This window comes from Gossypium raimondii, chromosome 11, assembly GCF_025698545.1.
Source record: "Gossypium raimondii isolate GPD5lz chromosome 11, ASM2569854v1, whole genome shotgun sequence".
NCBI classification, from domain to species: domain Eukaryota; kingdom Viridiplantae; phylum Streptophyta; class Magnoliopsida; order Malvales; family Malvaceae; genus Gossypium; species Gossypium raimondii.
The window spans coordinates 1,960,983-2,093,377 of NC_068575.1; the positions used below are offsets into that span (position 1 = coordinate 1,960,983).

Consider the following 132,395-nt stretch of genomic DNA (forward strand, 5'->3'; position numbering starts at 1 on the left):
TTTGTTCACACAGTACAAAAACTTCCTATGTTTGCAAGGCTTTGTCCAGATAGTTTAATCCACTATCCTTCAATGAGTACAAGCTCTGATATAAGCCTCGCACACTCACCAAATAGTAACCTCACTCTTATATTTTAAACTGAATCATCCTCCTAAAACTTTCCCATGAAAACTTAGATGTAACTAAGTGTCTCACAGTCAGTTTACTTACAATTTTGCATTCATTTAAACAGTTCTTATATGGACACCAAAAACTTTGTTCACGCAGTTCGGAATTTTCCTACGTCTGCGGGGCCTTACCCAAATAGTTAATCCACTATACTTCAACGAGTACAAGCTCTGATATAACTAAGTATCTCACATTCTATTTACTTACAATTTTGCATTCAATTAAATAGTTCCTATGAACAAATAAAGTGCTATCTAATCTCATATATTTTACCTAAAATAAGTTGTCCATCGCTTGTCAAATTACAATCACTTTCTCCTCACAAGTAGCCACATCAAAAGGTCTTCAATTACCTTCAGAATAGTAGCCACGTCAAGTAGCCAGCTATGCCTCAAGTTGCAACTTGCGTTGTAGCTGGGAGAAAAAACCAACACTAACAAACTGAATTAACCATACCTCACGAAGGAGTTTGTATAGCGCAATGAGACCGCCATAGCCATCAAGCTTGTGTTCTCCATTCATGCTTCCTTTGGCAACAATTGTTGGAGATAATAACAATTTCTCAATTGTTGATGTTAATGGAGAATTCAATTCCTCGTCACTTGTATATGCTTTCCTCTGCCATCAAAGAGACCAAATAAGTAATGTTCTAATAGGTTATCATACTCCTTTATGATCGAATGGCCCATTAGCACGTCCTTTGGAAGCATTAGAAGATCACTAAGGGCATTAAGAAGAACGAAGGGTTCGTGATTTTAGGAATCGTCTTGATTGTTATGTCAGTTTTCTTTTAAAGCCTCGTACGTATCAGTCAGCCATCTTAGACCAATTTCCAACCTGCAAAAATAAGCATCCCTCTTTAAGACTTGAATATAAATGTTTTCCATTTAATATAACAAGTGCATGAATTATTGAGATTCACAACAGTGATCTCTTTTGGCAATAATACTTACAGAGTCTTTTAGTTGAGCTTCAGATCAGAAGCTAAGATCTCCGGCTGAAACTCAGGAGAACCTTGGAATCTACGATGGGATTGGATATGGGATCAGTTGGAATCTCGTTCTTCGACTCCCAAAGAATAGCATAGAACATTGCTACATCTAACCTTGCAACACACTGTTCCATTACCTGAAGAAGATACATCAATTAGCTCATCTCAATATAGTGTACATATATATAACCACATACCATACTTGCAATAACTGGCAAGCAACTACATTCATGGCTCCGGCTCTAACAGAGAAAGTTAGTTGAAAAGCATCTTCGAAAGCCATTTTTCGTAGATCAATCAAGAAGCTTTTTGTCGCCTGAGGCCGGCTCCAACAACTTTCCTAATGTTTTATCAGAACATGAACCCTCAACCTGAGGTTGCATATACATAGAAAGAGCCTGGAACAAGGGAAAAACGCCAAATTGATTATCTTTTTTGTAATTTAGTGACAAGAAAACCAAAATTTATCAATTAGACCATCATTAGAAGGTTAACCTTGAAATTCACAAGTAGAAAATTACTTATATGTCAACAGCTAATGGCAACGTTATCTGTTTGTAGTTTACATACCTTGAAGCATCATTACAGCAGGATTTCGTAATCAAAATGAGCCCTGAGACAGTATTCTTAGTAATCATGGCTTGCTTGTCTCCACTCCAATGCTTGCAAGCATGTATATAGAGTCTAGAAAGGCACCAAGCATGTGTATGCACTTTATTTGCTGAACTAACCTGCTCCAGAATTACAGAATAAAGAGAAATCTCCAAGGCAGCCACTTCCCTCAGCTTGGCTTCAAGTTGCTCGATTCTTGCCGCCATCTCTTCTATCTTTTCACCTAAAGCTACCTCATCTTAAACTTGAAGTTCATCTTCATCATCCACAAGCTTATCGTTGCTTCCGGAACTTTGGGTTCCATTTGATGTCTCATCCAAAACATCAACTTTCAAGGAACTAATGGTCGCATCCTTAAAAGGTCCTCCATTAGAGTGTGCAGATTTCTATATGAGTACCGTTCACAGCTGAACTGTCGGAAGCTCCAGGAACAGTATCTTTCTTTGCATCCTGAGCTGCAAAACAGCATATAGTTTAAGCATATGAATTCAACATAGCATCACTGATAGAATCCCGAATATAAAAAGTTTGAGCATGGAGAAAAAAGGAAAGCAACATAAACACAGAGGAAACCAATAAAAATTGGCACAAGCATGCAATTCATTTGACAATACTGGGCATATAGCATCAGCCAAATTATTAGAGCTATAGTTTCTTTTGAATTCCAAAAGGCGTATGATGTGAATTGAAAGAGACAATTGTTGAAGCCGTGGCCTGCATTGCAACAAAGAACCAACAGCAACAAATTGGTCAAATGACCAACAGCAGCAAATTGTACAATTTTAGCTGCTATACTGTTTTGTAGCAAAGAAATGGAGTTGGTTCAGTTATAAAATTATTTTTTGAATATTTTGTTCCTATGGAACTTAGCCTAAATCTTTGTAATGAGTTAGCTAAGTTAGTAGGAAAGATTGACTGATGTAATAGCTGGTATGCCAGCTTTCTTTTGTATACAAGTTGCTATATTTTTAGTAAGTATTAAGTAAGAGCAGTTAAATTAGTAGGTAACTGTCAAATACTTTTGTAACCTTCATATATTCAAAATTTGAATGAAATTATGATGACTTTCAGTTACAAATTTTCTTGCTGAGTTCTTTTCTTTTGTTTTTTCTTTCATTCGTTTTTGCTTTCTTTGCTACTGCCATTGCCATTTATCCAACAAATGGTATCAAGAGCTTTCAGTCTTTGAGGGCCTTGGTTGTACACTGTCACTAAGCAAATTGTGTTTGAAACAAAAGAAGAAGAGGTTGTTTTGCTTGCTGAAAAATGAGTTTTACACCACCTCCTCCACCTGTCTTTGCTGGAGAAAATTACAACATCTGGGCAGTGAAAATGAGAACATACCTGCAGGCACACGACCTGTGGAATGTTGTTCTCAATGACATTGAGCCACCACCACTAAGAGCTAACCCGACTATAGCCAGTTAGGCAAGACAATGAAGACTGTGCCAAGAAGTACAAGGCTATGTCGTGCCTTCAAAGTGGAGTTTCGATGTTATTTTCACAAGAATAATGGCTTGTGACACTCCAAAGCAGCTGGGACAAACTCAAGGAGGAGTTTGAGGGTCCGACAAGACCAGAACACAACGGTGATCAACATGAGAAGAGATTTTGAAAACCTCAAGATGAAGGACTCGAAACCATCAAGCGATATCTTGTGAGAATCATGGCAACATCAACAATATAAGGTGCTTGGGAGGAATTCGATGACCAAAGAGTGGTTGAGAAGGTCATAACAACCTTGCCGGAGAAGTATGAAGCAAAATTTCTTCTCTGGAAGATTCAAGGGACTTGTCAACAATCCCTTTGACAGAGCTTATAAATGCTCTTTATGCTCAAGAGCAGAGAAGGGCAAATAGGCAGGAGGACCACCATGAAGGAGCTTTTCAGGCTAGAGGCAGAGAAAGCTCAAGTGCAAACTTAAATGTCAAAGGCAAAAAGCCTTGGACTGAGAAGAAGAAGAAAGAACCTGTCAAAAGGAAGTTCCCACCTTGTGTCCATTGTAAGAAGACTACTCATCTTGAGAAATACTGCTGGTACAGACCAGACATTCAATGCAGAGCCTGCAAGCAATTTGGCCACATTGAAAAGGTTTGTAAGAGCAAGTCAAAAACACAACCACAATTTCAAAGCCAAGCTCAAGCTGCAGAAGAGGTTGAAGCACCAGAAGAGCATGTTTTTTCAGCATCATGCTTTGCAAGCTCGAGCAAGGTTAGCAAAATTTGGCTGATTGACAGTGGATGTACCCACCATATGGCTTCTGAGAAGAGTATATTCAAGGAGCTTGACACTACCTTCAAGTCCAAAGTCAGAATTGGCAATGGTGAGCTACTGGAGGCAAAAGGGAAAGGCAAGGCCTTGATAAGCACCAAGTCAGGTATTAAAACCATTTCAGAGGTTCTTTATGTACCTGACATTGACCAAAACTTGCTAAGTGTTGGCCAGCTATTGGAGAAGGGCTACTCTCTGATTTTTGAAGGCAAGAACTGTTTGATCAAAATGTCTTTGGTGAAGTGTTGACTACAGTGGCTATGCAAGACTGAACCTTCATTGTGGATGTGAATCAACTGCAAGCCAAGGCATATGCATCTCAGTCTGATGAGACAGACTTGTGGCACAGGAGGATGGGGCATGTGAACTACAATTCACTGAACATGCTGCACAAAATGGATTTGGTCAGTGACATGTCCAAAATTGAGCCAAAGGATGTTTGTATGTGAGGTCCATACCTAGGCAAATGCAGACAGATTACCCTTTCCAGTCAACAAGGCATGGAGAGCACAAGGGAAGCTTCAGCTTATTCATACAGACATCTGTGGACCAATGAAGACTACCTCCTTAAATGGTAGCGGTACTTTGTACTCTTCATTGATGATTATTCAAGGTTCATTGGGTAAATTTTTAAAGAATAAGTCGATGTTTATGATTTTTTCGCAGAATTTAAAGCTTTGGTTGAAAACCAAGCAAATTGCAAACCGAAATGTTTGAGGTCGACAATGGTTACAGTATGTATCTCGAAGTTTCAAAAATTGTGTGATGAAGTCGAATCCAACACCAATTGACTCATCAGTATACACACCACAAAATGGTGTCTGTGAAAGGAAAAACGAGCAGATCCTTGATATGGCTAGGTGTTTGTTATTTGAGGCTAAAATGCCTAATGCTTTTTAATTAAGCTGTGAATACTGTTGTTTACTTGTTGAATAGATCGCCAACTAATGCGGTCAAGGGTAAAACACCCTTTGAAGCTTTGGTTTGGATGAAACCATCTATCACACATTTGAAGGTATTTGGTTGTCTATGTTATGTGTTGGTACCGAGGAGAGAAGAACCAAGTTGGACAGGAGGTCCATGCGTGGGTGTTTGTTGGCTCTGACAATACAAAGAAGGGATATAGAATTTTTGATCCACTAACTAAGAAGGTTGTAGTGAGCAGGGATGTAAAGTTCAATGAAGAAAACAGCTGGAAATGGGATGGAATTGAAGCAAATTTGCCTGAGGTAGATCAGAATGACATTGATTTGCAGCAAGTTGACATTGAAGCAGTCATTGAAGATAGTTGTGATGATGAACCTGTTCGAGGCACTAGGACATTAGCTAATATTTATGAAAGATGTGCAGTAACTCTACTAGAGCCTTCATGTTTTGAAGAAGCTGCAAAAGAAAGGTGCTGGCAAGAGGCTATGGAAACTGAATTGAGAATGATTCAGAAAAATGACACTTGGGAGCTTGTTGATAGACCTGAAAATAGAAGAATCATTGGTGTAAAATGGGTCTTTAGAACTAAAAACAATCTTGATGGTACTTTGAATGCACACAAGGCCGATTGGTTGTGAAAGGGTATAGTCATGACATGGGGTTGATTTTTCGAGACTTTTGCACTGTTGCAAGGTGGACACTATCGATCGCTTGCTTGCTTTGGCGACTCAAAAGCTTTGGAAGGTGCACCATTTAGATGTTAAGTCACCTTTCTAAATGGCTTTCTTAATGAAGAAATATTCATTGAGCAACTTTGAGGGTTTTGAGGTCCTTGGTGAAGAACATAAGGTTTACAAGTTGAAAAAGGCCTTATATGGCCTAAAAGCAGCTCCAAGAGCACGGTATGAGAGGATTGATGGCTACCTAGCAAAGCTCGAGTTCACAAAGAGTGTCGATGAGCCTACACTCTATGTTAAGAAGGATCAGAAGGAAACCTTGCTAATTGTTTCCTTGTATGTTGATGATCTGCTAGTCATTGGCCTGTAAAGATGAACTGATAGAAGACTTTAAGAAGCGGATGCAACATGTCTTTGAGATGCTGACCTTGGTCTAATGACCTATTTTCTTGGTATGGAAATCAGACAAGGAAGTGATGGTATTTTCATAAGTCAACAAACATTTGCTTCCAAGGTGCTTGAAAAATTTTGCATGTCGAAATGCAAATCAGTCACTACACCAGTTGCATTGGGGGAAAAATTATCAAGTGCCAGTGAGCATGATCGAGTAAATGAGAGAGCATATAGAAGCTTAATTGGTTGTTTGCTTTATTTAACAGCAACTAGACCAGACATTGTCTATCTTTGTTAGTCTACTTTCAAGGTTTATGCACCGCGATAATGTGGCACATCCGAAGGCGACTAAAAGAGTGTTAAGGTATGTCAAAGGAACCATCGATCTTTGGTGTGAAGTTTTGGAGGCAAAGGAGCTGAAAGTCTTAGGCTATTCGATAGCGATTAAGGTGGTCGATTGATGACATGAGGAGCACTTGAGTTACTTTTTCACCTTAGGATCGAGTGTTTTCAGTTGGAGTTCAAAGAAGCAACAAACTGTTGCACAATCTACAGCAGAGGCTGAGTATATCTCAGCTGCAGCAGCAGTGAATCAAGCCATTTGGCTTAGGAAGATTTTGGGTGATTTAAATGAAAGTCAAATTCAGCCTACTGAAATTAGAGTGGATAATCAATCAGCTGTGGCCATAGCTAAGAATCCAGTCTTCCATGGTAAGACTAAACACTTCAAAATCAAATTCCATTTTGTTAGAGAAGCTGAGCAATCGAGAGAGGTTAGCTTAATTCATTGCAAATGTAAATTCAGCTAGCTGACATTTTAACTAAATCATTGGGAGCCAACCGATTTAATGCTTTGAAGGAAAGGATTGGTGTTTGTTGCATATAGTCCAAGGAGGAGTGTTGAAGCCGTGGCCTGCATTGCAACAAAGAACCAACAGCAACAAATTGGTCAAATGACCAACAAAGACAAATTGTACAATTTTAGTTGCTATCTTGTTTTGTAGCAAAGAAATGGAGTTGGTTCGGTTATAAAATTATTTTTGAATATTTTGTTCCTATGGAACTTAGCCTAAATCTTTGTAATGAGTTAGCTAAGTTAGTAGGAAAGATTGACTGATGTAATAGCTGGTATGCCAGCTTTCTTTTGTATACAAGTTGCTATATTTTTTAGTAAGTATTAAGTAAGAGCAGTTAAATTAGTAGGTAACTGTCAAATACTTTTGTAACCTTCATATATTCAAAATTTGAATGAAATTATGATGACTTTCAGTTACAAATTTTCTTGCTGAGTTCTTTTCTTTTGTTTTTTTCTTTCATTCGTTTTTGCTTTCTTTGCTACTGCCATTGCCATTTATCCAACAACAATTACAGTCCTCCTTGTCATGAAACATCAGCATCACAAATTATAGCCATCAAGAAACTAACCTCAAGCCAAGCAACTAGTCCAATTATAAGTTAGATTTTTTGAACCTGAAACAAAGGAAAAAATGGTTAAAATTGTTGCAGTAATTAACTAACCAATTTACTAAATTAAAAAAGCTGAAGCAGATCTGTTGAAGTTCTTCACTACTTTTCGCCAATTTAGCCTTCAATGCATGCAAATTTTGAATACAATAAATATATAAGACTGATTTCTATTGCCATGTTGATCAGGAGGATAATCAGATACATCGTACAAAATAAAGCTATGAATGTGATAAATGTTTAAAATGCGTTTCACACCTGTGGTTTGACTGCAGAGAATCGATGCAAGATTTTGCTGCTTAAGTTTCACACTCGTTTGCCTTGAATAAACACAAAAGGTATGTGGGCAATCTTGGACCACTCTCGTCCTTTACCCCTACTGCACACTTCTTCTAGCAACGGACAACCCCAGATATATAGACTATCAAGGGAGAGAAGCATATCTTTTTCCGGAAGAGATGTGAGCTTAGGACAAGCATAGAATCGCAATTTTCGAAGAGAGGTGAGGTGTTGAAAGCCCTTGGAGCACATGTATTCCAAATTCTTAAAATTTTCAATGCAGATAGATGTGAGAGAAGGAGGCAGCGTCATTCCTATCCCTTCTTCTGGAAACGACATGAGACTTGAGCAGCCTTCACCACTGATTTGGAGTTCTTGAAGAGAGGTGAATCTGTTTAATCCCCACTCAACAAGTGATGTATAAATTTTGGGTGCGTTTAAGATTTCAAGTGATGCGAGGTTGGTAGGGAAACCCTCTTCTGTAAAGGATAGGTCAGCCGAAGACTCCCGCACTTTTAATTCTCGAAGGGAGGTGAAGTTGTTGATGCACTTGGGAAGGGCTCTAAAATTTTCACAATGATCACTTAGGCACCCATCAACTTCAATCTCTTGAAGTAATGATTTAATATTTTCAGCATTAGAAATTCTAATACTTTCGAGATCAACAGTTTCATGGAAATTTTGGGCTATGCATTCCAACAACGGACAATCCAAAATAACTAGACGTTTAAGCATTACTGGTAACTTGGAATTTAAAAACAAGCTTCTCAGCTTTGAACCACTTTCAATTTCGAGATGTTGAAGCCGATTGCATATATCGCCCCTTGATGATAACCATATTAGAGATGGACAGTCTCGTATTTCCAAATGCTCGAGTAGACAAGTGTTGCTACTCATAATCTTATTATTTACGTTTTCATCAACCAAATATTGCAAATTCTCACATTCGCAAATCTCCAGCTCTTTTAAAGCAGGGGGGAAGTTCCTCTTTGCAAAACAAACCAAGCCTGGACAATTTTCAAGTTTTATTCTTGTAATGAATGGGAAAGCATGTAAGATTTCTGGTAGTCTATTGAGCCTTTCACAATCCCTTATTTCCAGAGATTCTACACCTGGAATCTTGTCAAGTTGCAAACTCTCCTCCTCCGTTTCCAAAGACACCAACTGGGGACAATCCGCAATCGCAATAAATCGATGCCCAACTAAGCTTAACCCATTTTGCGATAAAGATTCCAACTCTTTCCAACCAGAGATGTCAAAAGCTTCCGAGTTTGCAAATCTCAGCATTGCCTTCTCTGCTGAAATATCGAACTTTGAAATATTTTTTAGAGTCACACTTTTCAAAGAGGTAACCTCTTGTACAGAAGATGAGCCTTCATCCACCAATTCTTCACACCCATAGATTCTTAAGTCACATAAGGACGAAAAACTTGAAATTGAAACTACCAGTCTCTTACACTCACAGATTATAAGTATCTGCAAGGATTGAAGAAGGGTTGGCAGCCTTCCCAACAATTTAGGACATTCTAGGATTGAAAGCTCACGAAGGCTGGGGAATTTCGAAGTTTGCTCATCACATTCACATGGGTCCCACTCCTCCCAATTTGGCAGATCGCAAAAATACAGAGTCTCTAATGATGCAAATGCATTCGATTGATTTGCTCCAAACAACTCAACACCGATTTTATGTACCTCGTCCAAACCACAAATTGAAAGATCTTTTAAAAATGATAACCTTGCAATCGATGGTAGAGATTTGCAATTTTTACAGTTGTGAAGCCCCAATGACACCATATTCTTGAAGGAAGAATCTGCAATCCAAGTAGAGAATTTTGCACCACCATAATTCTCAATGACGAGTTGCTCAAGCTTGATTGGAGGACAAAGAGAGTCCAACACCCGTTCTTCATCTTCTTTATTCCTTGAATCCTTCTCAAACTTTTTACTCCAATGCAATACCAATCTATCAATCCCCTTCTTCTCATTTAACTTGGCTTCCCTTGCATCTTGACAATTAACATTCTCCAAACCAGAAAGACGGAAATCACCTTTGAGATTTGACAAATATTTCAAATCTCTCATGTGACAACTATCACCTTCCCTTATGATAAAATCAGATAACCTTTGAAGATTAGTTAGTTTATCAAATCCAAAAGGCATCCTTTCTATTGAGTTCGCACCTCTGATATCAAGATAATGCAAGTTGACAAGATTTCCCATCTTTGAAGGTAACTTTTGAAGTTTGAAACACCCTTTTAATAGTAAAGTTTCCAAATGGTAAAGAGTGCACAGAGAATCAGGTAGGCATTTGATATTGGTGTTAGAAAAATTTAAGTAGCGAAGATGTATTAAATTTTCAAAAACATCAGGCAACTCAAAGATCTCATACCCACTCAAAGAAAGCACCCTTAAGTAGCCAAGTCTTGGCAATAAATCAACCAAAAGAACATCGGTTAAATAAGGCCACCGAAAACATGACAACTGTAAAGGTAGAAAAGTACGTAATGATTTCACTTGATTAAATGCTTCAAATATGCCAAATCTGCCGACAATATAAGAAGAATGTCGAGTGCGATTTGAGAACCGTTGTTGCTTATCACCTTCCAATTTAGAGCATGTATCTCCTGCAACTACTTGAGCTAAATCATTGATAAGGTCATGCATTACGAATCGAAACTTATCTTTACTGGATATCTGAAAAAATGACCTCGACACTAGATCTTGAAAATATTGATTTCCAGTATCTTTAATTTGAGGCATAGCTTTTTGTTGCAAGAGACCTTCTGCTCTCCATAACAAGATTATTTCTTCTTCCTCAAATTCATAATCTTTAGGAAGTATGGAGCAATATGCAAAACATCGTTTCAAGTATGACGGAAGATGATGGTAGCTTAATCGCAATGCTGGAATTATGCCACACTGCTCTTCTGGTAAGTTCCATATCTCACTCTCATATATTCTTTCCCATTCTGCATAGTCTTTAACTGTGCGTAGCAAGCTTCCAATGGCTTTTGCAGCCAAAGGTAAGCCATTGCACCTTCTAACAATTTTCTCTCCAATCTTTTTAAACTGGATATGTCCATCGAAATTTCTTGCTTTTAATGCATGGTGTGTAAATATGGATAAACAATCATCATCCGATAGTTTATCCAAATGAAAAACTTTGAGTGAGTCCACAATAGATGAAACAATTTGAAGACGAGTGGTTACAATGATTTTGGTCCTTGCTCCAAACGGAGACCGTAAGATGGTCCAATCATCGTAATTCTCGTTCCAAATGTCATCTAAAACAAGCAAGAATCTTTTCCCAGACAACTTCTCCTTCAATTTAACTTGAAGTAAATTCAAGTCATTATCATCAGGAGAGTCACAATCGATGGATTTTAAAATTGTCCTTGTTATATAAACTGCATCAAAATTATCAGAAACGCAGACCCAGGCTTTGTGGTCAAAAGACTCGTTGATGGTGGCATCATTGTAAACAAGCTGAGCAAGAGTTGTTTTACCCATCCCTCCCATGCCGACTATGGAAAGGACTGAAACTCCATTGGAGTTATCACCTTTGAGCAACTCAACCATTTCGTGCTTCTCCTTGTGTCTACCAACATACTCTACAGCTTCATCCATTACGGAAGTTGGTTGCAGCCTGGGCTGCTTTCCCTTGGAGGTTGGAGCTTGAGACAAGATCTCACTCAACCCCAAACTACTTCTTCGAGTAGTCAAACTATTCAGTCTATCAGTGATCTCTTTCACCTTTGGAATCATGGAATTCTTAAACTGGAAAGAAGTGGGAGTGAAATTACAAGAAGTAAAGCAGGAAGGAATGAGTTTCCGTACCTTGCTTGTGCTGGCTTGAGTATGAGGTTTGTGGAGCTTGAGACGTAACTGTTCATAAGCGAACTCGTCCAAGATGTCATCCACATCGTAAGCCAAGTCCTGGAGATCATTCAACCATTTCTTCACACCCTCGATCTTGATCTGCTTCTCCTCTGCATCATCCAACACTGCTTGGATATCGGGCAATATGGACTGCCACTGCTTGAGTTGCGGGTGGAGTTGCTTATGGTCAGCAACAAAGTTGAGCGCAGAGTCGAGCAACTTGCCCCCCAACAGCTCCAAAAACGCAGACAGAGCAGCCTCTCCAGTGACAGACATAGTGAGATTATGAGAAGGAAGCAGAAGCTAGAAATGAAGAAGCCAAAATGGAAATTCAGGGAACAAATATGAAAGGAACGGAGATGGAGATGGAGATTATGTATAATCAGTGAAAGTTGAATACTTCACAGTACGAGGCAGTAAGCTGGAACTCTGATAAATGCCCTAGTGATCGTTGGGAAAAAGACAAAGGCTGAGCCACCTACCCATATTGTTTATGAATTTTGATGCTCTTCTTTCTCTTGCTTTTCTCCGTTATCCCATTTTCCAAGTAAATGAACGTTGAGCTCCATGCCAATGGCATCTAATGCCCATATTTGTAATTTAATTTAAGATCAATAATATTATTTCCATTTAAATATAGCAAGCACATGTCAGTGTTTGCTTTTGGAAATGAAAACAAATTCATCCTAATTTTTTTTTAAAATTCCAAATTTTCATCAAATAATTTGGTATATCTAAATTTGTCAGTTCGGATGCAAATTTGAAAACAAATTTCTAATTCACTTCAATCTATTTTGATTTAAATAATAATAAAAACCTAATAAAACAAAATTTAAATGATTAATTATTGATTCATAGAATATTTAAATATATATATAATCATAAGTAGAAAATAGGTGGACATGAGTACTTTAATGTTAAAGCTTAAGCTGAAGCCTCATTTTAATTAAGTTCGATTTTTTGCTTAAGTTTCATTTTTTTATACAAACACTCTCATATTTCAAGTACATCTTTAGATTTGGACGGATAGTCTACTTTTGAACAGTCTACATAAGAAAATTATGAAAAACACATAATTAGAAATTAAAATTTATCGCACATGTGAAAGTATAATATATTATATTTAAATTTAAATTTTTAAAATAATATTTCATATATAAATTTTATATTTTAAGAAATAATAATATTTAAAAAAGATGGATAGACTTTCTTCTAATGATTAGAAGTTAATGAATAATAATGGATAGATTAGTTTTGAGAAAAAACAAGCAAATAGTTTTAATTGAGAAAATGATTTTTTTAGTTGGTTTAAAATTACTGAAATTTTTAATTTAACTTATATAAGGGATAAATTTTAAAGCTACACACGATTTATGATTTAATGTGTAATTGTATACATGAATTTTTATTTTGTGTAATTTTATACATGAAAATTTGATTTGATCCAATTCTTGTAAATTATTAACACAATTATTGATATAAAAATATTTTATGTTTATATATTACATAAATAAATAATTATATTTATTCAATATAAAAATAAATTGATGTATTTATTTCCTTAGATGTGTATGATTAAATCAAAATTAAAGTTTTAAGTATACATTTGAACCACAATTAGAGTTTCACGTGTGTAATTGCATCAAATTAAAATCCATGTATACAATTGCACATTAAATCAAAGTTTATGTATAATTATGAGATTTATCCCTTTATAAAATGTTTAAATGATATAATTATTTATATATTTAACAAAACAATAACTATAGATTTTTTCGTGTTTTTACCAATTGAGTTGGTGTCACTTGACTTAATATACCAAACTTAATCAGACATTTTATTATAGTATAAATAATTTTCTTGTGATTATATATACGAACTAACTTATTTTTTAGGGTGAACTATAACAATAATCACTTTGTTTGCCTCAACTTATATTTTAGTTATTTATGTTTGAAATGTTACGTTTTTATAACTTACACTAAGGTTTTATTACAAAGTGGTCACCCTACCGTTAATCTCTATTACCTTTAGAAGCACAAAATGACAAGACATTCAGAGAAAAAGAGAATGACAATGAATTAACATTGAATGGTCCATTAGCATGCCCTTTGGAAGCATTAGAAGATCACTAAGAGCATTAAGAAAAACGAAGGCTGTTGAAGCTTTTGTCACTCCATATCATAAACATTTGATAACATCACTGTTGAAGCTTTTTCCACTCCAATCCTTTTGTCAAGATCCGCCTCAATTTGAACAAAAGGTATGTGGGCAATCTTGGACCACTCTCGTCCTTTACCCCTACTGCACCCTTCTTCTAGCAACGGGCAATTGGAAATATATAGCCACTCTAGCGAGAGAAGCATATCTTTTTCTGGAAGAGATGTGAGCTTAGAACAATTGACAATGAACAATTTTTGAAGAGAAGTCAGATGTTGAAAGCCCTTGGAGCACATGTATTCCAAATTTTCAAATTTATGAATGCTGATATAGGTGAGAGAAGGAGGCAGCATCCTTCCTATTCTTTCTTCTGGAAACGACACCACATTTGAGCATCCTTCACCGCTGATTTTGAGTTCTTGAAGAAATGTGAGTCTGTTAAATCCCCATTCAACAAGTGATGTGTAAATTCTAGGTGCGTTTGAGATTTCAAGTGATGTGAGGTTGGTAGGAAAACCCTCTTCCTGAAAGGATATGTCATCCGAACAATAAACCACCTTTAATTCTCGAAGGGAGGATATGTCCAATCCTCTTGGTAATAATTTAATATTTTCAGCACAAAAAATTTTTATACTTTTGAGATCAAGAGTTTCATGGAAATCTTGGGCTATGCATTCTAACACTGGACAATCCCAAATAACTAGTTGTTGAAGCATTGCGGGTAACTTGGCGTTCACAAATAAGATACTTAGCTTTGAACAACTTCCAATTTCGAGATGTTGAAGTCGATTGCATATATCGCCCCTTGATGATAACCATATTAGCGATGGACAATCCATTATTTCCAAGTGCTCGAGTAGACAAGTATTGCTACTCATACTTTTATTGTTTACATTTTCATCAACCAAATATTGTAAATTCTCACATTTTGAAATCTCCAGCTTTTTTAAAGCAAGGGGAAAGTTCCTCATTTCCAAACAGACCAAGCCTGGACACCCATTAAGTCTCATTCCAGTAAGGAACGTGAAAGCATGTAAGACTTCTGGTAGTCTATTCAGCCTTTCACAATACCATATTTCCAGAGATTCAACACCCGGAATCTTGTCAACTGGCAATCTCTACTCCTCTGTTTCCAAGAAGACCAATTGTGGACAATCCTCAATCGTAATAAAACGATGCCCAACTAAGCTTAACCCATTTTGAGATAAAGACTCCAACTCTTTCCAACCACAGATGTCAAAAACTTCCGAGTTTGCAAATCTCAACATTGCCTTCTCTGCTGAAATATCAAACTTTGAAATATTTTTAAGAGACGCATTTTTCAGAGAGGTAACCTCCTCTGTAGAAGAAGAGCCTTCATACACCAATTGTTCACACCCTTCAATGCTTAATTCACATAGAGACAAAAAACTGGAAATTGAAACTACTAGCCTCCTGCACTCGTAGATTTCAAGTTTCTGCAATGATTGAAGAAAGGTTGGCAACCTTCCCAACAATTGAGGACATTCTCTGATTGAAAGCTCAAGAAGGCTGGGGAATTTCGAAGCTTGTTCATCACCTTCACATGAGTCCCATTCCTCCCAGTTTGGCATACTCTCAAAATGTAGAGTCTCTAATGATGCAAATGCATTCGATTGATTTGCTCCGAACAACTCAACACCAATCTTATGTACCTCATCCAAACCACCAATTGAAAGGTCTTTTAACAATGGTAACCTTGCAATTGATGGTAGAGATTTGCAATTTTTACAGTTGCGAAGTTCCAATGACAACATATTCTTGAGGGAAGAATCTGCCATCCAAGTAGAGAATTTTGCACCACCATAATTCTCAATGACGAGTTGCTCAAGCTTTTTTGGAGGACAAAGAGAGTCCAACACCCATTCTTCATCTTCTTTATTCCCTGAATCCTTCTCAAACTTTTTACTCCAATGCAATACCAATCGATCAATCATCTCCTTCTCATCTAACCTGGCTTCCCTTGCATCTTGACCGTTAATATTCTCCAACCCAGAGAGACAAATATCACCTTTGAGGTTTGATAAAAATTTCAATTCTCTCATACGATGTCCATCACCTTCCCCTATGATAAAATCAGATAACCTTTGAAGATTGGTTAGTTTATCAATTCCAAAAGGCATCCTTTCTATTGACTTCACACCTCTGATATCAAGATAATGCAAGTTGACAAGATTTCCCATCTTTGAAGGTAACTTTTGAAGTTTGAAACACCCTTTTAATAACAAAGTTTCCAAATGGTAAAGAGTGCACAAAGAATCAGGCAGGCATTTGATATTGGTGTCAGAAAAATTTAAATAGCGAACATGTCTTAAATTTTCAAAAACATCAGGCAGCTCAAAGATCTCATACCCACACAAAGAAAGCACCCTTAAGTAGCCAAGTCTAGGCAACAAATCAACCAAAACAACATTAGTTAAAAAAGCCCTCTGATAACGCGACAACCGTAAAGGTAGAAAAGTACGTAATGATTTCACTTGATTAAATGCTTCAAACTTCTTCATTCTGTCATATTTGCTGACAATATAAGAAGAATGTCGAGTGCGATTTGAGAACTTCTGTTGCTTATCATTCTCCAATTTTGAGAATATTTCTCCTGCAACTACTTGAGCTAAATCATTGATAAGGTCATGCATTACGAATCTGAACTCATCTTTACTGGATATCTGAAAAAATGACCACGACACTAAATCTTGGAAATATTGATGTCCAAGATCTTTAATTTGAGGTATAGCTTTTTGTTGCAGGAGACCTTCTGCTCTCCATAACAAGATAATTTCTTCTTCCTCAAATTCATAATCTTTAGGAAGTATGGAGCAATATGCAAAACATCGTTTCAAGTATGACGGAAGATGATGGTAGCTTAATCGCAAAGCTGGAATTATGCCACACTACTCTTCTGGTAAGTTCCATATCTCACTCTCATATACTCTTTCCCATTCTTGATGATACTTAACTGTGCGTAGCAAGCTTCCAATGGCTTTTGCGGCCAAGGGTAAGCCATTGCACCTTCTAACAATTTTCTCTCCAGTTTCTTTAAATCGGAGATGTCCACCGAAATTTCTTGCTTTTAATGCATGTAAAGAAATTAGCGATGCAACAAATTATCAAAAATTGAAGATTCAAATTCATATGTTTACCAACAACTAGATTAACTTCCCAATTTTCATAATGTATAAGGATCAAATTTTGACAAATTAAAATAGAATGCCTATTTTTTAATTTCAAAAAGTAGAGGGATGAAATTTATAATTAAATCCCAATTTTAATTTATGGCAGATTTGTAATTAAAGCCTGAATTTGTAATTTCAGATTTGAGCTTGGGCCTGCCCATTAAAGCCGAAGTGTACTGAAGGGTATCTTCGTAATTGCGCAGAAATACCCATATTTTTTGACATAAATATTTTCGGTATTTATTTCGAAAAAAAAAAACTTGGCCTTTTTTAGGGTTCTTGTTTCCTTTACGAAGCGTTCTTCAAAAATTTATCTGTGAAATTTTCTGCAGTTTTCTTCTTACAATAGAAGATCTAAAACACCCTATACGGCGCCATGTACGGATCCAGAGGGTAAGTTCATCAAATCTCTGAATTTTTTATTTTTATTTTTAATTTCTGGTTCGTGTTCTTGAATGGAATTAGGGTTTTCTGTGTAGTGATTTTGTATTGGGATTTGATAAAATAATTGAAGATAAAATGGGAGAATACATCACCCGAAACTAAGTTTCGGTTTGGATTCTATTTTTCTCTTCGAAGTTTATGCTAAGAGCTAATTTCAAGTACGAATTTGATTTTGTTTCTCGTTTTTGAATCAATTTAGGGTTTTCCCTGTTCTGTTTTTGTATTGGGCTTTGGCGAAATAAGTAAATAAATTGAAAATAGAACGGGAGAATACATTCCCCAAATAAAATTTCGGATTTGATTCCATTTTTCGCCCAATGGGTGAATTTGATTTTTGTTTGATTTTTTGAATGGGAGTCGGGTTTTCTCTGCGTTGATTTTGTATTCGGATTTGACAAAATAAGTGAAATGAAATGAAGATGGAACTGGAGAATGCATACCCCAAATTAAATTTTGGATTGAATTCCATTTTGTTCTTCCAAAGTTTTATACTGAAAGCTAATTTCAAGGGTGAATTTGATGATACTCTCGTTTTTGAATGATGAATTTTATTTATTTTTTATGAAATTAAACAGAAGAATATGATGAATACTTAAATTAGTTTATAGCATGATCTGAATCTTTATGCCGGTAATGGAATTATTTGGGTAACATTAAAAAAAAAAAGAATTTGGTTTCGACCAATTTGTATGATTTATTTCTTTATGTTTATTGTTTGAAGGAGGGTATATGAATATGGAAAATGTTTTTAGGATATATATATAAATTTAGGAATATAAGAAATTAGGTATTTGGGGAGTGTGGGTTGGGTTTGGTTTTATTAACAGGTTTAGTGGGGGATTTTCTTTTTCTTTTTGGGTATGGATAATTGAAGGGCAATGTTGGGAAGCGGGGGGGTTTCGGACGGGTACGAGGTCGGCTCAAAGAGACAAAGAATGATGGAATCAACTCCCTACTTCGCAGTGAACAGCGGTATGGGCGGCTATCAACCTTACGGATATGGTGGTGGCTACCAACCTCCTTCCTTTCCGGTAGTACGTCTTAGGGGTCTTCCTTTCAACTGCACTGATATCGACATTTTCAAGTTCTTTGCCGGATTGGACATTGTCGACGTTTTGCTAGTCAACAAGAATGGAAGGTTCTCCGGAGAAGCCTTTGTTCTCTTTGCCGGGTCAATGCAGGTTGAGTTTGCTTTGCAAAGGGATCGACAAAACATGGGACGCCGCTATGTAGAAGTTTTTCGGTGTAAGAGGCAAGACTATTACCATGCCGTAGCCGCAGAGGTGAATTACGAAGGAATCTATGATAATGATTTCCACGGAAGCCCCCCACCCTCTCGAGCAAAGAGATTCAACGATAAGGATCAAATGGAATACACCGAAATACTCAAGTTGCGTGGTCTTCCTTTCTCGGTGAAGAAGCCTGAAATCGTTGAATTCTTTGCAGATTTCAAGATTGTTGAAGACAGGATACACATTGCATGCCGCCCTGATGGGAAAGCCACTGGAGAGGCATACGTGGAGTTTACTTCCGTCGAGGAGGCTAAAAGAGCAATGTGCAAGGATAAGATGATGATAGGGTCTCGGTATGTGGAATTGTTTCCTTCAACACCAGACGAAGCTCGACGAGCCGAATCAAGATCGAGGCAGTGAAGAGGTCCTGTTATCTGGGTTTTTGATATGTAGTCTTTGGTTTGTATGTTTGTCATTCTAGCCTGAAGAAATGCATGTCAACCCATATTTAATGGGTTAATCTTCTTCCTATGTGTGTCTCTGCTCTCAAAATATAATATCCTAATCCTATTAGGTTAAATATGATTAGTATGTTGTTGATGTACTCTTTTTGTGTTTTTTTAGATATTCGAATTTTGGTTTTAAGGATATAAAATATATTTTAGATAAATTTGTAGACCTTTTACCTTTCAAATTCATGCTCATGATTGCCTTTTTTTTTTTTTTGGGGGGGGGGGCGTGGGGGGTTCATTGTCATGGCATTAAATGGAGTACTTCTTGATCGAAGATTTTAAAGATTATTATGTGGCACATTGGGTGGTTTTAATTCCACAAGTTCTATATTACAACCCATACAATTTATTAAGTTTTTGAATGCAATTTAAGGATAAAAAAATCCAAAGGGTCGATGGGTTGGGTTTCAATCGGATACATAAATATATAATTGTTTTCAAGTTCGGTTTAGTACAACATATAAGCCTATACAATGGTGAAAGTAGAGATGAGTCACTATCATACATAAATGCATTAAGTTCAATTTCATTAAAATTTAAAGCTTCATGTTATAGCCATGATGGTAAAGGACGTTCTTTAAGTTTACTTAAGTTATTTTATGTAATATTGAAAGTGAGAACAAAGATAACACAATTTGAACCAGTATTTAAATAAAGATAAATTCACTTAAAGTTCATTTATATTCTTTTATATTTTATATTTACTTATTTTAAACATTAATATTCAAACATATTCTAATTAGGTATTACATGGTATATAAAAATAAAAATAGATATTTTAAAACTAGAAAATAAGTTCAGCCTCTAAAATTGTTTGAAAATATACTCTCTTTTTGAAAGATTTAAATAACTCTTTATGGTAGCACTTTTTAAAAGATATAATAAAAATAATAATATTCTTGAAAAATACCATAATAAAATTTTTACGTGCATGCAAATTCCAATTATATTATTAAATCTACCGATAAATTTGTTAAAATATATTTAAAAAATATTCTCAAGAAATCAAATAAAAAATTTACCACCATTGAGTATAACCGATTAGCTATTACATTTTGAAAACTCTGCTAATAAAAACTGGTCAAATTATATAAGGTTATGGCTACAAAGGGAGATGAGTTCTCATCATTAACCTCTTTTTTTTCCCCTTCTACCACCATGCCTCGGATTCCATCAAATTTTCCGGGCATTTCACACCATCGTTGGATATTTGCTTCACAAGCTTTTGGCGACCTTCTCGTATAAATCACGAGGCCAATTCTGACGCATATTATTTGCAAGGAAGGTTGCAATCTGCAAAGACCAACAGACACAAATTATATTGCCTATCACGAACCACACCGTTCGCCCAACCCCAGTTCTTTTTTTTCCTCGGTCATGTAAGTAATTTATTACTTCAACTAAAATATGGGTAGAATTAAGCATCCGGTTCTTCCGATAATTTATGATAGCGAGTTGAAAATGTTGGCATACCTTTGATCTCATGGCTCGAAGTGATCCATCTGTATCGGATACATTGTCCAAACAAGTTATAGTAACCTTTAGCAAATCAGGCAAACAAGCTTGGACATGAGGAGATAAATTTTGGAACACATCAGCAGATGTATCAGGTGCTCGTGGATCGAATGGAAGGAATGGGATCTTGGCAACTTCTCGTAGAGCATCAAGATACTGGCCTAGTCTCATCAATTTATGGATCGATAATATAGTCTCGAGCTGTCTTAATATGGTTTGTTGCTCCGAAACATGTTCCCTCTCTTGGAAACTACAAAATAAACCATGTCGGGAGAAAGAAGAAAGAATAGTATTAGCAGAAGATATATAGGATTGAAAACAGATAATTATAAGGCAAGTTCACGCTGAATAGATCAAACACTAACAATTGAAGCATTGCCAATTCCCCAAAAGATTTTGACACTAAATTTACAATTGATTAAGGTAAATCAATAACAATTGAAATATTAACAGTACTGTTAGCACTTAATCTCTTTCTTTTGGGTTATAAAGTCTCACTCTTATATTTTTTCAAGTCATAATTGAGTAAAATGTACTTATATAAAATTATGATAGATTAATAATTATAGTATGTTAGAGGTTAAAATATGCCATAAGTCTCTGTACTCTTTACTTAATTTGAAATTTAATCCCTGTACTTTTATGTCCAAGAGTTTAATCCTCTACTTTTCAGATTTCAAAATTCAAATCTAATTGTTAACACTATTAATTTTTTTTTTTTGGTTAAATTTGGTGTTAAATTTTGAAATAAAAATAATACTCACTTAGCAACAAAGCAACTAAAAAATTATATTGTAATGAACCTGAATTTAACAAAATAATTTTAATAGCATTAACAGTTGGACTTGAATTTTAAAATCTGAAAAGTAGAAAGGCTAAATTCTTAGCAATAGAAGTACATGGACTAAGTTCCAAATTTACAAAGAATACAGAGACTTATAGCATATTTTAACCTATTATAGATCTCAAGACAGATATATTCATACATGTTCGTGTTATTCTTTTGTTTGATGTCGTGTTTGAGTTATTTTTTGTATAGTGTCTAATGTTGCCGCATCTAGTTTAAAATGATTTCTACAAGCATTTATCAGAAAATAGGGCAATATTAAAAGTGGGACACCAGCAAAATTGTGATATCAAGTATATGCTAGAATTTTAAATAGCTAAATTTTGATAAAGAACAAGAGAATGAATAGAATTGGAACAACCTGACTTCAGGATAATATTTGAAAGTCTCCAAGATCTCGTTCCCGGAGTGAATGAGGCCAGCAGTTTGACTCTCACCATCCAATCTACCACGTGATAAGGCACAAATTGCTTCAGAGAGGCACTTATTTATCGTATCCAATGCCATCGAAAATGCTCCAACTCTCTTCTGAATCTCTATAGACTGAATTTGGACAAAGAAATTACAGAAAAGAACATGAAGATATAAATATTAAGCAACACCCAGAAAAAGTAGTCCGAGAGGAAGTTGTATGACTACTGCAACTGTGCAAGTATCAAGGGCAATGGAAGTTTGGAATTGCTGATATTTATAAAAATTTCAGCTTCAATTAAAATGAAGTTCATGCTTTTAAATATTATAACAAAAAACATTAAGATTGGTGAAGCAAAGAGGTAGAGAGAATTACCTTGTCGTACAGCCCAGAATCTTGGCATTGGCGGGCAGCTTCTAGCAGAAACTGTTGTCTTGCTTTATGATCAGTCAAAAATCGTCTCAGTTCACCTTCCTCTCCAGCACCTCTCGAACCAAGTAAAAGATAAACCCCACCATCTCGAAACAATATCTCAGTGAGAAGCTGCTTCAGCATCAAGTTCATCTGCCTTTGCTGATCCACACTACCTCTCCCAGTCCATGATACATGTCCACCACCTACTGCAGCAGCAGCTTGTGCGTAATATTCTAGAGCCATTTGAAGGTTACCAAGCCGTAGATACATAGAGCCATACTGCCTAATAATGCTAGAAGCTTCTGCGTAAGCATCCATAACTCCCAGCTTTTGTCCGGCTCCAGAAACTTCAGAAAGGACCCCATTGTCAGCTAGCACAATTGCTATGTGAGCAGCATCAATATGGTATTCTTCCTCTCCTGCTTCTTTAGACAGGTATGAAATAGCTGGTAGCAACTGGATACTTAAAAGCAAGATATACGGATATACTAGAGGATCCTTTCCATTTTTTGTGTAATATGATGGCTCAAATTTGTTTAGGTAAGCTTGCAAATCGTCAAGACTGTATGGTACTAAACCCTCATTAGACGAGGTTCCACCAGGAAAATCCTGTACTGCAGACAATATGAACCACAGGAAATCCTCTATGGTACTGAAAAGTGATGGTATATCTCTGAGAAGACGGTCAATTTGCCTACGAGACCCCGATATGATAGCATAGAGCAACAGTTTTTTCTTGTCATATGAAGCTCGACCAACCCGATCACCCATTCTGAACATTTTTTCGCACTCTTCTGCAGCAGCAGCTGCAGCGTGTGCTGGCACCATGCCTCCACCATTAATCCACTCTGCAAGCTGTCAAAAAGAAGTATAGAGTATGGCGCATGGTCAAACACAATGGATTAAACAGTAAACAATTAGTACCAGTGGTGCAAATTGGTGAGAAGCACGGGATGACAGGGCAACTTGTCTTGCTTCATCATAATAACCAGTCCTCAAGCAAAAATAAATCTGTTAACACAAAAAGATGGGATTCTTAGAGAAACAAGGATACAGAACAAATTAATCAAATTTAGTTGGGGAAAGAAATCAGAAAAAAAAAAACACTTTCATCATCTGTTAAGACTCATTTGTTCTTTAGAATGGTGCATTGTTTCCTAAAACCACATACTGAATTAACACTTCAGCATGGTAAAACCAAAAGCATCCCCATCTTGTCTCCCAACTATGTAAAAGATGGCTTCAACAAAAAGAGCATACAAGTCATTTTAACAAAGACAAGCAAACTGAAGTGAAAGAGTAGTTTAACATTAGACTAACGCAGTTTGAAAAAGTAAGTGACATGTTAAAACCAGACGACATACGTCTATCACAGATGTTCATCGATAATTAGAAAGTAATAAAGTGAGTAAAGTTAAATAAACCTGCTGCCAAGTGGTATCAATGGGAGGCTGCCTTCGAGCATCACCTGCATCAAAATCCAGAAGTCCATAATCCCTCAAACGAATCTGCACAGACAAAGAAACAAACTTTACAAAAATGATTACTGCAATAAAGTTGAACAAGCAACTTGAAGCTAAATAGAAACAAGCAGACCCGAAGAAAGGCGCGAACTCTATGCAAATTTCCAACAGCTCCACCAAGAGCAGCCTACATTAAGATCAAAGAATGAAATATCAACTCTGGAAGAATATGAAACAACATATAACACTACTAAATTCATCCTTGTTAGAAAGTCATTCAGAGAAGCTACAATGAACAAGGAACACAGGGAACAAAATTAGAGGCATTCAAAAGGAAAGTTGCTAGCCTAAATATTTATTTCTACATTTTGTTAACAGAAGAATAACAAAAAGATGCTAGAGAACTTTCTTACTTGTGCAGGATGGCTTTGTATTATATCCATAATGTATTTCTCATGTCCCCATTCTAAGTGACGTCTAGCACCAATTACTAATGACATCTTTCTAGAAACACTTTGCCGCATCATCGAATCCTCACCCATTAATTTCTGCCAAAATATTTCACTTATCAACAAACAATTATCTGGTAGCATGAAGCATGATAACACTAGCATGTATCATACCAGAATAAGATGCCACATTTTCTGCATGTTAACTGATTTGCCACCAGATGCTTCAGTACCCAAACTCTCATAAGCAACTTTAAAAGCTGTGGCAGGCTACACAAATGTGTACAATCAACAATCATGAGTAAATAATAATAAAAAATTTTATATAAAAAAATCAAAGGTTGAGTAAATAATAATATGCTAGAGACCAAACAAATTCACTGGGCAGAAGATTTGAGCAAATACTTAACCGGAATGTAGAATAGCCATATAAGACAATAAGACAAGCATGCACATACAAATATAGCAAATTATCATTCAAGAAACTATTAAACAACTTGCAAGAGGATATTTCAGTGCTCGTGATTTTGGAAAATTGCTCAACCAATTTTTATAACTTGAAAGGGAAAAATCATCCTTACTTTAAATGGCAAGCCTTGTTGTCTTGCATTGTTCAGATTTCTAACAACTTCAGCATATACCGACACTTTTTTCTCAACAAGTCGCTTGTCAGCTAAAGGTAGAAGCCCAATGGCAGAAGGACCAGATGAAACCTGAGAACTAGAAGCCATGGGAACCATTTGACCTGAACAAACACCACCACTGCTTTTATCAATCATGTTTGTCTTAGGCAATGTTGAAATTCTGCTCAAACTCTGTAAGAAGTCCCGTTTTTCCTTTTGCCAATCTTCCTGCAAGGCATTAGACACCACCAATCAAACATGTAAAAGCAGAAAGCCTACAAACTTAGTCATCATCAATTTGTTAAATTTTAGGTATGTATCGAAAAAGTTCGTCGTCAATTTTGATGATATTGAACACTGCATCAAAGTACTATTTTTTTACCCTCAAAAGTAGGTGATACTAACCTCCAACACTTTCATCATATAATCATTAAAACTTCTGAGGTTATCCTTCTGAGCTTCTTGGATGGCTGAAACCATTGCCATTTCATGAACCTGAGATCAAAACATTGTACAAATAATCATATATCAATCATCTTCAAAATTGAGAAGCAGAAGCCTGTGTTGAATGGCTGAATTAACTAAAAGATAGCCGGGGCCATGACAATAGCACAAACAATTGTGAAAAAAGAAAAAAGATCAGAAAAGAAAATTGCTCAAACAACATTAGCTAACACTCAAACGCCACCTTAGTTTTTTTTATGATGACCATATAGATAAGGAATAACACTGAAATAATCCCTTGATATTTTATTGTATGAAAATAAGGCTATGAACTCTTATTTCACCATCATTATCCCCATAAAATCTTGAAAATGGATGGATAAAGTCAAATTGTCAAATTTTTAAGATAGCATTTCACCAAATATCTGTGATCCTACCCATCCAAATAAATCACACCATCCAACTAAAAGGATTCAAGAACATTCTTTTGAATATTTACAGTGTTAATGTTCTAAATACAATTAAATAGAAGTACATAGCCAAAGCCATTCAATAAAAGACCAAGGACTTATTTTTATAGTAGAATAAAGTTTGAGAGTTTATTTGGGCATCATCCCAAGAAATCATACTGAATATCCCAATGATTATAACAGGGAAAAAAAGACATGAAACCACCGCACATATGCACAATTATCCTCTGTAATTTCACCCATCAAAAACTCAAGTATCTTTATAACCTCATTCATAATAGTTTAGCCAATACATATAGTTCAATCTTTTAGAAAACCAAGCTTCCTTTCACCAAGCACCAAGTAATGAATGAGAATCTATAGTTATGCCACCATGCTCTTATTATTTCAACTGTAAAAGTGATTCTAAGTTATTTGCAATGCACCAAAATCTAAGAGGAACAAAATGTATAATAGAGATTACAAGCCATCTCAGATAATATCAGAAACTAAACAAATACACACATATAAACAAGAAATAGAGTGGGGCCTATGACATAGCTTGTAAGTAAGAAATCTCCTTTTTATCTGGTTAGTGGATTAAAGGAGAGTGAATCAGTAACTGGGTTAAAACCTTAGTCATGAAGCACACGTCCTTGTGGCATAGGTTTGAAGAAGAATCAATTTGGTATGCAAAAGAACATTCAAATGTGCAAGTAGTTTAACTACAAATGCCCTTTATTTTATTTCACAGTGTGTTGAACAGCCAAATTGCTATAATTCACACATTATGCAACAACCAGTTAGTAAATAGCAATTGGATCTGAATACATGCTCTAACCCAAATGAATGTGATTAGCCAGCGGAAATGAGCCATTAGTCATTATCCATCGAACTTATATTAAAAGTATGCAATCCATAGAGCAAATAGTACCTGCTGCAGATACTCCTCAACGCTTGTGGCTTCAGCAGGGAAAACATCCTCAAATGTTGTCTTGCAGAAAGATGATCAAGGAGAGGAAAACATGGTTTGTGAGATTGCAGTAAAGAGAAAACTATGAAAAGGGGGAGGGGGACCTTGAAGCAAGATTGTGAAGCAATCAATAGCAAAGCCCTCTAAAGTTGACTATACGCATGCATTTTAGGACCAAAGTAGCATTTAAACAGTAAAAATACAAAAGCTGAAATCAAACATCATTTAATCATAGCAGATAAAGTTTGGGGGAAGGGGGAAAATGTTCTTATCTTGACATATCATTATCAATATCCATTCCCCTCAGAATATCTATTAAATAGCCTTATACGCCAAAGAAAAACAAGTAACAAATTTTATGGTAGGTTTAGGGGGTTCTTGAGTTAGAAGCCAGAAAAGCTAAGTTAACATAAATGAAAATGTGGAAAATAATACTTACCTTCAATTCAAAAGACTTCAGATCGCGTGTAAGTTGTTCAGCGTTAATTCCCTCCCGTGCAAGTAGCCTTAAAACACAACAAAGACCATTTTTATATATTCCGCATGGTAAATAAATAATCTGGGAGAAATAAAAAAAAGATAACCCTTCAAATTGTTGCTTAAAGCCAAGTTTGCAACCTAAACAATGTTCGAAGCTAACAACTTCCTCTTACTTTCTCAACTAACATTCTGTCTGTTTTAACAGACTGTGAATACAAGAATCACAAGAGTAATGAATTAAATTTATAAAGTATAAAGTTACCTTGTGGCAGCAATGGATTGAGAAGGAGCCTCAGTTCTTAAGGTTTTTGCCTTGAGCTTCTTTGATAGTGCTTCTAACTGATCTAAGTTTCTCTGAATAAAATTATTGTAAGCAGATTGTCAGTGAAAACCTCATGTATGGGATCTATATCACTGAAATTTCCTTTTTTAAACAATAATCTCAGCTGAGATACATACCAACTGAAGATTCAATCACTGAAAAGAAATGAACAAAATTTTTAAACATTTTTCAATTTGTTTGGATCAACAAATAGATAACCCACCAACCAAGGTTTTTAACTCTAAGCTAATAACATCAAACATTAACTTGAATTACCGATATATTGATGAATGTTACTATAATTTATTGACATTATCAAGGAGATGGTACATTCACTTAATATCATTGTAGTAACAACTAATATCCATAATATGAATTGATAATAAATATTAACGGAAATATAGATAAATATGATGAACATTATGGGTATCATAGTCCATGTCTCCAACAGAAACATTCAAAAGAAGATGAACTAAGGAAAAGTATTAACTAGTTATTCTCATTATAATACAACATAATGGATGAAGAAAAGTTCATAGTTAAATTTCATAAAACCACTACATCATTTCATTGTGTTGTGTTCCTAATTTATTGTTGGCTAAATTGTCTACATAAGCCATTTCTTACCCTCCATAATAGATCTCTAAAACCAATTTTCTGCTGAAGTTGAAGAAAATGAATCCCCATTAATGACTGATTATTTAGTGGAAAACAATATTAAGTCATTTCTCATCCAATCAGTTTATTAGTTAAAGGAATTAACAGAACTTGACAAAGACATGGCCTCCATTTAGCTAAATTTCTCTCATCTAAAACATTAATAGATATTTTAAGTTAAAAATTATTGATTTTTCATACTATAATTTAATTCAGCAGCACTATAATAAAGCATTAGCTGAATTAACCTTCAGAAGCAAACATTAACACAATTGGAGCTTAGAAATACATGAAAATGCAGTGGTTCCTTTGCCTATTACTAAAACTTCCTCAATCATTACATTAAAGCCGAGAGATAAACCAGATATTACTACTGGACTACAGTTCAGCAGAACCTTCTGTTCTCTGCTCCCTTGAACAATCTCACTTAAAAACACACAACTTTGAACGAGGCATGAGAAATTTCCAGAAATTTTCTACCTCACGAAATATATGAACCATAGAATGGCTTCCGCATTTCAATATCTCCTAATCTACCTCCTTTCCCTCATTTTCTAGGCATCCAAACATAGCACAACCAGAAGCAAAAGCAAAAAAAATTCACAAAAACCTAATCACTTTCCCCTTTTCTTTAACAACGTTTGTCTCGATTCATTACAAACTCGAGCATTGTGTAAATTGATATTGAGAGAGAGAGAGAGAAACGGGACCTGAAGAGGAGGAAACTGAGCAGAAGGAGCAGCTTGCTCAAGAAGCTTGGTGGATGAGTGGAGAAGATCGGTCCAACTACTCATGCCTTGCTCACTCGCCATAGCTCTCATGTGAATCACTGATGCGAGGGAAAGTTCAAGAATTTTACTCTTTAATTTATATTTTCTAAAACCCTAATTTTCAAAAGGAAAAAAGAAGAAAACCCTCTTCTTTTCCCTCTTATGATCTGAATATTTTACAATTTAATTTTCAAATATTTAAATTTATTCAACATTTTAGATTTTTAAAAACTTTTGTTTTTCTTATTTAAAGAAACTAATAAAAAATTTGTAAATGTTTGAATTTTATTATACACTGTTTCTCTCAAATTATAAAATGATATTATCATGATAAATAATTAGAATACATTTACTATTATTAATTTGAGATATTTATTGATTTAAATTTTATTTTACTCACAATTTAAATTATTTTTAATTTTAATTTTTTATATATTAATATCTGTTATTATTATTAGTTTCAAGTCTTACATTTTATTATTTATATATTATTTTTAAAAATACATTTATGTTATAATTGTATAGCTTTCACACGCATATGCATGAAGTGAAACCATAAACTCTTTTTAGAGATTAAAATTAAATTGAAATTTTACCATAAAAATATAATTTTACTATTTTAATAATATATATTTTATAAATTTTAAAAGATTAAATTAATTTTTATCTTTTAAGGAGACTAAAATATAATTTTACTTTTACTTATTTAAAATTTTAAAAATTTTAAAGGGTCATATAAAATTTTATTATATATATTTGAAAGTTATAATATTTGAATCACAAAAAAATCAAATAATATTAGATATTATATTTTATTATATATATTTGAAAGTTCCACTAATACAAGTACAAGTGTATATTTGATCAACGATAATGGTATATAGAATCTATTAAAAAATTGGTTTAAAAACAGTATTTTTAAGCATAGTGTAATTTTTTTTAAAAAATTGATGTTTGTTTTATTAAACTTTTATTTGAAGTTATATTTGTACTTTATACGAGACAGTCTAGATTATTTTTGGTTTTCAATCGATCAATCTTTTTGTTATCATTAAACTTCCAATTGTTTTGAATGTAAGCTCAACTAAAAGCGAATTAAGTGCACATAATAATTTTTTTTCTTTTAACTTTCAATAGAAAAGTTATTTCTCTTGATATAACCGAAAACTATAAATTTCCTCATAAAATAGAATTTATTCTAAAAGTAAATTCTCCCCTACCTTTTCGCTAAAATAACAATGCTCAATAATGCATGTAAATAGGTTAGTTGTATTGGAAAATCGGTTTACAAAATCGTATTTAGGTACCCTCAATCTCATTACCCATTCAATAAAATATATTTTTTTAATCGGGGTTCCAAGAATTATGTAAGAATTCCTTCTCAAGATAAGCTAGCTTTCATCTTCTTCCAGGAAAGTTGAAAATTTGAACTGAAAACAGGTTACTCGAACAACAAAAACTGCTGGGATTAAAACGTAGGCTAAAAGATATAGTGCCTATTTTTTTTATGGGGGCATCAAGGAGAGCCTTAGGCGCCTATTTTTTGGGATTGCCGCTTGAGAGGGGTGGAGGCTTCGGTTTCTTTTTTGAATGTATGATATCTATAACAAAAATTATATATTAAATAAATTTAAATATTTTTTAAACTAATAACAAATATAATTAATATTTGTTTAAAATCATAACTTAAAATGTAAAAAAATGAAATTTAAAATTATTTAAACAGATATTTAAATTATTTTATAAATACTAATAGATAATTTACTATTGTTTGAGAATAGAAATAAAATATTTTAAATACTATTAAAATTATAAAAAAGCTTTCCATCAAATTTTAATATATTGTAAAAATCCACTATAATGCTACTATTTAAACAATATAAAATAAATTAATATTAAAACTATTACAATATTAAATTCACTTAATTAATTAGTTAATTTGAATATATTTGATTAATAGCATTATTATTTGGTTTTAAATTAGAAAACAATAAAATGCTAAAATAATTTTCAAAAATAAAATTATAAATTTGAAACATTAATTTTAAAATTAATAGTTAATGCGATAATTTTAATACATTAAAATAATAATTAATTTTTATTTATGGTTGGTGTGCACGTGCAAATTAAATCAAACTCTAATCTTAATTCTCAAAATACTATTTTAATATTTTAATGAGATATTTACATATATTTTTAAGATAGCCGTTTTACATTTATTCAAACTCATAATAAGTGTTTAAGTGTGATAATTACACTTTTCATTATAATTTAAACTAATCAATAAGCAATATTGTAAAGTCAGAAAATTATAAATCTATAGTGTATATAAAGGCACAACTTTTAAAAATATTTTGAATTGACTAATATAAATATTTGTTGTCGATTATATTACTAATTTTGATATTTTAAATATTTTATTATTTATAATATTTATAAATAATTAAAATATTTGGTCAAGTAAAATTTTGGTTCACTTGTTAAAATGAATTTACATAATAAATAAAAATTTTATAATTTATACTTAATAAGTGGCAAAAGCATGAGCTCAAAGAAGTTTTAAACTGACTAAAATATATTTTACTGTTTATTACATTATTAAATTAAAAAATAAATACCTAAAATTACGTACAACACATTTGACATTAAAAAATTAATTTAGAAACAATGCAAACCCTCACTCTCCTTTAGAGACAACTGAGAATATAATATTAAACAGAAACAGAATGAGGCGCCTATATCACTGGATGATCTGAAGGGTCTCTCAATTCACAGCAACACAGAATTCAACTCAAAAGAATTATATATCACTCTGAACTACGCCTTAGAAGAGTTTTCAAGCATTTGTAATGCCCGCGAGAAAGGTTTCAGTTCATTGCATCATAATCATCCAACTTCTCATTGTATTCCAACACCTTCCTCCGTATTTTCGACGTGTTTACCCATGTAATGAAGTCTTCAATGTTCCTTGTTACACGGAATGCAGGGTCTGTCACTGTCTCTGGACCAACACGAATGTGTCCCTGCTTAACATAAGTGACTGCTTCTTTCAAGTGTTCTGCAAACTTTAGGTGCACTAACACAGTTGATAGCCTACGCCTGCAAGCAAAGAATATAATAAACAGAGTAAACATACCAAAGAAGCAATCCACATGAAGCACTTCCATGTTTGCTTTAATTATGTAAACAAAACATAAACCATTCTATGCATTCATATGAGCTATGCATTTGAACAAGTATTTGCTTACCTACAAAAAGATGACACTGATAACCGATCGCATAGAGCCAAGCTTTTCCTGGTTGGGATTACGCCTGTACAAGCCCAATTTTTCATGCCCGGGCTCAACAAACCCATAACCCAAACAAGCCCAAAACCTATAGCCCAATATTCAAAAAACCTTAGCCCAACACCCAATAGCAGAAAACAACAAACCCTAACCCTAGGTGCGCCGCACTTAGGGCCTGCTGGTCAATCACTCCACCGCCGTAGCCACCAACTGCTCTGCCACTTGCGCCACGCACGTCCCATCCGTCCCATCACCACTTGCCTGCAAAACCAGAGAAGGAAATGACAAGAAAAAAATAATAGAACACAAGTTGTAAAATGGCTATAAAGCCATAGCAGAAACAAAAAAGAATGGGGGGATCGGTTTTAAAGGGGGACTGACTTTGAATCTGTAAAAAGAGGGGCTCTATTTTTGTAGTTTTTGACAAAATTTGAAGAAAAAGAAATAAAAACAAAGAAAGGTGGTTGCTTTTTTTCTTTCTTTTTTTTTTGCCTTTTTTTCACTTTATTTTCTTTTCTTATTTCAAAAAATAAAAGGAAAAAAGGAGTTTTTTTATCTTTTTGACGACACCGGAGTGCTCGGGGTGGTTGAGGGGCGATTCGGCGGAAAAAGGGAAAACTTTTGGTCTCCCCACCGCCGTACACGGCGGCACCGACGCCGGCGACCGACAGGGTGGCCCATGGTCAGGCCCTTGGCCGGAGAAGAGAGAGAAGGGAGAGTGTTTTTTTGAAGTGTTTTTTGAAAAGGAGAAGGGGAATGAAAATTTAAAAAAAAACTGACTTAAATAGGCTTCCAAAACGACGTCGTTTTGGGCAGCCTTCTCAGGCACCAAAATGGCGCTTGTTGACACCATTTTTTTTGATGAAAAACGGGGTCGACTTGGGTTTTGACGAAAACGAAAAAAAACGGGAGTCGCCACCAATCCTTTTTAATGAGGTGTGATTGGATCACCTCAAAAAGTGGTTGTTTTTAATAAACGATTTGATTTTATTAAAACAACAAGTTTGGTCCTGAAATTGAAAAAGCGGGTTCGGGAGTCGATTCACATACGAGGAAGGATTAGCACCTCGTCGCCCAAAATTGGTACCTAGTTGATTACTTAATGTCTTAGTGTCGAAAAACTGAAAACTTTAAATAAATTTAAAATACGATCCTAAAAAAAAACTCGAATAGCATAGATTAAAATTCAATAGGATATTTGGCAATTTGGTTAAACGAGAAATCGAAACCCAGCACCTTAGGGCACGTTCCTCAAATTTCCAAACGCAAAACATTACCTTATTTTGTAATTTTTGAAAGGATATTTAGCTATTTGGTTGAACGAGAAATCGAAACCCAGCACCTTAGGGCACGTTCCTCGAATTTCCAAACACAAAACATTGCCTTATTTTAAAAAAATTAAAAGGATATTAAGCCATTTGGTTAAACGAGAAAAATCGACACCCAGCACCTTAGGGCACGTTTTCTCGAATTTCCAAACGCAAAACATTGCCTCAATTAGAAACATTTTCCTTTTTGAAATACGGTATTTATATGCATAATGGAATAATGAATAAAATGATGTGACTAAAATAATATAAGCAAAAACAAATAATAAATAAATAAATAAACCTAATTCATCATGTATGTACAATAACAAATAAATAAATAAATAAACTAAAACATAAAATGGGCATATGAATAAATAAACAAATGAACATTAAGTAAAACAAAAATAATAATAAAAGAAGAAAAAAAATTTGATCCAAATTATAAAATATATAAAACATTCATATACATATAAGGAAAATATTTGTATTTGTGCTTATAAAATATGAAAACATCCATATATTTATGTTTTAAAGTTATTAAATATGTAAAACTCATATAGGTATATACATATACGTATGGATATGTATATGTATATAAAAGGACAAAAGCAGAGATATTAATATATGTATATGCGTAAGGAAAATATACATGGATCTATATGCATATAAATTATAAAATGTAAAATATATATATGGGTACATGCGTATGTATATAAAAGGTACATATATATATAATGTTAAAAAAATGGACGCATAAACCATAGAGAAAAATAAATAAATAAATAATAATAATAATAACAAAGATAACCACAATAATAACAATAGTTAATTTAATGGTAATAAAAATCATAACAAAAAATTTACATTAACAAATAAACAAAACAGTAGGATGAAATCAAAAGTAAAATGAAATTACAGGGTAAAAACTGAAATAAAAAAAACAAGAAAGATTAAAATGGAAATGCGCATGAATATCAGGGACCAAACGGATAATAAGACCGTTATTAGGACACGTGTTCGTTACCCAGTACGCCGGAGGGCTAGGGACGAAACCGAAAGAGAAATAAAAGTTCGGGACAAAATTGAAATAACATAAAATTAAACAAAAGGGAGCAAACTAAAAAGAAAATAAACGTGGAAGGACCGAAATCGCAAATAGACCCTCAGGTACGAAAACATGCGGACCTTTATTGGGTCGGGCGGGTCGGCCTGATTCATGTCAAAACGATGCCGTTTTTGGACTATTGTTGCTAGCCAAAACGACGCCGTATCAGAAGGCTATATAAGCCTAAAAAAATCTAAAAAAAAATCAATTTCCTTCTTCCTTAAAAAAAAAAACAGAGAATCTCTCTATTCCCTTTCTCTTCTCCGGCCAAGGGGTCAGTTGTGGACCACCGTGCCGGTCGTCGATTACCGGCGGTCGGAAGTAAAAAAGTCAGTTTTTTTAACCCTGTTTCAAAAGCCTTTCATAAATCAAGTCCTTAAAGCCCTAAGGCCGAGAGGGGGAACCTCAAAAATGAAACGCCTTCCTCGTCCGTTCTCAACGATTCGGACTCCGGCGACGCTACAACCGCAACGATTCAGGTAAGTTTCGTTTATTACTTCTTTAGTTTATTAACTGTAAATGAAAAGAATGAGCAAGAACAGATCGAATTAAAAAAAACCTAAAATATCACCTTTAAACTGATTTTTTTTTCTTTCTATTTCTTCAATCCAATTTTTTTTTAAAAAAAATCCCCCCTTTTACATGTTCTTAGTTTCGGCTTTTAAAGCCGATTTACATGAAATCCCTAGTCTATGCCTATGCCTGTCTCGCTTGCCTTGATTTGTTTGCGAGGATCAACGCGTGGATGGAAGTGATGGTGGCGGTTGGCGGTGGTTCTTGGCAGAAGCGGTGGGCGAAGACCAAAGTCGAAGACCCTAGGGCGGCGCCTAGGGTTCTTCTTTCTCGCTAGAGTTTTCTGTTTCCTTTTTTGGTTGGGCCATTTGAAATCATTTAAGTTAGTTGGGTATTGAAAGTTTGGGTTTAATTTGTTTTGGGTTTGTATTAGTTTTGATGGGCTTTGGTGGGGTTTATTCTTGGGCGGGCAAAATGGCACCTGCAATGTGCTGTTTGCTCTTTACCAATTTCAACCCGACCGCTTTGAAGGATCTGCATGTTTTTAGCGGAAGGGCTAATTGCACCTTTAGCCCTTCCGCTTTTCAATTCTTTTTTTAATTAAGTTTTTTTTTAAATTCCACCCCGCAATTTGTAGCGCTTTCAATTTGGCCCTTATCCGAACGATGCCGTTTTAGAGCAGAAGGGAAAATTTCCCTTCTAGTCCCCGCATGTTATTCATGCATTTCAAATAAGTCCTCTCTTTTCATTTATTTTAAATCCGCCCCGCTTTTTTGTTTTTAGTTCAATTTAGTCCATGTTTTAGCTATTATATTATTTAATTAATTATTTTACTGTTATTATCATTATTAGATTACACCATTAATATTATATTATTATTATTTCCTCATTTATATATATATTATTTTATTTTATTTTTATCTTATTTTATTTTATAATTCACATACATATATATTTTTTCTTCTACGTACATATATTCTTATGTTTTGTAATATTTATGCATACCTTTCTTATAATATACATGTACACATTTTAACCTTTGTAAATATATACATATGCACCTACTTTTTACATGTATTTCATTATTTTCATATTCCATAATTTTATATACCTACATATATATGTACATATTTTGTATATATACATATTTATTTATTCTTTATATTTTAAAATATATTTTATATATTTTGTAATTTACATATACACATATTTTAATTTATGTCTATATACATATATATATATATCTTTACATTTTTAATTGTATTCACTATTTATTTATTTCATTTTCATTATTATTTTGAATGAATGTTTTAATTTTATATACGTTGTTATTTGGTATGTTGGGTTTGACCTTTTATTTATTTTATATTGTTGCTATTGCTTGTATCATTTTTATACTTTTGTCTTCATTATGGTTTTGCCATACATAACAACAATGTAATTTGCCTTCATATTCTTTACTACGACTTCGTGTTTTATTTTACTCAATATAACAAAATTTGTTTTGAATAAATAACATTTCGTGTTTAGATTCGAGAGGATCGTACCCTAACTTACTGGGTTTGGATTTTCACAATAAATCTAAATGCGCGAATCTTTTCAAACTCAAGTTTTAAATGATCTCGGGATTTAAAAGAAAATTTCGTCCTAACTTAATGGTCGTGATCTCCTTTTTAAATCCGAGATTGCGAAAATATCTTTTAAACAAGCATTTTTTACGTATCGGGAATTCGAGACATTGTGTCATAACTTACTGGATAGGATTCTCTTTCTCGATTAACGTGAAATATGCTTCTTGTAACACCCCTTACCCGTATTCAACACCGGAATAGGGTACGAGGCATTACCAAAACACATACACTTGTAAACGTATTTAACCGAGTTATAAAATTTCATATAAATTTAAAACTTTCAAAATAATTAGAATGCTTCTATAACTTTTCACAATATATCCTCAAAATATTATAATCATAATAATTAGGGCCTACGAGACCCGGTACATACTCATACAATTCAATGCTTCATTTCCATTTCATTTAATTCGCAATTTCTCATGCTCACAATTTAGATCATATCACTAGCAATTTCCATTTAATTCACGTACAATTCAATGTCACTAAGTTTAACACTAATACGTATTTACCATTTAACTCAACGTTTATCAATTATATCATTCAATAACACATTTATGAAATTCTTAATTTTGCAATGAAAATATCACTTTAGCTTAAATAACAACATCATCCCGGTATAAATACACTACCACTTATTCATTTACTTTAATTCATTTGGGCCCATTTGTCACTTACCATCCTTAATCAAATTAGGGAGCAGTTACGGAAAATTGAGTACTTCACTTTCACTTTTCCATAGTATAACTATGGTCTTACGTATGATCACTTATCACTTGTCCCTGATCAGATAAGTGTAGCCACTTATCACTTTGTTTCTTGATCAGATAAGTGTAGCCACTTATCACTTTGTCTCTTGATCAGATAAGTGTAGCTAAAGCTATCACTTATCACTTTTCACTTGTCACTTGATCAGATAAGTGTAGCCGAAACTATCACTTATCACTTTGTCTCTTGATCAGATAAGTATAGCCGAAGCTATCACTTATCACTTTCCACTTGTCACTTGATCAGATAAGTGTAGCCGAAGCTATCACTTATCACTTATCACTTTCCACTTGTCACTTGATGAGATAAGTGTAGTCGAAGCTATCACTTATCACTTTCCACTTGTCACTTGATCAGAAGTACTCAAATCCGGCGTTCCGCTCAAATTGATCATTTATTTAATTTTCGCATTTTTATTTTATTCTCATTTCATCAATAAATATATCTCATCATACATTACATAACTCATGAAATTAACATTTAATCATTAAATTTCGGCCATATGAACTTACTATTTCATTATCTTACCACACTTGTTTCCTATGCACATCACACAAGATATAAACATATCATTCAACCATAGTCACAAGCTAGTATATTTAAACATAACTCTTTTTGGAACTAACCACATGATAAACCATTCATGAAATTATTTCATGCCAAATCATATACCGAATATACGATACACACATACTATGAAACTTTATTTTCACACATGAGCTTAAACCAAAATCAATAATGCACAAATATAAGCATTATTTCTATTTCATCGTTTATCAATTATAATCAAGCATATGACCAATTATACACAAATCATTCATATACTTCCCAATTTTCCTCCTCCTCCTCTCCATTCCACATCCTTAATGTGTATAACACACTTAAACAACATTAGCTATAATTTCACTATTCACTCACATGTATATTCAAAGCTGTTTATCCGAGTCAGAGTCACTAAATTATTTTTATCCGGAGCTACAGAGTTCCAAATTAAGATCCATTAATTTTCCCTGAAACTAGACTCACATACCTTCTTACCATACAATTTTCAGAATTTTTGGTTCAGCCAAATAGTACAGTTTATTCTTTAAAGTTTCCCCTGTTTTGCTGTCTGACAGTTCCGACCACTCTTCACTAAAAATTAATTATCTCATTGTACAGAATTTGGATGATATTTATATTTGTTTCTTCTGAAAATAGACTCATTAAGGATTCTAACCATATAAATTATAACTCATAATCATTTTTTTACAATTTGTAATGATTTTCCAAATTCAGAACAGGGGAACCCGAATTCATTCTGACCTTGTCTCACAAAATCTATTATATCTCATGATTTACAATTTCATTACTTACACCGTTTCTTCTATGAGAAACTAGACTCAATAAGATTTAATTTCATATTTTATTCACCCTCTAATTCAATTCCCACAATTTTTGGTGATTTTTCAAAGTCAGACCACTGCTGCTGCCCAAAACTGTTTAGTGTAATATATTGATTACCAATTTGACTCTAAACTTTTAATACATGATAATTTCGTCCCTAGGCTTGGAAAATGAAATTCTTGCAATATAATCCTTGATTCAAGCCTATTATTTCTCATACATATCAATAACAGCCCATATATTCCATGAAATTTTAGAATTTCTCCATGATTTCAATACTTTTCAATTTAATCCTAAAACATGTTTTCATCTAAAATTCTTTAATAAAACATCTTTAAACATCCATTAACATCTCAATTTCATCACAAAATAACAAAAATCATATGAACTTATCATTATTATCTTCCAAAACTTTCAAAAAAATGAGAAACTAGTAGAATACTAAGTTGGACCTAATTGTAAAAGTCTAAAAATATAAAAATTTCAAGGACAAAGTAAGAATTAAACTTACTTGAAGCCAAAATATGGAATACCAGCTCCAAACCCTCTTCCATGGCTGTCTCCCACCGAAATTTCAAGAAGAAATGGTCTTGAAATGCTTAAAATAAAATTTGGCCACATAAACTTTATTGTAATTCCAATTTTGTCCTTAATACATAAAAATCTTAGATTTTTTTTAACGGTATGTCATCTCAGCCCTTAAATTGGTCCATTTTCTCTTTTAGTCCTTCCTTATTTAATTGTTAAGCTATTTAATCACTTTAGCAAGTTTTGCATCTTTTCAATTTAGTCCTTTTTAATTAATTAACTATCAAAACATTAAAATTTTCTGACGAAACTTTAACACTACCATATTGACACTCCGTAAATATTTATAAAAATATTTACGGCTCGGTTTATAATATCGAAGTCTCGATACCTCTTTTTCTCAATTTCTTGACTTAATAAATTTTTATAAAATACAAATTACTAATTTAAAAAAATCTCTTAAAAATCATATTTGGCTCGTAATTATTGATAATAAAATTTACGAGCTTATTTTCTGAATTTGGTGATCTCGTACCACTGTTTTCGACATTTTTGAAAATCGGGCTGTTACACTTCTTTTCCCAAAAATTTTTATTTTAATATAAGGATCGTATTTTTAATTCTTCTAAGTTCTCAATTTTCGACATCAAGACATTAGCTAATCAACTAGGTACCAATTTTTGGGCGTTACGAGGGTGCTAATCCTTCCTCGTACGTAACCGACTCCCGAACCCGTTTTTTGAATTTCGTGGACCAAACTCGTTGTTTTAATAAAATTATATTGTTTATTAAAAACAACCAATTTTCAAGGTGATCCGATCACACCTTATCAAAAAGGATTGGTGGCGACTCCCACATTCGATTTCGTTTTCAAAACCCAAGTCGACTCCGTTTTCATCAAAAAAAATGGTGTCAACAACGCCCATATTGTATCTGCCAATCATAGGGAAATGATATATGAACCGAAGTCTTTTGTTTAAGATATACAACTCATGCATGCAAAGAAAAACTCAACCCAACAATTATGAAATCTGCATCTTGATCTCATACCAAGCATGTATAAGTAAAAATCAAGTAATAATGTCTTCTATTAGCACAAAAGCATAGTCAGAAAGGCAGGCCATCATAGATTTTAAACCACCTTTTAGGCATTCTTATAAGATTAATCCTCAAAATAACGACTGTCACCATAATTCAAAAGTTCTGGGATGTTTGGAGGTTGAAATCTTTCTCTATATTCCCTCAGCAAAGTGAAAACAATGACGAACATAATTCTGAATGTTCTGTTATATAGTTCTAGATGTTAACAACATGAAATTCATTCAGAATATTACAACATAATTAAATATAAATTACACAAGTGAAGTAGCAAAAACTACAACTTTGAATGAAGTTCACCTATAACAACTTAATCATATTTGAATAAAGAAAAACTCACAGTTTCTCTAACAGTAAATCAGTCATCTAAATTCGAGAAGGGTCTCGAGGATCCATCTGCTTCAATATATTCACCAACTTCTGGACCATCCGGCACAAACTGGAATATTTGTTTCCAATTTCGACCCACCATAAATAATATATAAATCCAAAAACAACATCAAAATCAAGAATGATCTGAATATAAAGAAATTACAGACTTCTTATAATCGTCATGACCAGTGACATGATAACGATGCAGAATGAGATTCTCTCGATGGCCACCTTCTCTTTTCCATTCCAAAAATTGTACTTTCTTCAACAGCTTTTTCTCATGAAACTTAGACTTGTTTGGTTCAATGTAATGACATAGCCATTACAATTCAATTCCATGGGCCCACCATAAACCCTTGTTTTGTTGAATGAAATGTCTATTACGGATGTTGCTGCTTAGGGCACGTTTGGTTCGCTGTAATGAAATAGAAGTATAATGGAATAGAAGCGTAATAGTATTTTTGTGTTTGGTTGAATGGAATGATGTTGTAATAGCATGAGGAAAAAACTAAAATGACTAGAATACCCCTTAACAGAATTTTTTTAGGTAGATGATTATTGTTATTGTTATTAAATTTTAAAAAAGATTATTAATATAAATAATAAATAATTTAATCATATTTTAACATAATTATTATTAAATATAATTTAATAAAATATATAATTTAATATAATTCTTAATATTAAATATTCTTACATGAATTTTCTAAAATCATAATATATAATACTATAAAATATAATTTAACATAAATATTATTAAATATAATTTAATAAAAATATATAATTTAAGAAAATTCTTAATATTAAATATTGTTATATGAATTTAATAAAATCATAATATATAATACTATAAAATATAATTTAAAATTATTATTAAATATAATTTAATAAAATATATATATAATTTAATAAAATTTTAATATTAAATATTCTTAAATGAATTTACTAAAATCATAATATATAATACTATAAAATATAATATAAACTAATAATTATTAAAAATATAATTTAGAAAAATATATAATTTAATAAAATTCTTAATATTAAATATTCTTAGAATTTACTAAAATCATAATATATAATACTATAAAATATAATTTAAATTAATTATTTTTAAATATAATTTAATAAAAAATATAATTTAATAAAATTCTTAATATTAAATATTCTTATATGAATTTACTAAAATCATAATATAGAATACTATAAAATATAATTGAACATTATTATTATTAAATATAATTTAATAAAAATATAATTTTAAATTAATTCTTAATATTAAATATTCTTATATGAATTTATTAAAATCATAATATATAATGCTATAAAATATAATTTAAAATAGTTATTATTAAATATAATTTAATAAAATATATAATTTAATAAAATTTTAATATTAAATATTATCATATGAATTTACTAAAATCATAATATGTAATGCTATAAAAATAATGTATAATCTATTTTATTATTTTAAACTGAAATACATATTTTAATGTGGTAAAATATTATTAGTGAAACAAATAATTTAATTATTCTACAATAAAAATATTAGCAATAATAAATAACTTGAGAATTATTTTTGCATAAACATAATATTCATATATTAACAAAAGGTTACATGAAATTCATAAAATTCTATGTCATAATCTATATGTTATACAATTTTACAGCATCAAAAAGTTAGAACATTGTAATGACATACCATTCCTAATATTACAAACTGAAAAAGTTAAGAAAATATCAACAGAACCATGATTTTTAATGGTCAGTAAGAAATCTTCTAACCCATTCCAACCGCACATCAGAAGGTAAACTAAAGAAAACGAGCATTTGAGTTGGATGATCTGGAATTTTGCTCAATGCTTGATAGCGCTCATCCACAATTAAACTTTCTATTTCACACAAGGTTGGATATAAATTTGTTACTTTTTCTTGGATGATCTGGAATTCATCTGACTTTTGTTGAACTACCACATCGGAGGCAATACTCCTACTGATTTGTTCGCCAATGGCCTGCATGTTTTCCGCTAATAAAGTAGCAGCATCAAGAAATAAAAAAGAAAAATGATCACTTGCATCAGAATTCTTTTTTTTCTTCTTCGAAGATGTGGAGCCCCCTTGGTTTCTATCTGGTCGTGGTTCCGTATCAGAAATATCCATGTCATCCAAAGAAACATTAGCTTCGTAGTCATAGAATTCGTTTCTTTCTTCATTAATATCTGTAGTAGATACATCCTGAACATTTATTTCTTTAAAAACATTAGCGGCTGTTTGAGCATCTTTCCTAGTCGCTCGATCTCTTGCGTATATGGCTGTAAGTTGGTCGTAGTAAGGGAAACTACGATGTTTGAATTGACCGGCTTCTTTATGGCTCTATAAAAATGAAGAAATCATATTAGTTATAAGTTTGGTAAAAATAAGATAATAAAGACTTGAAATAATTCTTACATTTAGCCAAAAGAATGTGATTAGCCAGCAGAAATGAGCCATTAGTCATTATCCATCAAACTTATATTAAAAGTATGCAATCCGTAGAGCAAACAGTACCTGCTGCAGATACTCCTCAACGCTTGTGGCTTCAGCAGGGAAAACATCCTCAAATGTTGTCTTCCAGAAAGATGATCAAGGAGAGGAAAACATGGTTTGTGAGATTGCAGTAAAGAGCAAACTATGAAAAGGGGGAGGGCGACCTTGAAGCAAGATTGTGAAGCAATCAATAGCAAAGCTCTCTAAAGTTGACCATACGCATGCATTTTAGGACCAAAGTAGCATTTAAACAGTAAAAATACAAAAGCTGAAATCAAATATCATTTAATCATAGCAGATAAAGTTTGGGGGAAGGGGGAAAATGTCCTTATCTTGACATATCGTTATCAATATCCATTCCCCTCAAAATATCTATTAAATAGCCTTACACGCCAAAGAAAAACAAGTAACAAATTTTATGGTAGGTTTAGGGGGTTCTTGAGTTAGAAGCCACAAAAGCTGAATTAACATAAATGAAAATGTGGAAAATAATACTCGCCTTCAATTCAAAAGACTTCAGATCGCGTGTAAGCTGTTCAGCGTTAATTCCCTCCTGTGCAAGTAGCCTTAAAACACAAAAAGACCATTTTTATATATTCCGCATGGTAAATAAATAATCTGGGAGAAATAAACAAAAGATAACCCTTCAAATTGTTGCTTAAAGCCAAGTTTGCAACCTAAACAATGTTCCAAGCTAACAACTTCCTCTTACTTTCTCAGCTAACATTCTGTCTGTTTTAACAGATTGTGCATACAAGAATCACAAGAGTAATGAATTAAATTTATTAAGTATAAAGTTACCTTGTGTCAGCAATGGATTGAGAAGGAGCCTCAGTTCTCAAGGTTTTTGCCTTAAGCTTCTTTGATAGTGCTTCTAACTGATCTAAATTTCTTAAGGTTTTTGCCTTAAGCTTCTTTGATAGTGCTTCTAACTGATCTAAATTTCTCTGAATAAAATTATTGTGAGCAGATTGTCAGTGAAAACCTCATGTATGGGATCTATATCACTGAAATTTCCTTTTATAAACAATAATCTCAGCTGAGATACATACCAACTGAAGATTCAATCACTGAAAACAAATGAACAAAATTTTTAAACAATTTTCAATTTGTTTGGATCAACAAATAGGTAACCCTCCAACCAAGGTTTTTAACTCTAAGCTACTAACATCAAACATTAACTTGAATTATTGATAGGTTTTTTACCAAAATATTACAAAAAATAAAAAAATACCAAAATAATATACAAAAAAATTATTTACCAAAATAATACAAAAAAAAAACAAAGACGGCTGAATGGAAGGCCTGCCACAGGCGGCACCCCTCTTTCTTCGTATTTCAGCCCTTTGTTCGTATTTTTTTCCAAGATTTTATTACTTTTAAAAAATATACTATTTTCTAATTTATTATTTTACATTATTTTAGTACATTATGCTTGAAATGTATTCATTTAGTGTGTTTTTTATTGAAAGTAATAAAATCCAGAAAAAAATATGAACAAAGGGCGAAATAAGAGTTTTTTAAAATTTATTTAAAAACACACTAAGCGAATACATTTCAAACATAATGAACTAAAATAATGTAAAATAATATATTTAAAAATAGTATTTTTTAAAGTAATAAAATCGAAAAAAATACAAACAAAGGGCTGAAAGGTAATATTTTAGTAAAAAATTACGAAAAAAAAATATATATATTTTTAAAGTAATAAAATATTCTTATTTTTTTCTCGAATTTTATTACTTTTAAAAAATATACTATTTCACCAAAAAGGTTAGGAGCGGTTTGGTATAAAGGGAAATTTAGGGGTTTAGGGGGCGAAGAGGAGCGCTGGGAATGTGATCTTTTCTTGTCTTTTCCCATTTCTCAAGGTGGAGCTTTCTGGCGGAACTTGAGGGGGCGGCGTCGATCGAATTCCGAGATGGAAACCAGTGTGAAATTAGACAACAACAAAATTAAAAACTAAACTATATTACCACTATAATAGGGATTTCCCTATCATAGTAGAACTCTAAATTAAAAAAATAGTATATTTTTTAAAAGTAATAAAATACAGGGAAAAAATACGAACATAGGACCGAAATAAGAATTTTTTTTTAAATTTATTTAAAAACATACTAAATTAATACATTTCTAATATAATATACTAAAATAATGTAAAATTAAAAATAGTATATTTTTAAAAGTAATAAAATTCGAAAAAAAAATACGAACATAGGGCCAAAATAAGATTTTTTAATTTATTTAAAACACACCAAATTAATTCATTTCAAATATAGTATACTAAAATAATGTAAAATAAAAAGTATATTTTTAAAAGTAATAAAATCCGAAAAATAATAAGAACAAATGGTTTGAAATAAGGTTTTTTTAAAATTTATTTAAAAAACACACTAAATCAAAACATTTCAAATATAATGTACTAAAATAATGTAAAATTTAAAAATTAAAAAATAGTACATTTTTTAAAAGTAATAAAATTCGAAAAAAAAATACGAACAAAGGGGAGTGCCGCCTGTGGCAGTGGCAACATTGGTGCCGCCTCTGCCACAGGCACCATTGGTGTCGCCTGTGGCAGGCCCTCCTTCAGTATGTTTGTTTTTTAACTGTTTTTTTTGTATTATTTTGGTAAATAATAAAAAAATTATAATATATTTTTTTTATTTTTATTTTTTGTAATATTTTAGTAAAAATCCATTACCGATATATTGATGAATGTTACTATAATTTATTGACATTATCAAGGAGATGGTACATTCACTTAATATCATCGTAGTAACAACTAATATCCATAATATGAATTGATAATAAATATTAACGGAAATATAGATAAATATGATGAACATTATGGGCATCATAGTCCATGTCTCCAACAGAAACATTCAAAAGAAGATGACCTAAGGAAAAGTATTAACTAGTTATTCTCATTATAATACAACATAATGGAATGAAGAAAAGTTCATAGTTAAATTTCATAAAACCACTACATCATTTCATTGTGTTGTGTTCCTAATTTATTGTTGGCTAAAGTGTCTACATAAGCCATTTCTTACCCTCTATAACAGATCTCTAAAAACCAATTTTCTGCTGAAGTTGAAGAAAATGAATCCCCATTAATGACTGATTATTTAGTGGAAAACAATATTAAGTCATTTCTCATCCAATCAGTTTACTAGTTAAAGGAATTAACAGAACTTGACAAAGACATGGCCTCCATTTAGCTAAATTTCTCTCATCGAAAACATTAATACACATTTTAAGTTAAAAATTCTTGATTTTTCATACTATAATTTAATTCAGCAGCACTAAACAAAGCATTAGCTGAATTAACCTTCAGAAGCAAACATTAACACAATTGGAGCTTGGAAATACATGAAAATGCAGTGGTTCCTTTGCCTATTACTAAAACTTCCTCAATCATTACATTAAAGCCGAGAGATAAACCAGATATTACTACTGGACTACACTTCAGCAGAGCCTTCTGTTCTCTGCTCCCTCGAACAATCTCACTTAAAAAAAACACAACTTTGAACGAGGCATGAGAAATTTCCAGAAATTTTCTACCTCACGAAATATATGAACCATAGAAGGGCTTCCGCATTTCAATATCTCCTAATCTACCTCCTTTCCCTCATTTTCTAGGCATCCAAACAGAGCACAACCAGAAGCAAAAGCAAAAAAAATTCACAAAAACCTAATCACTTTCCCCTTTTCTTTAACAACGTTTGTCTCGATTCATTACAAACTCGAGCATTGTGTAAATTGATATTGAGAGAGAGAGAGAGAGAGAGAGAGAGAGTAACGGGACCTGAAGAGGAGGAAACTGAGCAGAAGGAGCAGCTTGCTCAAGAAGCTTGGTGGATGAGTGGAGAAGATCGGTCCAGCTACTCATGCCTTGCTCACTCGCCATAGCTCTCATGTGAATCACTGATGCGAGGGAAAGTTCAAGAATTTTACTCTTCAATTTATATTTTCTAAAACCCAAATTTTCAAAAGGAAAAAAGAAGAAAACCCTCTTCTTTTCCTTCTTATGATCTGAATATTTTACAATTTAATTTTCAATCTAATTTAAATATTTAAATTTATTCAACATTTTAGATTTTTAAAAACTTTTGTTTTTCTTATTTAAAAAACTAATAAAAATTTGAAAATGTTTTAATTTTATTATACACTGTTACTCTCACGTTATAAAATGATGATATCATGATAAATAACTCAAATACATTTAATATTATTAATTTAAGGTATTTATTGATTTAAATTTTATTTTACTCATAATTTAAATTATTTTTAATTTTAATTTTTTACATATTATTATCTATTGTTATTATATATTATTTTAAAAATATATTCATGTTATAATTGTATAGCTTTCACACGTATGCATTAGGAGTGAAATTAAATTGTAATTTTTACGATAAAAAATATAATTTCAGCATTTTAATAGTCTATATCTTTTAAAATATTAAATCGAATTTTTATATATTTAAGGAGACCAAAGTATAATTTTACCTTTATTAATTTAAAATTTTAAAAATTTTAAAGGGGTCTTATTAGAGGTGATCATGGGTTACCACCATTGACCCGAAAAGAAAATTCCTAAGCCCATTCAATGCCCAAACCCATATTAAATTTTACAACACCAAAAAAATATGTATTTAATATATATTTGATTAAATAGTATATTTGATTAAAAATAAAAAAAGTATATATTTTAATATATAATTCGGGCCGGGTTGGGTCAGGCCCGGGCCAAAAAAGTTTTACTCGAGCCTGAATCATTTTCTAAAAGGGTCTCGTTTTTTTTTTCCAAACTCATATTTCGTGTAACAACCCAATTTTGACCTAATCAGACATAGTGGTTTCAGGACCGCGAATCAGAGTCAAAAAAATATTTTAATATTATTTTTAGTGTCTATTGCATGTTAAGTTATTTGTGTGAAAATTTCGTGTGAAAATTTGATCGTTTGAAGGCTCAATTCGATAAAAAGGGCTTTATAGCGTAAAATCAAAATTTAGAGGTTAAATTTTAAAAGCACCTATTTGTTGTTGTCTTTTTAAGTGGGAGGTCTAAAGATGCAATTAGACCAAGAAATAGTTAGTGGGAGGGTGGCATATGACAACATTGTCCTTAATATATATGTTATATATATTTATTATAATAAGGTTAATTTAGTAAATTAGTAAATTATATCATATAATTAAAATAAGTAAAGAAAACATGAAAACATTCTTCATCTTGGTCGAATATTAAGCTTGGAGAACTCATCTGTGGCTTCCTAGGGTTTCGGCATTTCTATTGTAGATTAATGTATGTTTTGGTTTCGGTTTTTGATAACTTTTATGTTTTTTATATCGTTGTTTTGTGAACTACAAGACCCATACTTGAATTTTTGTAATTGTTGATTATTTTGTGTTTTTCCATTGATGATAATTTGTGATTTGTGATATTAGTTGATGAAATATGAAAGATAGGTGTTAGATTAACATGTTTTGTGTAACACCCCTTACCCGTGTTCCTTGCTGAAACAGAGTATGAGGTATTACTAGAACTCAAAACACTTAAAAAAATTTTTTATAAAAATTTCGGTAGCATTTCTGCTTGTTTTTAGATAAAACCTCCTGCAACTTTCCAAAAACAATTTTAAACAACTTCAATATTTCCAACCAATTACAGATATATGTTCAGACATAATTTTTCCATTAATAATCACCAACATATTAAACCGAACAACACTATATATATATTTATACCACATCACATAAAGTCATCTATACATGCCATATTTCAAAATATTAATTACAAAATACCCAAAAAGTTGATGATAGTGTGGATGATTTCCTGACTTCGTCCAAATTCCAAGCTGGCTGATGTCACTATAATCAAGGGAAAATAAAAACAAGTAATCATATAGCTTAGTAAGTAAACATATGACAAATAAATAAATTTCCCACATGATTTCATAGCAACATAATTTTAGTCGCACATAAATTTCAAGGTTCGTTTAATTTCCAACAAACTGTCTTTCTGCATCACAGACGCTAATTTATTTTTATCTGGAGCTAAAGGACTCCAAATTAAGTTCCATAAATTTTACCCGAAACTAGACTCATATACCTTTCCACCATAAAATTTTCATAATTTTTTATTTAGCCAATTAGTACAGTTTATTCTTTAAAGATTCCCCTATTTCACTGCCCGATGGTTCTGACCTCCCTTTACTAAAATTTACTTAAATCTATGTAAAAAATTCAAAAAATGGTCTCATTTATTTCTATTAAAAATAGACTCAATAAGTAATCCAGGCATATAAATTTCAGGCCATAATTATTTTTGTACAATTTTTGGTGATTTTCCAAAGTTGGAACAGGGGATTTCGAAATCAATCTAGCCCTGTCTCAAATAAATTCAAATATTCCCAAATATACATCTCTTTTGTTTGCTCTGTTTCTTTCATATGAAAATAGACTCACTTAGCTTTAATTTCATATATTATTCAACCTCCAATTAATTTTCCACCATTTATGGTGATTTTTCAAAGTTGCCCAACTGTTGTTGTTCAAAACAGTTTTATATTTAATTTGCTCTTTTGTAGTTTTTGATACTTCCTCCCATCTTATACATGGGTTGATTAAGTATCAAACCCACTATTCCTCCCATAAACTTCTCCACCATATATAAATATTCACCTTTCCAATTTACTCGTTGAACACTCGGAATATCAACCGTTATCGGTGGATTCAGCACTTAGCAACCACCAGTGATCCGGGGATCAACACTTAGCAACCCCTTTCAAATTCAAAGATATGGTGGAATCAGCACTTAGCAACCACCAATGATTCGGAGAATCAGCACTTAGCAACCTCTTGGGGGAATCAGCACTTAACAACCCCCTTCACATTTAAAATACGGTGGAATCAGCACTTAGCAACCACCAATGAATCGGGGAATCAGCACTTAGCAACCCCTTGGGGGAATCAGCACTTAGCAACCCCCTTTATATTCAAAGATACGGTGGAATCAGCACTTAGCAACCACCAATGAGTCGGGGAATCAGCACTTAGCAACCCCTTCATATTCAATGTACTCCGGCTTATTCCGAGTGTTCAACCGAAACTCATATTTTCAACACTTTATCACCTTTCCCAACTTAACCACATTTTTAGGATCTTGCCAAATATTTATTCTATGTTCTATTAAATCCCAACATATATTGAGTAATATCAAAATAATGCATTAAATCACATGTTTACTTACCTCGGTACAAAATATCGAAATTTTACAATTTACTCCACTACCTTCTCTTTTCCCCGTTTGAGGTAGTCTTCTCGTCTTTCTTGATCTATAATGGAAAATTTAACTCATTTAATGTCCACATTTATTAAAATAATCCACCACCCAACTTTTTGAAAAATTATAATTTTGCCCCCAAACTTTTGCATAATTACACTTTTGTCCCCAAGCTCGGAAATTAAACTTCATCACTTATTCTTATGTTTTATGACATGCTGAACATTTTCCCTTCTATGGCAACATCAAATTCTCACTCTAACACATACTTTTGAACATTAACTATTTTTACCGATTATGTCAATTTACCCGTTTTCATTTAAAATCGCTTAGCAAAAGTTGTTTAACATAATTTCTAGTTTCATATTCCACCATAAAACAGCAAAATAAACACTTTTCACCTATGGGTATTTTTCCAAATATAAACCCTAACATGAATTAATAGTAAAATAAGCTAAACCGAGCTACGAGGATTTCAAAAATGCAAAGAACATTAAAAACGGGGCTAGGATACACTTACTATGAGCTTGAGAAAGCAAAGAAACCCTAGCTATGGTGTCTTCCAAATTTTGGCACAACTTAATGAAGATGGACACCATTTTTCCATCTTTTTCCCATTTTATTTCTTTTTTATTACTAAATGACTAAAATGCCCTTACTTAAAAAAATCTATTTCACCCAATTCTTATGTCTATTTTTGTCCATCAATTAACTAATGGTCTAATTACCATATATGGACCCCCAATTTATAATTTCATAACAATTAGACACTTCTAACATGTAGAACTCAACTTTAGCACTTTTTACAATTTAGTCCTTTTAACTAAATTGAGTGCCCAAACGTCGAAATTTTTGAACGAAATTTTTACAAAATTTTTCTGTAAAATTGTAGATCATAAAAATATAATAATAATCATATTTTATAATAATCAGGCTGTTACATTTTGTCTTTGAATTTTTGGTGAAATTGAGTAAATAGGGCTAAATTGTGAAAATAAATTTTTGAGGGACTAAAATGTGAAATAAAAGAAATGTGTGGACTTGTATGAAGTCTATGAACATTCGGCCCTAGCATAGTGTGGGCAAATTTGGTGTATTTTGTGTTTTATGCAATAGGAACTAAATTGCAAAAAGTGTACATGTCAGGGGCAAAATGGTAATTTTCCCAATTATGTGTTTTTGGACTAAATTGAATGTGATAATATTTAAACTAGCTCATTTTGAATATATTTAGATCAAGAACCAAAGAAATCGGAGTTAGATCGGGAAAAGCTAAAGTCGTGGAATAATTGTCCGATTTCGATTTTTCATTGTCCGAGGTAAGTCAATTAGCAAGTAAATGTTTTCTAAACTGAATCTATATACATGTATTTATCATGAATATGATTAGCTAGAACTTAAAATGTGTAAATTGAATGAAACCTTGTAATTTTCCTATATGATAGCCGAATATAGGAATTTAATTTAGTTGGGTTGATATTAATGATTTAAGTTATATGTATCTTAGCTAAATATGCTTTTAAGTTTCAATGATTTGAAATTAATAGTGGAATAAATATACATAGACACGTAAATCAAATGTAAGGTTATATTTCTTTGGGTTGAATTTAAGGTTATGAATTATAAATGTTTAATTGAAGTATAATATAAGTTCTTGAGTTAAAATTTATTTTATGAATTACATATGTTTAAAGGTATGAGGTTGGAATGTAAATATGTATGCATATAATCAAGTTATTGAGTTGGGAATTAATGTATGAATTTTATAATTATAGGAGATTCGAACATATATGTATGCATTTAATCAAGTTATTGAGTTGGAATTAAAGTATGTTTCTTATATTCATAGAGAGGTTTGAATATAGAGATTATAAAATCCCTTGAGCTGAATTAAATGTTTTTGAGTTATATTTAAGTGGTTTGGATGCATGTTTACTATGAAAAATCGAATATAATTCAATGTTATGAATATACGGAGATTGAGTAAAACTCATGTAATTACAAGGAATGCAGGGTCTGTCACCGTCTCTGGACCAACACGAATGTGTCCCGCTCAACATAAGTGACTGCTTCTTTCAAGTGTTCTGCAAACTTTAGGTGTACCAACACAGTTGATAGCCTACGCCTGCAAGCAAAGAATATAATAAACAGAGTAAACATACCAAAGAAGCAATCCACATGAAGCACTTCCATGTTTGCTTTAATTAGGCAAACAAAACACAAACCATTCTATGCATTCATATGAGCTATGCATTTGAACAAAGTATTTGCTTACCTACAAAAAGATGACACTGATAACCGATCGCATAGAGCCAAGCTTTTCCTAGTTGGGATTACGCCCATATTGTATCTGCCAATCATAAGGAAATGATATATGAACCGAAGTCTTTTGTTTAAGATATACAACTCATGCATGCAAAGAAAAACTCAACCCAACAATTATGAAATCTTGCATCTTGATCTCATAACAAGCATGAATAAGTAAAAATCAAGTAATAATGTCTTCTATTAGCACAAAAGCATGGTCAGAAAGGCAGGCCATCATAGATTTTAAACCACCTTTTAGGCATTCTTATAGGATTAATCCTCAAAATAACGACTGTCACCGTAATTCAGAAGTTTTGGGATGTTTGGAGATTGGAATCTTTCTCTATATTCCCTCAGCAAAGTGAAAACAATGACGAACATAATTCTGAATGTTCTGTTATATAGTTCTAGATGTTAACAACATGAAATTCATTCAGAATATTACAACATAATTAAATATAAATTACACAAGTGAAGTAGCAAAAACTACAACTTTGAATGAAGTTCGCCTATAACAACTTAATCATATTTGAATAAAGAAAATCTCACAGTTTCTCTAACAGTAAATCACTCATCTCGATTCGAGAAGCATCTCGATTCGAGAAGGGTCTCGAGGATCCATCTGCTTCAATATATTCACCAACTTCTGGACCATCCGGCACAAACTGGAATATCTGTTTCCAATTTCAACCCATCATAAATAATATATAAACCCAAAAACAATATCAAAATAAAAAATGAACTGAATATAGAGAAATTATAGACTTCTTATTATCGTCATGACCAGTGACATGATATCGATGCAGAATGAGATTCTCTCGATGGCCACCTTCTCTTTTCCATTCCAAAAAATTTACTTTCTTCAACAGCTTTTTCTCATGAAACTTTAGGGTACATTTGATTCACTGTAATTGAATAGAACTGTAATGGAATAGAGTTGTAATGGAATAAAGCTGTAATTAATAATTCCATTGTTTGGTTGAATAGAATGGAATAGAAGCGTAATAGTATAATTATGTTTAGTTGAATCGAATAGATATTATAATAGTATAAGAAAAAAGGCTTAAATGACGAAAGTATCTTAATGAAATTTTTTAGGTAGATGATTATTATTATTATTATTAAATTTTAATAAAATTATTTTTAAATATATTTTAATAAAATAAAAATAAATAATTTAATCATATTTTAATATAATTATTATTAAATACAATTTAATAAAATAATATATAATTTAATAACATTCTTAATATAATTATTATATGAATTAAAAATCATAATATATAATATTATAAAATAATATATAACCTACTTTATTGTTTTTAAACTGTAATACATATTTAATGTGCTAAAATATCATTAGTGAAACAAATAATTTAATTATTCAACAATAAAAACAAAATATTAGAAGTAATAAATAGCTTGTGATTAAAAAATTTAGACACTAAAATAGAAATAATGATATAATTTAAATGTAAATTTATGAGTTAAGTAATAATTTCAATCGATACTTTGTTACATATAACAAACATTATAATGTTACATTTGATTCTTATTTCATTTAAATTGTGACACAAAAAATGTTAAACACCACATACGTATAAAGTATTCTACTTTAATTCATCAAATCAATGGAAATATGTGTGATCATTTAATAAAAAATATTACATTTAAATTTAATTATAAAAAAATATAAATATCAATATAGAAAGAAGATGAATGAATGATTAACAGCCATTTGACTTTAGAAAAGCCCCTAGAGAGTACTGGCTCCCAAAAGAAAGAAATGGGGAATTATTGTCAAATGTTCAGCTCACATGCCGCATTCTCAATACATAGGATTATACCTGATACCAATATAAATGAACAGCCTTAACAATTAAATTCAATGATAAAACATAATGAACAACCATGTTTTGATACCCTTTTACATGTTAATAACACAAAATACCATCATCTTTCAATTTACATGTTAATAACACAAAATACCATCATCTTTCAATTGTTAAAATGCTATTAATGTACAAAGAGCTAATAGTGGGAAAGAATCAACGAAGAGATGTATTACTTGTCATATCATATCCATGTTAGTGATAGTCTCCGATGTAGGATTAAGCCTTGAAGTCTACAACTCACGGATGCTGCACATTTACTTCAAATCAAATTCCAGGACTTTTATAGCTAATCTAAATAATTTCCTTTCAATTTCTTTTCTTGAAAGCTAGGCTGTTAGCTATAAGCTTTTCATAGCTAATCTATTAAGCAATTAATTTTTCACCAACATAACTAAGTTAGTTAGAGTTAGAACAAAAAACATGGAAGCTAGACTGTTAGAATACTAGCTTTTCACACACAGCAATACCAACTAAATCTAGTAAAGAAGCCTCGAAAACATTAGCATTTTTGCTTTCATTGACCATACCATATATAAGATGGTCCAGAAATTGATCCACCTTACATATTCGAACTTGAGACATTAATTAGATGATGAAACATGATCGTGCAATGTAGCCCCACATGAAGTATGAAGTAGTGGATCCTAAAGAACACATTCTCCTTGAAGATCATCCATTGAGATCTCAAACACACAGTGCGTGCGAATCCTTCTAAAGCAATCTTGGTACCTTGAGTAACAATAAGCTCTAAAGAAACAAACTATCGAGCAGATAGAGAGCAATAGAAAATAATTTAAGAGCTACTCTGATCCAAGACAGTAGATTCCACAGCAGATCGAATCCATTTACCAAACTGAATTTACTCAATAGCATCAACAATTAACAGATCAAGCTATTTTACTAATCCACGAGCAGCAAAGAAATAACTAACCACATTCACATCACCTCAAACTAAGATTAACAGAGTAACTGTATTGATACTAGAAGTAGCAAAAATGAAGGGATTGAAACTCATTCATCAGACTAGATCATCAAGCAGCTGGCAGCAGATATCTAAGTAATTCTTCAGTTGCACTTAACAAAGACATAAAGCATTAAGGTTCTTTTACATTTCTCCAAGCTCAAGCACGTTGAATACTAAACTACAACAAAAATTAATAAACATGAGATGACAAGAAGGAAAGAGCATCACCATTGTCAATGGAGATTCCCATTATATTTGTAGTTTCTAAAGGTCACTTTCTCAATACAGGAAAATTCTCAGGATGTATCATTCTTGTGATTTCATGCCAACCCAGCTCCACCAAATCTCTAAACTTGTATCTACAATAGGTGTGCTGGAGAAGTACTCACATGCATCTCCGATTATGCACTTATCAGCCATCAAGTTGAATTTTTATCAGTATTGCCTTCTTGATGTGCTTTAGAAGAATCTTCCTTTTTCTCCATGATCTGCTGGATACCTTCTTGATATCCTTCTATGAAACTCTTAAGAGCATCTCTATATGCAGAAGCCCTTGTCATGTATAACCTCTGTAATGCAGGCCTCAAAGTCTCCATCCCTCCTCTTGCAGCAATCGCTATTAAATCATTTCCATAGACAACATCAAAACAATGTGAAATTCAACAAGATAAACTATAATACCAGGAAAATAAGAGAGAGAAAAGGGTGAGAGGAGAGAAATTTGGCCTAAAAAATTTTAGTTGAAAATTTAATATCTTCCTTAACAACTGAACCTTGGCCCGGTGAAGAAGGGATTCAAAAATATCCCAATGGAAGTGTAAAATATAAGACTTGAACACAGGTGCCAACAACATAGTAAAACAAAATGCAGTCAGAGATGACCCTGAGCAGCAAAGGGAAAAAGAAATCAAAGAATAAATTCCATGCTACCTCCAGACAAGTTCTACTAAAAAAGGAAATTGAAATGAAAACCTAACTGAACTCAAGCATTACGGGACTTTGTTCCTTGACCTCCATAAGATGTCTCTAACGGTTTATTGCACATATAATATGCCATATATTTTGCAAGTCATGCTATATACTTCTTGATTCATTACAGACAACTTATACATTTGAACATTTCAAGATAAGAAACCACAAAGTAAAGTTCCTCACCAATATCCTCCAAGGTCGAAGGTTCTATCTCTGTACTCCTACTCTTATCTCCATGGGATTTACCTTTAATCCCATCATCCTTCTTATAATCGTTTGGTCTAAGATCAGGACCAATATCCCTTACCCAACTTGCAGTATAAAGCCTGGAGGCCTCCTTCAAGACCTAAAGAAGGATGACAAGTTTTTACTAATTATATACTAAAAATAAATGAATCTTATTCCCTAATGCATAGGCAAATAATAGGCTCCTGAGCATTATTTGACATTCAAGTGGTTAAGTTAACCATCAACTAAGCAGAACAGTACATAATAGTCATTTGATCATTTCAATATCCCAATGATCTAATTTCCACCCTGATCACCAGCTAGCATCTGTGAGATTTCAAATTTCCATTATGCTTCTTTAAAATTTGTTAAATGGAACAAAAGCAAAAAAAAAAAAAAAAATTATAGAAAGGAAGTGGCAAAATCATCATATTTGAGTAGAAATTGCTAATAGTTCAAACGTAAAGTACTTCCAAACATATGTTCTTGATTTAAAGTAAAAAACCATGCATTTTTTCTTCCAAAAAAAGGCTTCAGAATTCTAAAATGTTTTGCTTACAGCAATACCGACGACGCAAATAAAAAATAAAAAAAATAAGAACCAAGCTCACTATAATGTTTTATTATGATGGAGAAATGAAAGAGCCATGCTTTTTAAACTGGAAGTAATATCTAAACTACAATCCAGTTCTAAATTCTAATATAGCTTCTCCATCACATAAACCATCAAAAAATACAATTATATAAAGGAAGTGGGGGGACCCAAAATCTAACAGCATTCATCATTAAAACCCAGAAATCAATAAGCAAACAAAACTCTTACTGCGGAAGAGAAGTTGGAAAAGAGAAGTACCAAGAAGCGCTCGTGCCAAGTCAATTTGCGGCACTTTTTTATGTGGGGAGGATCAGGCAATGAAGAAGGGAAAGCTATTTCTTTGAGATCGTATCGGATGTAGTCATACAGCTTCCTGCACACAACTTTTACCTTCATTTTAGGTTGATATAAGAGATACCCAATTTGATTAAGCCAATGAATTATCTTTGCTGTTCCACGGTCTAAATATTTTGGGGAAGCAGGCTATTAACAGGGTTCGGCGGTACTGAGGCCTGAGGGCTTTTGATTTATTTGATTTTCTTTTTTTAACCTTTTCAAGGTTTTCAGGCGCTAGCTCGGATTTGGGAAGGCAAGCTGTTTGGTCCTGCTTAGATCAAAGATAAAGAAACCAAAATTAAAGCATAGAAAATAAACAAAATTCAAACAAAGAAGAAAAAGAGGTAATGCTTTCTTCAATATCAAAAGACGATCACAAAATAAATAGATGAGGATTTTGATTCATCACAGCCAGAAAAACTTGAGTTACTAAACTAAACTTTAGGAACGAAGAAAATGAAAAACAAAGTAAAAGAACTGCAGACAGTTGGTGAGGGGCAATGGTGTTTAGGGTTTTGTAAATGGAGAACGTAGTGAACATGGAGGCTGTAGTTGAAACTGCAGAAAGGAGATGACGATGAAACAATGAGGGCAAAAATGAAAAAAAAAAATCTTTCAGCATTCCTACCGTGCTCTGAATGGCAATTCAGAGGGTGAGGCAAAGAATGCTATTCAGCCTCTATTCAATGTTTAGTGGGAATAGAAAACTAAACAGCAACATCCGTGCTAGACATTTCATTCAACCAAACAAGGGTTTATGGTGGGCCCATGGAATTGAATTGTAATGGCTATGCCATTACATTGAACCAAACAAGCTCTTAGCTTCCTCATCCCTCTTAAATAAGATGGCTACCAAATTATCACTTTCAGCTAAACACTTCAAACCTAAGCATTTCGGGGGGAAAAAAAAACAAATCAACATCAAATTTCCATCAACAGTGCATGCAGTACAATCATTAAGCTAAAAGTACCAAAAAGAAATCCTAAAATCAACCCAAAAAAAAAAATTAGAAAACAAACAGAGGAACTTCAATCAGACCATACAAAAGCTAAACAAGGCCAAAATCAATGAAATTTAGATCGACAAAGAGCTTACAAAGAGGAGATTCGCAATCTGGCGAAGTCATGAGACGAAATGTGGAATCGAGCAAAAACGGATCGAAGAAAACCCTAAAACTGGGCTGTAAAGTGAGAAAAGCGAAGATGCGGAGAGAGAGAAACAGTGAGAAAAGTCGGCTGGACAAATTGTTTAACCGTCTAATCACAAACCATATTGCCATTTCTAAGTGTGAACTGAAAAGAAAAACACAGCCATTAAAATAAGAATAAAGGAGAAAATATCTAGCATGATCGCAGAGGATTCTCAAAGGGTTATCCTAGTTCCGACTCAGAGTATAAATACATAACTTATTTTCATATTTGCCGCTGTGTGTGATAAATTGGAGCCGACATAGCCTTTTGGGTAGCATTTAGCATTTATACGGGAACCTAAATTTGATTATACCCCCGCAAAGAAAAAAAAAACACTAAGGAGCTAATGAAAATATCATAAAGGAGCTCTTTTTTGAATTTTCACTCAATAAGATTAGATTTGGTAGGTAAATAAGTATGTGTGTGCAGATATTGTTCCCTAAGCTAGAGAAGTTGAAACTATCCTCAATTGGCACTGAAAGAATATGGCTTTCCCAAGCATTTTGTTCTACTCAAAATTTGACAAGCGCCAACATAAAGCATGTGGTATCCGACTCCATGATTAAATATTTGCAGCAGCTCTACAATCTAATTATATCAACTATATTAATTCTATTAAATTCACCATCTTTAAACAACATAAATTCAATGATTAACTAAACACAACAATAAAAAGAACTCAAAATCCCAAAAAGAACAAATCTTGCAGAGACCCAAAATCGAAAACACAAAAAAGAAATGGAAACATAATTACATATAAATGAATCCCAAATCGTTCGAATTGAAAACCAGGAAACATAGAAGAAATCAAAGGTTTAGCTGACCTGGAATGGAATTGGATTTCCTTCGAAAAAAAATAGAAGCCTCGATGGAGGTTGAGTGAAGCCTGGAAAGAAGCAGAGATGGCAATAACTAGGCGCAGGCAAGGCAACCAAGAAGAGGAATAAATTAGGAGGAATGGGAAACCCTTTCGAGTGGGGGTTTTTGATTAAAAGGACTCTCTTTTCGTCTCAAATTGCAGGCTTGCAAACCCAATATGGCTTGCAATTGTAAATGGTTAATTGGATCAATTGGTCTCAAATAGCGGTGTTCATTGGCTGGGCAGCCCGGCCCGGCCCGATGGCCCGCCCAAAATATAGGAGGGTTCGAATAAAAATATAGGCTCGAAATATGGGTTTGGGCAAAAAAACAAGGCCCGTTTAGAAAATGGGCCGGGCCTCGAGCACCACTTTTTTGGCCCGGCTCGGCCCGAATGTAATAAATATATAAAAATTTTTAAAATATTTTTTTTATTTTTAAAATAAATTTTTGGTGTTTATTAGAAAAATGGGTCGGGCCGGGCCGGACTCGAGCTTAGGAATTTTTCCGGGCCGGACACGGACAAAGTTCAGCCCATATTTTCAATGGGCAGGCCGAGCCTAGGACACAGGCCGAAATTTTTTCTGGGCCCGGCCTGAACCCGGCCCATGAGCACCTCTAGTCTCAAATCAATGATCCCGTTATAATTTCAACAAAACTATATAACCTTCTTGTTTTTTTATATTTTAATTAAAAAAGGCTAAGGGATTTATTAGAAAATACATAGTATTTCAAAAATAAGGTTTTGAATTCTTTTTATTGTTATTTTTCCATTTTCCTTTTTAATTTTATAAAAGGATAAACTACAAAAATAACCACATTTGTTTGCCTCAAATTATATTTTAGTTACTTATGTTTGAAATGTTATGTTTTGGTCACTTACGTTATCATTTTGTTACGAAGTGGTCATTCTACTGTTAATCGAAAGTATACATAAGTTGCCCGATCTTTGACGAGAAGAGTCGTTCGTTTGGTAAAAAATGAATTTAGGTTAGTTTTAAGTGGAAGTCTTTAAGGATGTAAAATGATAGGCAAAGTTTGATATGTAATATGATAGGTTTTAACAAGAAATAAAATAGATAGATGATAGTTCGGATGGAATGAAAAGTGAACTTAAGCTTTAAGAACGATTCAATACTATAAAGAGTATTGCCCTGGGACTTATATTACTTAAGGTGGTTTAAATGGATGGTAGAGGATGGACCTTGACCCATTACTTATATAGAAGTAGGAACCAAAGGTATAAAAGATGGGAGAACGCCACACCAGGTTGGTGATAAGTTCAAAGAGTTCAGGTTGACGCCACTAGCAAGCTAGATAAGTCGCTTCGAGACTCCAACGAAATAAAGAGGAAGAAACCTCATAAGAACAAAAGTTCAATCAAATTTTTATAAAATTCAAGATGTAACCTTTTACAAGAAATAAGTAAACTATTTATCTACACATGATAGCCGAATGGACAAAATAAACAAGCTTAAAGACTAAGTAATTCGACTATAAATGTGTTAAATTAATCTAGACAAAATTTAGGCCCATTTTCTAGGCTCAGGCCCAGCCTGGTCCGAAAGAAAATAGTTAAGCCCTAGCTCGGCCCGACTTGGCCCATATAAAATTTTACAACACCAAAGAAGTATATATTTAATATATATTTGATTAAATAGTATATTTGATTAAAAAAATATATATATATTTAATATATAATTCGGGATGTGCCAGCCTGGGCCCGGGCCAAAAAAGTTTTACCCGAGCCCGACTCGTTTTTTAAAGGGGTCTCGTTTTTTGCCCAAACCCATATTTCTGGCCTATATTTTTACCCAAACCCTCTCATTTTTTGAGCGGGCCATCAGGCCGGGCCAGGCCAGCCAACCCATGATCACCTCTAAGTCATATAGAAATTTTTTATTTTAAGGGGCTGAGCCCTACCAACCCTCTAATTTCACCATTGATATGCATATAATAATTTTTTAATATTAATAAAAAATAAAATGATTTCAGATAAATTTGAATATTTAACACCATTCGAATCAAAATCAAAATAAATTGAAAATGAATATTTGGTTTTTGAATTCGTAAGGAAATATACTATGTGAATATGCAACTTACCAAAGTTACAATATTTGAATCACAAAATAAAAAATAATCAAATAATATTAGATATTATATTTTTATTATATATATTTGAAAGTTCCGCTAATGCAATATATGATATAAATAGTAAGTAGAAGTGTATATTTGACAAACAATAATGGTATATAGAATCCATTAAAAAATTGGTTTAAAAACAGTATTTTTAAGCATAGTGTAAATCTATTTTTTTAAATTGATGTTTGTTTTATTTATAGTAATAAATTTTATTTGAAATTATACTTGTACTTTGTACGAGATGGTTTGATTATTTTTTAGTTTTCAATCGATCACTCTTCTTTGTTATCATCGAACCTCCAATTGTTTTGAATGTAAGTTCAATCAAAACGAATTTAGTACACAGAATGAAAACTTTTTCTTTTAACTTTCAATAGAAAAATTACTTCTCTTTATATGACTAAAAACTATGAATTTTTCTCAGAAAATAGAATTTATTCTAAAAATAAATTATCACTACTTTTCGCTAAAATAACAATGCTGGAAAATCGGTTTACAAAATCGTGTTTAAGTACCCTCAATCTCATTACCCATTCAATAAAATATACATTTTTTAACTGGGGCTCCAAGAATTATGTAAGAATTCCTTTTCAAGATAAGCTGGCTCTCATCTTCTTCTAGGAAAATTAAAAATTTGAACTGAAAATAGGTTACTTGAACAACAAAAACTACTGGGATTAAAACGTTGGCTAAAAGATACAGTGCCTATTTTTTTTTATGGGGGCATCAAGGTGAGCCTTAGGCGCCTATTTTTTGGGATTGCCGCTTGAGAGGGGAGGAGGCTTCAGTTTCTTTTTTGAATGTATTATATCTATAACAAAAATTATATATTAAATAAATTTAAAAATTCTTTTTAAATATTTTTTAAAACTAATAACAAATATAATTAATATTTGTTTAAAATCATAACATAAAATGTAAAAAAAATGAAATTTAAAACTATTTAAACACATATTTAAATTATTTTATAAATACTAATATTTTACTATTGTTTGAGAATAGAAATAAAATATTTTAAATACTATTAAAATTATAAAAAATGCTTTCCAGAAAAATTTTAATATATTGTAAAAATTCACTATAATGCTACTATTTAAACAATATAAAATAAATTAATATTAAAAACTATTACAATATTAAATTCACTTAATTAATTACTTAATTTTAATATATTTGATTAATAGCATTATTATTTGATTTTAAATTAGAAAACAATAAAATGTAAAATGCTAAAATAATTTTCAAAATAAAATTATAAATTTGAAACATTAATTTTAAAATTAATAGTTAATGCGATAATTTTAATACATTAAAATAATAATTAATTTTTATTTATGGTTGGTGTGCATGTGCAAATTAAATCAAACTCTAATCTTAATTCTCAAAATATATTTTTTTATATTTTAATGAGATATTTACATATATTTTTAAGATAGTTGTTTTATATTTATTCAAACTCATAATAAGTGTTTAAGTGTGATAATTAGACTTTTCATTATAATTTAAACTAATCAATAAGCAATATTGTAAAGGCGAAGATTTTAAATCTATAGCGTTTATAAAGGCACAACTTTTATAAAATATTTTGAATTGACTAATATAGATATTTGTTGTCGATTATATTACTAATTTTCATATTTTAAATATTTTATTATTTATAATATTTATAAATAATAATTTTAATTTTATTAAAATATTTGGTTAAGTAAAATTTTGGTTCACTTGTTAAAATGACTTTACATAATAAATAAAATTTTATATTTTATACTTAATAAGTGGCAAAAGCATGAGCTCAAAGAAGTTTTAAACTGACTAAAATATATTTTATTATTTAATACATTATTACACACGCGTTAAATTTGCATGCAATGCATTTAACATTAAAAAATTAAAAAATAAATACATAAAATTACGTACAACGCATTTGATATTAAAAAATTAATTTAGAGACAATGCAAACCCTCTCTCTCCTTTAGAGACAACTGAGAATATAATATTAAACAGAAACAGAATGAGGCGCCTATATCATTGGATGATCTGAAGGGTCTCTCAATTCACAGCAACACAGAAATCAACTCAAAAGAATTATATATCACTCTGAACTACGCCTTGCAAGAGTTTTCAAGCATTTGTAATGCTCGCGAGAAAGGTTTCAGTTCATTGCATCATAATCATCCAACTTCTCATTGTATTCCAACACCTTCCTCCGTATTTTCGACGTGTTTACCCATGTAATGAAGTCTTCCATGTTCCTTGTTACAAGGAATGCAGGGTCTGTCACCATCTCTGGACCAACACGAATGTGTCCCGCTCAACATAAGTGACTGCTTCTTTCAAGTGTTCTGCAAACTTTAGGTGTACCAACACAGTTGATAGCCTACGCCTGCAAGCAAAGAATATAATAAACAGAGTAAACATACCAAAGAAGCAATCCACATGAAGCACTTCCATGTTTGCTTTAATTAGGCAAACAAAACACAAACCATTCTATGCATTCATATGAGCTATGCATTTGAACAAAGTATTTGCTTACCTACAAAAAGATGACACTGATAACCGATCGCATAGAGCCAAGCTTTTCCTAGTTGGGATTACGCCCATATTGTATCTGCCAAACATAAGGAAATGATATATGAACCGAAGTCTTTTGTTTAAGATATACAACTCATGCATGCAAAGAAAAACTCAACCCAACAATTATGAAATCTTGCATCTTGATCTCATAACAAGCATGTATAAGTAAAAATCAAGTAATAATGTCTTCTATTAGCACAAAAGCATGGTCAGAAAGGCAGGCCATCATAGATTTTAAACCACCTTTTAGGCATTCTTATAGGATTAATCCTCAAAATAACGACTGTCACCGTAATTCAGAAGTTTTGGGATGTTTGGAGATTGAAATCTTTCTCTATATTCCCTCAGCAAAGTGAAAACAATGACGAACATAATTCTGAATGTTCTGTTATATAGTTCTAGATGTTAACAACATGAAATTCATTCAGAATATTACAACATAATTAAATATAAATTACACAAGTGAAGTAGCAAAAACTACAACTTTGAATGAAGTTCGCCTATAACAACTTAATCATATTTGAATAAAGAAAATCTCACAGTTTCTCTAACAGTAAATCACTCATCTCGATTCGAGAAGGGTCTCGAGGATCATCTGCTTCAATATATTCACTAACTTCTGGACCATCCGGCACAAACTGGAATATCTGTTTCCAATTTCAACCCACCATAAATAATATATAAACCCAAAAACAACACCAAAATCAAGAATGAACTGAATATAGAGAAATTACAGACTTCTTATAATCGTCATGACCAGTAACATGATAACGATGCAGAATGAGATTCTCTCGATGGCCACCTTCTCTTTTCCATTCCAAAAAAATTACTTTCTTCAACAGCTTTTTCTCATGAAACTTAGGGCACGTTTGGTTCGCTATAATGGAATAGAGCTGTAATGGAATAGAGGTATAATGAAATAGAGCTGTAATGGAATAGAGGCGTAATAGTAATTCAATTGTTTGGTTGAATGAAATGGAATAGAACTGTAATAGTATTCTTGTGTTTGGTTGAATGGAATGATGCTATAATAGCATAAGAAAAAAAACTAAAATAACTAGAATATCCTTAGGAAATTTTTTAGGTAGATGATTGTTGTTATTGTTTTTAAATTTTAATAAGATTATTAATATAAATAATAAATAATTTAATCATATTTTAACATAATTATTATTAAATATAATTTAATAAAATATATAATTTAATAAAATTCTTAATATTAAATAGTCTTATATGAATTTACTAAAATCATAATATATAATACTATAAAATATAATTTAAAATAACAATTATTAAATATAATTTAATAAAATATATAATTTAATAAAATTCTTAATATTAAATATTCTTATATGAATTTACTAAAATCATAATATATAATACTATAAAATATAATTTAAAATAATTAATATTAAATATAATTTAATAAAATATATAATTTATAAAATTCTTAATATTAAATATTCTTTTATGAATTTACTAAAATCATAATATATGATAATATAAAATATAATTTAAAATAATTGTTATTAAATATAATTTAATAAAATATATAATTTAATAAAATTCTTAATATTAAATATTCTTATATGAATTTACTAAAATCATAATATATAATACTATAAAATTATATATAACCTACTTTATTATTTTTAAACGCAATACATATTTAATGTGCTAAAATATCATTAGTGAAACAAATAATTTATTTATTCTAAAATACCACATATATTTTAAGTAATAAATAACTTGAGAATTATATTTTGCATAAACATAATATTCATATATTAACAAAAGGTTACATGAAATTCATAAAATTCCATGTCATAATCCATATGTTATACAGTTTTAGAACATCAAAAAGTTAAAACATTGTAATGACATACCATCCCAAATATTACAAATAGAAAAAGTTACCAAAATATCATCAACAGAACCATGATTTTTAATGGTCAGCAAGAAATCTTCTGACCCATTCTAACCGCACATCAGAAGGTAAACTAAAAAAAACAAGCATTTGAGTTGGATGATCTGAAATTTTGCTCAATGCTCGATAGCGCTCATCCACAGTTAAACCTTTTATTCCACATAAGGTTGGTTATAAATTTATAGCTTTTTCTTGGATGATCTGGAATTCTTTTGACTTTTGTTGAACTACCACGTCGGAGGCAATACTCCTACTGATTTGTTCGCCAATGGCCCGTATGTTTTTCGCCAATAAAGTGACAGCATCATGAAATGAAGAGGAAATATGATCACTTACATCAGAATTCTTTTTTTTCTTCTTTGAAGATGTGGAACTCCCTTGGTTTCTATCTGATTGAGATTCTGTAGCAGAAACATCCATATCATCCAAAGAGACATCAGCTTCGCAGTCATAGAAATCGTTTCTTTCTTCATTAATATCTGTAGTAGGTACATCCTCAACATTTATTTCTTCAATAACATCAGCGGCTGTTTGAGCATATTTCCCAGTCGCTCAATTTGCATTTATAAGCCTTTTCACATAATTTCGTTTTGCATAAAAATCTAAAATATAAGACCTAATCCTTGGTCTATAAGTATGTAGGCTATGGATGGCACCCAATGTAAGTAAGAACCAACTCGCAATTCTACAGATTTGCAACCATATTGTCAATGCAATACCAATTCTTTTACGCCTCACACTTTGTCCTATTAAAGGCAGATGAGCCATTGCTGCAGGATATTAAAGTGTTATATATCTTCAAATCGTAGTAAAAGGGTCACATTTATCCAATACTAATTTCAATAACAGTAAAATAAAATTAAAGAATTTAATTGCCAAAGAACTTACAGTGATTTAGTGAATACAAGACGCTCAACTATGGTGGAGGAAGCAATCAAACAAGCCAAAGAATTCAAGTTGCAATAACACACTATCAAAGAAAAATGAACAATACAAATTTAGAATCTTTACGAAGCAAAAAATAGAAATTAAAATTATCTTTACAACTTGAAATTGATTTCTTTATCAAATTAGTTGTCATGATATAAAAGCACTTTAGGCCTTGATAATACAATCATAGATGGCATGCCTTAGTCTATTAACCAAAACCTTATGTAGAATTAGACTATTCTTGTGAGGTGAACAAATTTTGAAAATAGTCTAGAGCAATTTGCATAAATTCTTCGTCTTCAAAATCTTTGATCATGTTATTATGTTGATGCTTTGTAGGTATATGTATAATTGAGCTAAAATTAAAATTTCATCTATATATTGAATTAAAATTAAAATTATATTTATACAATTGCACCAAAATAAAATTTTAAATCACATTCTACATCAAATTAAAATTTAATGTAATTTTAAGATTTATTTGAAATTTTGTTGTGTCCATATTTATTATCAATATTCATTACAGTTAATTAAAACAATATTTTGTTAATTTGAAATTGGAATATTAAAATAAAAAATTCAAACTTTACTTGAATTACAAAAATAAACAAAGGCATTATTTAGTAAATTGAAAAACAAATGCATAAAACCAATCCATAAGAATAAAATTAAAACTTAAATAATAATTGAAAATAATAGTTAAAATTAAAAATAATAAAAATAAACTATTTTGCACTAACTATTACAATAGTCAAAATAAACTGATTTGCATTAACTATTACAACCACCTTAGTCAACTAAACAAATAATCGAACAAGAAATGAAACAAACAAGCTAGTCGAAACACTAGTTGCGCATATTCTTAGTAGAAATCAACTCTTAAAACTTGATCAATCCCAATTAATCATTTGCTAACAGTTCGACTTCCATGCTTATCAAACAGTTTACTAGTGTTTACTAGTGTAGATATATAACAATATGACTATTCTCGATTAAAATAGTTTACTAGTGTTTGAGAAATTCAATTGGGAGACTAATAAGACAAGTAAATTGACCTATGCTATAATTTTCTCAAACATGCTATAGTCAAACACTTTACAATGTTATTTGTTTAAGAGCTGCGAATTGCAATCTTAATCAACCTCAGGTTATGCATGGCATAGAAAAAGAAACTGCATAGAAAAAGTAATCCATATACAAGAGGTATCTTTAGATACAAAAAGTAATCCATACTGTTTTGCACATACATATTTAACATTATAAAGAGAACAATATAGCTCATGGTGAATAAATAAAAAATAGGTCAAGTTTCATATTCATTAGGCGCAAGGTGAGCAGATTCATGATATAAAAAACAGAACAAGGTGAGCAGATTCAGTAGGCGCAATGAACCACAACTTATAACTAAATTTTCATATTCATTCACAAATCAGGACACCCTATTGAATTTCTTCACAAACAAGGGATAAGCAGATTCAGTACCAAACGAATGTGTATGATTAACAATCCCTCACAATTTCTTATACCTATGTTGCTCTAACTCATATCTTTTGGGTGGCATTTAGCATTTATACGGGAACCTAAATTTGATTATACCCCCGCAAAGAAAAAAAAAACAATAAGGAGCTAATGAAAATATCATAAAGGAGCTCTTTTTTGAATTTTCACTCAATAAGATTAGATTTGGTAGGTAAATAAGTATGTGTGTGCAGATATTGTTCCCTAAGCTAGAGAAGTTGAAACTATCCTCAATTGGCATTGAAAGAATATGGCTTCCCCAAGCATTTTGTTCTACTCAAAATTTGAAAGCGCCAACATAAAGCATGTGGTATCCGACTCCATGATTAAATATTTGCAGCAGCTGTACAATCTAATTACATCAACTATATTACTTCTATTAAATTCACCATCTCTAAACAACATAAATTCAATGATTAACTAAACACAACAATAAAAAGAATTCAAAATCCCAAAAAGAACAAATCTTGCAGAGACCCAAAATCGAAAACACAAAAAAGAAATGGAAACATAATTACATATAAATGAATCCCAAATCATTTGAATCGAAAACCAGGAAACATAGAAGAAATCAAAGGTTTAGCTGACCTGGAATGGATTTGGATTTCCTTCGAAAAAATATAGAAGCCTCGATGGAGGTTGAGTGGAGCCTGGAAAGAAGCAGAGATGGCGATAACTAGGCGCAGGCAAGGCAACCAAGAAGAGGAATAAATTAGGAGGAATGGAAAGCTTAAAAACCCAAAATCCTTTTGATTTTGAGTGAGTTACGAGTTTTGTACATTAAAGATTGGGGTTTTGATTAAAAGGACTCTCTTTTCGTCTCAAATTGCAGGCTTGCAAACCCAATATGGCTTGCAATTGTAAATGGGTTATTGGATTAATTGGTCTCAAACCAATAATCCCCTTATAATTTCAACAAAACTATGTAACCTTCTAATTTTTTTATATTTTTATTTTTTAATTAAAAAGGCTAAGGGATTTATTAGAAAATACATAATATTTCAAAAATAGGGTTTTGAATTCCTTTATTGTTATTTTTCCATTTTCTTTTTCGATTTTATAAAAGGATAAATTACAAAAATAACTAATTTTGTTTGTCACAGATTACATTTTAGTTACTTATGTTTGAAATGTTACGTTTTTGTCACTTATGTTATCGTTTTGTTACGAAGTGGTCATTTTACCGTTAAGCTCCATTACCTCCCTAATGACAATCCTACATGGTAGTTTCTTTTAGAAATTTCTTCGCATTACTAGCTACTTTGATGAATCAAGTATTTTTCCTATTCATTTCCTTCGAAGGTTTTACAATTTAGAAAGCTTTGAGCTGGGTTTTTGCGATTTCAAAGAGTTGTCTTCCTTTGAAAGCAATGCATGTGAGAATAAAGACATGGTCATCATGCTCCCAAAATCAAGAAGTTTAAATTATATGTGGTTAACAACCTAAGACATCTATGGTACGTAGCAAGACTCCCTGTTGGATCATATTTGTGCAAGTCTTGAATGTCTTGGAAGTGTTAATTCATATAGTATCATAGAGCAATATAAATAGTTGTTCTATTAGCTCTAAAACCTATCATAGAGCACAATAACTATAGAAGAAGGTAATTAGAGGTTTGAAAGAGTGAAAATCAAGTATGAATTCAGAATTTCTGATTTCTATTAGCTTTAATTCTCAATCTATAGGTTGGAAAAATGGATAGATATAGGCTTCCCCCACAGTTTCAAGGTTGATACTTCTCAGGCTTTCAGCTCTACCATTCGATGTGCTGAGGTTCTCGTAAACTATTGCGACCCTTTCGATGAGAGGAACCATAGCAGTCCGGGTCAACATACGAAAGCAACACAGACTAGCCCCTTTCTTTCACAAAGTCTGGCTTCGGATTCGTGCAATGGAAACACCCATGCCTGACAGATTAGCAAGAAGAGGGCCGTGTCTAATAACTTCCTTTTATTTGCTAACATGCTTAAATTGTGTTGCTCAGTATATGTCAATATTAAGCTCTACATCTTTTTACTATGTTTAGAAGATAGATGAAAAGTAGGGTAGGCTGTTAAACATGTTTTATCGTTTTCTCCATTATATAATATATATCACAAACCATTGACTAACTCAACAACAGCACCTTTCTTTTTGCCCACTTTTTTATTCAATGTTCTCTCTTTTTGACCTTTGTTAATTATCATTTTTTGTTTGTTTTTATCCCTCATTTTCCATGCTACTTCTATAAAGCCATTCACGCGGCTCCTTTAACTTCTTTTCATGGTGATGTGTAAAACAATGTATTGAGAAGACGACAAGAGAAACGGGAAGTGAGACTAATTTCTCCGGCATAGTTAACACAAGCAATCATTTCTTCCTTTTCCTTTTGAGGTGTGAAATGCTTGAAAATTTTACAAGTTTGGGATTCCGATTTTGATGACCCAAAAATTCATTATTGGGGTCAAAATAAAATTTTAAAGGTTGGGAATTAAACTTAAAAATTTTGTTAAAAAAATTAAACTTAAATTCAATACCTCCTAACAAAAAGAGATGTTATACTTGTTACGTAGGGGGAGGCAAGGCCATTCCCTACCCCCTCCAAAACACCTTGGCCGCTTCTAAAGTTAAAACCCAAATCTTCCATTAAGCCCTATTAATATAGTTTCATCCCTTTTCATTAAGACAAAAAAAATTGTTGTATTAACATTTATTATTTATATATAAAAAAGGTATTTCAGTAGTTTTTCAATTAAGTTAGTGTCTGGTTAATTCGTGATGCCACTTTTTTACGGGTTTAATATAAGTATAAAATTTTTAGATTGTGGCACACTCACAATGTAGGTGAAAACAATTATATAACAAATTTTAGAAAAAAAATAATATAAAATCAAGAGCAAACTATATCGCAGGTCACTTTAAAATAGCGTTATTCTTACTTTGGTTATTTTAAATTTTTTTGTCAGTTTAGTCACTCTAATTAAGATAATTATTCGAATTGGTCACTAGCATTAAAAATTCTATTAATTCACTAACGGATTGCTAATGTGACATTTTTTAACTTTTGACTAAAGCTAGGGACCTCTTAATAATTAGCTCAAAACGCTTTTTTTTAGTTTATTTACAATATAAGAACTCATTATCCTCATCACCGCTCAACACTCACCATAAGAACCATCAATCCTCATCACTACCCAACACGCAACATTGTCCCTTCTCTATTGCTCCTCACTTTACTGCCCCACACCATAAGATTCCTGCAACTAAGAACTTATTTGAGGGACTAGTTTCAGCTTTGTTTTATATTTCTTCCTATAATTTCTAAAATCTGCTTATAAAATTGGAAAGTAATCCTCTAAATTTCAAAACTAATTGAAAGCATAATTTCATTTTTCATGTTTTGAGTTTGATTGAATTTTATAATACTAAGTCATATACTCTCATGAACAAAATGAAATGAAACTTAAGGATAAAATAAGCTATTCAATTTATATTTTGGGTATAAAAATTGAACTCTATTAAAAGAAAAAAGGCAAATTTTGTTGCTAAGTAAGAGAAAGTATTTCAGTTTTTGTTGAGAAAGACCAATTAGCTCTTTTTTAAAATCGACAGGGACCAAAAAGGTGTTTATACCAATATGTTATTTGAGTTATTCGAATTATTTGAGTTATTCAAATTATAAAATTCAACTCGACTCAAATTTGAATTACTTATTCGAGTTGACTCGAAAAAATCGAATAACTCAAAATTCTATATATTTTTTTCGAGTCGAATCAAGTTTTGCTCGCTCCAAATGTCAAGGTTGATACTTCTCAAGCTTTCAGCTCTACCATTTGAAGCATTGAAAACCATGAAGCCGATTGCTGAGGTTCTCGTAAGTTATTGCTAGAACTATCTATAATCTCTTATTAATCTTTAAACAGGAGGATACACACACTTTAGTGCATTCAAATTTATCGTCTTACGTTAGTAACAATACTAATATCAGTTGAGTCAAGACTCAATCGACCCAAATACAATTATTATTATAGCATATAAAAAACGAAATAAGAACTTTTAAATTTGATAGATGAAACAGTATTGAGAATTCTGAAAAAATAAAAAAGAAGAAATGTTTAAAACAATGCAGTGGGGAGACAAAAAGGGTAAAGGGAAAAGGGAAGTGAGACTAATTTTTGCGAAATAGTTAAAACACAAAGCAATAATTTCTTCCTTTTTCTTTTAAACGCCATTTCAGGTGTGAAATGCTTGAAAATTTTAGACGTTAGGGGTTCGTGGCTCCTCTTTCGAACAATGTCAAGGATGAAGCCAACAATTCATTATTGGAGGGCTAAAATAAAATTTTAAAAATTTGAGGGATTAAAGTTAAAAATTTTGTTAAAAAAAAAGCTTAAATTTAATACCTCCAAACTAAATGAGATACTTATACCCCTTAGTTAAGGGGTGAGGCAAGGCCACTACGTACCTACCCCTCTGGCTATGCCCATGGTATCTTCCATTACGTGTACAATCTTCCATTGGGACCCCATCAATGTAGTTTCATCCTGCTCATTGTAGTATTATTTTATTAAAAACATGAAAAGGCAAAAAAAAAATTATCGTATTGATATTTGCTATTTAATATATAAAAAAAAAAGGTATTTTAGTAGTTTTTCATTTAAGTTGGTGTTTGTTTAACTTCTGACGTTACCTCGGTTAGGAGTTTATAAGTATAGAAATTTCATATTATGGCACACTCACGATGTGGATGATAATAATTATGTAACAAATTTATGAAAAATAATATAAAATTAAGGGTAAGCTACACCACATGTCATTCTAAAATAGCATCATTCCTATTTTGGTCACTTTAATTTTTTGTCAATTTAGTCACTCTAATTAAGATAATTGCTCGAATTGGTCACTGTCATTAAAAATTCTATTAATTCACTAATGAATTATTAATGTGACATTTTTTTAACTTTTAACTAAAATCAGAGACCTCTTAATAATTATCACAAAACACTTTTTTTAGTTTATTTACATCATAAGAATCCCCGGTTCTCATCATCACCCAACACCCACCGTTACTCCCATCTCAATTGCTCCTCACTTCGCTGCACCCACACCATAAAATTAATTAGAATGTTGTAAACTTTAGGAACTAGTTTCAAATTTGAGAAATAATTTAGAGAATTAACCTGAATATTTAGTGCACCCTTTGTTTCCGAGCTATGTTTTATATTTCTTCTTATAATTTCTAAAAATCTGCTTATAAAATTGGAAACTAATCATCTAATTTTCAAAAATAATTGAAAGCATAATTTCATTTTCCATGTTTTGGGTTTGATTGAATCTTATAATACTAAGCCATTATACTATCTTGAACAAAATGAAATGAAATGAAACTTAATGATAAATTACCATATCCAATTTATATTATGGGTATAAAATTGAACTCCATTAAAAAAAAGGCAAAATTTGCTGTTAAGTAAGAGAAAGTATTTCAGTTTCTGTTAAGATGATGTGAAATACTTTACTACAAGGATCTTTTGGTGTGGGGGCAAAGGGAGTGATAGTAATGAGGATGGTGGGTGTTGGGTGGTGATGAGGATTGGTGGCTCTTATGGCTGGTGTTGGGCGGTGACGAAGATTGGGGGTTTTTATGTTGCAAATAAATCATAAAAAATGTGTCTTGGACTAATTATAGAGAGGTCCTTAGCTTTAGTTAAAAGTAAAAAAGAAATACCACGTTAACAATCCGTTAGTGGATTAATTGAATTTTGAACAGAAGTGACTGATTCATGCAATTATCTTAATTAGTGTGACTAAATTGACAAAAAAAATTTAGAGTGAACACAATAGGAACAATACTATTTTAGAGTGACCAACTATATAATTTACCCTAAAGTCTAACGTGATTTTGATTGAAATGGTAAAATTGATATAAAAAAACAATAAATTTGAGACAAATTTTAAGATGTATTGAGTTAAAATTGTGTGATTCATATTATGTGTATATATTTTTTAGATTTATCAAAATATAAAAAATATGAACACTTTCAAAATAATATTTATTACTCTCTAAAATAAATAATATTTTTTTGATAATTTAACAATTAAATTGAAAATAAATTTATTAGTGACATCAACTTCTTTTCGATGACGGGTCCACGCCCTCAACAATATGATTTCCACCCATGCTTTTGCCTTATATATATATATATATATTGTTAAATTATAAAGTAAGAATTTAAAAATATAATATGTTTTAAATTTTTGTATTTTAAATTTAATTTTTATATGCTTATTTTAAGAATTTAGTTGTTTCATTTTCAAAATTTCAAATTTAGATTTATTTGTTAAGACTATTAAAATTATCCTGTTAAAATTATTGACGTGATATCTTGAAACTAAAATTAAATACTCATTTAGTATTCATGTAATAAAAAGGCATTGTAATGAATCTGAATTTATTAAAAAATTTAACCGTGTAATCATTCTTAAAAATTCAATCAATATTTTAATCGAATAAAGTACTATTTAGACTAAATAATGATATATAAAAATTGAGATACCATATCATATTAAAGTATATAGATTAAATATCAAATTTGAATAAAATATAAGGATAAAACTAAAATTTAACCGTTATTAGAACTACTATCTAGCCATTATATTCTCATGCGAGACAAAACAATGAATAATTATTCATGTCATGTAAGGAAGGCCTTGGAGGTTTTTATTTATTATATGTAAGTATATATTATAAATATTAATACTTATAAAAAGTAGAAATGGCATTAATCATATCATCAAAATTAAATTTCTAAATTTTTTTCAATAATTTCATTATAGATTTTTTTATATGTAAGGAAGGCTTTGGACGTTCGATTATATCTTTTTTTTTTAGCATAATATTTTGAACTACTTATAACTCCTTCTCCAACCCATAAATAAGAAGATAATGTGTTTCAGCGCACTGAAATCACGTTCTCCTGTATTGACAAAAGTATCCATACCAAACAAACTAAGATTTATTCGGTTAATTTTTAAAGATTTCTAAACACCACATCAATTGTTTAGGGCTCATCTTTTATTAAATTTTAGGTAAACTACAAGTTAGTGACTCAATTTTCATCAATTTTTATTTTGGTTAAAAAAAATTGTATTTTAGGAACTGTCTTTATGAATAATTTTCATTTTCGTCATCATCGTTAATTCAATATCATCATACACTCATTTTAATCGTTCAACTTTAATAGCTTTTTATTTTTGTCATTAATTTTATTTTTTATTTTTTTCACTTTTGAAATTACTTTTAATTATCCAGTAAAAGGAAAATCTTAGGTTTATAGACAAAACTTTAAAAAAAAACTAGATTTACATCAAAAATCATTTTATCTTTTCAATTTCTTTTATTTTTTCCATTTTTATAGTAAAACATTTAAAACCTGGGTTTTTTCAATTTTTTAGAATCAACTTTTAAATTATTTATAAAATTCTTTTTTTAAATGTAGAATATGATGAAGTGTTTACTATAAAAGTGACTGGCGTATCTATTTTATTTGAAATTAATAAGAAAATTGATCTCATGAAACAAAGTTTTAAGAAAAAAATCTCGTTTTCGCTACAAAAATACAAGGCAATCCTATTGTATGATACAACCATTTCCGAACATCACGTTAGTTGTTTGTGACCCACATTGTTTTTAATTAAACTTTGGATAAATTGCATAATTGATCACCAAATTTTTATAAGTTTTAATTTTGGTCACCAAAATAAAAATATTTGTATTTTACACACTGTCGTTTTGAATTGTTTCATTTTGGTCATCCATCATTAATTTAACGTTATTATATACTCATTTTAATCACCTAAATTTAATAACTTTTATTTTGTTCATTCATTTTATCTTTTAATTACTTTTTCCCTTTTTAGAATTAACTTTAATTTTTCAATAAATAAGATAAACCTCGGTTTTATAAGGAAAAGGAAAACTTGTAATAATAATAATAATAAGTTTTTACATGAAAAACAATTTATCTTTTCAATTTCTATTTTCCAATTTTAAATTACTTTTATATTTAATTTAGGTTTTTTTCCCATTAACCTTGTAAAACCTAGGTTTTACATTTCTTTTTAGAATTAAGTTTTAAATTAATTCTTTTGAAAAAGTAGAATTTGATGAAGGGTTTACGAATAACGTATCGATTTTATTTTAGGCAATATCTTTGTCAACTACTTTCATTTTTCATCAGTTGTTAATTTAATGTTATTGTACACTCATTTTAATCACCCAATTTTAATAACTTTTCAATTTAGTCATTCATTTTATCTTTTCAAATGAAGTGTTGGAATTTTTCTCTTTAAAGTTAAAATTTTAAAATATTCTGTTTGACCTATCCTTATATAAAACCAAACAAGAGAAGTTGATCATAGTTTTTTTTTAACAATTTTATTAGAGGTTTTGATTATGTCTGTTCTTTTTAACACAATGCATAGAATTACCTATAGTTTCAGTGCACTTGAACCCATGTCCTTCCGTATTGACAACAATACTCATACCAATCAAATTAAGACTTAATTGACAAATTCATAATAGTTAAATTTGGAACAAATATATTAAAATTTTAACTATTTAAAAGTAATATATCAAATTAAAAAAGTTGAAGAGAAAACATTACAGTAGATGGTACATGTTCTTTAACGCCGCATGTATCATCCTCTTGAATTAAGAAAATAAGAATTAATGAAACAATAGCTTCAAATAATAGCGGTTTGATTCAAACGAAATATTTTCTTTTCTAGAATTGGGTTTTAAGCCTTCGAGCCTTAAAGTGCACTCTATTTTTTTATAATTTATTTTGCATTAATCAAACATTTGTTCGGGATTTAATCCTCACTTATAATTTTTAAGTAGAAAATAACAGCATAAAATAAAACGATTATAAAAAACACACATCTTAAGAATTATGAAAGTTCCTTTTATCAGCTAATAGACGTTTTTAGATCAAAATTAAAGGTGACTTGGAAGATCAGATACTGTAAGTCTTGCTATATGATCAACAACCGCTTTTTGGGATATAAGAATATGGTGAATGCACACATTTCATTCACGATTAAAGATATCATGAATCAAACATAGCTCCACCATTCTATTAAAGATCCACTAGCCAACATTCATTCTACTATAAATGTATTATCACTTATAATTTTTAAATAGATATTTGTTAAAAAGTTACATCAAATAATAATGGTTTCAATGAAATTTTGACACCAAAACCAAGAAAAAAATCGATTCTTCAACACATCTTATCCTCTACTTTTACAAAGAAAAAATATTTGTTTTTGATAGAACTAGTCCCCACTTACCTAAAAAATATTTGTGTTTGATAGAACTAGTCCCCACTTACCCTTTCTCGTTCTCTCAGCTCAGAGCATTGCTTTCCACACTGTCTCCTTTTTCCTGCTACTAATTTTCAAATATTTTATACAATGTTTACATTATTCATAATTCTTCTAATTTTAAAGTACATTTAAGGATCATTTTACAAATAAAGGCCATTTTTAACTTTATTTATGGAAATGAGCTAATTTTTTTTATTATTAACCGGAAGGGCCGAAATATGTAAAACACGTCCACGTATGAGCGCTTTTGGGTGAAATTTTAGCAAATCGAGTCCCTGGGGGAGCAATTTTTCCTAGTCAACACAAAACGCGCTGATGTAGAAGCATTTTGCTGATGTGGCAAAATTGCTTCCCCAAGGACGCGATTTGCTCCATGTTTTTCTTCCCCCAATGGCTATTTAAATTTTTGACCATTGGGGGTCCAACGGTAAAAAAAAAAAGTATAAAAACCCTCCCCCTCCTATTTTTTTCACACAATATTTCTTCCAAATTTGGCAAAAAAAGCTCTCAAATTTCTCCCTAAATTTCTCAAAGCTCTCCTTAATTAATTATTTCCTTTATTTTTTTTCTAAATTAGTAATTTTTTATAATTTAAAAAATATTTGATCGTGTTAGCAATAGCAAGGGAATTAATTCGTCTCGATCATAAACATATCTCCATCGAACAAATGAAAATGGTAAGGGTTAATTTTAATTTTTGAATATTATTTAATAATTTTTTTCATTTATGTAATTTTAATTCATTTTAATTTTATAATTTTTTATAACAGTTTGTAGATCGGGTGTTACAATGTTATATGTGTAATATGTCTGGTCCACCATCACAGTTGATAGAAAATTACTTGAGGGAAGTGGGTTTTTGGCACGTGGCCACTATAGGCCGGGGGTGCAAGTTAGACCCGAAACTCATCAGTGCGTTAACAGAGAGTTGGTCCGCGTCTTCGCCTTGTTAATTTCTCACAATACCTTCCGACACCATACATAATCTCCCTGTATTTGGCCTTTATAACTCGCTGCTCGCTTTGTAAATAGTGTTGTTAAACGAAAATATATCTCTCGCACAGTCGAGGTTATCGGCAAATGACGCATTCCTTTTAGAACAGAATTTATGCATTCAGCCAGGTTTGAGGTCATATGACCATATTGTAGGCTTCCGTCGTATGCTTGTGTCTACTGTTTGAAAGGTATGTTACAGAGGTAGACTGCGTCTTGTTCGTTAACCGAATGCAAAATTGCCAATATATCATGAAAACGGTCCTTAATTAATCTCGTACCCTGCCAATATAAGTTGATAGCAAAAATTACATACCACTCTTTAATTCAGAATAAATTGAATATTAATAGAGATTAAATACCCATGTTGGTCACTTGTCGTCGCTCAGTGGTAGACTGATATTGTCCGTAGCAGTTGGACGCAACATACCTTAGATAATACCGATAGTGTGTGCAATCCTGTAGGCTTCCTTGTCGCTCAATTGCGGCTAGTATTCCAGTGCCCCGATCCGATATAATGTAGGTATCAGGTTGAGGACAGACATGCCTCTTTAACCTAGAAAGAAAAAAACCCTAGTCATCACTTGACTCCCTTGATGTTATTGTAAAAGCAATTGGAAGGATTCTCCCACCGCCATCCTGTGCCACAGCTAGCAATAGTCGATGGGTATATCTACCATACATAAATGTACCGTCAATTTGTACCAAAGGCTTTCAATATACAAATGCTTCTCGGCATTACTTAAAGCTCCAAAGCAGACGCTTGAACACTTGGCATCCATGGAGTAATCGGTCTTTGTAGTAGCAGGGCCCGTTTCAAGGTCTGTTATGCAATTTGGGACATACCTGTCCAACACTTGACACCACTGCCACACCTCATTATATGAAGCGTCCCACCCACTATGCATCTTTTCCAAAGCCTTTTGCTTAGCTATCCAAGCCTTGCGGTAAGAGGGCGTCTACCTCAATTGGTTACGAATATTGGAAATTAAGCTCGACACAAAAGTTCTGGGATCTGCTTTCACCGTCGGTAGTATTAAGCTAGCTATCATATCTGAATCCATCTTGGATGATCTTGTAAAACACCTGTCAACGAAATACATTAAATAATGCAATATTAAGTAATAACAGTATTATTTAAAAACTCTAAACACCTAGTGATACTGTATCGACAATAGAGGTATGTGGACCTTTGTACTTTTTTATCTTCCACAAGCCTGTCTTTTTCCTAACCGAAGCCATGAGTTTCCATAAACATGTACCAACTTACACTTCACACTTGGCCTTAAACTTCTCGAATTTGGATTTAACCACGTTGTAGTTAACCCCGTTCATGATGCTATGTTGTTTCAATACACCAAGAAAACTATCCTTACTGGAAAACTTCTTAACAACTTCCAATTCACCTGAATCCAATGATGAACTTGTACGGTCATGCCTTCTGTGTGGTAGATCTGGAAACTTCAACGCATCATCTACTGATAGATCAACATTATGCATGTGGGCTGGAGGCGAGTACGCCCCGAATCGCGAATCTTCTTCTTTTTTATTTGACCTCCTTTCAACATCTTCAGGTTCAGTTGGAACAGGCTTCGGTTCAAAAAATAATACAATTTTTGCACCATTAGGCTGGACTCTCGAGGTGGATCCACATCGGACTCATCATTCAACCCACCATCATCTGCAACGTACGAAGTTCCCTCGCCGGTGGACGTCATAGGGAATACATCATCCCTTCTTGTGGATGTTTTGTAGCGTCCCCAATCAAATTCAGATTGCCAACCACTAGAAGTTGATGTCATTTCCCAATACATACTTCCAGCATTGAACATCGACTAATCGATATGCATGTCCCATCCACTAACTGAGTGTCGTGCAGGAGTTATGTATTCCATACTTCTACCAAACACGGGCGCTTTCGTGTTCTGCCTCCCACTAACAGAGTGTCGGATCGAGATTGTGTATTCCTCTCGAATAGTAGTAGATGTTGAAGTCGCAAATGCTTTATTTGGTGATAGAAATTATACATATAACTCAAGATAGGGTGATCCACTAGCGAAATGAGTCTGCACCAGTACCTCCAAGTTACGACCACTTTTGATATCAAATGAGTCATATGTCACGAGATCAACCGAAGTACAAAATTGATACTTAATAGACGAAACCCTCATTGGTATCGTTTTGAAGATTTTACGCCTAATTCTTTTACGAAATTCTATCAAATCTATGTTCTGGTTAAAACCAAGTCGTGTTGTGTTCTCCGATAAAAAAATAGCGCTGTTTTCAATGTCACGGACCTCACCATCATAGTAAATAACAACATTAATACTTTCACTCATCTTCAATTTCTATTCTACTTAGCCTCTTTAATTTTTCTTGCTATAACTTATGCAACCTGAGAATGAAATTTGGCTCATTTATAGCCTAAGGCCAAACAAGAACTACTGTAGAAAAAGAGCGTCCACGTGGGAGTTTTTTTCATTAATTTTGCTGATAGTGCATCCTGCTTGAAGCGTTTTTAACACCACTTGTTCAGAACCGTCTTCTTAAAATTATTTTTTTAGGAACTATTGTAGAAAAAGAGTGCCCACGTGGGAGCTTTTTTTAGTATTTTTGTTGACAGTGCATTCTGCTTAAAGCATTTTTGACACTATTTGTTCAGAACTGTCTTCTTAAAATTATTTTTTTAGAAACTACTGTAGAAAAAGAGCATCCACGTGGGAGCTTTTTGAGTAATTTTGCTGACAGTGCATCCTGCTTGAAGTGTTTTTGACATTTTCTTTTCAGAACCGTCTTTTCAAAATTAATTTTTCTGAAAATACTGTAGAAAAAAATATTATTGTTAATATAATTTCCCTAAAACTTAAACCTAAACACAAAATTATTTAAAAAAAAACTAAACCCTAATTTAAATAATTTTTTTAAAAAACTCTAAACCCTAATTTAATTTATTTATTTAAAACCCCTAAAACTTAATTTAATTATTTTTTTTAAAACTTTAAACCCTGATTTATTTTTTAAAATTCTTAAACCTAAAACCCTAAACCTAAATTATTTTAACACAACCATAAACCTTAAATTATTTTAACAAAACCCTAACCTTAAACCCTAAACCCTAAACCAAAAACCTCTAGGGACTAAACATGCAAAAAGCCCTAACCCTAAAAAAACACGGAGCAAATTGCTTCCTGGGGGAGCGATTTTGTCGCATCAGCAAAATGCTTCCAAGTCAGCACATTTTTTGCTGATTTGGAAAAATTGCTCCCCAAGGGGTGTGATTTGCTGAAATTTCACCCAAAAACGCTCCTACGTGGACACGTTTTGCATATTTTGGCCCTTTCCGGTAAATAATGAAAAAATTAGCCCATTTCCGTAAATAAAGTTGGAAATGGGCCTTTATTGGTAAAATGATCACATTTAAGCTCATGATTCAATCAAAAAATTTTAAATATTTCTATTTATTTTTATATAGTAATAAATAATCATCTAATAATTGTGGTAAAAATTAAATTAACATGACAACAAATCTTAAAGAGTAAGTGTTGTCCTTTTAATTTGTTTCCAACTACAATTATTATTTTTTGATACAATGCTTAAAATTACCCATGATCCCTTTTTAACCCTTAAATAGGAGGATATACGTGTCTCACGGCTGATCTGTATGATTTGGATCCTGATATTTGAGCATTTAAATACCGAAGAAAAGATAACTCATAAGATTCGACCATAACAAAATATTTATAAAAGAAAACTACTCAGGTTTGATTGAATTAACAGAAAAACTTTGCACTTACTCAAATTCGTGATGTTAGGAAAATAATTAAGAGTAGAGGAAAAAAGTAAAAAGAATGGCGACGACAAGGACGTTGGCTCACAGGGGACAATGACAATGGAAGAGAAAAGGATTATTGATGCTAGATAATGACAGAAAAAATAAAAGAAATAGCAAGGTCTGGCTTTTAGGAAAAAGAAAGATAATAAGAAAAATAAAATTAGATGGGAGGAGAAAGTAACAATGGGCAGCACAATGGAGGAGGAGAAAGAAGAAAAAAAAGAGAGAAAAGAAGAAGAAGAAAATGGAGAAAAGAGAGGGAGGAGTAGGGGACGACAAAGGGAAAAGAAGAGAGAGAAAAAACTTTACAAAAACTATTTTAATCTATTTTTAAAAAAAAATAGATATCTTTTAAATAATTTTTTTTTGAATAATCAAGTTAATCAGGTTTCTTAGAGTTTGAGTTAGATTGAAATCTGACAACTGATAGGGGATGGGTGACACAAGTTAAAGGAAAACAATTTTGCGAGCAAGGGGAAGCAAACTCGGGTCACAAGGACTGTTGGGGATCGACCCGATTAAGCAACGAACAAGTAAAAATAGCGGAAGAAATTGAGAAATTGAACACACAAACTTAACATGGAAAGACCCCTCCAAAGAGGATAAAAAACCATGGCAAATATAAGTTTACTATAATGGAAAAAGAACGAAGAGTACAAAAGATGGAGATAAAAACTAAACTCCAAAAACTCGAAAACAAAGAACTCTCAAAACGTAAACACAAAATTCTCTAAAAGTATTATGAGTTCTAATATCTAATGTGTGTATTTTTTTAAGGTTGTAAAAGAGTCTATCTATAGGCTAAATTCATAGGTCAAATAATAATAAAATAATTCAGACTAATCAGAGTTTGATTAAAACAAATAAACAGAGTTTAACTAGAAGATTATTTCTCAAATTTGACTGAAATAGGAGTCATACTTAACAAGGACAATTTTACTGTCTCTTAACGATTAGACCAATTACTCAATCTTGTCAGTAATTTTACAATTTTATCAATAAGAAATTTGGGATGTGACTTGTTGCCTAAGAATTACCAAGTACCAAAGGTGCTCTTCGTATATAGTTTGCAACCTCCAAAATCTGCATCCGAGAAAGCATGCAAACTAAAGGATGAATCTTTAGGATACCAAGGTCCTAAATTAGAGGTGTCTCTAAGGTACCTAATAATTCTTTTAATGGCTTGTAAATGAGATTCCTTAGGATAAAATTGATATCTAGCACACAAGCAAACACTAAACATAATGTTGGGTCTACTTGCGATAAGATAAAAAAAAGAACCAATCATTGACCTATATAATTTTTAACATAAACATTTACCTTTTTCATATTTGTTAAGCTTGGCGAAAGAGCTCATAGGGGTAGCTTGTGGTTTGAGATTGTCCATCCCAAACTTCTTGAGCATTTCCCTTGTGTACTTAGCTTAATTGATGAAGATGCCATCCTTCCTTTGTCTTGATTTGGAGTCCCAAAAAGAAGTTTAGTTCTCGTATCATGCTCATCTCAAATTCACCTTGCATTAGCTTTGAAAAGTCTTCACAAAGGAAATCATTAGTAGCATAAAAAATAATATCATCAATATAAATTTGTATTACTAATAAATCTTTGTCATTTCTTTTGATAAAAAGTGTTGTATCAATATTCCCTTTACAAAAACCTTTTTCAATAAGAAAGTTTGATAGTCTTTCATACCAAGCCCTAATACCTTGTTTTAAACCATATAAAGCTTTTCAAAGTTTGGAAACATGGTTTAGAAATTTTGAATTTTTAAAACCGGTTGGTTGTTTAACATACACTTTTTCATTTATAAACACATTTAGAAAAGAACTTTTCACATCCATTTGATATAATTTAAAATCATTAAAGCATGCAAAAGCTAAGAGCATTCTAATAACTTCCATTCTAGCTACGGGAGCATATGTTTCATCATAGGCTATTTCTTCCTTTTGAGTGTGTTAGGAAATGTGCCCATATTGTAGTAAACATGTAATTATTTTCTATTTATTTGAACGATGAATAAATTAATAAAGTTAATTTCACATTTCACTATTATGTCTTTTGTATTTTCTGTCTTTTATATTTTACATGCATAGCAAAATTATGACAAGCAAATATTAGCTCATTGATTGTCTAAAGCTCATATTGAAGATAAGTGGCATTGTAAGAACATTTACATTGAGAGAAAGACAACTTACTTTAGTAGACAATCTAAATGAGCTTGTAATCCTGTAAAATAATCAAAGTGAGCATTTGATTCAAATACTGAGAAGGATTATTATGTCGTCTACAATTTCAATTGGGGAGATGACTAGTCTTAGCTATGAGAGCAGTTGACTCCATGAGTAGAGACATAAATGTATTCATTGGTAGAATGATACATTGGATTGGACCCAAGATAGATTAATTCTGAATCCGTTTGTGAATTAGTGACGTTCATGATGTGATTTACCTGAATCCTGAGTTAGTCATTAAGCATGCGTATGCAACTAATGTGTTTTGATATAAGTGGAGGCTTATGCTCTAAAGATGTGCGAGTCCATAGGCAGTATGTTGTGTACATGACTTGTGTATGGTTTGGATTTATTAGCAACAGTGGAATTCATAGCTCAATTAAAGAGTTAATGATATCCTCTCATTGGTATTGTGCGGATTGATAAATATGGAATGTCGCCATGAGTTGCCTATTTTCAAATGAGCAATTTATCAGAGTAATTTGTTGACAGTGATCTTATCATTAAGAAGACACAATGATGACAATGAGATAAAATAAGATTGTATTGAGTGAACAGATTTAACTCAAAAGAATCAATGATATCATATGAGGGTAATACACATATAACGAGGTCATTAGATAAAGCAGTTGGATGAATTGTTTTCATAAAGAGTATACAATAAGGAGTTTTCAATCATGATACTTCATGTGTACTAACTCCATGATTAAGTAATTGCGAATTATCGAAACGATGCTTCTAGATATAATTGCAATTACTAGAGCCTAATTGTATAAGTCTGATTGGTCCCTTCACTAGCTTAATAAAAACTCAACTGGACTGCATTTGAATCTGAAGAAAATTCTATGATTTTAGAAATAATTTAATTGAGTCGATTTATTCTATGTTGAATTAAATTAGGTGGTCGTGAGAATTGCTCAACTAGAGAATTTGATTAATGAATTTTTTTGAAAAATTAATTTGAAAAATCTAAGTATTTTTGGAAAATTAATTTTGATCAAGTAAAATTAAATTAATCAAATTAATTAAAATGAATATGGTATTTTTGGAAATTAAATTTCAAGTTAAACAATCGACCCAATGAATAATTGAACTTGAAAATTGGATCTAAGATCATAAACTAGGATTGGGAGCCCAAAACTGAGACCAAGACCCAAAAATTGGTTAAACTAGGCTCGATATGTGAAATCGAGTTGACAGTCGAATCGGTGACTAGACCAAACCAGTCAAGTTATCATTGACCGAATCGACAGTAATCGAACTGGCTAGGGATGCCGTAAGGGTGTCGCACCTACATCACCAAACATGGCGGTGCTGGCAGTTGCGACAACGACGTCCCGATGGCTGGTTGCTGTTGGTCTTAGATGGTTGAGTAGTGGAAGAGTTGCACTCCTACTGGGACTTTATCAGAGAATTTGATCTCAAATTAACTATTCCAAAAATAATATTTTTTAATTGTTGAATATTAAATTTAATTTAATACTCATCTTAAGAGTTTTTTATTAATTTAATATGAAAATGATTATCTTAATATTAAATTTAGAGATATTTTTATGATTTACAACTTGACCTAAAAGTTTAGAGAAATTACGAAATTACCCAACAGATAATTTTTGTGAAAAATTTTTATATTCGAAGCGAGCCCACACTCAGTAGACTTGAGCTTAAGGATAGCAGAGAAGACTACTAGGTTGAAACACTCATCTTAGACGAATAAAAAATGTACAATTTTGATTAAGTGTTTATTATTTTAGATATCACAACCAAGATCTTGTTTTGGAAAAAATTTTAAAACTGGTTTTTTCCTAAATTTATTTTCTGCTGCACTTTCCAACCTTTTTTTTTTTCCCAACAGAGTATAGCCTTGAACAACAAGCCTAGCCTTGTTCACCACTATGTTGCCCCTCTCATGTAGCTTATTCGTAAAAACCCACTCAGTACCTATAGTATATTTATCACAAGGTCTTTCAACTAGAGTCCACACTTTAATTCTCTCAAATTGATTTAACTCTTCTTGCATGACCAATATCTAATATTCATCATTTAATACTTCTTTGATATTTTTATGCTCTATGCATGAGATAAATGCAACATAATTACATGTATTTCTAAGAGAAGATCTATTAGTTACCCCTTTTGATGGATCTCCCAAAATCTTACCATCCTTCACATAGTTGAACTCCTTTGGATGGGTGACTTCCCTTTCCTCTAATGAAAGCTCTTTTAGAGCATTTTGAGTTTGTTCTTGTATCCTCTCACTTAATGATTGATCTATTTTCTCATTATTGTTAAAAATTTCTACATCATCATCATCAATACAAGAATCCTTCCTAGGAGGAAGGTTAGAATCATCAAAACAACATATATAAACTCTTCTACTACTAAAATTCTTTTGTTAAACACTCAATAAGCCTTAGAATTTAAAGAATAGCTAAGAAAAATTCCTTTATCACTTTTTACATAAAATTTACGAAGATTATCTTTTCATTATTTAAATCAAAACACTTGCATCAAAAAGGATGAAAATAGCTAAAGTTAAGGTTTTTTTTTTTTTTTAATTTTTGAAAAGTTCATATGGAGTTTTTTTAAAAATAGGCTTATCATTACTATAATAACAATATAGCAACAGTTCTATTCTTCCTCTCAACAACTCCATTTTGTTAAGGGGTTCTAGGTGGAAAAAGATTATGGCTAATCCCCTTTGAATTACAAAAAATTTCAAAACTAAGATTTTGAAATTCGGTTCCACGGTCACTCCTTACACTAGAAATAGAATAACCTTTTTCATTTTGATTCAATTTTGAAAATGTGATGAATTTTTCTAAAGTCTCATCTTTAGTACTTAAAAAATAACCTAAGTAAATCTAGAATAATCATCAACAAACACAAATGCATATTGTAAAAATTATGTAACAAAATTAAGAAAAATTAATATAAAATCAAGGGTAAACAGTATTGTATGTCATTCTAAAATAGCATCATTCCTATTTTAGTCACTCTAAATTTTTTTTAATTTAGTCACTTTAATTAAGATAATTGCTCGAATTGGTCACTATTTTTAAAAATTCCATTAATTCAGTAATGAATTGCTAATGTGACATTTTTTTAACTTTTGATTAAGGCTATGGACCTCTTAATAATTAGCCCAAAGCACTTTTTTGGTTTATTTACAACATAAGAACTCCCGATCCTCATCACCGCCCAACACCCACCATAAGAACCACCAATCCTCATCATCATGTAATACCTATCGTGTAATACCCGTTGCCTGGTCTGATCGCCAGACTTGAACTACAAGATATTACCACGCGAGATTCACATGACATGCACATACCACATACAAGGCGGACTATGCTTCGAACTAAAATGTAGCGAACCAATCTAGCGAGTTGTTCAACTGTGGAATTTTCCGTGGACGTAACCATTTCGGAAAGTAAGGCAGACACCTCATTTCCAAATTTCCTACAAATACCTAAATGGTAGATTATTCCCCGGATACCCCACACTATGATAGGTTCTGCGAAACTTAAAAAGTGAAACATAAAAGAACCTGAATTCATTTTATTTACATACATCAAGAGAGCCCAAAGTAAAAAATCTTCAAAATTTTATATATTTGCTTACAGAAGAACCTTTTCTTTAAATACATGCCACTTAGATGAACTAAATCAAAATCAAATGTCTACTACAATTCTTGGTGAACAGTGTGAACTTCTTGCTGATCTAATCAATAGGCTCTGAGCTTTTAAAATCTACAAGATAAAAGCAACCGAGACATAAGTATTAAGAATATTTAGTAAGCTCATACAAATTTAATAATGTGATAATTTTATATGCAAACATAGTTTACTTATCAGCCAACACAATTTACTAACAAGGTAAGTGCGTATACTGAATCACATACAGCATATCTGTTACGCAACATGGTGCGTTAACTCTTTTCATATATGATTCAATCCCTTACTTTTCACAGGGGTGCACTCTAATTTTAATAGTCAAGTCTTCCAATATCCCCCATTTCTTAATTCGCCAACTTCACATCTCACATGTTTTACATTTCTCGATGAACATCGCAAAAGGACTCAATACACAGGTACTCTTCACATCAGAGGCTCGTATGAGCTAATCATGTATAGAGGTGTCAGGCTACTATCTAGGCTAAATCTTTATCGATACAATGTAAGCCTAGCTAGGGCTATATATACATGTAAGGTTACCAGTCTAGGTTAAACCTTTAAAATAATATAAAATTACTTATGTATATAAAACCACATGTATCTTCGAGTTCGCAACAAATGTTAGATCTAGGAATCATCAAAAAATAACATGTAACCATGTGTAAGAGTCTTTTACTAAGTTCATGGGGACGTTTTCATTTTAGATCTCATTCTCCTTACTTTGAATCATATTTCAGGATCTGTTCTCCATATGCTTAACAAACCCAATCTAACTTACCAAATTTTTAATTATATAATTAAAGAACAAAAGAAAAGAAAGTTAAACAATGTTTATATTGTATGAACTTACCTAGTGAAATGATAACTCGCTATAATAGAGTCAACTCAACGACTTTTCCTTTCCCGCGATCTTCTCTTGGTGAATTCAAATTTTGATCTATAACATAATTTAAATCAATTCTTATCAACCAATATCATTCATTGGTTTATAAAGCGTATAAGTCAGTTCAATACTATCACTCAAAATTCCCTTAAGCCTAATACATTATACCGTTGAGCCATTTTATTACAAAGTTTATAGAAATCGTAAATTGGTTTCGAAATGTCTATACTTTAGTCTTGCTATTTAAAACTAACAAATTTCATTTTACCAAGTGATCCTTTTCCATAACCTCACTTCTAGTCTAATCATTTAACACCACAATTTCAAGCATTCAACAATAGTAATCTCATGAAATCCTTAACAGTTTTAGAAAAAAACACTATCGTTGACTAGATCGAAATACAACAATCTCAAAAACACAAAATTCATGCACAATAGGCTTGATTTAGCTTACCATGCAAGAGCACAAAGCTTGACCGACTTTCCTAGCTCAACAAAGAAGAAAATGGTGATGGAGAGGATGAAGGAAAGAAAATGAATTATCTCTTTCCATCCACTATGATACAATATATATATATATATCTAATCTAATTATTAATTAAAATTAATATCATTATAAGTAATGCCAACACCTGTGCAACCACTATACACAAAAATGGCTAAATTATCATTTTAGTCCTTAATCGCTCAACTTGTTATCATTAGCAAAGAAATCTATAATGGTTATTTCTACCACCTTTACAATTCAGGCCCTATACTATAATCAATTTTCTAAGCAATCAAATTACCAAACTAGGATTTCATATAACAATATAATAGAATAATAGTTATTAAATATTAAAACTTACAAACTCAATAATCTGTAAACAAGGTTCCAAAATCGTAATTTTCGGCATCACTGAAAATGGGCTGTTACACACCTTGCCGTCATCTCTATCTCTCCTCACTTTACTGCGCTCACACAATAAGATCTCTGTAGTAAATAACTTAATTAGACTGTTCTAAACTTTAGGGACTAGTTTTAAATTTGAGAAATAATTTAGAGAATTGACTTGAATCAATGCCAGTGCACCCTCTGTTTTGGAGTTGTGTTTTATATTTCTTCTTATAATTTCTAAAACCTGCTTATAAAATTGGAAACTAATCATCAAATTTTCAAAACTAATTGAAAGCATAATTTCACTTTTCAAGTTTTTGGTTTGATTGAATATTATAATACTAAGCCATTATATTATCATGAAGGAGATGAAATGAAACTTAACAATGAAATACCATATCCAATTTATATTATGGGTATAAAAATCGACCTCCATTAAAAAAGGCAAAATTTTCTGCTAAGTAAGAGAAAGTATTTCAGTTTATGTTAAGATGTTGTGAAATGCTTTACTGCAGGGATCTTATGGTGCTGCGGTGGTGGAGTTAGAGTGATAAAGATGGGGATGGTGTGTGTTGGGCGGTGATGTGGATTAAGGATTCTTATGTTGCAAATAAACCAAAAAAAAGTGTCTTGAACTAATTACAGAGAGGTCCCTAGCTTTAGTAAATACCACGTTAGCAATCTGCTAGTGGATGAACGAAATTTTTAACAGAGTGACTTATTCGAGCAATTATTGTAACACCCCTTACTCGTATTCCTTAACGGAACAGAGTATGAGATATTACTAAATTTTTTTTAAAAATTTTCGACAGCATTTCTGCTTGTTTTTACATACAACCCCCTGCAAGTTTTCAATCACACTTTCAAACAGATATAATAATCCAACCAAAAATAGTTGTATGATCAAACACAATTTATTTAATAATGAACACCTACATTTTAAACCGAAACACATATATATATATTTGTTTACACCACAGTACATAAAGTCGTCTATACATGCCATGTTTCCGAAATATGAGTTGCAAAATACCCAAATGTTGATGATAGTGTGGATGATTATATGACTCCGCCCAAGTTCCGAGATGATTGATGTCACTATAATCAAGGGGAGAATAAAAAGAAACGAGTAAGCATATAGCTTAGTAAGTAAACATATGACAGATAAATCAATTTCTCACATGATTACACCATAGTATAATTTTAATCACAAATAAATTTCATAATTTGTTCAATTTCCAGCAAGCTATTTTTCTGCGTCATAGTCACTAATTTATTTTTATCCGGAGCTACAGGGCTCCAAATTGAATTCCGTAAATTTTCCCCAAAACTAGATTCATATAAATTTCCACCATAAAATTTTCAGAATTTTTGGTTTGGCCAATCAGTACAGTTTATTCTTTAAATTTTCCCCTGTTTCACTGCCCGACAGTCCTGACCTCTCCTTACTAAAATTCACTTAACTCCCTGTACAAAATTCAAACAATCTTCTCGTTTGTTTCTATTAAAAATAGACTCATTAAGGAATCCCTGCATATAAATTTCAAGCCATAATTATTTTTGTACAATTTTTGGTGATTTTCCAAAGTTGGAACAGGGGATTTCGAAATCAATCCAGCCCTGTCTCAAATAAATTCAAATATCCCCAAATATACAACTCTTTTGCTTGCTCTGTTTCTTTCATATGAAAATAGACTCACTCAGCTTTAATTTCATATATTACTAAACCTCCAATTCACTTTCCACCATTTATGGTGATTTTTCAAAGTTTCCCAACTGCTGTTATTCAAAACAGTTTTATATTAAAATTGTTTCTTTTGTACTTTTGATATTTCCTCACATCTTGTACATGGGTTGATTAAGTATCAAACCCGATATTCCTCCCATAAACTTGTCCACCATATATATATAAATATTCACCTTCCCAATTTACTCGTTGAACACTCGGAATGTTAACCGTTATCGGTGGATTCAGCACTTAGCAACCACTAGTGATTCGGGGAATCAGCATTTAGCAACCCCTTTCACATTCAAGGATATGGTGGAATCAGCACTTAGCAACCACCAAATAGTCGGGGAATCAGCACTTAGCAACCCCATTCAAATTTAAAATACGGTGGAATCAGCACTTAGCAACCACCAATGAGTCGGGGAATCAGCACTTAGCAACCCCTTTGGGGGAATCAGCACTTAGCAACCCCCTTTGTATTCAATGAACTCCGGCTTATTCCGAGTGTTCAACCGAAACCCATATTTTCCACACTTTACCACATTTCCCAACTTAACCACATTTTTAGAATTTTTATCAAATATTTATTCTATGTTCCAATAAATCTCAACATATATCAAATAATGTCAAAATAATGCATTAAATCACATGTTTACTTACCTCGGTGCAAAATATCGAAATTTTGCAATTTACTCCACTATCTTCTCTTTTCCCCGTTTGCGGTAGTCTTCTCATTTTTCTTGATCTATAATGGCAAATTTAACTCATTTAATGTTCACATTTATTAAAATAATCCACCACCCAACTTTTTGAAAATTACAATTTTGCCCTCTCACTTTTGCATAATTACACTTTTGTCCCTAGCTCGGAAATTAAACTTCATCACTTATTCTTATGTTTTATGACATGCTGAACATTTTTCCCTTCTATGACAACATCAAATTCTCACTCTAACACACACTTTTGAACATTAGGTATTTTTACCAATTATGTCAATTTACCCGTTTTCGTTTAAAATCGCTTAGCAAAAGTTGTTTAACATAATTTCTAGCTTCATATTTAACCATAAAACAGAAAAATAAACACTTTTCACATATGGGTATTTTTCCAAATATGAATCCTAACATGAATTATTGATAAAATAAGCTAAACCGAGCTACGAGGATTTCAAAAATGCGAAGAACATTAAAAACGGGGCTAGGATGCACTTACTATGAGCTTGAGAAAGCAAAGAACCCTAGCTATGGTGTCTTTCAAAATTTGGCAGCAACTATGAAGAAGATGACACCATTTCTCCATCTTTTTCCCATTTTATTTCTTTTTATTACTATATGACTAAAATGCCCTTACTTAAAAAAAATCTATTTCACTAATTCTATGCCCATTTTTGTCCATCAATTAACTAATGGTATAATTACAACATAAGAACCTCCAATTTAGAATTTCATAACAATTGATACTTCTAACATGTAGAACTCAACTTTTGCACTTTTTACAATTTAGTCCTTTTGACTAAATTGAGTGCCCAAATGTCGAAATTTTTGAACGAAAATTTTCCGTAAAATTTAAATCATAAAAATATAATAATAATCATATTTTCCCTTGTCGGATTTGTGGTCCTGAAACCACTGTTCCGACTAGGCCCAGAATCGGGCTGTTACAATTATCTTAAATAGTGTGACTATATTAACAAAAATAAAAGAGTGACCAAAATAGAAACAACATTATTTTAGAGTGAACAACAATATAATTTACACTAAAATCAAATGTGGCTTTGATTGAAATGGTAAAATTGATATTTCAAAAAAAAAAAAGAAGGTAAAATTGAGATAATGAAGTTTATTTTTGGTCAAGAATTGAAATAATGAATTTCAAGATATCTTAAGTTAAAATCATATGACTCACATTATGTGTATGTATTTTCTAGATTTATCAAAATATAAAAAACATAAATACTCTCAAAATAATATTTGTTGCCATGTAACATAAAATAGATGTAAAACTAAAGTGATTTTACACACTTCAATAACATTTTATACGATTAATATATTAACAATCTAACCGTTATATTTCATTCTTCATTCTTGTAGATCATGTATGTCAAGTTTAATATAAATTAAAAATATCTAACTATTCATTTTATGTTAAAAAAAAGAACTTTCAACCATTAAATATAGGGGTGAGCAAAACTCGATTCGACTCGAAAAAATCGAAAAAAATTCGAATTTCGAGTTAAACGATCGAGTTATTCGAGTTAATCGGGTTATTCGAATCAACTCGAATTTTTTTTTCGAATTTCGAGTTCGAATCGAGTTGAGTTTTCGAATTCGAATAACTCGAATAATTCGAATAATTTGAATATCAAACTATAATATTTTACATTTTTACCCCAAACTCCCAAACCTTTTTACTTTTTCCTCAAAACTTTTACTCCTTCCCACTTTCTCCCCAAAACTTTTACTCCCCTCCCCTCCCCTCCCAACCCCCCGATCTACCCAAAATCCATTTCCCACCAAAATTTTACTCTCCCATTTATTTTTTCTCAAAATTTTACTCCCAAAACCCTTAAAACCTTTTATTTTCCCCAAAATTTTACTCCTCCCACTTTTCCCTAAAACTTTTATTCTCTTCCCATCTCATCTCCCATCTATCCCAAACCCTCCCCTCCAATTTTTTTAATATTTTCCTCCAAAATTTTACTCCCCTATTTACTTTCCTCAAACTTTTATTCCCCAAAACTTTTTATTTTTCCTCTAAACTTTTACTTCTCACCCTTTACTCCCAAATAAAAATCAAAATATCCAAATAAAAATCACTAAACATAAATAGTAATAATTTTATTTATATCTACTATTTATATTATTAAATTAAATTTTACATTTTATATTATTTATATTATTGAATTGTTTAGTCATATTGAATATTTATATTAAAATTGAATTATTAATTATGCCATAAAATATTCGTGTTAAAATTGTATATTGGTATCAATTTCACATTTTATTTTTAAAATAACTTTTATTAAAAATCATATTTTTACATTTAATATATTTTTAATTCTAAAATACATAGTGACAAGAATCAAGATAATTGAAACAACTAAGCAAGCAAAGAAGCTAACCAAGATATAAAAATTAATAAATAAATTATGAAGTGATGAAAGTTAATAAAAATTTGATTAAGGTGGACAAATTTTATTACGATGGGTGACAATGGTTACAAGGACCTAAAATTATTTTTAAAATTTAACTCGAACAAATATATTCGATTCGATTCGATTCGAATTCCATCTCACTCGACTCGATTCGAGAAAACTTCAAATAAAGTTAGGATGATAAAATGAGATTCGAAAACTCGATTAACTCAAAAATTTTCGATTCGATTCGATTCGATTCGATCGAATGCTCACCCCTAATTAAATATATATTAATATAAATGATATTTTAGATCGATATGATATAAATATCGAATCAATTAAAAAAATCACATGTATGACAAGTACAAATATCTTAATAAATTCAATGGTTGAATTGTTAAAATTTATATCGGTATAAATGGATCCCTCTCTTAATTTTTAAATTCTTTAGAAAATTAGAATTTTTGGAATTCGTTATTGGCACAATTATTAGAAGTATTCACCTTACCACCAATGTCACAGGTTTAGATCGTAGGGATTGTTTGCTTGTGGTGTGTGCATGCGTTGACGAAAATTTATAAAAAAAAAAATATTTTAAAAATTTGTCATGCCGGCTTCACTTTACAAATGAGTATGGTTGAGGAAGAAAAATTGAGAAAACGAAAGCTAATCCGAATAGAAGTGTTTGAACGATTTTGAATATAAGTTAAAAAATGCAGTTAACCAAACCTGATTTTTATTTATTTATAAATATTTTTAATTTTATGATGTAAAATAAATATTTTATATTTAAAATAATGAATATAACTTAAAAGGTTTATATAGGTTTTTAATGAGTTTATACTTTAATGGGTCAATCAAGTGTTACATCTTTAATGGCAGTTGATTATACATGTAAAATCATGTTAATATTATGTTTATATTTTTATTTTATGTCGTTTTCATTTTGATCATCTCATCTATTTTGGATTGATTTGATAAAAATACATATTTTTTGAAAAATTAGAGTACCAAATTATTCATTACGCCATAATAATTGAAGAAGTTGAATGTCTCTGTTACAGGTCTTCCACAATGGTGAAAGTCATGGGTGAATCGTGGTAATTAAAATAATGGAGTTTCCACGTCAATTTCTGGCTTCATCTCTCCATTATCAAATTTTAAGATATTTACACATCCTCTACTGCCTACTCAATACCCACATCTCTTTTCTCCTCTATTCCTTTTCCGATCTTAGCTACCTTTAGTCCATTTTATTTTTCCTGATCCACAAAATGAACCCTTTTCAATACTTCACTCTGTCTTCTCTGCAACTTTGTTGATTTCTTATGATACAATATCTTACCATCTTGTGCTCTGCATTAGCTTGGAGTTTGGAACAACGGTTTCCTTGTTTCCTTTTTACTTGAATCTGCTCTCCCTCTGTTATTCCTTCCCTTTCGCTTTTTTCTTTTGAACACCCTCATTCTCAAAAAGAAAAAAAAAAAAAACAGAGCATGGAAATTATTACGGCCGCTGCTGGCAACCTTGTTACCGGAGTTTTCAGCAACATGTTCCAAAAAATTAGACGTAATTTCAGCTATGTTTGCCGCTATGCAAGAATGGTTTCGGGTTTCGAGAAGAAAGTCGAGACGTTGAAAGACAAAAGAGACGGAGTGCTGCTAGATGTTGATGCTGCTGAAAAGATCGGTGAGAATATATACCCCGTAGTCAACACTTGGCTGGCGAAAGCCGACAAAATGATCGATTCAGAGTTGAAGGAAGTGAAGAGTCTCAAAGACGAAGCAAAGAACAAGTGTTTCATCGGCTTGTGCCCTAATTTCAAGGCCCGCTATCAGCTTAGCAAGAAAGCAGAAGAAGATGCCGCTGCCGTTGATGAACTCCTCCAGCAAGGCGCGTTTGACAAAGTATCATATCGGGATGTTCCGCAGCCCATAGTGGTTGTTCCTCCTAAAGATTTCGAAGACTTTGATTCAAGAAAGCTGATGTTTAACAATATCATGGAGGCGCTGAAAGATCCTAATCTCAACATTATAGGGGTGTACGGAATGCCCGGTGTCGGCAAGACTACGCTTGTGAAAGAAGTTGTCAGACAAGTCAAAGAAGATAAGTTTTTCGACTCAGTGGTTATGGCTGTTGCCACTCATATTCCTGACGTCCAGAAAATTCAAGATGAAATTGCAGATATGTTGGGATTGAAATTTGAGGAGCAAAGTATAAGTGGAAGAGCAAGTCGGTTGCACCAGAGGTTGAAGAAAGAGAAGAAGATTCTTGTTGTTTTAGATGACATTTGGGCAAAATTAGACCTGATGGAAGTGGGGATTCCTTTGGGAGACGAGGATCAGGGATGCACCATACTGCTGACATCCAGAGATCTTAATGTTTTGTTGAAGGACATGGATGCTAAAAAGAATTTTCCAATCGGAGTTTTAGAACATGAAGAAGCATGGCAGTTCTTCAAGAAGATTATAGGGGATGGTGTTGAAAGTTCTGACTTGTTGCCTATAGCAACTGAGGTAGCTAAAAAATGTGGTGGTCTACCAATTGCCATTAGAACACTTTCGACGTTTTTGAGAAACGAGCCTCTATTTGTACGGGAGGATGCTTTGCGACAGCTAAGCAAGCCATCGTCGAGCAACTTCCAAGGAGTACCAGCAACTGTATATTCAACTATAGAGTGGAGTTACGATCGTTTACAAAGCGAGGACCATAAACAGATTTTCTTACTTTGCAGTCTAATGGGTCATAATGCTTCCCTTGGTTTGTTGCTTTTGTTTGCAATGGGGTTAGGGTTATTTCATGGCGTCAGCACAATTAAAGAAACAAGGGACAAACTGTTGACAGTGGTGAGGCAGCTCAAAGCCTCTTGTTTGTTACTTGACGGTAATACCAATATGCAAATTGATATGCATGATCTTATTTCTGATGTGGCCTTGTCAATCGCTTCTAAAGGCAACCCTGTGTTTGTTTTAAGACGCAAACATGATTTGAGTGATTGGCCAGATGATGAAACAATGAAAGAGTGCGGTAAAATATCATGTCTTGGTATCAGCGAGCTTCCTGATCTGTTGAAATGCCCCAAACTTACTTTTTTAGGTATGGGTAGCAAGAAACCTTCGCTGAAAATACCAACGAACTTTTTTAAGGAAACGAAAAATCTTAAAGTCCTATTTTTGGGTGGTATGAATTTATCGTCCTTGCCTTCATCAATTTCTTTGCTAGGAAACCTTCGAGCACTAGTCTTGAGTAATTGTGTGTTGGAAGATATAGCCCTTATTGGAGAGCTCAAGAATCTGGAGATTCTTGGCATTGCGAGTTCTGATATTGAAATGCTACCGGAGGAATTAGGACAACTGACTAAGCTAAAGCGGTTAGATTTATGTTCTTGTTCCAAACTCAAAAGAATTCCACCTGGTATCTTGTGTAAATTGTCTAGGTTAGAAGAACTATCTATGGGTGACAGTTTTGTTAATGGGGAGCAGAGGGACACTCCAGCGTGCAAAGCAATTCTAGTCTTGCTGAATTGAAAGCTTTGTCATGTTTAACTGCTTTAGAAATTCATATCTCTAATGCCAAGATTATTCCCAAAGACTTCTCCTTTGAAAAGTTGCAAAGATACATTATTTTCATCGGAGAAGCATCGCAATGGGATTGGAAATGGGGTTGGGTTCGTGAATACTCCAGAACACTAAATCTCAACCTACAGACAAGCATTAGCTTTCTTAATAATGGAGTCAAAGTTTTATTGAACAAAGCTGAAAATTTATACATAGATGAAGTGAATGGTGTGGAGATTTTGTTACATGAATCAGAATTTGGGAATTATTTTAAGCAATTGCGGAATCTGCATATCCAGAATGGTGAGATGGTCCAATATATACTTAAAGATGGTGATGCAGTTCAGAAAATTGAATTTCTTCAACTTGAGTCTCTCACACTAAAGGGTCTACCGGATCTCATTAGCTTTTGCTCCAAAAAAGAAGGTTCAACTTCCATATCTCCACAAGAAATTGCCCTTTTCAAGCAACAGGTATTTAAATATTTTTTCTTCATCCAGTGCATGCATTTTAATCCCCTTTCCATCAACTCTAATGTTTTATAATGTATTGTGTAAGTATAACTACACAAAATATTACACAATTATTAAAAATCACTTAATGTTTTATATAAACTAAAATATTTTTTTAATGATATTTTGTGTAGCATTAAAACTAATGGAAATATCAAATTATAAAGCTTTTTTATTTTTTTGAATTTGGCAAGTAAACAAATGCTTGTGTGCAGATATTGTTACCTAAGCTGGAGAAGTTGAAACTATCCTCAGTTAGCATTGAAAGAATATGGGTTCCCCAAGCATTTTGTTCAACTCAAAATTTGACGAGTTTGATCATTGAGGGCTGCGCCAACATAAAACATGTCTTATCCGACACCATGCCTGAATATTTGCAGCAGCTCAGATGTTTGGAAATTAGTGAATGCAAGTGCATACAGGAGATAATATCAACGGATAAGATGATCCAAGAAACATTAAAAAATAGAGCTCTAATCCGCTTCCCCCGATTGAACTTCCTCAAACTGAAGGGTCTTCAGAAACTCATTGGATTTTGCCATGAAGATTATACTGTTGAATTTCCAGCCTTGACGATTCTTGAGATAGAAAATTGTCCAGAATTCAAGGGATTCACCCATAATTCTATTAGGAAAAATGTGCCTTCCCATGGAGCTTTTTTCAATAATCAGGTGCTCTTTTCAATGTAGCGCATTTTTTTTTCCTTTTTGTTGAAATATTTAACACTTTTAATCATTGCTTTCATTGGCATGAATAATGAATTGTAGGTTGCCTTTTCCAACTTGAAGAAAATCACAATCTCCCATTTGAGGAATGCAAAGAGGATATGGGACGGTCAACTTCATACGAATTCTTTTTCTATGCTAAAAGAGTTGAATGTTAAGGAATGTGATGTGTTGTTGAACATCTTTTCACCGTTTCTTCTGGGAGCTTTGCAAAGATTAGAGAAATTGAAAGTGACTAATTGTGCTTCACTAGAAGAAGTGTTCCAACTCCAAGTGCAAGGATTGGATATTGAAGAAACAAATGTGGTACACAGTCAATTAAGAGAAGTGAATCTCGTTCGTCTACCAAAGTTGAAGCATGTTTGGACCAAGCATCGCAAAGGAAATATTTCTTTTGAAAATCTGCAATATGTATTCATTCTCGAATGTGGGAGCTTGAAAACTCTATTTCCATTTTCAATTGCCAAAGATCTTCACCAACTTGAAAGACTTAGTATTAATAGGTGTGGGTTGGAACAGATTGTCTCAAAGAGTGTCGAAGACTCAGATGAACGAGAAATTTGTTTTGCATTTAATCAGTTGTCCTTCCTTAGGCTATGGTGTCTACCAAACCTAACATGTTTCTACCCAGGAATGCATAGAACAACATGGTCCGCATTAAAGCAATTGAAGATATCTGGGTGTGGGAGGATTAAGATATTTGGGCATGAAGAATCTGAAATCCCACATCCACTTTTCGTCATTGAAAAGGTATGAATTGCCACACCTATTTTTTAGCAAAGTTTATAAATCGTGCTTAAATCATTTTGTACCTCTTAACCGTCCATCCAAATATTCATTTGAAAATATAAAATAATTAAATTAATCATGGAATTCATATTTTTCTCTATCTAAATGATACTTTCTAATAATTCTAAATTTTAATTTAGTAACAAATTCTCTTTACTTGTTAATAAATTCTATTGCATCTTTTTATAATAAAAAAAATCTAACATTCATAAGCTTAATATAGAACTTAAAACTACAAATGAACATCACTTAAAACTATTGATTTCATAGTTCACTTAAAATTACAAAGAACTCATTGCTCTTGCTTGTTACTTCTTAGGTTATTCCCCAGTTGGAGGAGGTTTCATTTAGTCGTAATGATATTTCGTTGATAAGTGATGGCAAATATGAGGCCAACTTATTTTGCAATATAAAATTGCTTCGAATTTCTGGCTACTCAGATGAATCAGCTGTTTTCCCGATTTCTTTCCTTAGAAGGTTTTACAATCTTGAAAGCCTTGAGTTGGGTTCTTGCAATTTCAAAGAGCTAGCTTCTTTCGAAAGCAATGCATGTGAAGATAAAGACACGATCGTCACGATCCCAAATATCAAGAACTTGAAATTGGATGTGATTAAAAACATAAGACATTTTTGGAAGCAAGACTCCTCGTTTGACCATTTTTGTGCAAGTCTCGTACGTCTTGAAGTTTGGAAATGTGACAGTTTTATTAATTTTGGATTAGATCTTTCATTTTTTGAAAATCTTACAACCTTAGATGTCTGGAAATGCAAAGAGATGTCAGCGTTGATAACATCTTCTAAAGCCCGAAGTTTGGTGTGCCTTGTTACAATGAGGATAAGAGAATGTGAAATGATGAGAGAAGTAATTGTTAGCGAAGAGGATGATACGCCATATGAGATTGTGTTTAGCGAGCTGAAACGTTTGGAGCTTCATTGTTTACAAAGCCTCACAAGTTTTTGTTCAGGCAGTTACACATTAAGGTTTCCATCCTTGGAACAAGTTACTTTGAGCCAGTGTCCTAGAATGAAGAACTTCTGTCAAGGAGAGCTAACCACACCAAAACTGCATAAAGTGCAGTTAACAGAAACAGATTTTAGGGGACGTTGGGCTGGTGACCTTAATGCCACCATTGAACAGTTAAACACAGAAGGTGCAGAGAAATCTATATATTTTTAATGTTCTCTCTCTAAATTTTATTTTAATTGTAGCCTTATAAATACATCTAATGTTGAATTTATATGCTAAAGTGTAAATGGAAGGCGCGCAATGAGTCGATGCTCGGAGGCCGTGATGAGGACCCGGTGAACATATGGAACAATGCACTTGAAGGATATCACAACTCCAACAGCACCAGCCATTAAACTAATCTGATAATGCTTCATCTACTACCTCTGTTCTTCATTGGAAAGGTATACGACCCTTCTTCACCCTTTATTTAAAGATAGTTCATGTGTTTTTACTTGAATAATCTACTACTTCCTCTCAACTCTCAACCAATGCATTTAATGGAACGTTTTATTTGGACACTCCAACTGCAGTCTAGAAAGACAAATATTGGTCTTTAAAAATAAAATAAAAAAGGTTACTTTACCATTGATCTTTTGTATGTTTCCTTTTATTATAAAGTCATTGTCTTATAGGATTATTGTCGGAACATTTTCAAATATTTATAATGTTCCAATAACTGTAAATGAATGAGTGTAATTAATCAAAAGTTATATTATTTGATTTTTAAAAAGAATTATAACTATTTAAATGAATAATTATGTGTTTATTTTAAAACATTATTATTCAAAAGACACCTATCGAAAGATGTCTCTATGAAGAGACATGAAAATTCTTATAAATAGGAATGAGATTTCATTTGGAAATCACACTAACAAATTCTAATATTCTTTCTTTTCTTCCTTCATTTTCTAGTATTATTAGATTATTTTATAAAGTATTACTGCATAAATCCTTTGTAGAAATTGAGTTTCTTGTTATATATTGCTGAGTGCGTAGTGAACTATTCTCGTCAGTGCAAAACGCAAATAGTCATTAGCTTCATTGCATCCTCGAGGTTAAATAAAATGTTTTTTTTCCTATTAAAAAATTCTAGAAAGAACCAAAGAAGTTATTCCTAGATTTAAATATACCTAGTGAAAAAAACGATCAACTAGTTATTATCTTTCATTGTATGTTGGTTTGATTGCCCTTGCTTTATTTGCTTCTTGCTTTGGAACATCGTTTAATATAAATACAAAATATAAAACTTCTTGAATGATTAGTTAAATGTTAAAATATTTCATAAATCTTTTTATTCTTTGTAAATTTAGAATTTAGCCTTTCTCTTTTTTAGATTTTAAAACTTAAGTCTAATTGTTAACACTATTAAAATTTAACAATATTAGTAGCTAGACTTAAATTTTGAAATCTAAAAAGCAGAGGGTTAAATTCTTGAAAATAAAAATAAAAGAACTACATTCTAAATTTATGAAGAGTATAAAACTTATGACATATTTTAACTTTAGTTAAAACTGCTTATCAAGAAAGACAAAAAAAAATGAGTACGTAATAGACTAATGGTATATTTTTTAACTCCATTTATAAATTTATCAAATTCCTCACTTCTTTTATATATTTATTTGAAAGCTGCTTGAAATATTTATTAAGGAAAGACCAATTTATGTGTTGTAATAAAATATGTCTACGTTATAGCCAAAAATAATAAAATATGTTCACATTGAACAACATCTATATATGTCAGACAACCTCAATAAATATATAAAATCAATAGCAAGTTGTTGGTTTGTATAGTGAAAACGCTTGCTCTCGGATTTTCGTATTTGCCGAAACCTCCTTTTTATTTTAAAGATGAAAATGGAGTCGCCATCAATTATTTTTATGATGTATGATCGAATCACTTCGTAATTTAATCATTTTAATAAAATGTTTGATTTATTAAAATAATAATTTTCTGTCTATAAAATTCAAGAAATGAGTTCTGGAGTCAGTTACGCACGAGAAAGGATTAGCATCCTCGTGACACCCAAAATTGGTACCTAGTTGATTACTTGATGTCTTAGTGTTGAGAATTAAAAATTTAAAGAGAATTTAAAATACGATCCCTTTTTGTATTAATATATTACTTAACTAAATCAAATTTAATAGAAAATGCCTTATTATGAGTTAATCGAAAAGAAGGATCATGCCCCGTGAGTTAGGACACGATGCCTCTAATTCTCGAAAATCAGAATAATCACCGTTTGATTGTTACCTAAATCTTGTTTGTTGTTATTTTAAATAGGATATTCGATTACTTCAGTTTTAGGAAGATGTCATACTCCGTAAGTTAGGAGCACAACTCCTTGAATTCTAAAAATAATGAACATTGTCTCGGTTTTAAGTATTTTCTATTCGTTAGATAAAACGGAGGTAAATTTTTAAATGATGTATATTTAATTTATTTAAGTATGATGTAAAACGGATAAATAGATTTTAACATGGTAGCATAGTGATTAGCAAAGTATGGTAAAATGATAGAGGATAAAAGAATGAAATAATAATGTCATTAATAATGTCATAATGATAAAAATAAATGGAATAAGAAAATAAAAATTATGCTCGTGAATTATAATAAGCAACTATAATGATAATAAAATGTGCCTATTTATAATAATAGCGATAACCATGTCATGGTTATCGTCATAATGTTAACATGAACGATAAAAATAATAATAATAACAATACGAGTAAAATGCACAAATAAAAGGAAATGTAAACAATATAAATTTTAAATATATAAAAAGGGTAAAGAAATAATAAATAAATAAAAATAGTTCATAAAAGGTTGAAATTAAATAAATAAATGACTGAACTTAAATTTAAATGAAATTAAGAGCATAAATTGTGATAAAATAAATAAATAAAGGAATAAAATGTGACGCGCGAAAAGGAATAGGGTCCAAATGGAAAATTATCCCAAACCCCAGGACACACGTCATTCCTTAAAAGGTCAGTGAACGGGGGACCAAATTGAAAGCAAGTTGGAAATAGTGGTGCAATCTAAAAGGAAAAAATGAATTAGGACCAAATTATAAAAAGGTTCAAAAGCGGAACGACCGGGACCGCAAATAGACCATTCCATGAAAACACATGGATCTTCTTAAGTAATCGGGACGGGTTCTGGGTCACGTCAAAATGACGTCGTTTTGGGGTTTCTGAAGCCAGGCCAACACAACGTCGTACCCAGGCCCTCTATAAGTAAAAAATTTCAGAAAAAAATTACTTCCCCCCGCGTTTTTAAAAAAAAAACCTCTTCTTTCTCCTTTTTTCTTTCTGAACGCAGCCTAAGATCCGACCATAGGGCCGTCTAGAGCCTGCCATGGCCACCAGTCATCGGTGACAGCAACCGTCACCTTCGGTTGCTAGAGTTACAAAAACGAGCCCTTTCAGCCCCTCTTCGGTCTAAATGTGAAGGCCAAGCCTTCTGTTTGAAAAAAAAAAAAAGAAACCTTCGGCCCCTCCACCTAACTGACAGACGCCTTTCACACCTTATTCCGTCGAAGCCCAGGCCAAACCTTAAAGGGTTATGGGGTTTTAGATGTCGGAGAAGACCTTCGATGACGGAGGGAGGTGAAACGACTGAGGTAAAAAAAAAAGATTTTTATCTTTTTATTTATTATTTTTTGAAATAAAAAACAAAAATAAAAGAATCACCTTCGTTTTTCTTTTAATGTTTTTTTGTTCTTCGTATTTTCTCCGTGTCCAAGTTACATGCCATTGTTATGGCTTTTATAGCCATATATTACAAAATCGTTTATCTTTTTGCTCTTTTTTTTCTTTTCTTTCTGCCATTTCTGCCTTTTGCTTCTCTGTTTTTCTTTCTTTGTAGGTGGTGGTGGAGGGTCAACGGAGACGACGGGAGTCGAGCCTTTACTATTTTGGTACAATGGTGGCAGAGCGGCAGACCTCAAGGCGTGGGTATCTTCGGGCGAAGTGTCCGCTGACGTGGCAAGGAGCGGTGGCTCAAAGGGCTAGGTTTTTTTAGTTTTTTGAAAACTTATGTAACACCCCCTACCTGTATTCGTTGTCGGAATAGGGCACGAGGCATTACCGGAGTTTACTGAACATTTTCAATAATTCTAAGTCATTTATTATTCATATTCTGAAAATAATCATAACGTCCCTCTATTGGGCCCTCGAAGCCTAAAACATTCATTAGGAACCTACTGGGATTAAATCGGAATCATAGGGAATTTTTCGCAGAATCCTAAATATATATATATAGATTTTAGAATTTTTTTTTTATTTTCGAATTAGGTGCAAGATTCATACGGGCGTATCACATAACAAATCTTTTCATAAGAAATTGCATAACTGAAACCTTTTCACTCTTTCATAAGCTCAATTATATTTTCATCTAAGCACTTACCGTTCCAATGCACCTTATAATTAAACATATTACCATTCAACAGTAATTTGGCTCTTGCCAAAACTTCAAGCAACAACATTGGTTATGTGATACGCCCATGAGCCTAAAACGTGCAAATTATCCATGCTAGCTGAATATTCATTCATATATATATATATATATATATATATGTATGTATATATTTTCCTCCTCTCCATTCCACATCCTTAATTTATATAACATGCTTATAAGTAACATTATCTATGATTTCACTATTTACTTGTAAATTTATTCAAAGCTGTCCATTTGAGTCATAGTCACTAAATTATTTTTATATTGAGCTACAAAACTCCAAATTAGGATCTGATAATTTTACCTGAAACTAGACTCACATATCTTCTTACCATAAAATTTTCAGAATTTTGGTTTAGTCAATAAGTACAGTTTATTCTTTAATTTCACCTCTGTTCTGCTGTCTAACAGTTCCAACCCTTCTTCACTAAAACTTAATTATCTCTTTGTAAAAATTTGGATGATGTTCCTATTTTTTTATTGAAAATAGACTCATTCAGGATTTTAAACATATAAATTTAAGCCTCTAATTATTTTTACTCAATTTTTATGATTTTCTAAAGTCAAAACAGGGAACCCAAATTCATTCTGACCTTATCTCACAAAATTTATTATATCTCATGATTTACAATTCCATTACTTACACCGTTTTTCTATGAGAAACTAGACTTAATAAGAATTAATTTCATATTTTTTCATCCTCTAATTTGATTCCCATAATTTATGGTGATTTTCAAAGTTAAACTACTGTTGCTGTCCAAAACTATTTTAGTGCAAGATGTTTATTACCATGTTTATAACACCCTTATTTTCTTTCTCTACACTATTTCTCATCACTTTCTCTTATTTTCTCTTCACTAACATATCAAGAACATAGGACCATATATACCCAAAATGAAAAGCTAGATGGTGGGATATTATTAATCAGGTTCTTAAATGGGAACTTCCTGTGTGCAAATCCTGAAGGATTTGTGAGATTTAATTGTTTTAGGTTAGTGGGTTTATATTTTATGCATTCTTTATATTTTAATCCTGAATTTCCTGTGCAAACCCTTGATTTGTGAGAATCCAAGTATGTATTCTGAATTTCTGATTTCTATTAGCTTTACTTCTAAATCTTTAAGGGTATTGCAAGTTGGTAAAATGGATTGATATAGGCTTCCCGATTGTCTCAAGGCTGATACTTCTCTCTACTTCAATTTTTTTTTTACTATGTTTGAAAGATATATTAAAATTGTTCTGTTAAACTGCTTTGTATGTTTCATCATTTTCTCCATTATGCTCTTTGAACCAACACATAAAATTGTGAATCTATGATCTTAAAATGGTGGAATCAGTTGATCATCTTCAATTCCAATCTTTGATATTGTGGTGCTACAATGTAAATGGCTTAATTTAGTGATGATAATTTTTCAAGAGTTACCACTAAATAAGGGCTTTTATATTGCTCTACTTTTTGCATACAATTTTGGACTCTTTAAAGACGGAAAGGGAAAAGGTGTCTGTCAAATCCCAACTTTTTTTTGTTCTTTCTGTAGGATCTTTAGCTGAACAATTATTTTAGTCTCTCACTTCTGTACAAAATAGTGGATATTCTCTCTAACTAGTACTAGTGTCAACACCATGATATTGAAACTCCATATTGCTTGGAGCTTGTGACATAGATGGAGGTTTTTACAGTGTGGTTAACTTTGATTACATGATGTTGAACTTTTCGTTGATTTTATGTTGGCAATCAATTGCTTGAATGCAATTTAGACCGGAAAAGTCAATCCGGCAAATACAAACTAGTTGTCAGGCTCGCCGAAAGCTTTTTACCTGCAATTAATAGGGGCAATTTTGTGGCATTTCATCGATACTTATAAATGTTGGTAAAAGTAAATATATTTTTTAGCGCATGTTATTTTTCTTCTCTACCCATACTAGAGAAATTTATGATCATTTCAATAACGTTGTTCAACGTATCAAAGCAAGTTTTACATCATTACTTATAGATTTACTACAGATTAGGACAAATTGATTGTTATTAGGGGTGAAAAGTTCGATTGAAACGAGTGAAAAAATTTCGAGTTAATTGAGTTGACAAGTTTTATTTTATCATCCTAACTTAATTTAAATTTTTTTTCAAACCGAGTCGAATAAAATCGAGTGAAATTGTTTGAGTTAAATTAAAAAAATTAAATATGTCAAATTAAAATTTTTTTATAGTATAACTAATTTCATGTTAAAGCACATAAATTTGAAACCATATATATTTGAAAACTTTTTCAAAGAAAAATAATAAAAGAATACTTTAGTAACTTGAATCATATCTCCAAAATTATTATTCTAGAAAATTTTAATTTTATATTTCTTTATATATTTTTAGAATTTTTAGAATTTTTAAAAATATAAATTTTGAATTTTTATAAATATTTTAAATTTTTGAAAATTATTTTGTTTATTTTATAATTTTTGTTCGAAGAGAGCGAATTTGCTTATTTTTAAACTTGGCGGGGATCAAAAGGATATTTATACCAATTTGTTATTCGAATTATTTAAGTTATTTAGATTGTAAAATTTAACTCAACTCTAACTCGAAACTCGAATAAGTAATTCAAGTTGACTCGAATAAATAATTCGAGTTAACTCGAATAATTCAAACAACTCGAGTCGATTAACTCAAAATTAAAAAAAATAAAATTTTTAAATCGATTCGAATTTTACTAGCCCTAATTATTTTTCTCCTCCGTCTTTGTTAAATCTTTTAAAAAGCGAATTCCCCACTCAGTCGACTCCTTTTAATTTCTTTTCAAAAACAAAAATAAGAGACAGAAAGAAGGTGATAGCACTTGAATTTAGAACAAACATACGAAAAGGAATTTTTTAGAACCATAAAGAATAATTTCCCACTAACCCTTCTTTCTCTTATTTCGATGCACTTTCTCTCATTTCCTTCCAAATACTGTTATTTTATTTGAATATTATAATAAAAGTCGTAGTCGATGAATTAAGAGGATACCATATCTTACATTACTAAATCTTGTCTCTTAATTTCTTTCCATTATGATAACTACTTTTAATAAATTATACAAATAGAAGATAAGATTGGAATGAGAGAAAATTGAAATACTTCTCCCCAACATACATCATTTTCTCTTCTTTTCCTTTTTAAGTGGCAATGCTCTTTACTTTGGTTTAAAAATATTGATATATTTTTAATATAATTTTATTACTAAATTCACTTATTTTTAATTTGTCTTATATAAAACTAGCTCGGAATTCTGATGGTTTGATTGTTAAAGAGATTCATCATCTTAAGTGTGGCCTGGGATCGAGTTGTGTTAATCACGTTAATTGTTTGGACTTTACCTTATTACTGTAATTCACCAAAAAAAAAAAACTAAAAAGAAAGGTAGTGTTAATTTTATCTTACCACTTGCACCACAAACAACAATTTATTCCCCTTTTAAAGTATTGCACTAAATTCATAGTCCTTTTAAAACACTACTTGGATTTTATATAAAAAAAGTTATTTTTATTTTTCATTTTAAAATATTTTAATTTGTGTTTTTAAATCACTTCAAAATGAATAGAAAAGTTGATATTTGTTACTATGCCACATCGAAATTAATTAGTTTTTAAAATAAATATATTAAAATTTCTGAAATTTTTAAAAATATATATAAATTATCAAAAGTTTAAAAATGTAAAATTTATTAAATTTATTCAATAATAAAATTATAATAATACTCTATAATTTTTGAATTTTTAAAAATTCTAGATAAAATTTTCAAATGTTAAAATTTTCGTTATTTAAATGAAGTATCTCCATCATTTGTAGTTATTTATTATTCAATTAATGACTGAAAATGATTGATGATTCAATCATAATCTTTCTTACTTTCGACATATGCACAGTTGTACTTACTTCACTCTTTCTACTATTAAGAGAACACAATTCCTCCTGTTTTAGTTTTTTTTACGGTTTTAGTAAAAGTAAATTGCTAGGGAACTATACTAGTAATCTATCTAATTTTATTGTAGAAATTTTTGGAATTAGTGATTGAACTATGCTAACTAGTAATATTTTTTTTCAGAACAAAGGAGGAGATTACTCAATTCATTTCCGTATCGCTCATGATCTATATAATAACCTCCATTTCAAATACAAATCCATTTTTGCGTAACAAGTATATGAAAATCCATGAGAAGTAATTGGACCTATTGTATGTGTCAATTGCCAATTAACAAATAAATTCGTGGAGTTTAAGAGTAAAAAGAAATAAATAATTAAATAAATAATTGAAATAATTTTTTAATAAAGGTAAAAGAGCCAAATAAATGAGCTAAATTTGAGGAAAATGCCGATTTTGGAAAAAAAAATTAAAGAAATGGGTTGATTTTGGAGAGAAGATGAAAAAGCGTCCAACAAAACATGTTTTCCTATTTTCTCTCCAAAATTAACATATTCCCCTAAATATCCTAAAAATTGGCCTATTTCTAATTTTTTTCCCCAAAATTGACACTTCCCTCAAATTTAGCCCGAGTAAATGATTATGCTTTTAAGAAATTAGTAAACCTTTTAAATATGATTTTATCATAAACATACTTAAATAATTCACAAATATGTAGTTAATATAGGCTCTTAATAGTTTGATCCCACATTATTTATGTCCAACAATAGTTGCTTAGTTACTAAGAAGGATTAACAATGATATCAATAACTATCAAAACACTAAGCTTAAGAAATAACTCGTGTTCATGAATCTGACTTCTCAATCCCAGAGAAAACCACCACAAGTCCCATCTTCTCTTACACTCCATCTGTTTCATTTCAATCTTTATCGTCTCTATACAAGAACTGCACTGCTTATCACACTTCAACCAAATTTTTCACAGCCTTTGAGCCAATGTCATAAAGAAGCTTTAACTAAGACATATTGAATCTGATATAAATCATTTAAAGAAAATACAAAAATTAAAATAAGGGTAAATTACACCAATAGTCATTAACTTTTGGGTAGCTGACAAAACAGTCACTCTAGTGTCAATTCAATTACTCAACTTTCAAAAAACAATAAAATAGTCACTAACGTTATAGATGTAACAGAAAATTGAGGTGCCCTACTAACTTGCCATGCTAGCATTCCACGTGGAAACGGCGAACTCTACACCATCCAATTAACTTGCAATGTTTGACTAGAACAGAAAAGAAAAAAAATGGGGGAAGCAAAAGATGGAAGGGAAGAACCCAGATCTATATGCTCTTTTTTTTCTTCTTCTCTATGTTGAGTGTTTTTCTTTTTTATCTTGTTTGTTTCCTCTGTCTAATCACTTTATTGAACTTGTTAGGCAGAAAAGAAAGAAAAAGACAATAAAAAGAAATTGAAACCAAAATTAAGAATTAAAAACATATAATGTTAGAATTAAGTGACCCAAATCCTTATTTAAATAAAATACTGTGGTAAAATAAAATAAAAGTAAAATCATTATAGAATTATACTTCTTTTATTTTATTTTAAAATAAGGTTTCTAAACCTTATTAAATTCCATCTATTTGATATTATTTGAATAAGGAGTTTCACTCCTATTAGAATAAGGTTTACAAGCCTATAAATAGGCATAGTCTACTCCTCTTGTAATTAAGTTTTCGACATAGTGAATTTTCTTCTCCTCTGCCCGTGGTTTTTTCCCGAAAGGGTTTCCACGTAAAATCTGTGTGTTCTTTATTTTTTCTATTTCTATTTTTCTTTGCAATATATTGTCATTACCGACATTATATTTTTCATAAATTGGTATCAGAGCTTTCGGGTTGTTCATCTCAATCACGGTAATGATGTCTTTAAAGTACGAAATTCCGCTGTTGGATCGCAACATCAGATTTGCGTTGTGGCAGATAAAGATGCAAGCAGTTCTTGCACAGATGGACTTAGAGGAAGCCCTACTAGGGGTAGATAACATGCCTTCAACATTGACGGAAGAAGAGAAGAAGCGCAAGGATCGAAAGGCATTAACACAGTTACATCTGCATTTGTCTAACGAAATTTTACAGGATGTGATGAAGGAAAAGACTGCTGCTGGATTATGGAAGAGGTTGGAACAGATATGTATGTCGAAAACTCTAACTAGCAAACTACATATGAAGCAGCGTCTTTATGCTCATCGTTTGGAGGAAGGTGCATCTGTGCACGAACACTTAACAGTGTTCAAAGAAATTCTCTCAAACTTGGAGGCCATGGAGGTTCAGTATGATAAAGAAGATCTAGGGCTGATTCTACTTTGTTCGTTGCCCCCGTCTTATTCAACCTTTAGAGATACGATTTTATATAGCCGCGAGTCTCTCACAGTTGATGAGGTTTATGATTCTTTAACCTCGTATGATAAGATGAAGCATCTTGTGGTTAAAACCGACTCTCAAAGAGAGGGTCTTATTGTTCGTGGGAGACAAGATCGGAATACTGATGATGATCGTGGAAGGACACAGGAATGGTATCCTTGCAGTAAATCTAAAGGTAGATCGAAGCCTTCAAACAGAGGTAAAACTTGTAACTTTTGCAAAAAGAAAGGGCACATTAAATCTGAGTGCTATAAGCTACAGAATAAGATCAAAAGGGAGGCTGCGAATCAAAATGGAAAATAACTAGAAAATTCTGGTAAAGCTGAAGTTGTAGAAGATTACAGCGATGGTGAACTTCTAGTCGCTTCTGTCAATAATTCCAAAGCGAGCGAGGAGTGGATCCTTGATTCGGGTTGCACCTTCCACATGAGTCCCAATCGGATTGGTTTACAACTTACGAAGATTATGTCTCAAGGTATTGTGTTGATGGGAAATAATGCTTCATGTAGAATTGCGGTGTTGGAACAATTAGAGTTAAAATGTTTGATGGAGTTGTCAGAACACTCAGTGACGTACGACATGTTCCAGAATTAAAGAGAAATTTAATTTCATTGAGTACTCTTGATTCAAAAGGGTACAAATACACAGTGAAAGTGGGGTTTTGAAAATTTCAAAGGTTCCTCATTGTGATGAAAGGGCGAGAAAGACCGCCAAGTTATATGTTTTTGTGGTTCTCTTATTATTGGTGATGTAGCTGTGTCATCCTCTTCCTTGTCAGATGATGATATTACTAAACTTTGGCATATGCGCCTAGGGCATATGAGTGAGAATGGCATGGCAGAATTGAGCAAAAGAGGACTTCTTGATGGGCAAGGAATTTGCAAACTGAAGTTCTGTGAGCACTGCATTTTTGGGAAGCAAAAGAAAGTTTGATTCACCAGAGGAATCCATAACACGAAGGGAACGTTAGAGTATATTCATTCTGATCTATGAGGGCCATCCAGAGTGCCTTCGAGAGGTGGAGCTAATTATATGCTAACTTTTATTGATAATTTTTCCAGAAAAGTGTGGGCGTTCTTCCTGAAGCAGAAAAGCGATGTGTTTTCAGCATTTAAGTCTTGGAAAACCATGATTGAAAAACAGACGGGAAAGCAAATAAAATATCTCTGCACAGACAATGGCTTAGAGTTTTGTTCTGATGAATTTAATAAACTGTGCAAGTCAGAAGGGATCGTGAGACACTTGACAGTTCGTCATACTCCACAACAAAACGGCATTGCAGAACGAATGAACAGAACGATCATGGAGAAGGTTCGATGTATGTTGTCAAATGCCAACTTATCAAAGTCATTTTGGGCAGAAGCAGCCTCTACTGCATGTTTTTTAATCAACCGATCTCCATCCGTTGCCATTGAGAAAAAGACTCCACAAGAGGTATGGTCTGGTAATCCTGCTGACTATTCTGATTTAAAGATCTTTGGTTGTCCTGCGTATGCTCATGTTGATAATGGAAAATTAGAACCGAGATCTATTAAATGTGTTTTTCTTGGTTATAAAGCTGGTGTAAAAGGGTATAAGTTATGGTGTCCTAAAAATAGAAAAGTTGTGATTAGCAGAGATGTTGTTTTTGATTAAACTGCTATGCTACCTAACTTATCTCTTAAAGACTCTTCCAATAAAGAAAATCAAAAGCAGGTGGAGCATCAGATTAATCTAGAATCTGCAACAGAGTCGACTACTAAAGCCAGTACGAAAATTCAAAATAGAGTTGCTTCTTCACCACAATACTCTATCGCCAAAAATAGAACTAGAAGAAAAATTAAACCTCCAAAGAAGTATGCCGAGGCTGATCTAGTTGCTTATGCTTTAAATGTGGCTGAAGATATAGATGCAAATCAAGAGCCATCTAATTATTCTGAGGCGATTAGTTGTGAAGATTCAGAAAAGTGGATGTTTGCTATGCAAGAGGAGATGGAATCACTCCACAAAAATAAAACATGGGATCTCGTGAAACTTCCCAAAGGTAAAAAGGTTGTTCGTTGTAAATGGGTGTTTAAAAAAAAAGAGGGGACTCCAAGAGTTGAATAACCCAGATATAAAGCAAGACTTGTTGCAAAGGGTTACAGTCAAATTCCAGGAGTGGATTTCACAGATGTGTTCTCTCCAGTTGTGAAGCATAGTTCGATTCGAGCTTTGCTTGGTATTGTGGCCATGCATGATTTGGAGCTTGAGCAGTTAGATGTAAAAACTGCATTTTTGCATGGAGAACTTGAGGAGGATATTTACATGCAACAACCAGAGGGTTTTACAGTCTCAGAAAAAGAAGACTATGTTTGCTTGCTGAAAAAGTCCCTTTACGGTTTGAAATAGTCACCAAGACAGTGGTATAAGAGGTTTGATTCCTTTATGACTTCTCATGATTTTAAAAGAAGTAGCTTTGACAGTTGTGTTTACTTTAAGAAAAACAGTGATGGTTCTTTTGTGTATCTACTCCTTTATGTTGATGACATGTTGATAGCAGCGAAAGATAAAGGAGAGATAAGAAAGGTCAAAGGCCAACTAAGTGAAGAATTTGATATGAAAGACTTGGGACCAGCAAAGAATATACTTGGCATGGAGATTCTCAGGGATAGAAAAGTAAGTAAATTGTATCTAAGTCAGAAAGGATACATTGAGAAAGTTCTTTCTAGATTCAATATGCAGAATGCTAAGCCTGTTAGTACTCCTTTATCAGCCCATTTCAGACTTTCATCGGCTTTGTCTCCACAATCAGATGATGAGATTGAGTACATGTCACATGTTCCATACTCTAGTGCAGTAGGATCTCTCATGTATGCCATGGTTTGTTCACGTCCAGATTTATCATATGCAGTTAGTGCAGTTAGCAGATACATGGCGAATCCTGGTAAAGAACATTGGAAAGCAGTTCAATGGGTTTTAAGATACTTACGAGGTACTACCGATGTTTGCTTACAGTTTGGAAGAACTAGAGATGGAGTCATTAGGTATGTTGATGCTGATTTTGCTGGGGACCTCGATAGAAGAAGATCTCTCACCGGTTATGTCTTTACAATCGGAGGTTGTGCAATCAGTTGGAAAGCCACTTTGCAAACTACAGTCGCTTTGTCTACCACTGAAGCTGAGTACATGGCGATTACTGAGGCTTGTAAAGAAGCTATATGGTTGAAGGGACTCTTTAGTGAACTCAATGAAGACCTTCAAATCAATACGAGATTTTGTGACAATCAGTGCCATCTTCCTTACAAAAGATCAAATGTTTCATGAGAGAACAAAACACATTGATGTTCGGTATCATTTTGTTCGTGATATTATTGCTCTTGGTGATATTGTTGTGAGCAAAATTAGTACTCATGAAAATCCTGCAGATATGATGACTAAGTCACTTCCTATAACCAAGTTTGAGTATTGCTTAGACTTGGTTGGTGTTCATTGTTGCAAATAAACCCTTAAGGGGTTTTATGGAAGAGGTGGAGAAACTTGTTCGTTGAGAGTTCGTGATGAAGAACTTGTTCATTAAGAATTCGTGTCAAGGTGGAGATTGTTAGAATTAAGTGACCCAAATCCTTATTTAAATAAAATACTGTGGTAAAATAAAATAAAGTAAAATCCTTATAGAATCATACTTCTTTTATTTTATTTTAAAATAAGGTTTCTAAACCTTATTAAATTCCATCTATTTGATATTATTTGAATAAGGAGTTTCACTCCTATTAGAATAAGGTTTACAAGCCTATAAATAGGCATAGTCTACTCCTCTTGTAATTAAGTTTTCGACATAGTGAATTTTCTTCTCCTCTGCCCGTGGTTTTTTCCCGAAAGGGTTTCCACGTAAAATCTGTGTGTTCTTTATTTTTTCTATTTCTATTTTTCTTTGCAATATATTGTCATTACCGACATTATATTTTTCACATATAAAATACAAAAAAAAACTCATATCTTTCTCTCTTTCTCCTTTATTTTTCTTATTATCCTTCAATCTTTGTTTGTTTGTTTTTTTTTGTTCTGGTTACTCATATATTGTTATTGACCAAAATTAGGTGAGAAGGGACTGTGCCAAAATCGAGATATCTCAACACGTTTTGATTTGTTTAATGTTGCCGATGAGAGAAGTGACGATGCTGGCGAAAGAAAGGGAGAAAAGCAAGATGATTTTGTGAAAAGAACATAAGAACTAAGGGCCAGTTCTTTATTGCTTTTGAAAAGTACTGTGGAAAAGTGCTTTTGAGAAGTGCTTTTGAAAAATTTGGTTTAAAATTTGAATGTTTAGCATTGCTGTCAAAAAGTGCTTTTCAGAAATAAAATGTCCATTTTAGACATGTTATTATCAAGTAACAAATATGCATTTAAATCATATTTAAATTACTTAATATTATTATATTTTAGTAAGAATATAAAAAATTATTATAACTTGTTGTTAATATTTTAATATATAAAATATAAATTTTAAATATTTTTAAGCAATAAATATTAATTATTTATAAAATTTAATTAGAATATATAAACTATATTTTAAATATTTAAATATAACCATTAAATATTTGTAATTAGTATTTTAAAAAAATATTTTTTATTTATAATTAATGATTTTAACACAATTGTAATTAAGCACCAAAAAAAAAATACCATGCTATTGGAGGGGTGAAAAAGTAATTAAGCACCAAAAGTGCTTTTGGGAGAGGTGTAATACCCAATTTTAGCCCGGGCTCACAAAAAAATAATAAACCCAAAATAATAAAACAAAGTCTAAGTCCAGTAATATCATTTGGCCCGATCGGAATGGCCCATTACTTGAAAAGGTTGAAGGTTCATCTACAAGCTTATGGAAACATAATCTTTAAGGACATGCAATCTTAGATATGATATGCAATCTTAGAAGATATGATTTTGTAATCTTAGAGATTTAATTTGTAGATACCCTTTAATCTTAGCAGTTGATGTAATTGATCTGTACAGTTGGATTTGGGGAGGCTCAACTATAAATAGAGGCCTCTCCCTTCATTGTAAAGGACTTGGAGTTGGGAGTAATAATAATTCTTAAGAGTATTTACTCAAATTTCTCTCTCTCTTGCGTTCTTATTTTTTGTGGTTTGTTCTTATTTTGTTGATTTGTGTATAATTTATTTATTGATTTGTATACTGTTGATTTCAAATCTCTTTTTCCCTTTTTATTCATTTTCAAATTCATTATTTTCAAATTTGTTTACATTTTATTTTGCCTTATATTTTTATTTTATTTTATACTCTTTATTTTAAATTCATTGGTCTTTTATTATTGATGCTATTTAATCCTCTATTTGTTATTTTAGTTTTTTTATTAAATTAATTATTTTAATATTATTAATACTATTTTGTGGCATCATTAATCTTGTATCATCATTATTTACTTTTTATGCCTTTAAATTTCAAATTTTGTTATATATATGCATGTATACATACATACGTTTTATAATATATACATATACGTACACATTTTTAAATTTTTATAAATATATATATACACATACTTTTATATATTTTCTATGTTTCATAATTTTTATACATACTTATGTTTTTTTTACATATTAAAATATGTATATTTATATATATATATATTTTTATTTTTTATTTTTATAATTCACATACATATATATTTTTCTTATATGTACATATATATATATTCTTATATTTTATAATTTTTATCTATTTTCTTTATTATTATTGCTTTACTTGATTTTATTTATTTATTCACATGACCATTATTATCATTATTATATTCTTTAAATGTTTCGGTTTTATTTGTTTATTTACTTGATATTGTGTATACATGATTGATTTGTTTTTTTATTTATCTTTTCATTATTATTATTATTATTATTATTATTATTATTGTTCTTGATCATGCTATTTATATTTACATTATCACAATAGTTACTCCATTATATAATTGTTACTCAAATTCGTATAAAGAGAAAATTTTGAAAAATAAAGGCAATACTCGGTATTTGGAATCTTCGAGAGGATTGAGCCCTAACGTATTGGGTTCCAACTCTTTCGTTGAATCTGAATAATCGAGAATGCTCTTTAATCAAAACATAAATAAAAAGCTCATCATCGAGAATTCAATACGTTGTGTCCTAACACATTGGATATGACACGTTGTTTTCTCGAGATGAGGATTTTTTTCTAAGAATAATAAAGGTAATATTCAATGTTTAGAATTTTGAGAAATTGTGTCCTAACGTATTGGGTTGCGATTTTTTCATCTGACTTAAACAATTGAATATCCTTTTAAATTTTATTGCACGAGTTTTTTTTGGACAAGCTCGTTTTTGAGGAAGTAAAATATCATGCCCTAACTCATTGGGTGTGATATTTTATCTTTTCGAAATGAGAGGGTTTTATCGAGTAACTTGTTTTATATAAGTTTTTTTTAAAAAAAACAAAAGATCGTATTTTAAATCTCTTCAAAGTTTTCAATTTTCATCATTAAGACATTAATTAATTAACTAGGTACCAATTTTTGGGTGTTACGAGGGTGCTAATCCTTCCTCGTACGTAACTGACTCCCGAACCCCTTTTTTTGAATTTCGTGGACCGAAATCATTGTTTTAATAAAGTCAAATTGCTTATTAAAAATAACCACTTTTTGAGGTGACCCGATCACACCTAAATAAAAAGGATAGGTGGCGACTCCCATTTTCATTTTTTTTAAAATCCAAGTCGACCCCGTTTTTCAAAATAAAAATGGTGTCAACAGCTTGGCGACTCCACTTGGGACATTTAGAGAGTCAAGCCGCAAAATTAATTATTTTGTCTTATTGTCGAAAATTGAAAATTTGATTTGAAAAATTATGATCCTCTCTTTGCACTTGTTTGTATGATTACTGTAAATCGAGTTTTATATCTTGGCATCATATTACATAAAGACTGTTTAGTCTTACCCTTTTAAGTGGGAGTGAGAAGCTACTCCATCGTGAGGTTTTCACCTTCGTGCAAGATAGTGGATCACTTTCGGGATACATCCGTACCTATGTCTTCGTGAGATCTTCATCTCCGTACAGCCATAGGGAAATGTATTCCCCTGAACCAAACTCGGTCTGTATGAACCAATAATAGGTGAGGATCGAGGAATCTGCTGGTTCGAGTACCTTGACTTTAGAGCCAAACCGCATGTAAAAGACTTTAGGAACCCATCCTAGGTAGAACCACTCCAAACCCCTAGTGCTTACCCGACTAGGTATTCTTTTTGTTTGCTTTTGTTTTGTACTAACCCGTTTTTGTTTTGTTTTGATTATGATTACATTGCATTTGCATATTAGAAAAGAGATGTTGATTCAAGTTCGATTACTAACTTAGAAAGCTTGTCATGGAATACGGATTTCTTGATAAAGTAGAAAATAATACGGCTGCTTGAATATATTATGAGAAACACAAGAAGGGTGATGAAAGAGGTCGTGACTTTACTTCGTGGCCCGAGGATTTAAGATGATTGTCTAAGAGCTTTCGATGTTCCAATTCCCTTAAAGAAGCAGATGAGCATTACGAGGATAAGAATACGATGGATCATGACCAGGATCAAGAGAAATGGAGCTAGTAGTGGCATCTATTGATAATTTGCGGGATTTATCTTAAACATGCGGATGAAGAAAAAGATCAATGTTGTCTCTTGGAATATAAGGGCGAGGCCGTACATGCATCTGCTTTATGTAAAGAAATTTACCTTCTAGTAAAGTTTTCTAAATGTAATTGAATTAAAATCAACATCTCTTTAGGCATTCATTTCTTGCATCTGTATTACATGACATCATATGCATTAAAATCCATTGAAAGAGTCTAATTGAGTAAATTTATTTCAGCTAATCTAGAAAACTAAACAACCAAACACTCTTACAGTACTCGTCGTAAAACTAAGGAAATGGATCAAAGATTAGAGAAACTGGAGCAAATGTAAAAAGAAATACAAGACCAGATACAGATGCAAATGAAGGATCAATTGGAAAAAATTCAACAAGATATGATAGAAAGGATGCTGGAGTCTCAAAAGGATATGATGGCTAAATTGACGCGATTACTGACTAGGGGAGTAAATAAGGGGAAGGGCCCTATGGTTAATGATGAAGTAGGAAACAATGATGGACCTCTGTATCCTCCAGGTTTTACTCATCTGCATATGCAAACTCAAGCTGATGTGCATCCGCGTAGATCCTCTGTTACAATTAGGCCTTAGTAGTTTCAGGCTGGCGTCTTAGTGTCGATGAACTTCCAGGCTGGATCAGGTTCTAATCCTGGAGATAACCCGGTGAATATTGCTATCCCTGATTTCGATGAAGTAGCTGAGAAACATAAAGCAAAGGAAGAATTGCCAAAACAGTTTGAAGAAATGTGGAAATGGATTGAAGAGAAATTCATGGCAATGAAGAGCACTGAAAGTTATCGTGGAATGGATGTTAAGGATCTGAGTTTGCTCCCAGATTTGGTACTTCTTTATAAGTTCAAGATGCCAAAATTTGAGAATTATAATAGGACCAGTTGCCCTGAAGCCCATATCACCATGTTCTGTAGGAGGATGACTAGGTATATTAACAATGATTAGCTATTAATACATTGTTTTCAAGATAGCCTCACTTGGGCAGCATCTAAATGGTATAATCAATTGAGCCGAACCAAAATTAGTTCTTGGAGGGATTTGGCATATGTTTTTATAAGGCAGTATAGTCATATATCAGAAATGACTCCTGATAGAATCACCTTGCAAAATTTGGAAAAGAAATCGAATGAAAGCTTTAGACAGTATGCACAGAGGTGGAGAGAGGTTGCAGTCCAAGTTCAGCCGCCACTCCTAGAGAAAAAAATGACGATGCTTTTCATCAACACACTGAAAGCCCCGTTCATCGCGCACATATTGGGAAGTGCTTCAAAGAGTTTCTCAGATATAATCATGAATGGCGAAATAATTGAAAATGCCATCAGAAGTGGAAGAATAGATGGTGGAGAGAGTAACAAAAAGTGTTGACACCATTTTTTGGTTGAAAACGGGGTCGACTTGATTTTTTGAAAATGAAAACGAAAACGGGAGTCGCCACCAATCTTTTAATAAGGTGTGATTGGATCACCTTGAAAAGCGGTTGTTTTTAATAAACGGGTTAATTTTATTAAAACAACAACTTTGGTCCACGAAATTTAGAAAACGGGTTCGGGAGTCGGTTACGCACGGGGAATGATTAGCACCCCCGCAACGCCAAAAATTGGTACCTAGCTGATTACTTAATGTCTTAAGGCCGGGCGTTGAAAACTTTTAAAGATACAATCCTTATGTTACGTGTTAAAAATTTTAAGGAAAGAGACATATTTCACGCAAATCGAGAAAAAAAACCACATCCCGTAAGTTTGGACACAGTCTTTCAAATTTACGATGAATGAATGCCAAAACTGATTTATTTTAAAAGATACTTGATGATTCCGGGCTTTAAGAGAAAAATCGAGTTCTGTGAGTTAGAACGCGACCTTTCGTTAAGTCCCGAGAACATCTAAGAAACTTTGTTTGAAATGATTAATGTATTTAGATTTATCGAGAAAATCAAAACCCTGTAAGTTAGGGCACGATTCTTCGAATATCATAACACGAGAATCAGATTTTTGATGTATTTTAAAAAATGAGAAAAACAAATATTGAGATATGCATGCGAATCAATGGTAAACGCAATAATGGTACGTAACATGAGTAATAGCAAAACAATAAAGCAAGTAAATGTTGAATAACGGATGTATATATGAAAAAAAATATTTAACATAATGAAAACGTGGATGAATAGATAAATGAGCGAGAGTAATTATATAAAAGGCAAGGGATATATGTATATATATGTAAAGCATGAGATATAATAAAGAATAAGCGAGCACATTTATATGCGTGAAAATTATGAAAAATAAATAGATAAAAAATGTAGGTAATATATATATATATATATATATATAGATATATAGATAAAAAGAAAAATATATAGATATGAAAAAAACATATAGATATATATATATACACATACAGCAAGATATAAGAAAAAAAATGAAAACTAAGATGTATATAAGTGTAAATACGTAAGCATGTGTATAAATATATAATAATATATGAGTATATATATATATATATGTATATAAAGTAAAATAATTAATAGGTAAATATGTAGACATATACTAGTATGTAGATATATAAGGTAAAATAATTATAAGCGCGTGTCTACATAAATAAATACATAAATGTATATAATTATGTATATATATATAGGTATACTGGGTACGAATATATATATAGTTACGTATATATATGTATAGTCATAATAGTAGTAATAGTAGAACAACTATATTAAGTTTAAATAAATAAGTATAAAATAAAAATAATATAGTAAAATGATAATGTTTAGGATATTAGAACGATTATATTTTAAAATAAAATGCTCTAAATAACAAAATGGGCCAAATTGCAAACTGGACTAAATTGCAGGACTGAAAACAGAAATAAAACAAGAAAAGAAATCAATAAAGGACCAAATTGAACTAAAAGGTGAAGATTCAGGGCGGATTCGAAATAATAAAAGAGGAATGGACCATACTGAATGCGCGACTGAAATGGAGGGACCAATATAGCAAATGTCCCGCCCTCCCAAGCGCATTAATTTGAGTGGGACTAAAATGGAACAAAATTAAAACCATAAGGCTAAATTAAAATAAAAGAAAGGGAAGAAAAGGGACCAGATTGAACCAGCGCGCAAAGGAAGAGGGGCCTCATGCGCAAATATCCCAAAAGATAAAACACCCGGATCCGTCGGGTCGGTCTAACGCGCGGATCCCCTTGGCCAAAATGGCGTCGTTTTATGTTTACTATAAATATTAAAAAAATAAACCCAAAAACAAAAGGTTCTTTATTTATTACGAGAGAGAGGGAGAGGGAGAGGGAGAGAGAGAGAGAGAGAGAGAGAGAGAGAGAGAGAGAGAGAGAGAGCCTCTCAAGTCACATCGCAGGGACTCCATGAGCCTCCGCCATCAACGCCAGCTTGCCCGCCACTGTCTGGTGGCGGAAAAATCGAGGGTAAATTTTTCCTTTTCTTTTTTTATTTCTAATTTATTTGTATATGTATAACTTTTCTTTTAAAAAAAAAGGGATAAGAATAAAAATAAAGAAAGTATAGATATGATTTTCGAAAGAAAAAAAAACCAAAATAGAGATCTACTTAAACCTCTGTTTTTATTCTTTGATTGGTGTCTCTGTTACAGAAATGAAAAGAAAAAAGGATGAAAGACCCCTTTTTTCCCATTCCAAAAATCCACCCCCCAAAAATCGATCCCTCTTTCTAATACAATCTGTTTTTTATATCCTCCTATTATTGGTGCTTCCACTTCTTTAATTGTTTGCAGGTCTGCGCAAGTGGAGGGCGGTGCTGGACGGTGGCAGGGCAAGTGGAGGTATGGTGTTAAGGCAGTGGTAGAGGGTCAGGCCTAGGTGCAGCGCACCTAGGTTTTTTTTTTCTTTTTTCTGATTAGGCTTTGTGGGCTAGGGTTTTGTATTGGGCTTGTTGGCCCTTGGGTAAAATTGGGCCTACACAAAAAGTCAGTTTCAAGGAGAAAAGAAAATGAGATGGATAACATAGGTTACTCAATATCAGTTACTGTAAGTCATCCAGGTAAAGGGGTTGCTAGTCAACAAGGTTCATTGAGACAAGAATCTGGAGTGAAACCAGGTACTGAGAAGCTCCAGTTCACACCAATTCCGATGTCCTATAAGGAGCTATATCAAAGCTTGTTCGATACACACATTGTTGCCCCTTCCTACTTAAAACCTCCACAACCTCCATATCCCAAGTGGTATGATGCGAACGCACAATGTGATTACCATGCGGGAATTACGGGGCACTCAATAGAGAATTGTATTACCTTAAAAAAGCTAGTTGAAAAATTCATCAACATGGGTATTGTCAAGTTGGATGAGTCATCTAATGCAAAAAGGCCACTACCCAATCATGATTGATAATGGGGTGAATGCAATATATGAAGAGGTGTTGGGAAGTGTTCACGTCAATGACATATAGGAAGACACAAATGAAAAGGGACCTTGTTAGATATTCGCTCTTATAAACTTAAGAGTGTTCTAAATAACTGGATTGCGAAAGAAATCTCTGTAGTTTTTAGAGCTTATTTTGAGTAATGTTCAGAATATTTTGTTGTTTTTAGCCTAAAAATGATAGAAATTCCTTTGTGAAATAGGCTTATGTCTGAACGTCATTATTCTAATGAAATACATCTTTGCATTCATTTTTGAGCCAATATTCTTTCATTCTTTTCGAATAATTATTCTTTCATTCTTTTGGATTTTCTTCCACATCATTCTTTCATCCATAATCATATTATACAAATAATTATTCATAAATTCATACATTTTTTTGTATATTCTTTGGTACTTCCTATGGGTACCTAGATATCAATGACATGAGTGACGTTGCTACAGACTCAGAATCTCCTTTTGAGCAAGATACGTATTTAGAGGGATCTCATGACTTTGAAGATGACATAGATTGTAACTTATCTCCAGACTTGTTGATGATAGTAGAACAAGAGGAGTCCTACTTCAAAAGAAATCATTAGAAATTGTGAGCTTGGTGAATATTAGAATTGACATGACAGCAAAGATGAAGTGAAACCTCATTGAGTTACTCCAAGAATTCAAAGATGTCTTTGTATGGTCATACCAGGATATGATCAGGTTAAGCACTGACCTTGTGGTACACTGTCTTCCTGAAAAGAAGATTGTAAGCCGGTTCAGTAGAAGCTCAAGAGAATGAGGCCCGTCCGATATCATACTAAGGATAAAAGAAAAAGTTAAAAAGTAATTTGATACTGGGTTTAGGTAGCCAACATTGTACTAGTCTTTGAAAAAAGATGGGAAAATACGAATGTATATGGATTACAGGGATTTGAACAAAGCCAGTCCCAAAACTCATTGCTTTTCACACTTTAGTGGATAATATGGCAGGCCATTCACTATTTTCCTTCACGGACGGCTTCTCTGGATATAATCAGGGAAGGACCACATTCATCATCTTATGGAGAACATTTTGCTATAAAGTATGGCCATTCGGGTCAAAGAATGCAAGGAGTGTCTTTCTTTTTAATTTGTTATAGCTTTACCTATTTAAGTCAATCGCTCCGCAATTTTGTTGGATTTCATCTTAATTGAAGAGGAAGATCCAAAGTTTATGTCATAGTTAAATTTCACCCTAAAAGGTTCTATGAAAGAAATCTGGTACCAAAGAGGCCAAGGTGAAAACCCGCAAAGGGCGCATTGAGACCAAAGGGGATTTGAGTTGAAAACCCGAATAGGGCGGCTCAAATATTGATCAGAATGGGGCATGAGGTGATCAGAGCAGTTTAAATTTTGATCAGATTGAGGCATATGATGATCTTGCTATACTTGAATCAACAGGAAAGGGTAGGCGACATCTTGGGGCATCGACAAAGCACCGTAGATCTCCTAAACACATGTTAAACTCAAAATAGTCTTCAGAAAGTTTGTACAGAGAAGCTTAAGCTGCGATATCTGGGGCACCCAATTTTCATACTATTTATATTAAATTTTTTGTTCTTGGAATACTTCATTCTTTTTCAAGATACACATTCCCAATCAATTTCTTTGTTATCATTCTTTACTATTTTTGATAATTTATTCCTTTCGAGCTATGCTCAAAACTAACTTTATTCTTATCCATTGTTATGACCTTTTTGCAAGCATGTTGGATTAGAATAATGATTAATGGACTAATAAAACTTTCACAATGGAGGTTTTGCATATTATGCTAGAAGTTTCTAAATAATACAGGAACCTGAAACAGGACTATTGTTTAGAACGCACCATGTTTAAATGTTGGAAATCTGAAAAGGAAGAGTCTAAATTAGGACTTTCTCTTTGGATTTTGTTGTCAAAAACATTGATTGAACAAAATGACAAGATGTCGTGTTGATGACAAAGCTTAAATAAACAAACAAGTAATGATCACCAGACAATAGGAAGAGGTTTCCTCAGAGAAAAAAGCCTTCATTTGTGCATGAGCCTTTGGTACGACACCCTGGGAATGGTGTAAGGGACTAGAGAGATTTAGATCTTGTATCCTTAAATTGTGATATGAGAGGATTAAGGAAAAGCCATATATTTCTACCAATGGGTTACAATGGGAGAATGAAGGTACAAATTTTACGTCCCAGTGGATTGAACTTTGAGGTTTACAGTGGGGGCAATCTGACTAAGTGTTTCTTTGAAAACGCCAGCTGAGTAGGAAGGCGTTGTAGCACGTCAGTGATAAAGCCTTAATAAACTTCGAGCAATGATAACTTAAGTGATAAAGAATGATCATTCTCACAAAAAATAGCATTCTACATTCATGCAAACACCATTCATACATGTCTAGTTATGAGCATTTGATGCATTTTGATCATGCCATTCTCATCTTAGGCATAATTAGGTTCATTATACAGGTCATGTTCCTCGAAAAACAAATCGGTGAAATCACAAAGCCCTATCTCCCTGGTCAGCAGTGGAATAGGTTAAAGATTGTGAGTCATATCTCCCTAGTCAGTAGTGGAATAGGTTGAAGATTGTAAGTCCTATCTCCCTGGTCAGCAGTGGAATAGGTGAATCCTATCTCCCTGATCAGCAGTGGAATAGGTTGAAGATTGTGCGTCCTATCTCCTTGGTCAGTAGTGGAATAGGTTGAAGATTGTAAGTCCTATCTCCCTGGTCAGCAGTGGAATAGGTGAAAGATTGTGAATCCTATCTCCTTGGTCAGCAGTGGAATAGGTTGAAGATTGTGAATCCTATCTCCCTGAGCAGTAGTGGAGTAGGTTAAAAATTACAGATCTTATTTCCCTAAGCAATAGTGGAGCAGATCGAAGACAGCGAATCTTATCTTCCTAAGGTAGTAGGGAAGCAGATTTAATCCACTAGTCCTATCTTCCTAGTCAGCAGTGGAATAGGTGAATCCTATCTCCCTAGTCAGCAGTGGAATAGGTTGAAGATTGTGAGTCCTATCTCCCTGGTCAATAGTGGCATAGGTTGAAGATTGTGAGTCTTATCTCTCTGGTTAGCAGTGGAATAGGTTAAAGATTGTAAGTCCTATCTCCCTGGTCAGCAGTGGAATAGGTGAATCCTATCTCCCTAGTCAGTAGTGGAATAGGTTGAAGATTGTGAGTCCTATCTCCCTGGTCAATAGTGGAATAGGTTGAAGATTGTAAGTTCTATCTCCCTGGTCAGCAGTGGAATAGGTGAATCCTATCTCCCTGGTTAGCAGTGGAATAGGTTGAAGATTGTGAATCATATCTCCCTGAGCAGCAGTGGAGTAGGTTGAAAATTACAGATCTGATCTCCCTAAGCAGTAGTGGAGCAGATCGAAGACGACGAATCTTATCTTCCCAAGGTAGTAGGGAAGCAGATTTAAGCCACTAGCCTTATCTCCCTGAGCAGTAGTGGAATAGGTTGAAGATTGTAGACCTTATCTCCTTGAGCAGCAGTAGAGTAGGTTAAAAATTACAGATCTTATCTCCCTAAGCAATAGTGGAGCAGATCGATGACAGCGAATCTTATCTTCCCAATGTAGTAGGGAAGCAGATTTAAGCCACTAGCCTTATCTCCCTGAACAGTAGTGGAGTAAGTTGAAAATTACAGATTTTATTTCCCTAAGTTGCAGTAGAGCAGCTTGAAGCCAGTAATCCTATCTCCCTGAAGTTGCAGTGGAGCGGATTAAAATAATAGATCTTATCTCTCTGAAGTTGCAGTAGAGTAAATCGTATCAGGTCTTATCTCCCTGAGGTTACAGCGGAGCAGACTGAGAAAGCAAGTCTTATCCCTCTAAAGTTGCAGTGAGGCAGATTGAGAATAGCAAATCTTACTTCCCTGGCGGTGTAGTGAAACAGATTGAAGCTACAACTGTGAATCGTAATTCCCCCACATCATAGTTAAGCAGATTAAAAATTACAAGTCACCAATCCTATCTCCTCGACGTTGCGATGGAGTGGATCGAGATACCAATTCCTATACCTCTGAAGATGCAGTAAGATGGAATGTGGCTGCTTGAAGAAGAAGAGCACCAAGATCCAGCGTGACCGGGCAAAAATTGACCATTTTTAAAGTTTTTTCTCCGTTCCTATTACACGATAACGAGCAAAGAGGGGCAGCTATAATACCCAATTTTAGCCCGGGCTCACAAAAAAATAATAAACCCAAAATAATAAAACAAAGTCTAAGTCCAGTAATATCATTTGGCCCAATCGGAATGGTCCATTACTTGAAAATGTTGAAGGTCCATCTACAAGCTTATGGAAACATAATCTTCAAGGATATGCAATCTTAGATATGATATGCAATCTTAGAAGATATGATTTTGTAATCTTAGAGATTTAATTTGTAGATACCCTTTAATCTTAGCCGTTGATATAATTGATCTGTACCGTTGGATTTGGGGAGGCTCAATTATAAATAGAGGCCTCTCCATTCATTGTAAAGGACTTGGAGTTGGGAGTAATAATAATTCTTAAGAGTATTTACTCAAATTTCTCTCTCTCTTGAGTTCTTATTTTTTGTGGCTTGTTCTTATTTTGTTGATTTGTGTATAATTTATTTATTGATTTGTATATTGTTGATTTCAAATCTCTTTTCCCTTTTATTCATTTTCAAATTCATTATTTTCAAATTTATTTACATTTTATTTTGCCTTATATTTTTTATACTATTTGTTTTAAATTCATTGATATTTTATTATTGATATTATTTAATCCTCTATTTGTTATTTTACTTTTTATTATTATTAAATTAATTATTTTAATATTATTAATACTATTATGTGGTATCATTAATCTTGTATCATCAATATTTACTTTTTTATGCCTTTAAATTTCAAATTTTGTTATATATATGCAAGTATATATACATACGTTTTATAATATATACATATAAGTACACATTTTAAATTTTTATAAATATATATATACTCATACTTTTATATATTTTCTATGTTTCATAATTTTTATACATACTTATATTTTTTTACATATTAAAATATGTATATTTATATATATATTTTTTATTTTTTATTTTTATAATTCACATACATATATATTTTTCTTATATGTACATATATATATTCTTATATTTTATAATTTTTATCTAGTTTCTTTATTATTATTGCTTTACTTGATGTTTATTTATTTATTCACATGACCATTATTATTATTATTATATTCTTTAAATGTTTCGGTTTTATTTGTTTATTTACTTGATATTGTGTATACATGATTGGTTTGTTTTTATTTATCTTTTCATTATTATTATTATTATTATTATTATTATTGTTGTTGTTCTTGATCATGCTATTTATATTTACATTATCACAATAGTTACTCCATTATATAATTGTTACTCAAATTCGTATAAAGAGAAAATTTTTAAAAATAAATGCAATACTCGGTATTTTGAATCTTCGAGAGGATTGAGCCCTAACGTATTGGGTTCCAACTCTTTCGTTGAATCTGAATAATCAAGAATGCTCTTTAATCAAAACATAAATAAAAAGCTCATTATCGAGAATTCAATACGTTGTGTCCTAACGCATTGGATATGACACGTTGTTTTCTCGAGATGAGGATTTTTTTCTAAGAATAATAAAGGTAATATTCAATGTTTAGAATTTTGAGAAATTGTGCCTTAACGTATTTGGCTGCGATTTCTTCATCTGACTTAAACAATTTAATATCTTTTAAATTTTATTGCACGAGTTTTTCTTGGACAAGCTCGTTTTTGAGGAAGTAAAATATCATGCCCTAACTCATTGGGTGTGACATTTTCTCTTTTCGAAATGAGAGGGTTTTATCGAGTAACTTGTTTTATATAAGTTTTTTTAAAAAAAACAAAATATCGTATTTTAAATTTCTTCAAAGTTTTTAATTTTCGACATTAAGACATTAATTAATTAACTAGGTACCAATTTTTGGGCGTTACGAGGGTGCTAATCCTTCCTCGTACGTAACCGACTCCCGAACCCGTTTTTCTGAATTTTGTGGACCGAAATCATTGTTTTAATAAAGTCAAATTGCTTATAAAAAATAACCACTTTTTGAGGTGACCCGATCACACCTAAATAAAAAGGATCGGTGGCGACTCCCATTTTCATTTTTTTCAAAATCCAAGTCGACCCCGTTTTTCAAAATAAAAATGGTGTCAACAAGAGGAAAAGCTAAAATTCTTAGCTTCTCCTTTTCAGCTCATTTTCAGAAGTGCTTTTGAAAACCACTTCTGAAAAGCTAAAAATTTCAGTCAAAACAGCTTGTTCTTTGCAGGTTTTCTTCAAAAGTACTTTTGGAGTCAGAAGTGCTTTTTTTAAGTAATGAAGAACTGGCCCTAAGAGTAGCGAGTGTAAAATGACTTGGGAAAATAAAAGGGCAAGTCGTTTTTTCAGTTGACCAGTAAAATAACTTACATAATTTTAAATTTTTTATTTGAATTTAATATTTTTAAAATTAAAATGTTAAAATTGATATTGAAATTTATAATGAATTAACACTAAACTATTAAAAATAAGAATATAATGTGACTATTTCATACAATTATTTTCAACTTGAATTTATCTATATCGAAAAAACAATACTTCTACATTTCAATACTATTTATGATAATAGTTATGGCTATTTTACCAAAATAGTATAAAAAAATTATATTTACAAAAATAACTCAGGTTTAAAAATAATCACCAAAATAACCCGAAATGAACAGTGAAATGGGGTTGTGGCCTGTCAATGGCCGGAACCAACTCGTATTTTAGACCCATAATTATCTGATAATTGTGTCAGACTTAAAAATATGATTTTTTTGGTTCTGGCCTGTCAATGGCCGGAACCAGTGTATTTTTTTAAATTTTATAATACTGGTATACAGAAAATAAAAAAAAAAGGAAATTAAAAAAAAAAGTTTTTGGTGCTGGCCTGTCAATGGCC

General features: G+C 32.0%; 8 protein-coding genes, 2 long non-coding RNA genes and 3 pseudogenes across 18 annotated transcripts; 2 read left to right on the plus strand and 11 right to left on the minus strand.

Annotated features, from left to right (window-relative positions):
• Positions 1 to 340: 340 nt before the first annotated feature.
• On the minus strand, positions 341 to 12,148 carry LOC105761251 (putative disease resistance RPP13-like protein 1). Of its 4 annotated transcripts, none has more exons than XM_052623184.1 (6): positions 7,763 to 11,610; positions 7,466 to 7,510; positions 1,731 to 2,227; positions 1,363 to 1,558; positions 1,123 to 1,297; positions 341 to 1,006 (listed from the first exon to the last, which is right to left on the minus strand). In XM_052623184.1, the coding sequence occupies exon 1, from the start codon at positions 11,546 to 11,548 to the stop codon at positions 7,811 to 7,813; it is 3,738 nt and encodes a 1,245-aa protein (XP_052479144.1). In that variant the 5' UTR covers positions 11,549 to 11,610; the 3' UTR covers positions 341 to 1,006; positions 1,123 to 1,297; positions 1,363 to 1,558; positions 1,731 to 2,227; positions 7,466 to 7,510; positions 7,763 to 7,810. The 4 variants fall into 4 exon arrangements, 3 of the variants coding, with proteins under 3 accessions (XP_052479144.1, XP_052479143.1, XP_012434463.2); XM_052623183.1 differs by having other exon boundaries at positions 1,358 to 1,558; XR_008190659.1 differs by lacking the exon at positions 7,763 to 11,610 and adding an exon at positions 11,621 to 12,148 and having other exon boundaries at positions 1,123 to 1,558.
• A 1,685-nt stretch (positions 12,149 to 13,833) lies between these two features.
• Positions 13,834 to 14,832, minus strand: LOC128034515 (putative disease resistance protein RGA1). Its single transcript, XM_052622978.1, has one exon. The coding sequence runs from the start codon at positions 14,830 to 14,832 to the stop codon at positions 13,834 to 13,836; it is 999 nt and encodes a 332-aa protein (XP_052478938.1).
• Positions 14,833 to 14,940: 108 nt separating this feature from the next.
• On the minus strand, positions 14,941 to 16,844 carry LOC105761626 (putative disease resistance RPP13-like protein 1). The gene is made up of 2 exons (XM_052622980.1): positions 16,736 to 16,844; positions 14,941 to 16,640 (listed from the first exon to the last, which is right to left on the minus strand). The coding sequence occupies exons 1-2, from the start codon at positions 16,842 to 16,844 to the stop codon at positions 14,941 to 14,943; spliced, it is 1,809 nt and encodes a 602-aa protein (XP_052478940.1).
• A 414-nt stretch (positions 16,845 to 17,258) lies between these two features.
• Positions 17,259 to 19,359, plus strand: LOC105761621 (uncharacterized). Of its 3 annotated transcripts, none has more exons than XM_012579480.2 (2): positions 17,259 to 17,406; positions 18,421 to 19,359. In XM_012579480.2, the coding sequence occupies exon 2, from the start codon at positions 18,432 to 18,434 to the stop codon at positions 19,107 to 19,109; it is 678 nt and encodes a 225-aa protein (XP_012434934.1). In that variant the 5' UTR covers positions 17,259 to 17,406; positions 18,421 to 18,431; the 3' UTR covers positions 19,110 to 19,359. The 3 variants fall into 3 exon arrangements, with proteins under 3 accessions (XP_012434934.1, XP_012434932.1, XP_012434933.1); XM_012579478.2 differs by having other exon boundaries at positions 17,271 to 17,406; positions 18,332 to 19,359; XM_012579479.2 differs by having other exon boundaries at positions 17,298 to 17,406; positions 18,179 to 19,359.
• Positions 19,360 to 20,145: 786 nt separating this feature from the next.
• On the minus strand, positions 20,146 to 29,181 carry LOC105761614 (nuclear pore complex protein NUP93A). 2 transcript variants are annotated; one of them, XM_012579464.2, is made up of 15 exons: positions 28,960 to 29,180; positions 27,533 to 27,624; positions 27,230 to 27,296; positions 26,752 to 26,811; positions 25,330 to 25,419; positions 24,883 to 25,152; positions 24,476 to 24,571; positions 24,266 to 24,400; positions 23,986 to 24,039; positions 23,814 to 23,897; positions 23,314 to 23,400; positions 22,351 to 23,244; positions 21,925 to 22,106; positions 20,675 to 20,966; positions 20,146 to 20,494 (listed from the first exon to the last, which is right to left on the minus strand). In XM_012579464.2, exons 1-15 carry the CDS (start codon positions 29,068 to 29,070, stop codon positions 20,417 to 20,419), a joined length of 2,592 nt encoding a protein of 863 aa, XP_012434918.1. In that variant the 5' UTR covers positions 29,071 to 29,180; the 3' UTR covers positions 20,146 to 20,416. The 2 variants fall into 2 exon arrangements, with proteins under 2 accessions (XP_012434918.1, XP_012434919.1); XM_012579465.2 differs by lacking the exon at positions 25,330 to 25,419 and having other exon boundaries at positions 28,960 to 29,181.
• Positions 29,182 to 31,657: 2,476 nt separating this feature from the next.
• On the minus strand, positions 31,658 to 42,725 carry LOC105761618 (uncharacterized). Its single transcript, XM_052622981.1, is given in 6 exon segments — positions 31,658 to 32,118; positions 32,268 to 32,331; positions 40,470 to 40,480; positions 40,986 to 41,095; positions 41,187 to 41,309; positions 42,708 to 42,725. Coding segments are annotated over 6 exon segments (558 nt in total). The 3' UTR covers positions 31,658 to 31,886.
• LOC105761615 (uncharacterized) lies at positions 42,635 to 47,584 on the minus strand. Its single transcript, XM_012579472.2, has 5 exons — positions 47,355 to 47,584; positions 44,348 to 44,493; positions 44,046 to 44,112; positions 43,568 to 43,627; positions 42,635 to 43,393 (listed from the first exon to the last, which is right to left on the minus strand). Exons 1-5 carry the CDS (start codon positions 47,463 to 47,465, stop codon positions 42,779 to 42,781), a joined length of 999 nt encoding a protein of 332 aa, XP_012434926.1. The 5' UTR covers positions 47,466 to 47,584; the 3' UTR covers positions 42,635 to 42,778.
• Positions 47,585 to 52,827: 5,243 nt separating this feature from the next.
• LOC128034522 (uncharacterized) lies at positions 52,828 to 55,057 on the minus strand (annotated as a pseudogene).
• Positions 55,058 to 56,091: 1,034 nt separating this feature from the next.
• Positions 56,092 to 60,364, minus strand: LOC105761616 (uncharacterized). Of its 3 annotated transcripts, none has more exons than XM_012579473.2 (5): positions 60,150 to 60,364; positions 59,231 to 59,315; positions 58,057 to 58,402; positions 57,159 to 57,321; positions 56,092 to 56,619 (listed from the first exon to the last, which is right to left on the minus strand). In XM_012579473.2, the coding sequence occupies exons 3-5, from the start codon at positions 58,192 to 58,194 to the stop codon at positions 56,423 to 56,425; spliced, it is 498 nt and encodes a 165-aa protein (XP_012434927.1). In that variant the 5' UTR covers positions 58,195 to 58,402; positions 59,231 to 59,315; positions 60,150 to 60,364; the 3' UTR covers positions 56,092 to 56,422. The 3 variants fall into 3 exon arrangements, with proteins under 3 accessions (XP_012434927.1, XP_052478942.1, XP_012434928.1); XM_052622982.1 differs by having other exon boundaries at positions 59,231 to 59,427; XM_012579474.2 differs by lacking the exon at positions 59,231 to 59,315.
• A 4,106-nt stretch (positions 60,365 to 64,470) lies between these two features.
• Positions 64,471 to 65,753, minus strand: LOC105801394 (uncharacterized; annotated as a pseudogene).
• An 877-nt stretch (positions 65,754 to 66,630) lies between these two features.
• Positions 66,631 to 70,122, minus strand: LOC128034616 (uncharacterized). The gene is made up of 3 exons (XR_008190719.1): positions 69,863 to 70,122; positions 67,715 to 67,796; positions 66,631 to 67,596 (listed from the first exon to the last, which is right to left on the minus strand). It is a non-coding gene; the product is annotated as an uncharacterized LOC128034616 (long non-coding RNA).
• A 21,910-nt stretch (positions 70,123 to 92,032) lies between these two features.
• LOC128034936 (uncharacterized) lies at positions 92,033 to 94,152 on the minus strand. Its single transcript, XR_008191262.1, has 3 exons — positions 94,079 to 94,152; positions 93,527 to 93,611; positions 92,033 to 92,235 (listed from the first exon to the last, which is right to left on the minus strand). It is a non-coding gene; the product is annotated as an uncharacterized LOC128034936 (long non-coding RNA).
• A 3,013-nt stretch (positions 94,153 to 97,165) lies between these two features.
• On the plus strand, positions 97,166 to 103,179 carry LOC105761607 (probable disease resistance protein At4g27220; annotated as a pseudogene).
• The last annotated feature ends 29,216 nt before the right edge of the window (positions 103,180 to 132,395 follow it).

Bases quoted from the DNA above. Each gene is read 5' to 3' on its own strand.
- LOC105761251 (XM_052623184.1), bottom strand. From the start codon at position 11,548: ATGATTCCAAAGGTGAAAGAGATCACTGATAGACTGAATAGTTTGACT.
- LOC128034515 (XM_052622978.1), bottom strand. From the start codon at position 14,832: ATGAGACTTAATGGGTGTCCAGGCTTGGTCTGTTTGGAAATGAGGAAC.
- LOC105761626 (XM_052622980.1), bottom strand. From the start codon at position 16,844: ATGGCTTACCCTTGGCCGCAAAAGCCATTGGAAGCTTGCTACGCACAG. The intron at 16,641-16,735 runs GTAGTGTGGCAT...TACTTCCTAAAG, and splicing joins ATATGGAACTTACCAGAAGA to ATTATGAATTTGAGGAAGAA.
- LOC105761614 (XM_012579464.2), bottom strand. From the start codon at position 29,070: ATGAGAGCTATGGCGAGTGAGCAAGGCATGAGTAGTTGGACCGATCTT. The intron at 24,401-24,475 runs GTATGATACATG...ATATTTTGGCAG, and splicing joins AAATGTGGCATCTTATTCTG to AAATTAATGGGTGAGGATTC. The intron at 23,898-23,985 runs GTCTGCTTGTTT...TTGTCTGTGCAG, and splicing joins GAGTTCGCGCCTTTCTTCGG to ATTCGTTTGAGGGATTATGG.
- LOC105761615 (XM_012579472.2), bottom strand. From the start codon at position 47,465: ATGAGAGCTATGGCGAGTGAGCAAGGCATGAGTAGCTGGACCGATCTT. The intron at 44,494-47,354 runs GTCCCGTTACTC...AATTTTATTCAG, and splicing joins CTCAGTTTCCTCCTCTTCAG to AGAAATTTAGATCAGTTAGA. The intron at 43,394-43,567 runs GTACTGTTTGCT...TCATTTTTATAG, and splicing joins TTGAGGAGTATCTGCAGCAG to AGCCATAAAGAAGCCGGTCA.
- LOC105761616 (XM_012579474.2), bottom strand. From the start codon at position 58,194: ATGAAGGTAAAAGTTGTGTGCAGGAAGCTGTATGACTACATCCGATAC. The intron at 57,322-58,056 runs GTACTTCTCTTT...ATCCTTCTTTAG, and splicing joins CTTGGCACGAGCGCTTCTTG to GTCTTGAAGGAGGCCTCCAG. The intron at 56,620-57,158 runs GTGAGGAACTTT...ATGATTTAATAG, and splicing joins TTCGACCTTGGAGGATATTG to CGATTGCTGCAAGAGGAGGG.